The sequence below is a fragment of the Eubalaena glacialis genome, chromosome 6 (genome assembly GCF_028564815.1).
Source record: "Eubalaena glacialis isolate mEubGla1 chromosome 6, mEubGla1.1.hap2.+ XY, whole genome shotgun sequence".
Taxonomy (NCBI): domain Eukaryota; kingdom Metazoa; phylum Chordata; class Mammalia; order Artiodactyla; family Balaenidae; genus Eubalaena; species Eubalaena glacialis.
The window spans coordinates 9,078,678-9,195,139 of record NC_083721.1 but is presented as its reverse complement, the minus strand read 5'-3'; the positions used below and the strand labels follow the sequence as shown (position 1 = coordinate 9,195,139).

The 116,462-nt window shown below is 45.8% G+C and overlaps 1 protein-coding gene and 1 long non-coding RNA gene across 6 annotated transcripts; one reads left to right on the top strand and one right to left on the bottom strand.

Annotated features, from left to right (window-relative positions):
* Positions 1-3,766: 3,766 nt before the first annotated feature.
* LOC133093134 (uncharacterized) lies at positions 3,767-4,909 on the bottom strand. The gene is made up of 3 exons (XR_009701235.1): positions 4,513-4,909; positions 4,227-4,386; positions 3,767-3,855 (listed from the first exon to the last, which is right to left on the bottom strand). It is a non-coding gene; the product is annotated as an uncharacterized LOC133093134 (long non-coding RNA).
* A 378-nt stretch (positions 4,910-5,287) lies between these two features.
* On the top strand, positions 5,288-113,365 carry DOP1B (DOP1 leucine zipper like protein B). 5 transcript variants are annotated; one of them, XM_061193951.1, is made up of 37 exons: positions 5,288-5,449; positions 11,322-11,486; positions 38,668-38,849; positions 39,238-39,408; positions 45,599-45,788; positions 47,542-47,640; positions 47,986-48,109; positions 49,945-50,054; positions 50,674-50,788; positions 53,206-53,326; positions 56,242-56,361; positions 58,644-58,746; positions 59,494-59,685; positions 61,741-62,425; positions 64,453-64,724; positions 69,427-69,579; positions 70,596-70,696; positions 71,391-71,581; positions 74,385-75,978; positions 76,471-76,582; positions 77,183-77,371; positions 80,279-80,401; positions 82,199-82,333; positions 86,495-86,550; positions 89,046-89,150; positions 89,248-89,314; positions 91,586-91,730; positions 96,599-96,681; positions 96,916-97,025; positions 97,150-97,296; positions 98,318-98,379; positions 98,883-99,011; positions 109,284-109,420; positions 110,470-110,525; positions 110,750-110,911; positions 112,404-112,533; positions 113,036-113,365. In XM_061193951.1, the coding sequence occupies exons 2-37, from the start codon at positions 11,349-11,351 to the stop codon at positions 113,285-113,287; spliced, it is 6,861 nt and encodes a 2,286-aa protein (XP_061049934.1). In that variant the 5' UTR covers positions 5,288-5,449; positions 11,322-11,348; the 3' UTR covers positions 113,288-113,365. The 5 variants fall into 5 exon arrangements, 4 of the variants coding, with proteins under 4 accessions (XP_061049934.1, XP_061049933.1, XP_061049935.1 ...); XM_061193950.1 differs by having other exon boundaries at positions 96,596-96,681; XR_009701328.1 differs by lacking the exons at positions 110,470-110,525; positions 112,404-112,533; positions 113,036-113,365 and having other exon boundaries at positions 96,596-96,681; positions 109,354-109,420; positions 110,750-110,779.
* Positions 113,366-116,462: the final 3,097 nt, after the last annotated feature.

Below are 116,462 nucleotides of genomic sequence, written 5' to 3'. Positions count from 1 at the left end.
GCACATAGTCCAGTGGTTCTGAAATATTAGAGGGCAGCCAAATCACTTGAAGCGTGCGTTAAAACATTGCCTGGAATTGGGGCCCAAGAGTGGGCATTTCTATCAAGTTCCCAGGTGCTGCTGGTATTGGGGTGGCACTTAGAGAACCACTAGCCTCCTGAGAGGTCCCAGGGCTGCAGAGCGGGTCCCAGCCACGTTCCAGGTGTCCCTTGCTGTTTCCAGGTTGTCGACTCTATAAGGATGGTGATTTATCCTGTTTCCTTAGTTCTGCAACCCTGCTTTATATCTCATTCTGTTTTCCTACATTTGAGTACATTGAAATTGGTTCTTACACTTATGAAGTTGTGTGGCTTGAGGGACTCGGGGAGGAATGTCCTTATTTTGTTGGGTTATGGTTTCTTCCGTAATAGGTTTTCCGTTTGGGTTTTGCATCCTGTGTTCTTCCCAGAACGTTTGCAAGGTTGCCCTGCCACTCTTTTCATCTGGTTCATGCCTGGGCAACTTTGTCCAGACCATCTCTTTGCTCCGACACATGCAGATATTTTCTCCTTAACCTATTCTGCTCCCCTGTAAGGTACAGCCCAGGGTGGTTCTTCGGATGCCCCTCCCTGAGCTCCTTTTGCAGTCTCTCTGACAACAGGCAACTCCACTGCTTTCAAATGAGATTGGTTTTGCAACCAGCCTCCTGCGTTCTGGTTATACCCTGCAGAAAAAAGACCTGGAGACCAAAGGATCTTAAGAAAGACAAGAAATATACTTGCAAAGAAAGTTTGCTAGGGAGTCAAGACTTCAGAAGGAATGGGTAGCCAAACAACAAAAATGCAACAGGTGCACGATGGACAAAATACAAAGGAAAGAAACCACAGATTTACCAAGTTGTGATGGGCTGTTCACAGTGGGAAACAGCAATTTTGTCACTTGATTGTGACCACAAGGGTCACGTCATATCTCCTGACAACAGCACTGCAGAAATAAGGGGTAATGGTGTTTTTCATTTGGAGATCAGTAAAGTATGAAAGTGCTGAAGGTTTCACTTATTTGGGGGACCAGGACTACACAGGTGACACTAGTATTTCTGGTCTATAACAGGGTGCAAGGTATTTATTATTCTCGACTCTCTGACTTGCAATGGCAGCCTTGCAAAGTGTCTGTTCAGCTCTCACAACCCTCACATCACTTTTCCATCCACTTTGGGTAGAGGGAAGTCTGAATCCCACCCAGACTGCATTTCACTTCCTCTAGCCATCTCTACATTGCCTGATTAAATCCCGCATGCTCTTATATTCGTCTCAGACCATAGCTCTTAAGACATTTTAATGACTCCTTGCCTGGTTCTAAAAACACTTTAATGGCTTTCCATAAGTTTCCTGAATACCTTTCATACTCTGGACTTCTGCAGCCAGCCTCCAGACTCCTGCCAATGATGGGCAGAAGCCCAGGGACCGTAGAGCACTTTCAGGCTCTGCCTGATGGCGTCACAGACAGGAAATGCATGAGTAAACAGGCCAATTCCTTTGATGTCTTCTCCCTTTTTTGTCTCTAGCCATATCCCACCTTGACATTTTTTGGATCAACATGTAGCCCACTTAGAAGACCCCTAATTGTAAACTGCTGATCAGAATGGAATTTCTCATTTTTATGGGAAGGTCACTGGGGGCTCTTATTTGATGGTCTGCCCAGCACCCTCTTCCCAAGAATTCTCTCCTGGACCCATCCCCCCTGCTCTTTCCCCATGTTTGCAGCTGCAGCAGCTGCAAGATGACTCTGTCCTGCTAGCCTCTGTTGACTGCTCCAGCTGTAGACCCTTCCTCTGAAGCGCAGGACCAGCTGGACTGCATCAGGGAACGCTCAGAGCTGCTACTGAGTGGCCACGCCCCCCCCACGTGGTCTAAGGAGCAGAGGAAGCCAGGCATAGCCAGAGAAGGAGGAAACTGACTCTCAAGAAAAGCAGCTACAGAGTGGCCCGAAGAGAGATGGCCCCCCTTCTCACAGTGGCATCCATTCCCCAGCTTCAGACCATCCCTGAGATCCTAGGTTCTAAGAGATGCTCTAAGCAACTCTTGTATCCTTTAAAGAAGTTTCCCTTTTCCTTAAGCTGGTTTGAAGTGACTTACTGTTGCTTACAACCAAAAGGAATCTAACAGAAGTGCATGAAAACGTTTCATAGTGTGCTGTAAAGGCAAAAATATCATGAAGTGAGAACCCATGGTGTGCTAGTCCGTATGTCACGCTTAATACTTTCCTGACATTGTTTTACATAATTCTCACAACAGTCCTTTGAGGTAGGTATTAATGTCATTTTTTCAAGTGAGGAAATAAAGGCTTGGAGAGGCTGATTAACTTACTCAAGATCACACAGCTAAGAGCCAAGAGTCAGAATTGTATCCAGGACTGTCTGACAGAAAAATTCCTTGGTGCCTAGCACTTGGTACATCCAGCTTCACTATTACGAGTCTAAAGACCACAGGCAACTCCCTTGGTGTAATAATTAAGGGAGATGATACATGAATCTAAGGGATTTGTAAGCCATATGGTTATTAGATCCCCAAACCAGCCTCTGTGTGAACTTTTCCATAAAGTAGATACATGAAATACGGTTTTAAAGTGGCATATTTTATTATTTATTTATTTGGCCGTGCCACGCGGCATGTGGGATCTTAGTTTCCCAACCAGGGACCGAACCCGCACCCTCTGCAGTGGAAGTGCGGAGTCCTAACTACTGGACTGCCAGGGAATTCCCTGAAGTGGCATATTTTAAATGGATTATCTCATACGTGTTTTTAGGCACCAAATGGTGCCAGAGATCCCATCCACATCAGCTTCTCTGTGATACACTTTTCTAGGTTGACACCCGTGTGGGAAACCCAAACACAGCATCAGCTTTAGACCTGGTCTGTAGACTTTGCCCTCACCTACTGAACTGTAACAAGATTGTGACAGCCCAAGAGCCCAAACAGTGATGCAGTGGAGATCAAAGCAGGTGATAATGACGATCCTGACAAAGGTTTACTCGTTACTGCAAGTCAACCACAAAGTGGGAACAGCATCAACTACAGAACTATGCAAGATTTCTACACAGATGGGTGAAGAGACGGGCTTGGAGGGTCACCAGTATCTGCACATGGAAACTCAGAATGAGTTTCCCTGGGCCAATCTTCCTAAGAGGTGGGCCAGCCTGACCCATTTCCTCTGATTTACAGTGCTTTCTTTACTGTCAAAAGGGGTAAAATTTTGATTTAAATTAAATCTGAAGTGCCCTAATTAGTTTGAGTATTATTATGCAAGGAACCTACGCTATTTACATGTCTTAAACAGATGAACACAGCTCAGTACATCAAGGGTGACAAGACAGCTTGACCCAAGTAAACAGATCCTTGTAAGAATAAACTTTTAAATCTTAGTGCTGTACATTTACATATAATCCTGATTATAAATGGAGTTCTTTTAAGGGTTTACACTACCCTTATTTGTCAAAGTTAATTTATATTAACCTCCCACACACCTGGCATTCTTCAGAGCTAGGCGACCTAACTATAAGGCAAGTGTATTATTTTATATAAATGCATTAGGACAAAGTTGTACATGGTGGTTTTGGCACAGACAAACTGATTCGCTCTCCTTAATGGTGGATATAAGCAGTTCTTTTATCTCTGTTAGTTCAATGCCATGTGCAGTGTGGCTAGGATTTGAGAAACCTAAAAAAAAGAAAAGAAACTCACCTGTTTGTCAACTTTGTTTTTGTAAAAATGGAGTTTATCACATCTTCATTAGGAAATCAATTTTCATGAAATTAATTCTTTGTCTTGCAAATGCTCAATCCTTTAGTTTTCTTCTGTATTTACTTTAAGACCATTCCTAGAATTGACCATTAGAGGATTTACATCTGGGACACTTGGTATATGCCAATTGGGTGGAGATGGAATCAGAATCAGAAGCCTGGCTGGTGAGAGGTCCAGCATCCCAAACTATTAAAACGGTCTTGATGTTTGGGGGGAGGTGATAGATCCCCTTGGGAATCTGATACAAACTCTATACTCTTTCTCCAGAAACATACATAAACACAAAATATTCTACACAATTTCAACATGTTCATGGACTCCCCACTCCCACCCCCCCCCAAACTCTTTCATGGATGGCCTAGCATTTATGAGCCCCAAACTAGGTCTGAAAATTCCCAGGGGACAGTGAGGGATTAAATTGTTAGAGGCTTCCATAGAAATCACAACCTCAATCAACAGGTGGCACTGCTTTGGTTGGCTGGGAGCCTGAGCTGGTGCAATCAGGATGCTCAGGTGAAATTTGCCTGAGTCCCGTCATCAGGTGCTTCTTGCTCTGCAGCTGTCAGGCCAGGATGGGTGCGTCTGGACTGTCCAGGTCCGAAGGCTCCTGAGGATGACAGGAAGGGGTTAAAGTTTATCTGGAAACATGAATGCTCTTTAGACTTGATGTGAGGTCTCCTTTCTGAGCCAGAGCCCACATAAAGAAGCTCATTCCAGGAATTATCCACCTCACCTTCTCCGATGCCAAGGGTCGGAAAAGTGCAGCCTGTGGGGCCGGCGCACCTTACCAGGGTCCCCAAACCTCCAGCGGCCCGAGCGTGTACAGAAGGGTTCATTTCGCTTCCTCCCCGAGAGTTTGGGTGTAGTCCCGATGGCCAGGTGCCATGGAGCCCACCTTTCTCGGGTCCATCGGTTCTCCTTGCCTGTAACTCCAAACCTCTCCTTGGGCCGGCTGATTCACTGACCGACGTCCCCTTCCATTTGGGTGTGTCTGGGGAAGGCCCAGATGAGAGGCGGAGCCAAACCTCCCCCCAACCTGTGCGATGCCTCCCCAGAAGCAGACCCGCGGCGAGGGCGGGAGCTACTTGTTCTGGCTGAGAGCTACGCCCACCGCCGGGAAGCTGCGGGAGACTTGGGGTGGGAGCCCGGCGCCCTGGAGTCCGCGTTCAGGCCCCGCCCCCGGGACCCACCCCGCCAGACGAGGTACCGCCTCCTGGTCCCGCCCACCAAGCCAAGGGCCCCCCTTCCGGGCCCTGCCCCGAGCGTCGAGGATACTCCCCGGCCCCTGCCCCACTCACCGAGGGATCACCCTTAGCCCCGCCCCAACGCGCCGAGGGCCCGCCTCTCCGCCCTGCCTCGCCCCGTCCGCAGAGGAGCTCCTCCTTTGGCCGCGCCCCTATGCGCCAAGGGCCCGCCTCCCGGCCCAGCCCTTCTAGGCTCCGCCCCACGCACCGAGGGTCCGCCCTTGTCCCCGCCCCCAAGCGTCTAAGATCCGCCCCCCAGCCCGCCCAGTGTCCTGGAGCCGTGGCCGCTGCGGTTCTGGCGCTGCGCTGCCTCCGCCGTCCCGGCTCCCGGCCGCGCCGCAGCTGCCGATCGTTTAACCCTTCGCGTCCAGCTCGGCTCCTCCGCGCCTCCCGTAGGCGCGCCCGCCGAGAAGGCCGCCGCCGCCGGTAAGTCGGGCCGGCGCCTTCGGCCGCCAGGCGAAGCCGAGGGAGCCGGGGCGTCTCCTCTTGCGGGTCCGCGAGCGGCGGGTGCGTCCTCCCCGGGTGCACAGGGTTCGGGCGGCGCCTTGGAGGCGGGCCCGGTGTGCAGGTGGCTCCCCCGAGCGCGGCCCGGGCCCGCTGGCGCTCACTGCTGCAGTGCGGGGGCGGCCCTAGCGAGGCCGTTAGTGGGCGTGGGCTCCGGCCCCGGCCCCTCAAGGGGCAGCCCGGGAGGCTGAGCGGGGTCCCCTCCCAGTTCCCCCGGCTCCCCGCAGCGAAGGAAGAGCGGCCGGGCCCGGCGCGGCCTCTCGTCCGGCAGGTGGAGGTCAGGTGGGTCACGGCCCGCCCGCTCCTCACCGCGGCCGGCGGATGCCGAAGCCGCGGCTTTGTTTGCTCGCGGTCCTGGTCGGGAAGCAGGGCTAGGGATCGAGACCTTTATAAGATGAAGGCTTTCCTGTTAAGGGAAGACCCCCCAAGTCTTCCCGACTGTCCTCAGGAGAAGGGATCCCAGCCGCAGTGCGCGCTCAGCCGCCTGGCCCCTCCGTCTTGCAGGATTGCCGGCTGCTGCCTTCCTGGATGGCTTTTTAGCAACTCAGTGCGGCTGCTTATGGAGGCTGTTACCCTCAGGTGTTTCCCTAACCTGGGACAGCTGCCCGACACTTGGGAGAATCTTTGCAGGATATTTTGGTAAGGCAGTGGAGGCGCTCCTCTCCTTCCAAAGCTTGCTCCCATTATGTGTCTTACATTTTTGCCACCTCAATTTAATTACCGCTCTGAAAGACCCGATTCAAAATCATGTGCCCTACAGTTGATTAAACCACTTGCCGATGAGTGTTTCTGTGCTGTGACTAAGGATCATTATCTACTGATAAGTGTTGTGGCTCATGGGAGGGTGACTCTGACACTTTTCACTCACCTATGTTTTCATCTAACTCAGAAACGGTCCTTCGTGTAAACATCTTTAATACTAACTTCTTTTGGATCTAGACAGTTGATTTTTCACTCAAACTTGTTTTCCTAAGAAATTAAGAATGGTTAAGGTGAGAGATTCCCAGCTGACATTTTCCATTTTCTGGCAGATTCATCTGGTCTGATACGCTTGTTTATACGACTACTCCTTTGGGTGTAATTGTTAGTAGGCTGTAGAACTCTATCAGTCTTACTGAGCGATTGAATCTCTCACAGAAAAGGTATCCAGAGTAGATTGCAAAAACATTGTCAAAAGAGCTCTATAAGGGCTGCACTATTAATTTTACCTGTAGCTTAATGTAGTCGAGGCTCTGTGGCACCTGGCTGGCCTGAGCTGGAATCCTAATTCTGCCAGTTGCTTGCTATGTGACCCCAGCAATTTTCTGGAGGGCCTGCTTCCCAGTATCCTCATCTGGAGGCTGATAATACCCATCTCTTAGGACTCTTGTGTGTTGCATGAGAGAAATACATGCAGAAATGATGGATTTGCCAAGCCCCCCCAGAAGACTCGCTTACTAGCATAGTATCAAGTGCCCCATATTTTGAAATAAAAGAGCTTGCATATTTCCAAACTTCTCACCAGTGCTGTACTTTCTTCTTGTAACCAACCATAACATTGAACTGCTCCAGTTACCTGCTCTTACCTGGCTGACGCCTTCCTCACCATGAGCAGTGGTACCCCTTTGCCACCTCCCCTCCTAAACACATGTTATCACTGACAAGGCTCTCTTCCTGCTAACAAGCGCCCACACCTGTGGACTTTGAGGACGTCTCTGCTGGTAGCTGGGCTTCCTCTGCCCTTCTTGCCAGCATCACTCTGTTACATCAGCCCACCCTCCATCACTGTGTGTGCCGCATTAAATTGAAATTATGTGTTTAGGTATTTCCTCTTTTATTAGGCTCTGAACTGTGAGAGTAGAGCCCTGCCTTGTTCATGTTTCTTTCTTCAGTGCGTAGACACCTAATACAGTGAACAGACTGCATGGAGTATTGCAGTGGTTCAGAGACACGGGATTTCAGACCTGTACATTTCCTGGAATTAAAAAACAAAAAACAAAAAAACTTACGGACTGTTGGGATGTACTAAAGTCTTAATCTCTTTACTTGGCAAAACAAACTACACCTCTCATTACCATCCTTGATATTTTCAAAAAGTATGAAGGCTATTATTTCAGAAAAAGGGGCAGGCCTTTCCAAGAATGAGCAGGCAGTCTTACTGTGTGCCTATGCATAGCACAGTATATTTTTGCAGAGAGGCCCAGCATGTGCAAAGGCTCTGTGGTAGAATGAGTTGTCTTAGGACAAGCAGAGTGCCTTGAGGAGAGAGGCAGGTGGAGCCTTGTAGGCCACAGAGTGGGGTGGGGGGAGTGTGGACTTACTGTAGGCTTAATGGGAAGAGTTTAAACATGGTGGGGAAGTGCTTTATGTTTTAAGAGGACTTGGAGTGCTGTGTGAAAGTACACTGGAGAGGGGCAAGAGTGAAGGAGAACCCTTAGGAAGCTTCTGCAGGCTTGCAGGAGAAAGGTGGCTTGCACAGTGGAGAGTCCACGGGTATTTTGGAAGAAGAGCCAACAGGACTTGGGTTGAGTGTGACAGGTGAAGAGAGGGAAGAGTCCAGGACGATGTAGAAGTTCCCGTAGATGGCGGGGCCGCTTTCTGGGGAAAAGAAGACTGGAGAAGGAGCAGGTTGAGCAGATAGAATCAAGAGTAGAGGGTTTTTTAACACGGAAGCAACTTAAATGTCCATCAACTGATGAATGTATAAAGAAGATATGCTGCATATACACACAATGGAATATTACGCAGCCATAAAAAAGAATGAAATAATGCCATTTTTAGCAACGTGGATGGACCTAGAGATTATCATACTAAGTGAAGTAAGTCAGAAAGAGATAAATACTATATGATATCACTTCTATGTGGAACCTAAAATATGACACAAATGAACTTATCTACGAAACAGAAACAGACTCACAGACTTGTGAGTTGCCAAGGGGGAGGGGAGGTAGGGGAGGGATAGGGTGGGAGTTTGGGATTAGCAGATGCAAACTATTATATATAGAATGGATAAACAATAAGGTCTTACTGTATAACACAGGGAACTATATTCCATATCCTGTAATAAACTATATTGGAAAAGAAAAAAAAGAGTAGAGGGTTTTTCAAAAACAGTGTTATTGAGGTATAATTTACTGACCATAAAATTCATTCATTGAAATATACTGTTCAGTGATTTTTAGTAAATTTACAGAGGTGTGCAGACATCACCATAATCCAATTTTAGCACATTTCCATTACCCCCCAAAAGATCCCTTGTGCCCATTTGCAGATACTCCTCTGTTCCTACTCCCCACCCTAGGCAACCACTATCTAATCTACTTGCATCTCTACAGATTGGCCTATTCTGGGCATTTCATATAGATGGAATCATACAGTATGTGGCCTTTTATGACTGGCTTCTTCCACTAAGCTTGTATTTTCCAGGTTCACCCACCCCGTCACATGTTTCAGGACTCTGTTCCTTCTCACTGCTGAATAGCGTGCCATCGTGTGGCTAGACCACGTTTTGTTGATGGACACTTGAGTGTCTAGTTTGGGGTGCACCTGGTTTGAGACATGCGTGCCATATCCGAGTGGAGAAGTCAAGGAAACATTTGCATGAATTTGGGCCTTGCAGGGGGAGGTTCGGGAGGTTATAAATCTGTGGGTCATGAGCATGAAGATGGTATTTGTTAGTTAAAGGAATGGAGAGATCATTGAGGGTAGAGAGAGAGAGAAGGCCCGAACTTGGTGCCTGGGAATGCCAGCATTTGGCAGTCGTGTAGAGGAGGATGGGCCTGCAGAGAAGCTACAGCAGAGATGTCGGTGGGCCAGAGGAGTGTGGGCACACAGGAGGCTGTTTGGAGAAGGAGGAAGTGGCCTGTTGCACAATCCTTCTGTGAGGTGAATGAGGAAACAGGGTCCACTGACGTTGGCAACTTGAAAGTTGTGTTGGCCTTAAGAAGACCACAGTGGGCCCAGAGCAATCGGAAAGTGAAGTAGAAGATATCATGGGAGTCTTACAACCTCACTGTGGCCAATAAATGAAAGATTGAGGCTTAAAGATCATGTTGTCCCTGCAGTTCAGTTTCTTCCGTCTGTGATATCTGGCTTTTTATTTGACTGACTACATGCAGCTTGGTTAGCCAACTAACTCCAACTCAGGGGATTTAATCATGTCACCATTGCTCCGTATTTCTCTCTCCTTTCAGACCACGTACTAGTGAGATACTACTTAGGTTCATAAATCAAACAGGATTGTGTTTGTTTGTGAGTAACAGAAAACTTGATTGAACGGCGGCTTAAACAAATTAGCTCTTATGTGCAGAAAACAGTAAGTCCAGGGGCAGAGCGTCCAGGGTTGGTATGGCACCTTCTTAAAGCCATCTGGGGCCTCAACTGCTCTGTCCTTCCACTTATGCAGGGAAGTCATGCCTTAAAGATGGCTCTTTCCTCGTGGTTGCAAGATGTGGCTTCAGCTCCAACATCAAACCTTTGTTTCAGGCAGAAAGAAGGGGAAAGGTGGAGGACAACAGGCCAGAAGAGGCCCCACCAGCAGCTTCTACTTGTCCAGCACTGTCCTACGGCCTCCTAGATGTAAGGGAGGCTGGGAACTAGAGTGCCGCCCTGAGCAAAATGAGGGTTCCCTTAGTGTGGAAAAGGGGGCAGGGAATTTGGTGTGGGTGCCTGCCACACTTTAAATAGATCTTAATCAGACGAAGACTAAAGAAGGGAGGCAAGTGGAAACCCTAAGTCATCACTTTTGAGAAAACATTGGAGTATGGAGCTTGGCGACAAGTCAAGGGAACGATTTGACATTTCCACGCCTTGTGGAGTGCTTTTCAGAGCTGTAACTTGTTTGAATAGCCTGATGGCTTGACCTTCAGAGTTTTTTTTTTAAATGAAGGAGTAAAAACAAAACTTAAGCATGTATTTCTATATGTTATAATGTATAAATGATGGATGTTTTCAAAAAGGCAAATCTGCAGCATCTCATGTTGTTTCCTTTTGTCACATCGGGGATGAAAAGAAAAGGAAATGGTTGCTTTTGGCATCGGGCTCAGGCAGTCGATGTCTCAGACTTTGCAGTAGCTGCAGTGGTTCATATATAATGAATGCATCTAGCCACAGGAAAAAAAAAAAAAAGAAAGAATCCATCAAAGAATATACAAGGGCCAGAATAAAACAACGACTGCTTGGGCCCTGGTGTGACACACCTCCGTTCAGACTCCTCACCCAGGGGCATAGAGCTGTCGGGGGCCTGGCAGATAATTGGCACTTAGTAAATGAACAGGCACGCGGTGGGTTTCTGCCACCACTGCTGTCAGACGCTTCACCCTTAGGTCCTTTTTTTCCACCTGCTTTTCTTGTAGAATATTTCCACTCCTCTCTCCGAGTCTAGTTGTAGGGGATTGGATTGCTAAACCAACTGTTCAATTAAGACCATAGATCTGCTTTTCCTTAGGTTTTGTAAATGCCCTGTGCTGGGCGGGACCGCCTGTGTTGAGAATTACCAGTCAGCAACAACGTGCAGTTAGCCACTTTGTGACTTTGCTCTGAGAATTCATTTTGTCCATTGAGTGGAACCCCTAGCGTTTCACTTCTTTCTGCTCTGTCCATCTGTCTCCCTCAGAGTCCAGGAGGGCCGGAACCGTTTATCTCTTATCTACCATTGTGCCTGGCTCAGCAGCCTTGCTAAATATTTGAGTTGGATTGCCCAGCACGTTTGTGCATAGGAACGTTTGTGGCCGCGTGTCCTCTGGGGCTCTGGGCTGGGAATGCTTTTCATCCTCGAAGAGCTGCCTCATTTGTTTATTCTCTGATTCCCTCTTAGATACCTTCTCTGCTGCGAGAATGTAAGATGGATCCAGAAGAGCAGGAGCTATTGAATGATTACAGATACAGAAATTACTCTTCTGTGATTGAAAAGGCTTTAAGAAATTTTGAGTCCTCCAGCGAATGGGCGGATCTCATATCCTCACTGGGCAAGCTCAACAAGGTATGTGGGGCAGGGAGTGTTTGGATTGCAGGGAGGTGGGGACACAGCTGTCCTTTTATTGTTTCAAGGACTTGTCTTTTTAATATTACACTACATGCTGATTACAGCCATTAGATAAGAAGAACCACCCATAATTCTGTCACCCAGAGTTACCCACTATTAACCTATTGGTGTATGTACCTCCCCTTTCAGCCCTTTTTTTCTGAGCATAGACATATAGTGTGGATATAGTCGATAGAACAGCTGAACAGTCTTTTTTCTCAACAATATTTAGGTCTGAACAAGATAAATTTATAAATTATCCAGTTATTCAAAGATGAATTGTCCTTCATGTACTGCTTAGGATTTTTATGGCTTTTTCTTCTCCAGTCTACTTTTTTCGCCATTTTATTGCAGACTGGTAACTGCTAGAAGAATAAAGGATGAAATAATTATGGAAATCTGCCCAGAAATTGTGCATGTGTTTGGACAAGGGAAAAGGGGTTGCGTCTAAGAAAACCAAAACTGGTCGCATGTGGGCTTGACCTCGTGTTCTGTGGATGGGGACCATTGTATTTTTCCATCCTGCCCAGAAGGAGGGTGACACAGTGATGCCCAAGCACTCAGGTGACCACTGTGACCTGTAGGAAGAAGATACCTGGGCTCGAAGAGGCTGTGCCTGGCTCCGTTACTGTCTGGCCCGGGCTCCTGGCTGTGATACCTGACTTCGGAGCCCGAGTGCCATATGGGAGCTGGGAGATGCCCAGCCTAGTCTGGGAGGTCCCCATTCCCCAGGTCACACACACCAGGGGACTCTAACAAACCTCGCTAAAGAGAAAGAATTTGTCCGTTTACCTCTTCAAGGGACCAGGGTAAGGGGAGTGAGAATGCAAGCAGCCTGACCACGGGGGCAGCACCTGGGCAGCCGTCCAGCACCAACCGCCTGAAGGCAGCTATCAGCACCCACAGATGGCAAAGAGGAGACAGGCAGTTATTACAGGCAGTGGCCGGGAAACTGCACGGTCTCGGCAAAGTGTATTTACAACATGTGAACATCACGGCTGGTGCTGGCTGGGATGGAGACGTGTAATAAAACAGCAAATAAGAGCTTGAGAGTGCTTTGGCTGTAGAGCTCTGACTCAGGACTTTTTCTAGCTGAAGATAACATTCACTGTCTTTAAACGAAGGTGGGTTGCCTTTTCAGGGGAAAGCGAGAAGCCCTGGAATGGGACTTGGACAGATTCGGGTTCTTTTAGATGTTTCTCTGTTTTACTACTTGACTCTCCTGGAATCTAAAAACAGCATACTTTTGGGGAGAGGGGGGTGTGTTCATTATTTTTTTGTTGAGTTAAAATTCATGTAACATAAAATTTACCGTTCAGCCATTTTAAAGTGTACGGTTAAATGGCTTTTAATACATTCATGATGTTGTGCAGCCATCACCACTATCTAGTTCCAGGACATTTTCACCACCCCAAAGGAAACCCTCTCCGTTACTCCCCTTCCCCTGTCCCTGGCAACCACTAATCTACTTCCTGTGTCTATGAATATTTCATACAAAAGCATTGGTACAATAATGTATTTTGTGTTGGGCTTCTTTCACTTAGCATGTTTCCAAGGTTCATGCACGTTGTAGTGTGTATCAGTACTTCATTGCTTTTTATGGCGGAATAATGTTCCATTGTATGAATAGACCACATTTTGTTTATCCATTCATCAGTTGGGTTTCTACCTGTTGGCTCTTGTGAATAGTACTGTATGGATATTCATATACAAGTTTTTGTTTGAACACTATTTTCATTTCTTTCGGGTCTATACCTAGGAGTAGAATTACTCAGTCATGTGGTCATTCTATATTGAACTTACTGAGGAACCACCAAACTGTTTTCCTCAGTGGCTGCCCCATTTTACATGCCCACCAGCAATGTATGAAGGCTCCAATTTCTTCTCAGTCTCAGTAACACTTATTTTCAGGGTTTTTTTTGATGATAGCCATCCTAGTGGGTGTGAAGTGGTATTTTGTGGTTTTGATTTGCATTTCCCTAATGACTAAAATTTTGAGTATCATTTCATTTACTTATTGGCCATTTGTATATCTTCCTTGGAGAAATTCCTATTCAAGTATTATGTCCATTTTTTAACTATGCTATTTGTCTTTTTGTTGTGATTTGTAAGAGTTCCTTATATCAGTACATTCTGGATACTGGTCCTTTACTGGATATATGATTTGCAGATATTTTTTTCCCATTCTTTAGGCAGTCTTTTCACTTTTTTGATAGTGTCTTTTGATGCACAAAATTTTTAAATTTTTGATGAAGTCCAATTTTTCTGTTTTTTCTTCTGTTGCTTGTACTTTTGGTGAATATCTAAGAAACCATTGCCAAATCCAAGATCATGGAGATTTACCCCTGTGTTTTCTTCTAAGAGTTTTATAGTTTTAATTCTTACATTTAGGTCTTTGGTTCGTTTTAATTTGTGTTTTCGTGTTTTGTTTCTGTTTTTTGTTTTTCATAGATGAATATCAAGTATGTAGTAAGGATAAAATTAACTCATATCACACATGCAATTCAAACATGTAAAATTAAACAATCTACCGTTGGGAAATGCAAACAACATATGTGCCAAAACTTCTAAAAAATACATGATAAACACAATAACCATATTATTGTATATAACCAGAGATATTAGATATCTCTGGGATGGAAGGGGGGTGGGTTTGGGGCATGTGCATGCATTCTGATGTTCTGGAAACATTTTTTTTTTCTTTAAATTTAATTTTTTATTTTATATTAGAGTATACTTGATTTACAATGTTGCATTAGTTTCAGGTGTATAGCAAGGTGATTCAGTTATACATACACATATATCCATTCTTTTTTAGATTCTTTTCCCATATAGGTTATTTCAGATTATTGAGTAGAGTTCCCTGTGCTATACAGTAGGTCCTTGTTGATTATCTATTTTATATATAGTAGTGTGTATATGTTTATCCCAAACTCCTGATTTATCCCTCCCCCTACCTTTCCCCTTTGGTAACCATAAGTTTGTTTTTGAAGTCTGAGTCTGTTTCTGTTGTGTAATTAAGTTCATTTGTATCACTTTTTTTTAAGAGTCCACATATAAGTGATATCATATGATATTTGGCTTTCTCTGTCTGACTTACTTCGCTTAGTATGTTAATCTCTGGGTCCATCCATGTTGCTGCAAATGGTATTATTTCATTCTTTTTTACAGCTGATATTCCATTGTACATATGTACCACATTTTCTTTATCCATTCCTTTGTCGATGGACATTTAGGTTGCTTCCATTGTCTTGGCTATTGTAAATAGTGCTTCAGTGAACATTTCGGTGCATGTATAGTTTCTTTTCTTTTTTTTTCTGGCCGTGCTGTGTGGCATGCAGGATCTTAGTTCCCCGACCAGGGATCAAACCCGTGCCCCCTGCATTGGAGAGGACAGTCTTAACCACTAGACCACCAGGGAAGTCCCCCACCCCCTTTTTTTGCATGTATCTTTTCGAATTATGGTTTTCTCAGGGTATATGCCCAGTAGTGGGATTGCTGGGTCATATAGTAGTTCTATTTTTAGTTTTTTAAGGAACTTCCATACTGTTCTCCATAGTGGCTGTATCAATTTACATTCCCACTAACAGTGCAAGAGGGTTCCCTTTTCTCCACACCCTCTCCAGCATTTATTGTTTGTAGACTTTTTGACGATGGCCATTCTGACTGAGTTAATTTTTGTACATGGCGTGAGGTGGGGCTCCAACTTCATTCTTTTGTGTGGAAATCCAGTTGTTTTGCATGTGCAAAGCCATCTGTTGAAGAGACTGTTCTTTTGAAGGGTCTTGGAATCCCAATTAACTATAGAGAGATGGATTTAATTCTGGACTTTGATTTTTTTCCATTGATTTATATGTTTATCCTTATGCCAGTACCACACGTTTTGATTGTTGTAGCTTTGTAGTAAGTTCTGAAGTGGGGAAGTAAGAGTCCTTCAACTTTGTTGTTCTGGATTCCTTGAAATTCCATATGAATTTTAGGATCAGCTTGTCAATTTCTGCAAAAAAGCCAAGTGGGATTTTGATAGGGATTGCATTGATTCTGTAGATCGCTTTGGGGAGTATTGCCGTATTAACAATATTGTCTTCTAATCCACGAACACAGAATGTCTTTCCATTTATTTAGGAACACGTATATTTTGAGGTAGGTAAAATTATAAACTTGGAAAGTGCAGTTCTTGAGCATTGAGGTATTCTGTGAAACAGGCTTTGTTTCAGTGTACCTGAAAAACTTTCAGAAACGTTTAATCATTTTAACCCAACCCAGGTTATTGAGTACAGTTGAATCTTTCTTTAAGGAGCTTTGAAAGCGTTAGCCATTCATTCTTTCAGTGGCCATCTGAGCACCTAAAATGTGCCAGTAGGTGCCAGGGTGCAGCAGAGAGCAAAACTGACAAGACCGTGCCCTCATTCTGGTGGGGATGGGGGAAGCTGGATGATAAAATATACGTGTTGGTAGGTGGTGTTGAGTGCTGTGGGAACCGTGAAGAAGGGAGGGGAGGGTGAGTGTTGCTGAGACGGTGCCGTTTGACCAAGCACAGAGGCTCTGGTGTGTCTGAGGCCAGGGAGGTTGTCACAGAGCAGGCGAGGGATGGGGAGAGTGTAGGAAACGACGCTGCAGAGGAACCCCTTCAGGGAGGACATCTGATCTTGTTGGTCCTTTAAAGCTGGAGTCTGACAGTGGCCCCTGAGTTGGGGGCGGCTGCCCAGCAGAGTGGCACAGCCTGGCTTCCCTTTTAGGTGCTAGAACCATTTCCAGCTGCTCTACTGGGTGGGGTCGGGCAGAAGCAGGGAGACCATTTAGGAGCTCTTGCTGTAACGTAGGTGGGCCAGCAGGGACGTGTTTGGATTCTGAATGTCCTTTGAAGGCGTTGCTAACAGGCTTTGTTCGCGGAGCGGATGTGGGATATAAGGGGGAAAGAGGAGTCCAGTACGACTTGCAGGTTTCTGCCAGGTTTTTGGCTTGAGAAGCTGAAAGGATGTGATAGGGAGACTGGGGAGCAGGGGCCCCGTGGGCTGGGCAGGGAGACCAGGGGCTCCCGTTGGAAGGTGTTAGTTTGAGCGTCTGGAAGATGTTCCAGTGTGACATCCATGGCCTGTGGGATACGAGTTGTATTGGATAAGAGTTTAAAAAGACAACTTTTTGTTGTCAACCAATTCCATGTAACTTTTTGTTGTCACCCAATTCCATGTAACCCCGCTCCAAAGAGCTGGAGCTCTTTGCTCCAGCTTCCTGTCCTCTGCTGCAGTGATTAGGTAATGAGGGTGAGCAGCCCCCTTGATGAATTTGCAAGATGTCGGTGGGATGAGGGCGACACCGGCGTCTGTCCCACCCCCGGCCTTGCCGATGGCAGCTGACATCCGTAGAGAGCGCACTGTGTGCTGAGGACCTGGTGTGCATCCTTGTATAGACTTACAGCATGTCTTGAGGTTGGACCCAGACTAAGCAACTTGTGCAAGATCATAGCCAGCAAGTAGCAGAGGGAGGACCCAGACCCTGTCTGCCGGCCTCCAGCCCCGCGCTCTGAAGCAGGGCCCCCAGCTATTTCATGTCAGTATCTGTGGCTCACATAAGGGGTCAGGGATGCACCTCTTTGCTTTCTTCATTAGCCAAACGAGGCAGATCCGATTATTAGCCCCATTTTACTGGTGAAGTTAACTAACTTGCCCCATGTCATATGGCTGCTCAGTGGTTGTTAGGGGTTGAATTGTGTCCTCCAAAATAGACATGTCCTAACCCCCAGTATCTCAGAGTGTGGCCTTATTTGGAGATCTGATCTTTACAGAGCCAGTCAAGTTAAGACAAGGTCATTATCCAGTATGACTGTATCCTTATAAAAGGGGGAAATTTGGACACAGACACAGACATGCAGAGAGGGAAGATGCCTTGAGAGAATGAAGGCAGAGATCCGGGTGATGCAATTAAAAGCCAAGGAATGGGGCTTCCCCAGTGGCGCAGTGGTTGAGAATCCGCCTGCCAATGCAGGGGACACGGGTTTGATCCCTGGTCCGGGAGGATCCCACATGCCGTGGAGCAACTAAGCTCGTGTGCCACAACTACTGAGCCTGTGCTCTGGAGCCCGTGAGCCACAACTACTGAGCCCGCGTGCCTAGAGCCCATGCTCCACAATGAGAGAGGCCACTGCAATGAGAAGCCCGCGCACCGCAACGAAGAGTGGCCCCCGCTCGCCGCAACTAGAGAAAGCCCGCACGCAGCAACGAAGACCCAACACAGCCAAAAATAAATAAATAAATAAATAAAATTAAAAAAAAAAAAAAAAAGCCAAAGAATGCCAAGATTGCCAGCAAACTGCCAGAGGCTAGAAGAGCAGCCTGGAGCAGATTGTCCCTCACAGCCTCGGAAGGAACCGGCCCTGCCGACACCTTGATCTCAGACTCCTGGCCTCCATTTCTGTTGTTGTAGGCCTCCCTGCGGGTGGTGCTTTGTTACAGAAACCCTAGCAAACTGATACAGTGGTAGAACCAACGTATACTGAACACTTAGGTGCTTGGGACCCAGCACTGAATACACAGTTCCTGCTCTCAAGGAACATAAGGCTTTGCTAGTAGCAGACAGACAGCGAATAAATACGTGCCGTTGGGTGCTGAATGCTAAGAAGAGAAGTTAACGAGGAGAGCTGGTAGCAAGGAAGGAGGATGGGATGCTAGCTCAGACAGGGACGGCTCTCTGATAATGTGACATTTGAGATTTGAGCAGAGGCCTGGATGCATCGAGCTAGCTGGTGGGGAGGCCGTCTGGGGCACGGGCCTGAGTCCAAGGTCCAGCAGGGGGCGGGCGTGGCTGGAGAGGAGAGGTGATAGGGGATGAGGGAGGAGAGGTAGCCAGGGCAGGTCACCGGGCTTTGTTCTGCAGTGGAGGGACGCCACTGAGCTCCCAGGAAGGCTTTGAGCAAGGTGACCCATCGCTGCCTTTCTCAGTAGAGGAATCCCTCTGGCTGATGCGTGGGGAATGAGGCTGATCGCGGGAGCCTGTGGGTGGGAGCGGGCAGCCTCAGCACCGGGATCAGAGTTGCTGGACGTGGAGGGTTTGGGAAGGTGCTGGAGAGAGCGAGCCTTGATCAGCTTAGCGATCACTTACTTCTGGGAGACTCGCGACTTCTGCATTCAAGGGTACCTGATAGGAGTTGATGTGAATAAAAAATTTTCTTAAGGCTTTTGTGATGCTTAGACTTCTTGGACTCTTGTGTGGACACAGAAATTCAGTGAGTAAATTAGTGACGAATTAGTAAAAATGCAAGCAGAAACAATATCGTGGTGTGCAAAGTTAGGTGCAGTTGTGTTCTAATTAAGGTGGACGATTGGAAGTTATAAAACATAAACCGTATACTCAACAGCAGAAGTGCATCTGGCTCAACTTGACAAGAGAAAACTGAGCCCCAAGAGGTCTTGGTTTGTCAGACTATAGACAAGTTCTAATTGTATTGTTTTTAAAACTTGCTAAACTTTCAGTATCATTTTTAGAATCTTTCTGTATTATGGAAAAGTTTATCTTTTATAGTTTTATGTGTATCAACCTGAATAGGGTAATTTTTGCTTCATTGTTTATCTGAGACTTCAAGCTGTCACCTTTCACTGATCATTTTTAGATAAATTTTGATCAAGTGCATTTGAGCCCTATGAACCCAACCACTGTACCAAGCCTGGGGTACAACTTTGATTATGGAAATGAAGGATAGTTTATTTAAACTCTGTACATTTAAAAAACCTTAGCACTAAAGCTTTTTTTTTTTTGGAAAGATTTATTTATTTTATTGATTGATTGATTGCTATGTTGGATCCTCGTTTCTGTGCTAGGGCTTTCTCTAGTTGCAGCAAGCGGGGGCCACTCTTCATCGCAGTGCGCGGGCCTCTCACTATCGCGGCCTCTCCCATTGCAGAGCACAGGCTCCAGACGCGCAGGCTCAGTAGTTGTGGCTCATGGGCCTAGTTGCTCTGCGGCATGTGGGATCTTCCCAGACCAGGGCTCGAACCCGTGTCCCCTGCATTAGCAGGTAGACTCTCAACCACTGCGCCACCAGGGAAGCCCACTGAAGGTTCTTTAAAAAAAAAAAAAATCATAATGGTTCTGAATGAACCACGTTTTTTGGGGGGTTTTTTTTGCTGCTTTTATTCAGTATCCCACTATTTCACAAAATGGCCAGATAGCAGGTGACATGAGTAGCAAGGGAGATAGGTCTTGGGTGTTGTTAAGTGTTTCATCTTCTAAAGTCTTAACGCGTAATGACAAGCACCTGCTTTTTAAAGCAGAGCCTCCTTGTTGCGGCATGATGGGAAGAAGGTGGCCGGAGCTTGGAGACCAGGTGAACTGTTCTGGCTCTTTACAGATCAGCTCCAAGACCTCGTCTACCTAAAAACTTGATGAGTCTCACCTGGATCCTGATGTTTACCCGAGCCCTGATAACTGCTTCTCTGTTAAATAGCATTAGTTCAGATAAAGCCTCTTTAGTTTGGGGTCTTTGTTAGTTTGCTAGGGCTGCCATAACAAAATACCACAGACTGGGTGGCTGCAAGAACAGAAATTGATTTTCTCGAAGGTCTGGGGGCCGGAAGTCCAAGATCAAGGTGTCGGCAGATTTGGTTTCTTCTGAGGCCTCTTTCCTTGTCTTGCTGACGGCTGCTTGTCGCTGTGTCCTCTTCTCTTTGTGTATCTGTGTCCTAATCTCCTCTTCTTAGAAGGCCACCAGTCAGTCATATTGGACACCACCTATATGACCTCATTTTACCTTGGTCACCTCTTTAAGGACCCTGTCTCCAAATACATCCACATTCTGAGGTACCAGGGGTCAGGGTTTCAACATATGAATTTTGGGGACACAGTTCAGCCCATAACAGGGTGTGATAATGAACTGCAATTTGTCTCTCCACATATCAACTGTTTAAAAAAGTTCATTTCTGGTGGAAGCCCAGGTGGCTTTTTGTCATGTGCCTCATAGAAGAGTAGAGCAGAGCGTTATTTATTTAATCTTTTTTTTACTGCCCTGGAGCACTGTGAAGAACTTCAGCTCTTGTGTGTGTAGTAATACAAGATGTGCCCGGAACTTCCGAGTCGCTCAGGGCAGCCTTCCCGACTGCCTTAGTGCACTGGGGCTGCTGTAACAATACCACAGCCTGGGGTGCTTACCAACAACAGACATTTATTTCTCTCTGTTCTGGAGGCTGAAGTCAAGGTCAAGGTGTAGGCAGATTCAGTGTCTGGTAAGGGCCCTCTTCCTCGTTCACAGCTGGCTGTCTTCGGTCGTGTCCTCACATGGTGGAAGGGGCAGGGATCCCACTCTCGAGGGCTCCACCCTCATGACCTAATCACCTCCCAAAGGCCCTACCTCCTAAGACCATCACACTGGGGGACACAGACATTTAGACCATGACCCTCATGACTTGTGCCCCACCTGACTGCACCTCAGCAGCTCTGCACCAGCTTCTCTGTGGAGCTGTTTGCAGGGTGTCTTTTAGGGGAGTTCAGCCCTCCAGGTTGGGCTTCCCCATCTGTCTCCCTGTGAGGACCCTTGCAGTCCTCCTCCCACTGAGACACAGTCGAAATTGCTGCCCATGATCCCTGCTGGACCAGACTCTGCTTAGCAAGTGAGCTGGAGTCAGGCCATGAGCCCCTCTCAGCCCACGTGATGCCTGCTTCCATCTTGTCGACTCGCTTTTGGGCCCCCATCTGGTAGAGAAATGGTGTCTCAGTTTAGGGCATTTATTTTAGTCATTTTCCAGCAACCTATGCTGCTGTCTGGGGTGGTGACTTTGAGGGTAGAAGGTGTCAGATAAATGGGGTGTCAGGGTCATATTGGAAAGACATGGGCCTAAATGCCTTCTGAGAAGAGACCAAACTTAAAGGATGTTGTTGGCAATTAGTGACTCCTTCACTTGTAAATAAAGTAGATCCTGGACCTCTGCAGGGGAGTGGTGAGCACGAGGCCCATTTGTTTCTGGCGGTGTTCTGATGTTCTGGTCTTCCTGGCCCCGGGGCTTGAGAGACGCAGCTAGTAGAACTCCCGTTCCTGATACGTGAAGGCTGCCCCATCCTGTGCCACTGTTCTGTCATCCTTCTTTTGGTGGGTGATGCCCTAGGTGGCATCATTGCTTCTGACCCTACCCCAGGTTCTCCAGAAGGAGCTGAGAACTGGCGAGCGCTTTGCTGTTCAGGGTTGAGAGAATGGCCTCACCGTGAGCCACTCAAACACCGTAAGGCTGACATGGTCCTTCTAGAAAAGAGCATTTCTTTTTGCTGAAGGGAGTCTGATAGGCTTCCAATAATTGATAGCTAGGATACTCTATTTACTTTGCATCTGAGCCAAGGATTTCCCCCCCCCCCCCCGCTGGTCTTCCTTTCAGATCTGCTACAGGGATGGAAATAGTCCAGATTTGGACAGGTGAATTAGTCTTCCAGTAATCTTATGACAAAAGCTCATCTGAAAAAAAAAAAATAAGGCTCATCTAGCAGAAGTGAGTTTATGGATAAGGAAAAGGGCTGTAGTTTCCTTGCGTGTTATAAACACTATCAAAAAAGCTAAGAAACCAGAAATATCATGTCAGGACTGAACTGTGTCATCCCCCCCAATCCCCGCCTCAGCCACCAAATGCATACGTCAGAGCACCCCCTAGTGTGACCGTATCTGGAGATAGGGTTTTCAGGAGGTAAGGTGAAATGAAGTCATAAGCGTGGGGTCCTAATCCAATAGGACTGTGGCCTTAGAAGAGCGAGCTCTCTCCCCTCCACATGAGGACACAGGGAGAAGGCACCGTCTACAAACCAGGACGAGAGCTGAGTCAGTCGGTACCTTGATCTGGGACTTCCAGTCTCCAGAATGGTGAGAAATACATTTCTGTTGTTTAAACCACCCAACCTGTGGTATTTTGTTACGGCAAACTAATACAGAAGGAAATAAGTTTAAGCTGGGCTATTTTTCAAAAAGGACGACTGATTGAACATGAACACCAGTATACAAGCTTGCATCTGAGCAGGCATTCCCATTTATTTATCTTTTTAAATGGTCTTCTCTTTTTTCCCTTTTTTTTACAACTTTGTTGTACAATAAACTACACGTATATAAAGTGTATAATGGATGAGTTCTGACGTGTGGATATCCCTATGAAACCATCACCATATAAGATAATGAGCATGTATCCGTCACCCCCAGAAGTTTCTTCCTGGCCTTTTGTGGTCCCTCCTCCCTCCCTCCCCCCTCTCCCCCCTCCCCCATCCCCAGGCAACTGCTGATCTGCTTTCTATCACCATCGACTAGTTTGCATTTTCTAAAATTTTATGTAAACAGACTCATACAGTATATACTCTTTTTTTTTTTTCCTGGTCTGCCTTCTTTCGCTCAACCAAGCTATTCTGAGAGTCATCCAAATCCTATGTATTGATAGTTTTTGCCTTTTTACCACTGAGTAGGATTTTATGGATATACACCATTTATTTATCCATTTGCCTGTTAATGGACATCGAGTTGCTTCCAGCAGGTATATATTTAACTTTAAAACACTGCCAAATTGTTTTCCAAAGTGTCATTTTACACCACACCAGCAGTTACGAGAACTCCAGTTCTTCCATATTCTTGCCAACACTTGGTATGGGCAGTCTTTTTTTTTAAATTGAAGTATAGTTGATTTCCAATATTTTATTAGTTTCAGGTGTACAGCATAGTGATTCAGTATTTTTACAGATTATACTCCATTAAAAGTTATTACAGGATAATGGCTTTAATTCCCTGAACTGTACAATATATCCTTGTTGCTTATCTATTTTATACATAATAGTTTGTATCTCTTAATCCCATACCCCTAATTTGCCCCTCACCCCTTTCCTCTTCCCTTTGGTAACCACTAGTTTGTTTTCTATATCTGTGAGTCTGTTTCTGTTTTAGGTATACATTCATTTGTATTTTGTTTAGATTCCACATATAAGTGATATCATAACACTTGTCTTTCTCTCTGTCTGACTTATCTCACTAAGAATAATATTCTCTAGGTCCATCCACATTGCTGCAAATGGCAGAATTTCATTCTTTTTTACGGTTGAGTAATATTCCATTGTGTTTATATATGTGTATATATCATTGTGTGTATATATGTGTATGTATATATATACACACACACACACCACATCTTCTGTATCCATTCGTCTGTTAATGGGCATTTAGGTTGCTTCCATGTCTTGGCTATTGTAGACAGTGCTGCTGTGAACATTGGGGTGCATGTATCTTTTCAAATAAGTGTTTTCATTTTTTCCAGCTATATACTCAGGAGTAGAATTGCTGGATCATATGGTAACTCTGTTTTTAGTTTTAGTTTAGGGACCTCCACACTGTTTTCCATAGTGGCTGCACCAACTTACATTCCCACCAATGATATATGAGGGTTCCCTTTTCTCCACATCCTAGCTAGCATTTATTTGTAAACTTTTTGATGATAGCCACTCTAACAGGTATGAGGTGGTACCTCATTGTGGTTTTGATTTGAATTTCTCTAATAATTAGCAATGTTGAGCATCTTTTCGTGTGCCTGTTAGCCACCTGTATGTTTTCTTTGGAAAAATGTCTGTTGAGGTCTTCTGCCTGTTTTTTTGATTGGGTTGTTTGTGGGTTTGTTTTTTTTTTCTTGTTTTTTTTTGATATTGAGTTGTCTGAGCTCTTTGTATATTTTGGATATTAACCTCTTGTCACTGATATCATTTCCAAATATTTTCTCCCATTCTGTAGGTTGTCTTTTTGTTTTGTTGATGGTTTCCTTTGCTGTGCAAAAGCTTTTAAGTTTAATTACATCCCACTTGTTTATTTTTGCTTTTATTTCTTTTGCCTTAGGAGGCAGATCCAGAAAAATATTGGTATGATTTATGGCAGAGTGTTCTGCCTATGTTCTCTTCTAAGAGTTTTACAGTTTCAGGTCTTTACATTTAATCCATTTTGGTCTTTAATCCATTTTGAGTTTATTTTTGTATATGGTGTGAGGTAATATTCTAATCTCATTGTTTTACATGTGGCTGACCAGTTTTCCCATCAACACTTATTGAAGAGACTGTCTTTTCTCCCTTGTATATTCTTTCCTTCTTTGTCATAGATTAATTGACCATAGGTGCGTGGGTCTATTTCTTGGCCCTTTATTCTGTTCCATGGATCTGTGTGTCTGTTTTTGTGCCAGTACTATGCTGCTTTGATTACTGTAGCTTTGTAGTATAGTCTGAAGTCTGGGAGGGTGATTCCTCCAGCTTTGTTCTTTTTTTCTCAGGATTGCTCTGGCAATTCAGGGTCTTTGTGGTTCCATATGAATCTTAGGATTATTTGTTCTAGTTCTGTGAAAAATGTCCTGGGTAACTTGATAGGGATCATATTCAATCTGTAGATTGCTTTGGGTAGTATGGCCATTTTCACAATATTAATTCTTCCAATCCAAGAGCACATGTTATGGCAGTCTTTTCATTTCTGCCATCTTAGTGTAGTAGTATCTCCCTATGGCTTTTGCATTTCCTAAATAACTAATGATCAGAAAGTTAGTTCAGGGGACTTCCTTGGTTGGTCCAGTGGGTAGGACTGTACACTCCCAATGCAGGGGACCCGGGTTCGATCCGTGGTCGGAGAACTAGATCCCATGTGCATGCCGCAACTAGGAGATCCTGCATGCCACAACTAAAGATTCTGTATGCTGCAATGAAGATCTGGCACAGCTGAAATAAATAAATATTAGAAAAAGAAAAAGAAAAAGAAAGAAAGTTCATGATCATTGTAAATTTCTTTTTTTTTTCTAATTATTTTTTGGCTGTGTTGGGTCTTTGTTGCTGCGCATGGGCTTTCTAGTTGCGGTGAGCGGGGGCTACTCTTTGTTGCGGTGCACGGGCTTCTCATTGCGGTGGCTTCTCTTGAGCATGGGTTCTAGGCACGCGGGCTTCAGTAGTTGTGGCACTTGGGCTCAGTAGTTGTGGCTTGCGGGCTCTAGAGCGCAGGCTCAGTAGTTGTGGCGCACGGGCTTCGTTGCTCCGTGGCATGTGGGATCTTCCCGGACCAGGGCTCGAACCTGTGTCCCCTGCATTGGCAGGTGGATTCTTAACCACTGCACCATCAGGGAAGCCCTGTAAATTTGTTTTAATCCTATGGAAATACAACACAAAGAGAGCTCTGATAATCTGCACTGTTTCTTTGTATGTAATTGGAAATGACCACCCTCAGTAGGGGAGTGGCAGTAGGATAAGACATGACACAACAGCATCCAACTGTAGTTACTAACACAAAACTACATATGCAGCATCCAACTGTAGTTACTAACACGAAAGATGCTCACAGTAAAGTAAGGGGGCAAAAAAAGACATGTCGAACCGTTCATGTATAGCGGTGTTGTGTGTGTGTGTTTGTGTGTGTGTGTTTATGTAAAAGAAGAAAGGAGTGAAGGGGGATTGTATAGGAGTGGACAAGATCTAGAAGCCCTTTGTTGTTGGCCTAGTTTACTTCCAGTTTTTCATAATTCTAAAGGAGGCTCTAATGAGCATCTTTCTGCCTGTGGCTATTTTTGTAAGGTATGTCTCCCGTGGTGGAGCTCCTGTGTCAGTGAACGTAGAGTTAAATCTTTGGACACACAGCTTTATTTTGTGTGGACTTTATTTTGCTCCACTAATTAAATTGTCTGCACGGTGCCAGAGCCACGCCTTTCAGCTGCTGTGTTTACATCTTTATCTGGCAGGACCGTGTTCTCCACCCCACCCTAACCACTCTTCTATTCCAGAATTTTTGTACCATTCCCAGGTGGTCTTCTTCCAGATGAACTTCAGAATCATTTGCAAAATTTTTAAAAACTCTTATGGGGGTTGGTTGGTATTAGGTAACAGTTATTGTACATTTCAGGGAAAAGCGACGTCTTCACACAGTTGGGCTCTCCTCCCACAGGGAAATGTGGTGGTCTCTTCATTGATTAAAAAGCATTCACTTAGGTTCCTAAGCATTGAATTGTTCTTCTTATATAAGTTCTTCTTGTGTCTTAAATATATTAGCATTTATACATGTATTTCTGCTGTTATCAATGGGGTTATTTTCCACTATATGTTTTAACTGGTTGTTGCCATGTAGGAAACTATCAATTTATAGAATTTGGAAACCAGCCAACCTAGTGAATTTATTTCTAAGTTTTTTCAGCTAATTGTGTTGAGTTCTTTGTGTAGACAGGTGTACATATCATCAACCAGCCCTGAGTTTGTGTTTTTTTCCCAGTGTTTTGTTAGCATTTTCTGGAACAAGGTTAAATAATAATGATACTATCAGTGTATCAGTAACAGTAATGTTAGCTGCTGTAACAAAGAAGTCCAAAAATTCAGTGCCACCATAAGACTGAAGTTTCTCGCTCATGAATCAGTTCTGCATGCTGGTCCAGATAGGGCAGCTCTCTTCCATATGGTCATTCCAGAGACTCAAGCCAGGGACTCTGCCATCTTTAACACGTGCCTTCCAGAGTTGCTCTATTCACTGCCGTTCTGTCCCACAGGAAGGAGGAAGAGCATGTAGGTGCATGCTTAGACCTTAATGGCACATGTTACTTCCACTCATATCTTCAAGGGAGAAAAATATCAGCTGGTCCAGCAGCCCTGGCCCAGCTGTACCCTTTAGCACAGGAGGGGACTTGATTTAGGTGGGCGGTCCCCATCCCTGCTCCTACCTGGCGTGCACTAATCTTAATGGGAGTGCCTCAGCCCTGCAGATCCATCATATTGCTTGTCTCATCAAGGATCAGCTTGTTCCTTATTTACTAACCTTAATAACTTCTTATCTTTATATGACAAGAAATATATGTCATTTCACTACCTGATCAGTTTGTAAGGTATTAATTGTGTTTTTCCCAAGCAGCACAGTTCTGCCTTACATTTTACTCATGTGCTTTTGGTGATTATTATCTGGCTTAAGCCAGATTCTCCCAATGCCTGAGATATGTCTTGGAAGTAAATTTGTTGGAAGGTGTGCTGATTCAGATGTTGTGGGGTGAAGGAAGGAACACTGAGCTTGGGGGCATAGCACCAGGGTTCATGGTCAAGCTCACCACTTCTCAGTTTGGGGCAGACGTGCTGGTTGCCACCCACTCACCCCCTCTTCCTTCTTGTCAAATGAACCCAGATATGTTTAGGGGTCAGGTGGTAAAGTGCTACAGGGTGGTAGCCCCCATCTTCCAGCCCCAGTGGTGAATATTATTGTTTGAGGACTTAATCCTAGTTGTTCTATTTTCCTTTAGACACAGGCACATGACCTTCTCTGACCATGAGATGTAGCCAGCCAGCTTCTGGAAAGGATTTCCTCTAATACAGAGAGACAAAAAAGGAACAAACTTTTTTTTTTTTTTTTTTTTTACTGCTCTCTGTAGTCATGTGAGAATTTAATGCCTGATATGTGACAGATATCTGAGGTTATGGCAGGAAAAGACTGAAGATAAGTCAATTCACCATTGGGAGCATATAAGCATGAAAAGGTTTGGGTTCTTTTAGGATGTCGTTGAGCCCTTGCATTAACCAAACGCAGAAATAGGTTCCTCTAGACCAGGGTTTCTCAGCCTCAGCACTGTTGACCTTCTCCGATGGTCAGGACAGCTGGGGTGCTGTCCTGTGCGTTGTAGGGTGTTTATCAGCATCCTGGCCTCTGTCCCCCAGATGCTAGGAGCACCCCCTCTCCCCTACTGTGACAGCCAGAAATGTCTCCAGACATTGCCAAATGTCCCTTGGGGGAAAAATTACCCCAGTTTGAGAACCACTGCTTTGGACTTTTGGTTGTGAGGTGGTAGATTTCTTCACTGAGACTTGTATAGTCAGATATCCTATTCTTTTTTTTTTTTTTTTTTTTTTATTTATTTATTTATTTTTGGCTGCGTTGGGTCTTTGTTTCTGCGCACGAGCTTTCTCTAGTTGCGGTGAGAAGGAGCTACTCTTTGTTGTGGTGCACGGGCTTCTCATTACGGTGGCTTCTCTTGTTTCGGAGCATGGGCTCTAGGTGCACAGGCTTCAGTAGTTGTGGCACACAAGCTCAGCAGTTGTGGTGCACAGGCTTAGCTGCTCTGCGGCATGTGGGATCTTCCCGGACCAGGGTTGGAACCCGTGTCCCCTGCATTGGCAGGCAGATTCTTAACCACTACGCCACCAGGGAAGTAGATATCCTATTCTTTACATCCAAAAGCTTCGTAACTGATCTGCAACCTTGGACCATCCTTAACCCATGGGGAGCCTGTTTCCTCTGCGAGCTGATGCAGGCACACTTGTTTCTTGACAATAGGGGGGTGTGTGTGTCCTTAAAAATGCAGAGTGTCCTGTGCTGATCTGTGCCCTTGCCGTTGGCATTCCTGTGGTTCTCGCTGGAATCACGCTTTTCTGGAGCAGCTGCCGATGATTTCCTGTCCCCCCATCTGCACAGGTTTCCTCCTAAGTACAGAACCTCCTCATATTTCTGAGGAGATCGTGTTCTTCCAGCACCTGCTTTATGCCAGCCACACGTCTGCCTCTCGGTTCTGAGTGTCCCGGGCAGTTTTACAGCTGCTGGGGTTTGGAGAGGAGAGGCAGCATTGGGCTTGAGTTGATCTGGAGAGAGTAAGCCAGGCTCTCAGGCCTTGGTCCCCGTTCCTGGGCGTGTTGTTGGTGGTCCCCTCACCCAGAGCTGGTTCTTTCACTGTCACCTGCTTCTGTGCACAGAGCTCATCTCAGGGACGGGGCAGCCGAGGGAAAGCACCGAGGAACGGGACCGCGGGTGGGATTCAGGCCAGATCTGAATGGGCGGCGCTTCATTGGAGAGGTGTGTACTTCACCTCCCAACCTGAGGCTGAATTACGTTCCATGCCGCTGGGGCCACACGTGCTCTACCCCCAGTCCTGGTGCCTTCCAGTTCCCGAGGCCCTTGTGGGCTGGTGGAACCCAAGCACCTGGGGAGGACGCATCCCAGGCTGTGAACAGCCACCCGGAAGCCTTTCTGCTCCGGCAGTGAGGATCGGGAGGCGCCCCTGGGACTTTTAGTCTCAACATTTAGTCTCATTTGAGCATGCCCGTTCTGTTCTCCCGGGTATGAATTTGAAAGAATATCGAGTTCTACCAGGAGAACGTTTGGGACTGAAGCCTGTTGGGAATTTTAATGAGACTCTCTACCCAAAATGTTCTTTCTTCCCTTCTGGCTCTTAACAAGTTGGTTTTTAGGCTTTTGGTTTGTTTGTTAAATATGTCATTTGTATGTGGATTAAAATAAGTTCAAAAAGCAGAAAAATAACATATTTCCAGACATTTTGTCATCTAGTATCTGAATGGTATGCTTACTTTTATTAACGTATCTATTGTATAGATTGTGGTTATAAATCCTTAATTATTTCAGTATTCGCTGTGTCGTGTGTGTTTCAGGGTTTAGACTGTACCCTGAAGGGCATGTTTGCCCCACGTGTTCATTTTCCTTTCCTGTGGTTTACTGTGGAACTCAGTTGCCTTGACCTTCACCTGTCATTTTCCATCATTAGCCCCCTGCCAAATAGTGCTTCCCTTTAGTGAGCCCCTGTTATCTGCTTCCCACCCATTATTTTTCAAACCTAGAATCCTCCAAAATCAGTGCCATGTGACTCCTTTTACTGATAAAGACACCGAGTGAAGCTCAGACTCTTGTGCGTACAGTGTTTCAGCCCAGCCAGCGCCCCTGCAAAGCCCATGGGGCTGGGGGTGGCGCGTGGACGTGAGGGAGGGCCGAGGACCTGCAGTGCACTCGGCAAAGAATAAAGTCTGGAAGCACAGAAAGCGCTGGGAAGCATCACAGTAGCCCCTGAAGTTCCTCCGTGGGAGACAGGGAAAGTAGGTGTCAGTGGTGAGAGCGAGTGACTTCTACAATGTAAATGTAATAAATTCAGAAGGGGAGAAGAGCCATATTTGAGCACGTGTGTTGTAGCCTGCCTTCTGTGAGGTAGCGAAGTGTTTGTCGTGATGTTTCAAGACGTGGTTTTCTGACCTAGTGTTAGATTCCGGAGTCGTGTTAGCCAGGAGCCTGGGATGGCCCCCGGTGCTGTGTCCCACGCGCGTGCGCATGTGCGTGTACATGTGGGCACATGTGTGTGATCCTGATGCCCTGCGCGGTGGAAGTGGAGTGAATACCCTGGACGCCTCTGCTCCCTTTGGAGTCTGACCTGCAGGACCAGCCTGCGAGTAGGCAGCGGCGAGTTTTCTTCGTGAGAAGCTGGGGCGTCGGCGTGGGCAGCAGCTTGTGACAGGCTGGACGGCTGGTGCGGGCCCAAGCCCGACTCTGACCCAGGTCCGCCAGTCCCGAGCCTGTGCTCTTCATCCCGTTGCCCCTGCCGTTGCCTTCCTGATCTTTCTCAGGAGCTAGGCCAGCAAAGCATTCCCTCTGCAGCAGAGCCCTCCAGGTAAACTGATAAAAATGAGTTTCTGAACCTGCCAAGCCGAGGCCCAGGCCCAGGGCTCCATCAGGTGGTTCTTCCCGCAGATGGTTAGTAACTGCCACCCTGTGTCCCTCGGCCGAGGCCTGGCCTGGGGGCTGCTGCCCTCACCTCTCAGCCACGTTTTGTAAGGTCTCCGGGCGTGTAGATGCTCAGCCTTTAGTCGTCCTCCTACACAAGCAGCATGGTGTTTGTTCGGAAAGTGCAAGTTAATATAAGCTGCAACAATAAGGTAAAACTGATGCGAAAGAAATAATTTTTAGAAAATGAAAAGAAAAGAAATGTGTTCTAATGGGTCTCTGATGCAGGCGGCTGAGTGAGCCAGAGGCCCCAGTGCCCTGCTGGCAGCTTCAGTGCAAGCCGGGACTGTGGGACGTGGATGAGGGTTGACTAATTGGGTGCCCGGGCCTGCAGGTTTGCTGTAGCGTCGAACAGAAGAAAGCAGTACAGTGATTCTCCAGTCGGTGACCTTTTTGAGAAGGAAGCTCTTCCTTTACAAAGGAGTTGTACTGGTGTCATTCCCCCAGTGAAACCAAAGCTGGCCTCGCTGGCTACCTGTGGATCCCAGCTCCCTGAATCGGCTCTCAGGGGCCTTGATGAGGTGCCAGTCTCCCCACCTGTCTCCTTCCCTCCCTCGCCCTCCCAAGCTGCTGCGGTGGCTCGGTCACTGCCATTTCAGGGACGGCCTGATGTTCCCCGGCGCGGCCTACTTAAATATGGGAAGTCCTGGCCAGTTTGTTATTGCTCAGTGTCTGTTCTGTTTTTATTCTGTCTGAATTGCTGTTGCGGTCCTCTGGCAAGTATTAAATGAGTGTTCAAGCTTGTGCCAACTGGCCAGTCTTACTCACTGTTCAGCTTCGTTTTTGTGGCATGAAATGAACATCCTTATAAAGATGACTGACTTCCAGAAGGAAGACATGCCAGTACTTTACCATTTGCTTGATGAGAGCCATGCTTTTAAATTGGCTTCCTTACATCCTTTATAGACAAGCATCAGGCATTCTGAGGTCAGTGCTATCACTGGGAGAGCAGGTCTGGGCTATCTCTTCTGGGAACTTTTATCTATCTATCTATTTATTTATTTAATTTTTATTGGATTATAGTTGATTTACAATGTTGTGTTCATTTCTGCTGTACAGCAAGGTGAATCAGTTATACATATACATATATCCACTCTTTTTTTATATTCTATTCCCATATAGGTCATGACAGAGTATTGAGTAGAGTTCCCTGTGCTGTAAGTAGGTCTTTATTAGTTATCTATTTTATATATAGTAGTGGGTATATGTTCTCTTCTGGGAACTTTTAAAGGAAACATTTAAAAATTCATTTTAAAGGCTAGAGCATTTTTAAATATAATTTAACTCCCCTCACCCATATTGTTAAATTACCCTAAAGTTTTTTAAATTGTGATAAAATACATATAACATAAAATTTATCATCTTAACCATTTTTAAGTGTATTAAGTTACTTTTTGAGTCCTCGGGCTACCCTTTTGGAATTTTTAATCACGTTTTTTACATAGAACCGTTCTAAATCATGCCGAGAGTCCTGGAGAATATCAGACTGTCAGACTGTATAATGTCAGAGTAAAACAAAGTGAAACGTAGACATTGCCTTGGGTGGAGTGAAGCGAGACACTTCCTGGTCTCTATTAGTGGAGCTCAGATGTGGTTCAAACTTTTTTTTTTCAAACTTCCATTTTGTATTTTATTACTTTGTTCTAAGGTCAGTCTGCTAAGCCTATGAATACAATGAGGTTAAAAATATTGTAATTATATCTTAAGGAATACTTTTAAAATAGTATAGTGCCTGGGTGAAATAAATAAGGAAGTTTAATTTCCTGTCTAATCATATTTTTCCTTTCTGGTTAGCCCGTAAAACAGTAATTTTGAAAGCATGGCTATGTTTTCCTTCCCAATTCATCTGTTTCCCTGAGATATTTATTCTACAGTTGTACCTTTTCCTCTGTTTTTTTTTAAGTATACATCCTTTTTATTCAGAGTTAAAACAAAACAAAACAAAAAAATATATATAGGTATATATATGTATATATATATAATATTAAGCTTACTGGCCAGTCACTTTGGGTTTCTGTTTTCCTGAAAAACACAACCCAAACAATGAAGCTTCCCTGGAAATATTCCCTGAGCTTTTCTCACTGGAGAAGGCTCTTGCCAAAGCGAAATGCCCAGATGGAGGCTGGAGAGAGGAAGGCAGAGTGAGGGTGGCCTTCCCTGACCTGAACCGGGTCCAGTCTTGGCAGCTTTTGAACAGCTGGGAGGGGCATGAGGAGGGAATCAGGCATTTTCAACCCCTAAAGGGTGCGACTCAGTTCAAGGGGGCTATTTTGCCAATTAAGCGTTAAAAACTCTCACTCAGGACAGGCTGGACCAAGTCCCTGTGTCCCTTCAGGATTGTTAAAAGGAGGCCCTCTGTTCTCTGGTCGGGAAAGAATTTTCAGTTTAGTTCAAGGTGTGGACGTCACTTGGGAGTTCATGTTCCTTGCAGCTCAAGGCCAGTCCGGCAAGAGCAGTTGGGGGAACACAGCATTCATTTTTTTCTTCTTGGTGGTAAGGTATACACAACATATATTCAACTATTTTAACTATTTTTGAGTGTACGGTTCAGTGGCATGCAGCATGTTTCATTGTTGTGCAGCCATCACCACCATTCACCTCCAGAACTTTTGCATCTTCCCGAGCTGGAAGCTCACTCCCCATTTCCCCCTCCCTGAGCCCCTGGTCACACTGCTTTCTGTCTCTATGAATTGACTACTCTAGGGACCTCATGTAAGTGGAATCATACAGTATCTGTCTTTTTGTGTCTGGCTTATTTCACTTAGCACAGTGCTTTCAAGGTTCATCCTGGTTGTAGCACGTGTCAGAATTTCCTTCCTTTTTAAGGCTGAATAATATTCCTTTGTGCATATAGACCACATTTTGTTTATCCATTCATCCATGATGGGCACTTGGGTGGTTTCCACTATTTGCCTTTTGTGAATAATGCTGCAGTGAACATGGGTGTGCAAATATCTGTTTGAGCCCCTGCTTTCAGTTCTTTTGGGTGTGTGCCCAGAAGTGGGATTGCTGGATCAAATGGTAATTTGGTAAACAAAGCAAACGTTTAACATTTTGAGGAGCACTGCGGTTGCACCATTTGACAGTCCCACCAGCAGTGCACAGCGCTCAGTTTTGAAACATCCTAGGACAGGGCTGCTCTGAATAGAATGTCTTCTTTATCAAAAGCAGTGGCAGCTGAGGGCATCAGGCTTGATCCGACCTCCCAGAGAGGACGCAGCAGAACCCCTCCAGGTTCCTACTGAGAAGTGTCTTTGGGAGCCTGAAGTGGGCTGGCCGCACTGGCCAGGCACTTCACTCGTGCCCAGACCTGATGGCTTGGGACCTGGCGTTGACAGCCCACAGGTAGAGTAGCTTCTGAATCGAGGGTGTCTGCCTGAAGAAAGCCAGCGGGCTGAACCAGCACACGGAGCTTTGACTATGTAGCAGCCAGATGGGGAATGAATCGTTACATCTAATGATCTCATTCTCTTTTAAGTTTGCCCTAAAAACATGGAGCTGTTTCCCCCATGGCCGTGCGTTAGTCCTCAGTGAGACAGAGGAAAAGTCTCACGTAGGTAGAATTTGAGATGCTACTTAGTACTACTCGGGTAGAAGGTGTCTTTGAGTGGCACCCACACCCACTTCCTGTGTAAATTAAGTCACACTGGGGGAGGTGGCACCCTGTCTAGGGGAAGCCTTTGTTTCCAAAAGTGCTTCCAATCTACAACATGGAAAACCTTTTCGCCTGGCAATTCTGATCTCCAGTCTTACTACATTTTTTTTTTTTAAGATTTTTTTGATGTGGACCATTTGTAAAGTATTGAATTTGTTACAGCATTCCTTCTGTTCTGTGTTTTGGTGGTGTGGTTTTTTTTTTTTTTTTTTTTTTGGTTTTTTGGCCACGAGGCATGTGGGATCTTAGCTCCCCAACCAGGGATCAAACCCACACCCCTTGCACTGGAAGGCGAAGTTTTAACCACTGGACCACCAGGGACATCCCTCCAGTCTTACCACTTGCAAAACGTTTCTTTAGAGTTTTTTCATTAAATATCCTTTAAGAAATAATATTTTCTTTCCTTTTTAATCTTAAATATTAATGACTATTTACCTTTTCCTTTGTTGCCTTAAAAAGAAACTTCAGTTCTCCAACTCCACCTCTTATTATATGCAGATTTTCTCCTTGGCTTCAGTGTCTCTTGGAATTCTCATCATCTGTTGGGTCTGCAGTTGATTTCATCTCCAAATATACAACAGTTTGAGTTTTTCTTTTCTAATACAATGAATTCCTCAAACTTTCTTGTTAACACATCTAACTAGTGTCCTTGTTTGCTTTTGTGACAATAAAGGATATTATTTGTAAATGATTGGATTTCTGTCAGTTCTTTTAAAATGCAATGCATTTTGTCTCCATCTTTAAATCTGGTGCTTAACAGTCAGCTTGTCACTATAATAAGAGGAGATGCTTGTTGATTGCTTGCTTTGTGGCAGGCCCTGAGCTAATTTCCTTAAGTGTGGTATCTCATGATGCTTGAAACTTTGTTAGGCACCATTATCCCTGTGAAACCTCAGCCCAGAAAGGTTAAGGGATTTACCCAACAGATGATGGAACTGGAATTCCAGGCTCTGACCCCCAAGCTCACAAGCTTAAACCAGGCATTATAATAGCCTCAGTCTTGTTTGTTTGTTTAACCTTCGTGTTGAAGCACATATTAAGTGCCAGGCTCTGTGGGAAGTGTGTTAACAAAATCACTATGACCCAGGCACTATTTTAGCCCCATTATTCGTGATGAGAATGGTAGAGGGGAATCAATGTCATAGCTGCTCCAAGGAGCAGCCTTGCAAATCCTGTCCGGCCAAATCCTGACTGTAGGTTGGATGAAACCAGTTCATGATCTCTGGGTGTCTCTGCTCTACTCCTGAACCTGTGTGCTTTGATCTAACTTACCAATCTGATGGGTGAAAAGTATGGCATTTCATAGTAGTTTTTTTGTTTTGTTTTAAAAATTTAATTTTATTTATTTTTGGCTGCATTGGGTCTTTGTTGCTGTGCGCGGGCTTTCTCTAGTTGTGGCGAGCAGGGGCTACTCTTCATTGTGGTGCGCGGGCTTCTCACTGCGGTGGCTTCTCTTGTTGCAGAGCACGGGCTCTAGCCGCACGGGCTTCAGTAGTTGTGGCACATGGGCTCAGTAGTTATGGCACACGGGCTTAGTTGCTCCACAGCATGTGGAATCTTCCTAGACCAGGGCTCGAACCCGTGTCCCCTGCATTGGCAAGTGGATTCTTAACCACTGCACTACCAGGAAAGTCCCTCATAGTAGTTTTAATTTGCATCTTTTAAATCAGGAAGGATGAGCATCTTCTCATTTTTCTAAGTATTATCTGGTTATATCCTTTGTTCTTCTCTGCGTTTTCAAATCAGACAGCTTCCTTCATCTTCAGTGTACCTTTCCCTCAAGAGGCACTGACTCCCCGACTCAGATACGCTGTGTTGCTTGGATTAACATGGGCAGCATACAATGAACAATCCATTCCACATGTCCTGGTCATGCCCTCAGTTTTTGGTTATGTTTCTTTTTCTAATTAAATTAAATGGGGTAACAAATTTAAATGAGAAAGAAATAGCAACCCGCCTTGTTCATTTGAAATGAATGGTTGTGGTTCTTTGTAATTCCATTTATATGGGAAGAAGTGTATTCGTCAGAATAGGAAAGGTTATGCCATGGTAACAAACAGTCCCCAAGCTCAGTGATTTTTACAGTATTGTTTGACCCACTCTCTGCCTCAGTGGGTCAGCAGGTGGTTTCTGCTCTCTTAATTTCTCAGGGACCCAAGCTGGGAGGGGCTCCAGTTCAACCCGTGTCTCCGTGATCTTAGAGGCCAGGAAAGAAAACCCACTGGGCTTTGAGTTGGCTTCTAAAGCCTGTACCAGAAGTGACACATCATTCCACTCATCTCACTGGCCAGAGTAAGGTGCCACGCCTACATTTAAAAGGGCAGAGAAATGGGATCCTGCTGCTGTACAGCCCGAGTGAGCCAAACACTTTTGGATCCCAGATGACCACCTTAGGAGCTACAGCCCATCTTTTGCACCTCAGTTAGCAAAAGTCCTTAGACTATGCTGAGCAAAAGTGAGATTGTGACTTAAAAAACAAGAGCTCTGCCTGACAAACATAACAGGTGAGGACAGAGCTTAGTTCTCCTCCTCCGAGATCATGGAGAAAGCCCACAGCTGCAGTATCGATAAGCCAGTGAGTCACAGACATGGCTTCCTAAAAGCTGTGTCTTCAGGACTGGCCAGCTGATACTTGTTGAAACTGGGTGATGGGTACTTTGCTGTTCTACCTGCTTTTCTATATGTTTGAAAATGTCCGTAATAAAACGCAGTCTTTTCTGTGCATTTCCCACAGTTGTTTCCTCTCTTCCTCGACACCTCAGTTCTTACCTGCTGTTACAGCATGTGTTTCCAGGTCACCTCCTCAATTTTTCTTTTTGACACGAACACATTAAAAAAATTATTTTGTTGGCTTGCCCTTTGTTTTAAGCTATCAGACTCTTGCAAATAATAGTTTAAGGTATTTCCTGACAACCTCTAGGTATAGCTGGTCTTTTAGATGTAGGTTTATTGAATTTGAGAGTTCAATTAGACCACATGCTTCTGATGGAAAATATTATTTTGCTTCCTTTCCCTTTATCTCCTACATAACCTCATTATGCAGGATCCCATTTCTCTGCCTGTTTGAACATAGGCATGGCACCGTGACTTACTCTGGCCAGTGAGATGAATGGAATAATGTCACTTCTGGCACAGGCTTTAGAAGCCAACTCTAAAGTTGGCTGTGAAGGCCTTTGAGCAGCTTTTTAAGAAGCGTGGACTTTACCCTGTCAGCTTTCAGTAAATATTTGTGTGAGTTGTATGGATTGTTCCACTGTAATGACGGACACTTGGTATAGAAGATTGAGTCATGAGGACCCACCCAGTGCTCTGCGTGTGGTCACTCGATGCCATGAAGACCGGCGTTGACCTACTCCCGACAGGGGGATGCCGTGTTAGCAAGAAATCCGCCGACCGTGTTTCTCAGGTGCGGCCAGTGCCCGGGGATGCTTTAGCGCAGGCCAGGCCTGTGTCCTGCCGGAGGAGGCCCAGCTCAGGGGGACTGTCATTCCATGCCAACAGGGATCTGACTTCCTCCTGGGGAACTGAATGGTGAGGAAGCAGGAGTCATGGCCTACAGGTGTGTCCCACATACTCAGGGCCACCTGACTGTGCAGCCAGGCTGGGATAATGATGGGGAGATCCAGGGCTTCCGTGGCACACAGACGAGGGTTTTCTTGGGGACGGGAAGTCTGTGTTCGGCTTAGTCTCATGTGTAGACTAGAGGCTTCCCCAGACAGAAGCACACGGCTCCATCAGCAACTGGCCTGACAGGGGCAGAGTCCCTTTGAAGGGATGCAGGGTTTCCCTTCACTGCTGGGGGCTTCCCGGCCCCGCGTCCCTGATACTGGCTCGTGGCCCCCCTCCCCAAGCCCTCCCGCGCAGTCCCTCTGTCCTCCTGTCCTGTCACGTCCCACCTCTTACAGCCACACTGGGGCCTGCTGGTGTCTTCCTGGCCTCGGCAGATGTCCTTTCCACAGTCAGTGTCACTGCTTTCTTCCTTATGTGCTTTTCCTCTTGTTTTCCAGGCTCTCCAGAGTAACCTGAGGTACTCCTTGCTGCCAAGACGGCTCATTATCAGCAAGAGATTAGCTCAGTGCCTGCATCCTGCTTTGCCCAGCGGTGTGCACTTAAAAGCCCTAGAAACCTATGAAATTATCTTTAAAATTGTGGGGACCAAATGGCTGGCCAAGGATTTGTTCCTATACAGGTATGATAGCATCCCCACCGTTTTACTTTTTTATTACCCAAGTAATCCATATTTCAGTTCACAAGATGAGAAAATGATAAACAAAAAAATACAGAGGGGTGTGTCAGTTCACCATAAAGCCATCACAGAGGTAACCAGGGCTCACCTTCTGGAGTATGTCGTCCCTGACTTTTCTCTAAGTCGGAGTGTAACGTGCATACTGCCTATCACCTGCTCTGGGCCAACAGTTCATTGTGACCGTCTCCTGACAAGCGAGCATCTCCATCACCAGTGTAGACAGCTGGCTGGCTGGCTGGCTGCTTTTGAAAACCCCCTTGGGCTGGCCAGCCACTTGGAGCTTCTGAGCAGGTGTCTCATTTTCCCTCCTCTCCCTTTTTCTGTCCCAAAGCTGTGGGTTGTTCCCTCTTCTGGCACATGCAGCCATGTCGGTGAGGCCCGTGCTGCTTGGCCTGTACGAGAAGTACTTTCTCCCGCTGCAGAAGCTGCTCCTGCCGAGCCTCCAGGCCTTCATCATCGGCCTGCTGCCCGGCCTGGAGGAGGGCTCGGAGATCTACGACAGGTGGGTCTCATCCAGAGCTGACGGCTGTGCCCATCCAGGGGGGCCGCCCATGTGGTTTGTATTTTATTTCACTGCTGTATAAGAAACAGGGACAGTGGGACTTCCCTGGTGGCGCGGTGGTTAGCAATACGCCTGCCAATGCAGGGGACACGGGTTCGAACCCTGGTCTGGGAAGATCCCACATGCCGCGGAGCAGGTAAGCCCGTGCACCACAACTACTGAGCCTGTGCTCTAGAGCCCGCGAGCCACAACTACTGAGCCCATGTGCCACAACTACTGAAGCACATGTGCCTAGAGCTGTGCTCCGCAACAAGAGAAGCCACCGCAATGAGAAGCCCGTGCACCACAATGAAGAGTAGCCCCCGCTCACCGCAACTAGGGAAAGCCTGCGCGCAGCAACGAAGACCCAACGCAGCCAAAAATAAATAAATAAGTAAAAATTAAAAATAAAGAAGTGGGGACAGAAGTGCAGAGACCCACAAAGCAGGGCGGGTTGATGTTTACATTTCTGTGGTGGTCTCTGCCTGACGAAATACCGTGTGTGCCTGGGAATTACCTCACTTCCAGGTGAGGGTCAGAAGGTAAGAAAGTTTCCTGGAGTCGCAGCCAGTAGGCAGTAGAGGTGGGATTCTACTCCCCACATGTCACATTCTGAAGTCCCCCTCCCTCCTGTCATACGACGCTGCTTCCAAATGAAAAAGCAAGGCCACGTTTCATTGATGGATAAGGTCAAAAAGGGGTGAGGCTAAGCAGCATAGCTTTTGACAAGTTTCAGAAGCACCTTGGAGAAATTTGTCAAACTCATACGCGTAAAAGTTCATGCAGTGGTGTTTGTTTGTTTTGGTCATTGCTTAGGAACAGGAGAGAGGAGAGAGGCTGTATCCATTCAGATTGAGTATACAGAGTGTCCTGTTTTTCTGGAGAATCATAATGTAAGAGCTCACTTCCAGCGTATTAACTATTCTGAGTGATGCCGCAGTGATTAACTTCTGTTCATAGGACCCGTTTTCAGAGCCCACGTGCAGCCTGACTGGGAGGTTTAGAAACCTGTGTGCTTGCAAAAGTTTCCATTTGATCACACAAGAAACTGCTCGAATTTTCCCCATGCCAGAGGCCCCAGCTGCGCCCCCTGGGCCTATTTTGTGTCGGCAGTGACTGGAGCGTGCAGGGGGTGTGGAGTGGAATCTCACAGTCAATCCAAAGTCCGCTCAGAGTGCTCCCCTCAAGGAAACCAAATAATCGGAATGGTTTGTGGGACAGTCGCTGGTGACCAAGGGTGCATTAAAGTCACAAGCCTCCGTGCTGGGATTGGATGCGCATTTGACCGTTTGGAGCTTTCACACAGAGCGGGTGGTGGCCATCCACTTCCCAGTGGGGAATCCACCTCAGCGGTGCACTGAGTCACTAGGATCCACTTCCCTAGGAGGCAGGGTCTGTCTCATTGCTGTTTTAAACCTAGCACCATGCCCTGAGAGGCTGGGTAGGTGTGTGCGTAAGGGAACAGTCAAAGTCATATGGGGTCAACAAGAGGACCTTTACCAGACTCTGTTTCTTGACTCCTAGTACCAGGCTCTTTCTAGAGTTCTGATCCATTGACGTTTTCCTAACAGATGTGTGTATATACATGCTTTTTTCCCATCATCTGAAGATGAACACATCAGCTCCCAAAGTGTATTGCAGTTTTTTTAATCTGTAAGAGTGAATCACACCAGGAGCATGTCGGTAGTTGGGGTGTTGTCATGTGTTCTCCTAGTTGATAAACAAATGTTCATTTAAACAGTCGCTAAAGTTGCTTAACACGGGTGTTTTCTCCCAACATTGTGATTTCTTGACGTTGAACCAAGAGCTGAGTGAAGCTGTGTGAACCACTGAGTAGCTGCAGGTGTGACAGAAAGCCAAGTCCAGCGTCTGCAGCCCTCAGAGGTGGGAGTGACTGGCCTTCCGAGGTGGAGGCTGTTCGAGGGATGTGTGGTCTCAGAGCACAGCAGTCGGGTGACCGCACGTGTCCGTGTCAGTTTGAGAGAGTTCAGCAACGATTCTTCCCCAACGTGCATAGGAATCGAGTCAGATACCCCCCGACCCCAGCAAATACTCTGCAGAGACAGGAAGGGGGGGTCTGGGGGCGGGGGGTCGTGATGTTCAACCAAGAGCTGAGTGAAGCTGTGTGAACCACTGAGTAGCTGCAGGTGTGACAGAAAGCCAAGTCCAGCGTCTGCAGCCCTCAGAGATGGGAGTGACTGGCCTTCCGAGGTGGAGGCTGGTCGAGGGATGTGTGGTCTCAGAGCACAGCAGTCGGGTGACCGCACGTGTCCGTGTCAGTTTGAGAGAGTTCAGCAACGATTCTTCCCCAACGTGCATAGGAATCGAGTCAGATACCCCCCGACCCCAGCAAATACTCTGCAGAGACAGGAAGGGGGGGTCTGGGGGCGGGGGGTCGTGATGTTCAACCAAGAGCTGAGTGAAGCTGTGTGAACCACTGAGTAGCTGCAGGTGTGACAGAAAGCCAAGTCCAGCGTCTGCAGCCCTCAGAGATGGGAGTGACTGGCCTTCCGAGGTGGAGGCTGGTCGAGGGATGTGTGGTCTCAGAGCACAGCAGTCGGGTGACCGCACGTGTCCGTGTCAGTTTGAGAGAGTTCAGCAACGATTCTTCCCCAACGTGCATAGGAATCGAGTCAGACACCCCCCGACCCCAGCAAATACTCTGCAGAGACAGGAAGGGGGGGTCTGGGGGCGGGGGGTCGTGATGTTCAAGGCGGTGGAAAAGGCGAAGCGGTGAGTGAGTGAGTTTGGGGCTGGTGAGGACGGGTGACTCAGGGGTCTTGTGGAGGCGGGGACGGTTCCTGCTCTGTTCTTGTCAGTGAACCATAAGGGAATGGAAATTTTGGCCAGTGTTAGGACTCGTTATTCACCCTGGCTTTCTAATAACCCTTTGATGTCTGCAGATCACTCCTGGCCAGAATTCCTTTTTTAAAGTGCCCAAGAAGTAGCCACATAGTGTGCTGTGTTTTGCTGTACGGAGAAAACAGGATTAGTGGTATTGGGGGCGGGAGAATATTCCACTCCTGTTCTGAGGAGGCGGAGGAGAGGAAAGCAGGCAAAACCCGGCTCCCCAGAGATGTCCCTTTAAGTCAGTGGCTCTCAGCCCGGGGTGGTTTCTGTCCCCCAGGGGACACTTGGCAATATCTGGGGACACTTCTGGTTGTTAAACCTGGGGCGGGGAGGGTGCTACTGGCATCTAGCGGGTGGAGGCCAGGGATGCAGCTGAACGTCCCACAGTGCACACGCTTGCCTCCACAGCACAGGAGCATCCAGCCCCAGGGGGCCACAGGGTGGAGGTTGAGAAACCCCGATTTAGATAGTAGTTGAAAAATATTTATTGACCTTTCTTTTGGCTGATTCCAGGCACCATGATGACGAGCTCTGCTGGGTCTAGAGCTTTTCCCCCCCTTCTCTGACGTATATCCGACTATGGTGGTGCGGAGCGCTGTTGTCACTGCCCTGCTTGTTCAGACGGTCACACCCCACGCTGTTCGGTCTTGTGACAGCTCGGCTTTCCACGAGGGTCCATTCGGCAAGCGACCGCACGGCCAGAGTCGTGCAGTGCCTGGGGCTCACGGCGCACGGCCTGTGTCCCTCACCTGCCGTCAGCTGAGGAGAGGAGAGCGTGTCGGTGCCGTCAGCATGAGCTCGCGTTTGCAGGGGGCACGAAAGCAGCAGCCAGGGTGGCTGAGGGAGGACGGGAGGAGCAGGCATTGGGGGTTGGTGTGTGTGTTTTGTTTTGTTGATTGTTGGTTTTAAATAGAAAAGATTACAGTTTTGGACACTAAACTGTGCACACTTATTTTGGAACTTCACAACTGAGGTGCTGTGAGTTTTTTTTTTTTTTTTTAATTTATTTTTGGCTGTGTTGGGTCTTCGTTTCTGGGCGAGGGCTTTCTCTAGTTGCGGCAAGCGGGGGCCACTCTTCATCGCGGTGCGCGGGCCTCTCACTATCGCGGCCTCTCTTGTTGCGGAGCACAGGCTCCAGACGCGCAGGCTCGGTAGTTGTGGCTCACGGGCCTAGTTGCTCCGCGGCACATGGGATCTTCCCAGACCAGGGCTCGAACCCGTGTCCCCTGCATTGGCAGGCAGATTCTCAACCACTGCGCCACCAGGGAAGCCCAGTAATTCTTATTTAGTAGAAAGTTACTTAGTTTTTAACCCCAGTTAGCTTGTTCTTTACTTTGCTCTCCATAGCAGAGTCCTGTCATAATTGCCATTTTCGGACCTGTAGCATCATTTCAATTTTTAATATCCATTAATTTTTAGAATAAAATGGGAATTTTTATATTTATATATAAAGCTGTGTTTCTTTCGTAAAGAAAACTAGCCAGTGTTCTGTAAATATTGAAGAAAGGATAGCATAAGTGGCATTCCCCAGGCTCTCAGACAGTGGAACCTCTCTACTGTGGAACAGCCCAAGTGGCCAGTGTTCTGTGGAACGTACTTTGGGGATATGCTGTCCTAAGCAAAGGGGATGTGATAGCAGTGTGTGCATTGTAGTGTCTGCATTGGGTTTTAGCTAAGCGGTGGTCTTCTGGGATCCTGGAGAGAGGAGCACTCCGGGGGCTTCCTAAATTAATCTGTTGCTGTGGGAATCTCTTCCTAGCTCAGGACCACGCTGTCTGTCCAGAGGACACAGTGACCCATCTGCCCGACTTACTGTAACCGCAGCTGCTGAATGGTGCTTCTGCCCCAAATTAGGGCCTTTGTTTGGTTGTTTTCAGAGCTGGGCAAAGATAAGCTCTATTTGTTTGCTCAGCCTTGATAGGAGACCCATCAGTACCTTTAGCCACTAAACCATTCTGCGTCCTTCTCCTAAACGTTACTTGTGCTTCTTCATTTTTTTCCTCTGCATCTTTTGCTACAAATATTTTATGAGTCAAAAAGAAGGCTTAAGGAGACTAGGTTTAAGGAGAACAAAATTTATTTTTAATATCAAAAGGTAGTAGGCATTTTTTGTATGAAATATTTTAATATACACAGAAGTGGTTATTAAAAAGTAAGCTGAAGACAGTTTGGCTTATAGTAAAAGGGAAAGAGTGGCATTCATCTGACAGTTTTTTCAAGTGCCAGCTGTGTGTCAGACACTCATCTGGGCACTGGGGGGCGTCAGCCAGCAGAGCAGACCTAGTGGTGACGGTGGCTGTGTGGCCTCAGCATCAGCTCTGTTCTCCTGTGCTGAGTTTTTGCTCAAAGACTCTCAGGTATTTTCGCAACATTTGCATCCCTTTTCCCTACCATAGCTGAGAGCTGAAACGCACAGAGGTTTCACTTCTGTGCGAGTGAAATCCCTTTGTGGGAGTTTGCCTCCGCTGTTGTATTGATAGATGCTATCACCCGGCCCGCAAGCTTTGTGTTCGCAGTCGGCGGGAAGGTGCCCCGTCAGCTGCAGGTGCGCCCCGAGCGGAGAAGGGCCAGGCCTCGGTCAGCGTCGGCGGAAAAACAAGCCCACACCCACTGATGATGCTGCTTCTCTTAGAGGACGGCCGTGAAGTCGCTGACGTCGTGTCATGGGAGACCTGGATAAAGATAAAGAGACGAATAAATGCTGGTCGTCCGCAGATGGGCTTCCTGGAGTGGGAGCCGGTGTATGGAGGTGCTGTGGGCAGAGTGATGGGAACTCGGCTCCAGACCTTCTGGAATGTGCCGTGCGGCAGGAGGCCCAGGGGAATGTTGTCCCCAGTGTTTCTAAAATCCGGTGTCACTGGGCACATTTTTGGCTGTGGTCAGGGCGGGGGTGTCTTTATCATTACTTAGGTCTTCAATCAGTCACATTAGCCTTTCTTTTTTTAAATGACGACTCCTACTTTTATACAGAGTGGCTGATCTGCTCATCCACTTTGGGGCAGTGGAACCCGTAAGCACCATGGCATCCACAGCAAGGCCGGAGGCGGAGACGGATCTCTGCCACAGTGTGACACAACGGGTCAGATGCTGCCTCTTGGCCAAGAAGCCGCACCCCTCGGTGACATGTTTGTTTTAGCAAATTCAGTTTCAGTGACAGCCAGCAGGTGGACAAACACAGAAGGGCGAGAGATGGCAGCATCTCAAAATGAGGAGGACGATGGTGCTTCCCGGCCAGGGGGAGTGAGCAGCGCCCGTGAGAGCCCGCGGGATGCGCCCTGATTCTATGCTCTCCCGCCCACAGGACGGACGCGCTGCTCCTGAAGCTGTCCCTGGTGGTCGGCAGGGAGGTCTTCTACGCCGCCCTCTGGGGGAGCGTCCTGGCGAGCCCGTCCATCCGCCTGCCCGCCTCGCTCTTTGTGGTGGGCCACATCAGCCGGGGCTCGCCCGGCAGAGAGCAGAAGTACATGCTGGGGACCGACTACCAGCTCACGGTGGGTGCCGGGGTGCCGGGCTCCCGGCGGGGTGGCTCCCCGGCACCAGGGCCATGGGGGGGGGGAGGGGGAGGGGGAGGGGAGGGGGCAGGGCAGCGGGAAGCAGAGGCGCTCTGAGGTTGGGCAGGCGAGGAGGCAGCATCACTGCGAAAGCCACAATGGCGGCGTTGGCTTCTAACACGTGCGTCACGTTTGTGTATTCACGCGAGGAGGGCCCTCCGGGAGGCCCCGCAGCTTCCACGTTACGGGTGGCCGTCGACGGCGCTCCGCGGAGCCTGGCTGGGGTCTGCTGTTGAGCCACAGCCTCGTTTTCTTCCCCTGCCCCGTCACACCGCCCACTGCCCGCCCAGTAGGCTCGCTCCAGCTCCTGCCGTCATCCCCGCCGCCCTCCTCTCCTCTGGCTGCTCTCACACCTCGGTTGTCCGTGCCCAGGCCCTTCTTCCCTGGCAGCGACCTGCCTTCTCATGACCTTGAAGAATGGGAACTTCCCAGATCTTTCTCCCTTTTCCTCAAAGTTACCATTTGTTTAACGGCCTGCAGTCTGTCGCCACCTAGTGGTGGACCCAGGCTTTGAAGTTAAAAAGTTCAAAACTAAATCCATCATTAACAAAGTTGCACCGATTACTTACCCCTCTGAGTCCATTCCTCTTTGCGAAGTGGGAATAATGGAGCTTCCTCACGGGGCTCTCTGAGGAAAAGAGTGATGAAAAGGACCTCTGCTGAGGGCAGAGGAGACCCTCAATAGTCACGTTCCCTTATTCCCTGCCCTGTCAGTACCACTTTGTTTCTTTCTCCGTTTTCACTGCCCTGCCTCAGCTTCTTGGGTCTCGTTCCTGGACCATCATGTAATTTTCTAACCGGTTTCTCCCCATCCCTTCCTCTCCCCATCCAGTCCTTTTTTGGTTGCTAAGAGATTCACTTTGCTAAAACATAGCTTTGCTCAGATCTGTACTGTGCTTGAAAAATACCTGTTTGCTGCAGATAAAATCCATCCTTAGGAGTATTCTAACAGTCTGCAGCCAGCTCACCAGATGCTTCACTCTCCACTTCAGGCCCATTACACTCCCGGAGCTGGCTGCCTGGCCTGGCCTGGCATGTCTGTGATGCTGTCTTTGCTCCAGCCAGCCCGTCGTCCTGCACTCACTGCCTGTGCCTCTTCTCCCCCACCTCAGCGTGTCTCCTGCGTGTATTACGAAAAACTCAGCTTACCCCCAAAGCTTCACTGTTCTCCCCAGCTGAAAGATCTCTCCCTCTCCTCTTCCCAGTTCTCATAGCTTTTTGTTACCATTTGTCTTATGGCTCTTTTCTATTATGCAGCTGTATTACATCTATCTATGCTCAGAAAAGACACTCAAAATGTCTACTTAATTGGTTTGGAATCCATTTGACTGACACTCTTCGGAGTTTTAGTGTAGCTAAAAGTTCCTATTGGAACCTAAATGTATTCGTTTCTGGGATTATAGAATTTGAGGTCTTAGAATCTGACGATCTGGTCCAAAGCCCTCCGTCTCTGAGATGGAACAGTGAGGGCTGCGGCTGAAGGTCTTCCCGATGTCACACAGCCCCCTAGTGTCTGGAGCTAGAATCAAGTTTCCCATATTTATATCTTATTATTCTGTTCCACACGATATAACACGGTGGTTTCAAGATTCCCAGGAAAAGTTATTTTCATTTTTATGACTATAAAGAGTAGCCTGCAAATGATGTCCAATGTCTTGGGCATGAAATGTTCGTGGCTTTTTGTCTTTTGTAGGTAAAGTCCTTATGTGCATCCCTGTTGGACTCAAACGTGCTGGTGCAAAGAAATAATCTGGAGATTGTCCTGTTCTTCTTCCCATTTTATACCTGTCTGGTAAGCCGTTTGTGCTCTTCGAGGGGAGTCGCTGGTCTTTCCTGAGGCCGTGGGGTAGACGGGAGAGGTCCGAGCCCTCTCGTCCGAAGGGGAGGGCAGCCGCTCAGTGACCACTATTCGCTTTCAGCCATTCAGGGTCCTCGGTCATTTCTGTGAGAGTGGTGTTTCCATAGCGAAAATTGAATAGCCTCTTTCCCTGGGCAGCGTGTGCAAAACCAGCCCCTTTTGAGAACCGCTTCTTTAAGATAAAGCTTTGTAGACTGGTAAGGAGGGGCCACATGTCAGAAAGCCGGCGATTTACTATGTCATCTCCTTGCAGTATAGTTTTCTCTTTCCTCCTCATAGGATTCCAATGAGAGAGCCATCCCCCTGCTCCGATCCGACATGGTGCGCGTCCTCTCGGCCGCCACCCAGACCCTCCTGAGAAGAGATATGTCTCTGAACAGAAGGCTTTACGCGTGGTTACTAGGTACTGAGTAATACGTGGGAGTTGAAAAGTCAGAGTTAAGGCGAAACCTTTGAGTGCTGATTTTTGGAATAAAGTCGCAATCTCGTTGATACATTTCTGAATCACAAAGTGTGGAAAGATAACACGGTGACTGAATTGGCACTGGTCAGCTGAGTTCTGCTGCCTACCCCGCAGCTTTGGTTATTTTACAGCTGTTACATAAAAAAACGGAAGTAATGGAATTTTTAAAATGTTAACCGAATTCCATTTTAAGAAGCTTGAAAGACCACAAAATGTGGGAAGGAACTGAGGGTGTCATGGTTTCGTAGCTGCTTATTGCGGTCAGATTATACTTAACTCGCTAACGCTGGGTCGTCTCTGCTGAGTACACGATTGAATTCACTTAAAATCATAATAGAACTAAAAACAGTGCCATTGAGAAGGTTCACATGATACTGAAGCTTCCTTATTAAAGCCTTATTCAGGTAGGAAGAAGTTTCATGGGATAAGACTGTGTGTGAGAAAACCCAGAAACGTGGAATATATGTAAAAGAAGGTTTTGTCTGGATGGGAACGTTTGTGGCATTGACACGTTTGGGGAGATATTTGGATGACTTTGGAAGAGCATGAGATCCCGGTTCATGTTTCTGTGAGCATGTGTTCTTGTGGACAGACTGCAGACCTGTAGGAAAAGAGCCGTTGACCGTTGGTTGGATGGAAGGCTTCATGGGGACAAGTCCAGGAAATCACAGGGCCTAAAATTCCCAAGTCCATGTACCTAAGTGAAGGTGGTTTACAGAGCCATTGTGAAAAAACTCCGTACTTTTTTTTTTAGAAAGACTTTATTTTTTTAGAGCAGTTTTAGGGTCACAGCAAAACTAAGAGGAAGGTCCAGAGAGGTCCCACCTCCCCCCTCCTCCCCGCCAAGCACGGCCTACCCTATCACCGCATCACCCACTGGAGTGACACGTTTATTACAGTCGAGGAACCTACACTGATACCTTATCGTCACCCACAGTTGGCTGTTTACACAAAGGTTCACACTTGGTGCTGTGCATTCTGTGGGTTTAGACAAAGGTATAATGACATGCATCTACCGTTATAGTGTCACACAGAGTATTTTCCTGCCCTAAAAATCCTCTGCTTCTCAGCTTTTTTTTTTTCAACCCTCATAGATCTTCTCATACCAATGTCAGAAAGTCCTCTTAACCTTTTCTTCCCCTAGTTGTAAAACTTCCAGAAGTCATAGCACAGAAGCTTATGAAGGATTTCCAGAAGGATATTTACAGGCTCTTTGAGCATTTTTGTTAAAAGAATGATTTTGTTAAATGCACGGCTGCCTTTCAGTGGGGCTAGGCACACTGTATGTAGACAGGACCCTGGACCCAAGTTCAGTACCGGCTCCGACTTGCTTAGCCACGACCCCAGGAGTCCAGACTCTCTGCTTAGAAAGATGCTGTTCCTTGCCCTGAGGACCTTAGAGACTTACCAAGGCTCAAAATGAGGGCATATAGTTGAGAATACCTTGATTTTTACATAGTGCCATACAAATAAATACTGGTTTTTAAAAATGATACTCATTCCATCAGATCCTGGTAATCATACTTGTCGAAGATAATCAGGATGAATTCTTGGGGTAAACTAAATTGATGCCCGTTGAGATGGAATTCTGCCTGTCTGATCCCTGGCCCACCACTGTCAGAAGAAAATAGGTCTCGGTTTTGCTGGATCTGATTTTGGTTTTCTGTTGGAGGAATTCTATTTTTTAAAATGTCAGAGCATGAGACCTTTGCACAATAAGATGTACTTTAAATGTATAGATTTCTTTACAGCTCATGGTGCTTGTTCTTTTATAGGTTCAGATATTAAAGGAAATACCATTGTGCCGGAATCGGAAATCTCAAAGTCTTACGAAGACCAGTCCTCGTATTTTTTTGAGAAATATTCCAAGGATCTTTTAGTTGAGGTAAAGGAGCATTTCTGGAAAGTAGATCCCAATTAGGGCATTCCTGACCATGGTTCTTCAGTGGAGTTCCTTGTGGGACCTCAGAAGTAGGCAGGGGGCCTGTTCCTTAGTACACAGTTGGGAAAATCTCATGTATGGTTGTCCCTTGGAATCTGCAGGAGATTGATTCCAGCACCCCCCTACCCCCCCCACCCCCCCCCCATGGATACCAAAATCAACAGATGCTCAAGTCCCTCATATTTATAACTTGGCCTAGTATTTGCATATAACCTATGCTCATCCTCATACCTTAACCCGTCTCTCGATTACTTATGATACCACCTCTAGATTACTTACGATGTAAATGCTGTGTAAATAGTTGTAGAATACAGCGTAAATGCTATATAAGTAGTTGCCAAAGCGCGACAAATTCAAGTTTTGCTTTTGGGAACTTTCTGGAATTTTTTTTCCCAAATATTTTCAATCTGCAAGACCCATGATATGGAGGGCCGACTGTAGTCACCTCGTGCTGCATGACTGCTTTTACTTCTATCCCAGAGCATTTAACAGCTAGAACAACCAATAAAGTCATACTGTACTTTATATAATACCCTAATATGTGGCTTTAAAAAAAAAATAGGGTCTGGCTGAGATACTGCACCAGAAGTTCCCTGATGCTGACGTGGAGGAACGCCACCACACGTACCTGAAGCCTTTCCGCATCCTTCTCAGTCTGCTTGACAAGCCAGAAATAGGTAACATTAGATGAGCTTTACCATCACACACCATTAAAACTCCGGTGAGATACAATCAACGTGTTATTTAGAATACAGTTTAATCTTTGGAAGTTCAGAATCTTGAAGTAGTTTAGTCATGCTGTGTGCTTCAGTTTTCATTATCTGGGCATCACTTAAAAGTTTTGCACAATTACTTGGACGTTTTTGTGAAGAAATTATAATACCTTTGAGCTGTCGTGCTCATCTGCACGCGTGCCTGCAGGGCACGTACGGTACTGACCTTGTGAGAACGTTTCTTCAATCAAATCATTTCTTCAACTGAGCCTTGATTGTATTCTCAAGCAAATAGGGGACGCTCCTCCATCTTTTTGCCTTGTGACCCTGGGCAAGCCCCTTCTGCTGTTTGGGCCTCAGTGTTTTCCTCTGTCAAATGAGGGGGTTTGAACTAGACTCTGGTTCCAAAAGGGTTGCCCCTTATATACCGTGGTCCTCTGGGCACCCGTTGAGGAAAGTGACCTTCTCTCCCTTCCTTTAAAAAAAAAGAAACTGCCCCGGTATCCATTCACTGTAAGATCTCAACATCTCATCTCTTGAACACGGTAACAGGGAAGGAAACCCCCTTCTCCGTGGGATTCATCCCTGATAGCATCATCTGAGTGCTCAGGACGTGCCCACCGTCCAGGCGCCATTTGCAGAGAACGAGAGCTGAGGGCGTTCGTTAAGTTCCTCCGCCCTCTGGCCTCAGGATGGGGACCCTTTGTTTATGCATTCGGAGACGGGCGTGGGGCATCTGTGCAGCAGGGAAGGTGCTAGGCTCTAGGTGTACAAAGGGAAACAAGGGCTTCTGGTCAAGGGAGACAGAAGGGAGACTGAGGTTCTGGTGTGTTTTCACTGTTGTTAATAATAATGGTGACATTTTTTTGAGCAGTTATTTTGTGCATCGTTAATACGCATCTCCATGCATACTTCTGTACCTCCAACAACCCTGGGGGGTAGATTTTCTTACTATACACATTCTACAGAGGGAGATGCTAAGGTTGAGCAAGGCTAAGTCATTTGCCAGGGGCTACCCAGGAACTGGGACTCAAACTCTGGAGTCTGTTTGACTCCAGAGCCTGAGCCCTCTTTGTCAGGACTCTGCTGCTTACTTGATGGCACTTGGACGGCCCATCCCCGAGATGTTACTCATGTAACACCAATGAACTTGGGTACCATGACAGGTGCAGCTCTGGCTGCTCCTGACCAAAGTCAAAGCACGAAGCTTTTGTGCCTCCAAGCTCCGCCCTTGGAGATGGGTGTTTTACGTCAAGGCTTTGACATGAGCCAAGTAAAACGTTGAGCTAGCTTGGGCTCCAGGTTATATTTTCTGGAGGGAGGTGAATGGCAGGCTTCTGCCCCATCCCAGCAAATTCGTCCTATCTGATAATTTAGTTTTCCAAGGAAAGACACACTGGAAGGGCAAAGGAGTGGATTGGTAATGTAGAGTAGAAGGCATAGGAGGGTCATAGGTCAGTCTCATCTGTGCTTTGGCTACCAAGCTTTAGCCACTTCCTCATTTCTTCTCCTTGAATCTTGACCACAAGCTTTCCTTCACTAGTAAAAAGCATTTGGCAGTCTTATGCTATAGATAAAATGCACCTGGGACTTGTCGTGAAAAAGAGACCTTTTGTCTTTGGAAGCATAAGAGATTAGATTATTTGCTGATTCCTTGTTTGACAGAGCTTTTGTTTTCTCTGAATCATCCTGTGTTCACTCCTCTGAATACATGAGTGGGAAGTCACACCCTCCCATCAGGCCTGCTGGTTGATGTTTGTGGAGCAGAAATGTCCAGCCACCTTCCAACTGCCTATCTGGCAGGGTCCAGTTCTTTTGTGCCATCTGAGGCTTTTCTGGGTTGGTGTTATTTCTTTTGTGTCGTTCTAGCTCATCAGTAAAAGAATTCAGAATAGGAAGTTGCCCTACTCTGTTGGTGCTTCTGTGGAGTGACGGCCTCTGGCCAGGCAGTTTCTGCACACTTAAAACATTTAGCCCACTCCCTGCCTCCTTTGAGAATCCTCCTGGAGCAAGTTATTCAGCATCTGGGCCTCGGTCCTCTTGTCCCCTTGTAATCAGGACAGCCCACCTGATTACATACCTGGTTCTGTGGCTATTGTGAGGATTAAATAAGTTAATAGCTATAGAATGCTTAGAACAGTGGCCAGCACACAGTAAGCTCTACAAAAATGTTGGCTGTTTTCACAGATGTTATTCCCCCAGCTAAAGGTGTCATTGTCACAACTAAAGTTTCTATACATTTAAGACTATAAAATTATCTATATGTTAGATAGAGTTACTCTCAATACGCTTTATACGTTTGTCATTGGTTTACAATGGATTTTTTAAAAAACATTTTGATTATTAATTTATTTATCTGGACATTTTCTTTTCAATTGCAGGGCCTCAAGTTGTTGGGAATTTGTTTCTCGAAGTCATCCGGGCCTTTTATTCTTACTGCAGAGATGCTCTCGGCTCTGATCTTAAACTTAGCTACACTCAGAGTGGAAATTCGCTGATAAGGTACTGGTGTGGCTTCCAACTTCACTCTTCCTCCCTCCCTAATGCCATGATTTTTTTTCTCTGTTTACCATAAATTGTGAAGTGCTCAAGAAAGTAGGGATGCAGAGGGTCAGGTCATGCCTTAAAATAACCTGTGCTCTTAAATCAATCAATATGAATCGACTCTTCCCTATTGAATACTGTGATGATTAAAAGGAGTTTGATCTTGTCTCTGCCCCACACTGGGAAGTACAAACCGTATTTACTGATCAAGTGTGAAAAGTTGCTCAACAAAGGCAACTGGGTCTGGTGTACAAGTGGTGAGTGACAGGGAGGAGGGCCAGCGGGAGGTCAGGTCAGGAAGTGGGGCAAGTGGGTGTGAGTCTTCAGGAGGCCGGTCAGAAGGGGGGTAGCAGGGAGCAAGGCGAGGGTACCCCAGGGGCATGAAGGCGCTCTAGGGCCCTGGAGGCAGGGTGAGTGGGGTTTGGGAGACAGCGGACGTGGCGATAACTTAAAGTGTGTAGTTAGCCATCAGCCCTGTGTTTTGTTCTGTCTTTGTACTTTTTAAGGTAGTATAGCCTCCTCCTTTTTACTTTACTCTTAATATAATTTCCTTCTCCCTGACTCGGCATTGGGTATGTTAAAAATTTAAATCGATTAGAAGATTTTTCTGGTTTATTAATTGTGAGCGTACCAAGAGTCTTTAGTGTTTGTTTTTTTCTCGCAGAGTGAGAGTAGTTTATTGTTTTCCTGAATATGAAGGTAATACATGTTCATGGTAGAGTATACCAATATTGGAAGGCATCAAGGAAAAAGATATTATCCATAATCTCACCGCCCTTCAGAGAAAAACATAAAACATTTGTATTTCTTTCTAGACTTTCAGTGCGTAAGTACACAGGTGCCTATCATTTATTTTTAAGGTGGAGTTACAGTACCTGTTCAGTTGCCTGTTTTTTTTTTTTTAAGGCAAGTTGTGAATGGCTGTACACTCTTCTCTGTGGAGGATAGTGGTTGCCTTTAAGTCCTCAGTAAGGAGTTATACTTATTAAGAAATCCTGACTGATTGACCGATCTCTTATTGATTGACTTTTGGGCGGTTTCCACTTTTTCAGTATTTTAACATTGATCTCGGAGAGGCAGCAGCAGCAGTGAGTGGTGGCTTGAAGCAAGATCTTAGTTCCCTGCTCAGGAATTGAACCTGGGCAGCCTGGATGAAAACCAGGAATCCTAGCCACTAGACCAGCAAGGGCAAGAGACTAGACGCAAATTTTCCCTGGCTCTTGCCTCCGTTTGAAAGCAAGACTGTTTCAAGGAGGCAAAAACTGTAAAAGCAGGTGCAAAGTTTATTATTAGAGGCACAGCACAAGTGGGAGAGCACGCAGAGAAACCGTTTATTTGAGTTTCTTTTTCCACGCCTGACCTGCCCTAGGACCCTCCCCGATACATGTGTGCAGCTTTTTTTCCAGGACGGATTCCAGCCCAGAGGCCCATGGCGGGGGCCTTGGCATCACCTATTGTGGGGTGGCGCCCCCTCCTTTTTGACCCCCAGGGAGCCTTTCTGCGCACACGCCATGTCTCCCTTGCCCCAAGGATGGGAAATATGTGACCTCTCCATCTTTTACTCAGACAGGGTTTAGCCCCTCTCTGTTCCTGCCATGACTGTTATCTTAAAGTGTCCTCAGGAGACAAAGCCTGGCTATTTATTCTGTTTCTGTTGTTATTTCTCTTTCGAAGTGCAAACAGGAGGCTGGATGTAAATGCCTAACCTGGAGCCCATCTATCTCCTGTCTCAGGAAATGCAAACAGGAGGCTAGTTGTAAGTGTCCGGCCTGAAGCCCACCTTTTTCCTGCCCCAAGAGATGTAAACAGGAGGCCAGTTGTAAATGCCTAGCCTGGAGCCCATCTATCTCCTGCCTCAAAATGACATTGTCATGATATCCTTATGCCTACATCTTTTTTTTTTTTTTTTTTTTCCTGGCCAAGCTGTGCAGCATGAGGGATCTTGGTTTCCCGACCAGGGATTGAACCCATGCCCCCTGTATTGGAAGCGCAGTGTCTTAACACTGGACCACCAAGGAAGTCCCCCTTTGCCTACATTTTTGTGTACCTCTACAAGGATTTCTGTAGGATAAATCCCTAGAATAAATTTCCTGAGTCATAGAAGATATGCATTTAAATGTTAGCCGAATTTCCCTCCTAAATGACTGTACTGTGTTATTCCACCAATAGAGTATGTAATTACCTATGGTTGGACTGAAGCTGGTTTTCCACATAACATTCTTTTTTACAATAGCTCTTTTTTCTTTATTTTTATTTATGTATTTATTTATTTGTTTTTGGCTGTGTTGGGTCTTCGTTGGTGCCGCGGGCTTTCTCTAGTTGCTGCGAGCAAGGGCTACTCTTGCGTTGCAGTGCGTGGGCTTCTCATTGTGGTGGCTTCTCTTGTTGTGGAGCATGGGCTCCAGGCGCACGGGCTTCAGTAGCTGTGGCTCGTGGGCTCTAGAGCGCAGGCTCAGTAGTTGTGGCACACGGGCTCAGTAGTTGTGGCTTGTAGGCTCTAGAGCGCAGGCTCAGTAGTTGTGGCGCATGGGCTTAGTTGCTCTGCGACACGTGGGATCTTCCCAGACCAGGGCTTGAACCCGTGTCCCCTGCATTGGCAGGCGGATTCTTAACCACTGCGCCACCAGGGAAGTCCTACAATAGCTCTTAAGCTTACTTCTGAGGGAATGGATCAGTATAAATACCGTTTAGAATGGCACGATGCATTCTCTTCCCTATATAAGAACAGTAATACTTCTTATCTATGACCGAGTTTGTCAGTCTCTCTAGAAATAAGTTGTAAATGGTACAATGAATTCGTTTTTCAGACATGGCATTCCCGTAATACAGGTTTTTTCATAGATATATTTATAAATATCCCTCTTCCTTTACAGTACAATAAAAGAAAACAGAAATGCCTCTGAGATTGTTAAAACAGTGAATTTGCTCGTCACATCCCTAAGCACAGACTTCCTCTGGGATTACATGGCAAGGTGTTTTGAGGACTGTTTTAGGTAAGCCTCCAGTTCAGGGGTTATGAACATGTGGGAGGGAACTGAGGGTGTCATGGTTTCGTAGCTGCTTATTGTGGTCAGATTATACTTAACTCACTAACGCTGGGTCGTCTCTGCTGAGTACACGATTGAATTCACTTAAAATCATAATAGAACTAAAAACAGTGCCATTGAGAAGGTTCACATGATACTGAAGCTTCCTTATTAAAGTCGAACTTCAGAAACTCGTCTGTGCATTTTCTGGTTAGGTCGATCTAATCGGCTTTCTTTGCATGGTGCCCTTGGAGCCCTAATCTATTCAAGAAGCTTAGTTTTGTGGTCCTGGGACTGGAAAGAGTGTTTTTGAAATCATCAGTCATCTTAAATTCTTATTGAAATTAGTGTGTAACTGTTCAGATGAAAGCATTCATGTTCTAAGCTACTGTAATCAGCTTTCCTGTCACTTTCAATCTGGTGAATTGCACCACCTCCAAATTGCTGGCAGTGGCGTGCTCAGGACAGCAAACTTTCATTTGGAGTCCTTTCCCGTGTGATTTGCGCTGTTAAGGAGGACTGATGTAATCTCTCAAACCCCATTTTGTCCTGTGAGTCATGCTGTGAAACTTCGTTCTTATCACGTCCTTTGGAATGCTCTGTGTTCTCACAGTGTCTTCTGTACCTGCAACTGTGATCAAAGCATAACTTATTAACGTTTGCCGCGGGCCATCCCCTGGACACCCCCAGGAGAAGCAGGCCCATCCATCATATAAGAAAGCCGGAGCTCAGAGATGTGAAGTACCTTGTGTGACGTTGCACAGCAGATCAGCAGCTGAGATTAGAACCAGGCATGCCCGACGTCCCAGCTGCTCCTGCCATGCCCTTTGCCTCCTCTGGTGCCAGGCCCCAGCAGGCGTTCAAACCTGTGATGAGTAAATTAATTGTAATCGGATCCACGGCGGGCAGCAAGGCCATGTTACACTGAGGCTAGAGTGTATTTTGGTCAGCTTAGTTCCATTTCAGAGTTACGAGGAGTGCTTTCTTTAAAAAAAAAAAAAATTAACTATGAAACATTCCAATGTAAGAAAGGATGGGAAATGACGTCAGACACACATGTACCCATTGCTGAAATTATAGACCACACTTGATCATTGTTTTTCACATCTTTTTTTTTAAAGGAATAAAATGTTGCTACCCAGATAGAGCTGACTCCCCACCTTCCCAGCACTTTTCCCTCCTTTCATCCCAGCTTTCATCTCTGTCCTGAAATTCATGTCTGTCCTGTGATATCTGTGTTTTTATGACATGTGTATCCAGAAACGATATAGCCTGTTTTGTCTGTTCAAATTTTATATAAATACTATCAAGTTGTATGTAACTTTTTGCAGTGTGTTGTTTTGGGGGGGTGGGGTGGTCCACAGCCCTTTGGAGATTTATGTACACCTAGTTCATTCATCTTGGGTATAGTAGTCCAGTGTGTGAATAAACCAGTTTCAGTCTTTTCATTGTTGCAAATAGTACTCTGATAACCGTGTTGGTCCTGTCTCTTTACACACAGATGCATGGGTCTCTTTAGAGCAGGCACCCAGAAGCAGAATCTCCCAGATGTAGTGGATACAGTTCTTCAGTCCCTTACCAAGATAAATGCCAAGATAACTAAGCGATAATTTGCAATGAAGAAAATTAACTCAGGTTGAATTGTACTGTGATAGCTAGATGAATCCAAAATTACTGTTTTGGGAACCAGTATATTGACTTTTTAACTTATGTATCCAGTTGCCTACTTATTGAAAAGGAAGTGTTGAGCTTGAGAATAAGATAAGCCCAGTGGAGTTACACTTCTCTGTGGGAGCTGAGAAATTCTAAGCAGCTCGTGGGGATGAGCTCCTGGTGACATGGAGGGAGCTGTCTCTGGTTGCTCTGACAGCAAGTTGAACAGCTGTCCTGCATTCTGTCACCAGGCTCTTTCCCTGGGAACATGCCTTTGGTTTGGGGCTGGGGGCCTGGAATTGTTGCTGTTGATAGCTCCAGATCTGCTGGGTAGGGAATCCCACGTGGGCATGGACCACCCTCACCTGATCTGATGAAGTTCAAGTCAGAGTGAACCTGTTTTGGAGACAAGCAGATTCAAGACTTATTGACACTTCTCTGTGTTAGATAGTTTTTGGCACCAAAGCTTAATTATTAGAACTGCAGAAGCTGTCTTTCATTGTGGTTGAAATAGAATAAGCAACTCTATTGGAAATCACAGGAAACGCTTGAAATTATTATAAGAGAGTTGTTTTTCTTTCCTGTGACTCACGCAGACCCGCAAAGCAGAGTCACGCTGTCGGGAGAAGCGTCGGCCCTCCCCCAACAGTCTCGGAGCTCTGCACCCTCCTCGTGTTCCTTCTGGACGTGATCCCCCTGGTAGGTCCTCTGCTCTAAGGAGATGGCCCAGTGCTGGCTGTTATTTACATTCTGATTAGTGTTGTTGGCCTTTTTATGAACCTAAACTTACTGAAGAAGTAGTTTTACATAAATACATAGCACTGTGTTAATGTTTGTTTCAGCATGGAAGATATAGCTGGACGTTGTATCTTTTAGGTCCTTTTAATATAAGGGGTTATACCTTTTGAGCCAGTTGTAAGTGGGCTGAGCTGAAGTTATGGAAACCAGATGATGAGCTGAGTGTCATCCATACTAAATAACAACAGTTATTTAGGAGTGAGAGTTAATGTATGTCCTTTTTAAAATTATTTATTTATTTATTTATTTATTTATTTGGCCACGTTGCGCGGCATGCGGGATCTTAGTTCCCCTGCCAGGGATGGAACCTGTGCCCCCTGCAGTGGAAGCGCAGAGTCTTAACCACTGGCTTGCCAGGGAAGTCCCAGAGAGTAAATGCATTTCTTAGTTAAAGTCACGCCCTTGGCTAATTTTCTCAAAGGAAATTGATTTCTTTAATATAGAAATAAATGTGGCTATTATTTTCTGCTAGAAAGAAGAAAGCCACCTGAAAGGAGAGGAAGAACGTCCATTGATTTATTTAAATAGATCAAAAAGAAATATTATTTTGTGTTCTGATTTGGGCATTAATGTGAAACAAACTTACGCTGTAAAAAAAATTTGAATTTTCTACTGGTTACACATTAAACCCGTGTCTCTGTTTCACAGGAACTTTACTCCGAGGTGCAAACCCAGTACCTCCCTCAGGTGCTTGGCTGCCTGGTGCAGCCTCTGGCCAAGGAAATGGAGGCGCTAAGCTTACCTGAACTCACGCACGCCTTGAAGACATGTTTCAAAGTGCTCAGCAAGGTCCAGATGCCGCCTTCCTACCTGGACACAGAGCCTGCAAGTGGAAGCTTGGTAGGTGCTGGGAGGAGCGGAAGTGGTTCTCTGGGCTGAAGGAACCTTGTACCTTCCCGCACAGGGATGAGACTAGAAGATATATCGGTAATATCTAAAACACGCTTCTAAAATCCTCACACACGTCATAAAAGCCTTTAGTGTAGAAGCAACCCCCGGTCGTTTCACCCTCTGCCCTGCTACTTCCTGCTAAAGCCCATCACTAAGCAAACGGTTAGACATAGCTCACCGTCCAGACCTTTCTATGTGTATGTTTGTATACGTGTAATTTTGCTTTTTTTTTTTAATATAAGTGAGAGAGTGGTCCCTGGGGCTGCCGTAACAAAGTGCCACACTGGGTGACAACATAACAGAAAGTTATTGTCTCACAGTTCTGGAGGCCAGATGTCCGAGATTAAGGTGTCAGCAGGGTGGTTCCTTCTGAGGCTGTGAGGGAGAATCCGTTCCATGCATCTTGCCTGTCTTCTGGTGTTTCACTGCCAATCTTTGGTGTTCCTTGGCTTAGAGACGCATCCCCCACCAATCGCAGCCTCCCTCTTCACATGGCATCTTCCCTGTGCGCATATGTGTGTGTCCAAATTTCACCTTTTTATAAGGACACCAGTCATATTGGATTAGGACCCACCCTAATGACCTCACTTACTTGATCATCTGCAAGGACCCTATTTCCAAGTAAGGTCACGTTCACAGATGCTGGAGGTTAGGAGTTCAACATCTTTTTAGGGGACGCAGTTCAACCCGTAACATACATTATTCTCTGATTCACTTTGGTTTTCATCCAAACACTATCTGGAGGACATCTTTCCATATCTGTGTACACAGAGGTATCTTACTCTTTTCTCATTTCTGCATGAGACTCTATGGTATGGCTTTACAATTTCTTCACCTCTTCCCCTATCGAGGTTATTTTGGTTATTTCTAGTTTTTCACTGTTACAGTGCTGCAGTCAGCATCTTCGCACGACCTGTTCTCAGGGCTGCAAGTGTTTCTGAGGGATCAGTTTATAGAAATGGGTTGCCGTCAAACCCATTTCTTACCTTAGAAAGATGCTACCAAATTGTCCTCCAAAAAGACTGTAAGAGTTATGATTCCACAAGCAGTCTGAGGCCCATGGTCTTTGAACTATTTTTATTTTCTACTTTGTTTGTTTAGGGATTTGAAAATTCTGCCCTTGAAATCCATTCGGTGCAATGGCAGACAGGTGTGCAAACAGACTAAAAAAGCGAAGCATTCCTGAAAGACAGCTGTGTGTGTTGGTTAGTGCTGGGGGCAGATGCCTGCCCGATGGGGCTTGAATCTCAGTTTGCAAACTAATTACAGACTGTTGCTTCATTCTCTAAGTTAGTCTCTTTTTTTTCCTTTTTTCCTAGCTGTTACAGCTGTTGGAAAAAAATATCCTAAAAAGGATGTAAGATATAAAGTTTAGGCATGTGTAGTGTACAAATATAAATAACACTGTGTTTCTAAAATTGCATGATACTGTCTCAGTCTTCCCCAAAGAGCACAGTGGGTCAAATGCTGAAGTTTTCAGTTTAATGCCATATGAGCTGAGTAACAGTATGAGAGGGTTGATTCATTAAAGGTTGAAGTGTCATCCTTTTGGAAAAGCTACAGAATATATATACGCATATATATGTGTGTAAAACATGTACGGGGGTAAACACTTTGTTCTAGCTGTCTCCCCTTATTTCGTTCCTTTGTGCCTTTATTTTACACTCAGCCCAATTTCCTCATTCATATTTTTACATCTGCCAGAAGCTGTTTCTAAATAACCCTGTTGGCCCCCGAAGGGCCTAAATAAATAAAGTGGGCTCAAAGCCAGCCCACCCAAAGAGCACGGGGCTTGGTCAGCCGCCTCGCTGGGCCGGCCGCCTTTCTCCTGCCCCCTGCGTGCCCTCTCCATTGCATTATACACGTGTACACAGGGATCCATCCTCTCGGGGTAGAGAACTGTGATTTTGAAAAGCAGGGAGGACGCATTCGTAGCCTGATTCAGTTGATGTTTGAATCCCTTGGTCTTTCGAGATACACGGTACAAACTTCCATTTTTTGCAGAGTCCAGTCAAAGGTGAAAACAGTGAAGTAATTTTAGACACAAACGCAGTGCTTCCTGGTGATGAAGACGCTTCATTTCCTCCACTTAAATCTGAAGACAGTGGCATCGGCCTCAGTGCTTCGTCGCCAGAGCTCTCTGAGCACCTGAGGGTTCCCAGGGTTTCTCCGGACAAAGACGACGTCTGGAAGAAGGGCGGGAGCATGCAGAGGACGTTTCTTTGCCTCCAGGAGCTAATTGCCAACTTTGCCCACAAGAACATCTTTGGAGTACAGCTGATGGCATCCGGAGAAGAAACCAAGTCGGCAGAGCCCGCAGGCCCGAGGGAGGAGGCTGGGATGCGGGGCACGGCGGGCAGCGACTCGGCGAGGAAGAACTCGTGGGAGGTGAAGCCCCTCGGCGGGCCCCAGTTCAGGCAGATGCTCTCGGACCTGTTTACGGTGCGCGGGTCTCCATTTAAGACAAAGAGCTTGGAGACGCCGTCGCCCCTGCCCAGCAGCCCTGGCCGCAAGGAGGAGGAGGAGTGGGCCGTGGACCAGGTGGTCATTGACCCGGGGAGCTCGCGGGAGGGCTGCAGGGAGGCCTTCGCCGCGGCCTGCCACCTGCTGCTGGACTGCGCCACCTTCCCCGTGTACCTGTCCCAGGAGGAGACCGAGCGGCTCTGCGACGCCCTCTTCCAGCTGCCGGGTGAGAGGGCGGCCCGGCTAGAGTCCCGTGGAGGAGCCGTGGGACTCGGGCAGTGGAGGTTTAGAGACGAGCTAAAATCACAGCGGCCGAGAAGGAACTGTGTGCCACGTTTGTTTCCTTCCTGGTTTTGTAGTTAGCGTGTATGGTTTGGATTTGTCTCACCAGATGGGAAATTGATGAGGCTGGGTCTGTATTTTTAAACTAGGGGTGTCTAGCAAAGCCCGTCAAAAGGTCTGGGACTGGGACTTCCCCGGCAGTTCAGTGGTTAAGACTCCGCGCTCCCACTGCAGGGGGCACGGGTTCCATCCCTGGTCGGGGAACCAAGATCCCACATGCCACGGGGCGTCGCCACAAAAAAAGAGAAAAGAGTCTGGCACATTAAAGGTGCTTATGGTAGTCAGTAAATAGACTATTTCTGAGACCTGCTCTTAAAGCTTTACATATTAGTTTGCTAGGGCTGCCATAACAAAGTACCACAAATTAAGTGGCTTAAACAATAGAAATGGATTGTCTCATGGGTCTGGAGGCCAGAAGTCTGAGGTCCACGTGTTGGCAAGGCCATGCTCCCTCTGAAGGTGCTGGGGAAGGATGTGTTCAAGCCTCCTTTAGCCTCTGGTAGTTCCTGGGCTTGTGGCAGCCCAACTCTGATCTTTCCATGGTGTTCTTCCTGTGTATATGTCTGTGTTCAGATTTCCCTTCTATAAGGCACCTGTTATATTGGATTTGGGGCCCACTCTGCTCATTTTAGTTTATTCAATAGTTATTTATTTGGCCATGCCACGCAGCTTGCGGGATCTTGTCTCTTCCCCAACGAGGGATAGAACCTGGGCCCACGGCAGTGAAAGCTCCAAGTCCTAACCACTGGGCCACCAGGGAACTCCCCATGGCCTCATTTTAATTAATTACATCTGCATGACCTATTTCCCAACAGGGTCACATTCTAGGAGGTTAGGACTTCAACGTAAGAATTTTTATGAGGACACAGTTCAACCCATAACAGGCAGCATCTTAGCTCGGGCTGCCATAACAAACTGCCGTAGGCTGGGTGGCTTAAACAAAAGCCATTTATTTTCTCACAGCTCTGGGGCTAGAAGTTTGAGATCAGGGTGCCAGCATAGTCAGTTTCTGGTGAGAGCTCTCCCCTTTGTTTTAGACTGCCACCTTCTCACCGTATGTTCACATCCTGGGTGGGGGGCAGTGGTAGGGGGCTCTCTCTGTTGTCTCTTCTTATAAGGGCACCAGTCCCATCCTGAAGGCTGCACACTCAGGACCTCATCTAGACCTAATCACCTCCCCTAAGCCCCACCTCCAAGTACCATCACATTGGGAGTGGAGGCTTCAACATGTGAATGTTGGGCAGACACAGCTGAGTCCATTGCAGGCAGTGAACACTTGAAAGAGAAAAAGGATGGAGGAAAAAGTGGAAAAGAAGAAAGAGTGATTAAGTTGGTAGGAGCAGAGGGTGAAGATTTCTGCGCTTGTCATTACCTTAAACTCCCATGCAATTTGTCTCTTGGCTCATGAGCTGCAAATGACAGTATACTTGGAAGAAATGCATTTAGAATTGATAGCTTCAGTATATTTTCGGCCTCTTTTAAAGCTAATGTCATGTGCCCTACCACCAAGAGGGCTTTGAAAACACATTTTGAACTCTGCACCAAAAAAATGTGATTTTGACTCTGTGTAAATTTCAAAAAAAAAAAAAAAGTGTTTTAATTCAAATTTTACTATATTGACAAATTCTTTAAATGACATAAAAACAAACATTTCGAATCATTTCAAAGCCCTGAGACCTACCTTTGCAGAATTTGAATAATCTGACAAGCGCATGAAACCAGACTTGGTCTCATTTGTCCTCTGGCCCTGAATGGGGACAGCGTATCCTGTCACCACCAGAGGGTTATCACACTGCTGTCCAGGTGACTTCCCGGATCTAAACGTCTTAGAGACTGGCTCCCAGGTTGGTGAGCGAGTTTCATGAGGTTTTGTCTGTCTCTCTCTGTCCTCTCTGGTTGGCTTCCTTTCAGGAGCTGGCGATTCCAGTTTTCCATCTTGGCTGAAATCCATGATGACCATTTGCTGCTGTGTGACTGACTGCTACCTCCAGGATGTGGCCATCTCCACCCTGCTCGAAGTGATAAACCACTCCCAGTCTCTAGCACTTGTCATTGAAGACAAGATGAAACGCTATAAAAGCTCCGGACACAACCCATTTTTCAGCAAGCTGCAGATGGTGACAGTTCCTCCCATTGCTCCAGGAATATTGAAAGTCATCGCAGAGAAAACAGACTTCTATCAGGTATTTCCCATCCAGAGGAGGGTGGCTGGGACCCTGGGACCCTTTTCCCAGACTCTTTATTTGAAGTTGTCCCAAAAGTTGTAGCGGTGGTGACAAAGAATATGGTGCCTTGGGTGGCAGCCGGTGAGGGTGGCTGGAGACCTTGCCTGCCTTGTCCATCTCTCTAACCCAGGCTCCTGGCACAGTTTCTGTTCCCACAGCAAGTGTTCAGTAATATTTGTGTTCAGTGTTAGGCTGACCAGACTCCATCTGGCAGGATTCCTAAGTTATCTACATATACAGAAAAAGAGACTCTGTCCTAATTTGTGAGGTTAGAGGCTTTGAGGTTATTTAGCCTCAAGGAAAACTTAGTTCGTGTCAAGTGTAAGAGCGATTGTTGCTGAAGATGGTGAGCAGGTGTTGTCCATCTTTTGGGGGGACAGAGTAAGAAAATAAGGTAGTATAGGGCTCATTTAATTGCAAGAAGCTGAAAGATACTCCAGCTAGCTCATGAAAAGAGAAGTTACCTGGTTATTTCTGGTAAATGAGCAGGCCTGTGGTTTAGCTTGTTGCTTATTATAAAGATAGGGGAGCCCGTGGAAGTCCAAGGGCGGGAGTGGAATGCAGCTGGGTCTCACGGGGTCTCACCTGGGAAGCTGTCAGGTCCCAAGGCTGCTTGCTCTGCCCATCTCCCTGCCAACCAGGACCTAACTTGGTTGCCACTTGACCTTCAGTCTGCCTCAGGACCCTCAGGCTTGATTCTCATAGCTAATGACAGTTGCATCACTTTCTTACAATTCTGAACTAACTGGTCAACGCTATTAAATAGGCAGTCAGTGGGGCACCCTTGGGTCAGGTGCCTTCTGCCGTCCAGTCGACCACAGCAGTGACGCAGGCCAGGGGGAAGTGGTCGTGTGATATAGACAGGGACCAGCCCACTCACTGGGGCCTGTAGATGGAACACATTTCCCCTGCAGGTGGTCGGGACAGCAGATGCCCTGCAAATTCAGAGATGCTAAGGAAGAGACATTTTAGATGTTGTGTGTGGGAATGAGGTACTGGAATTAAACTGTCCTTTTAGGTCTTGACAGCCCGTCCTCTGAAAGGCTTTCGAAATGGGCTGGCTTTTCACCTATTGGAGATGAGCTCTATCAAGCAAGTCATGTAATTGAGGCCACCTCTCAGCTTTGTTTCCTTTTTTTTAAAAAAAAAAAAAAAAACAGCATTATTTAGATATAATTCATTCATTTAAAGCACACAATTCAATGGTTTTTATTATATTCCTTGTTTTCTATATGTCATATCTTTTTTCCACCTATTTCCCTTTTACTACTTTCTTTTTCATTAAGTGAATATTTTCCAGTGTAATATTTTAATTTCCTTAATGACTTTTACAATATATTTTGGGAGTTATTTTTTTTAGTGGTTACTCTAAGGTTTACCATATACGTCTTATCAGAATTGACTTCACATTCATACTAAATTCCAGTGAGATACAGAAACATCCCTCTTGAATAGCTCTATTCCTCTTCTAAACGTATGGGTCTAAACGTATTTTCTTGTATCTTTGCATGTCTTATAATCTTTATTGAAGACTGGACATTTTAGGTAATATATTGTTGTAAATTTGTATTCTGGCACCTCCCTCCCACCCCACCAGTGACTCGCTGTCTTTTTTGTTTGTTTAGTGACTTGACTGTTTTAGTGATGTCTGTTTCCCCTGCAGTGTGAGGCCTTTGGCGCTGCTTCTTGGAGGATTCAGCCTTAGGAATGTGCAGCCAGTCTGAGATGATAGTGATCTTAGCAAGATTCTCCTTGACGGTCTGCTTTCTATTCTCATTATTGACTGTCTGGTCTCTATTAAGCTCTGTTGGTATCACACCCAGATGTTAAGCTCCACTAATCACTGGCTGATTGCTCTATTGTTTTCAACAATGCCCTGGGGCATAAATTACTCCACAGTCTGATCCAATGAAATTTACACTCCTCTCTCAGGTAGTATTTTGAGGCCAGTCTTTGAGATTTGTTTTGACACAGGAGGATTTTTCCTAGCTCTCTGTTTCCCTGGTTATTTCTGGTAAATGAGCAGGCCTGTGGTTTAGCTTGTTGCTGTCATGGAGCTACCAGCCTCCTCTTAATTGCTTACCACCAAAATCTCTGTTGTTTTTGAGAGCACTCCTAGACTTGAACACATACCTATGCTCTGTTCCAGATAAACTCATTTCCCTTATAGAGAGCTATGCAACTCTCTGTTTTATGGCTTGCCTCTCCCCCTGGGCAAATTCTCTGAATACTATTGCGCAGGAAGAGCTGCGACTGGGACAGTTGTCTGTTTTTCTTGGCGCAATATCCCTACAGGGTGCTGGGCAAGGGTGCTAGCCTCTGGTCTTCTGAGTGTGTCTCTTTTCCTCTCCTAGCACGTAACTTTTCCCTTACAAGCAAACTGGAGCAAGAATGATCTGGACCCCAGTATTCTTAGCCTGCTGTGCCTGGATAGAGCCTCCATGCAAGAGTTGGGGCAGAGGAGTAAAATGCCGGTGGCCTGTTCCTCCCAGGGAGATGCAAAAGCCTTTGACTGGGAGCTGGAAGGAGGGGTGCCCATCTTCTTGGCCACACCCTGCCAAGCCAAGCTTGATTGAGAGGTGGCTAGGGGTCATGGTTCAAGTGGCATAGACTATCGCTACTTGTACTGGAATTTTCGTAGACTTTCTTGAGTGTTTCTTCATCTCTTGAGTGCCCTTAGGATAATTTCCAGCAACTCTAAATAGCTGGCTGTTTAATTTTTTTCTATAATTTTCACTGGTTCTGGTGGTTTTGCTGGTAGAGGGTCCACAGTTTGTGCAGTCGAGCCCCATTTATGATGTTGGGTCCTGGCAGATCCTGGATTTAATTGCTCTTCAGCTTCTGCCCCTCATTCTCCCTGTCTCCTTCTTACCAAACTTGAGTCACAGTAAAGATCTTGACTCTGTAGAACTTGGAACCAGGAACAGGGCCAACTGTAAGCACGGTGACTGGGCAGATCTTCCCTGGTGCTGCGTACATCACAAAGCTGGACATAATTACCTCGCAGGCACAGGGGAGAAAAGAGAAGAAAGAATTGAGTCCATGAATCCTTGGAAGGCTATTAATAGGGTAAAAATGGTAGCACTCAATACTTTCCCCTTGTTTGGTGTGAAGTATACTTTTATGAGTTCTTTCCAAAACCTTGATTTTTATTTTGACTCAGATTTAGTACATACCTGAGTATCTACTACTTGCCAAGCACGGGAGCATACGTTATATATTATCAGGTTCTCAAGAGCTGGGTGTGGCTGGTACCTGCCCACATTGAGATGCTGGAATGAGAAGTGGTAAAGCAGCCTGCACAAAGAGCCAGGATGTGCCCCTGGTTCTCGGATTCCAGGTGTTGGGCTGGTTCCACATCTTCTAGCCTTTTTCTCATTCCCATGGAATGGCTCACCTACCAGCTTTCCTTCTGCACACAATGCAAATGAGAATAAGGTCAGATATCCCAAGAATACCCTGCCCTTTGTAGGTTGTAAGGCAGATTGCCAACCACTAAGAAAATGTCCAGAACGTAGGGATTGAGAAGGCTAAGACAGATGAAGGAGCAGGTGTGTTTTTGTGATCAACATCAAGTCTCAGAAACCCTCCAAAAAAAACTTGAAACCTTCCAGGTGGAGCATCTTACTCGTACATTTGCCATAGGGACTGCAAGTAAGGGGACTGCTTTACTTAGTCGGTAGTTTTGTATCAGAAGTTTACGTGTAACTTGTTAATTGGAAATCATGGCCCCTTAGATAAAAAAATAAATAATGGTTAGTGACTCAAACCAGTCAGTGGTTAATTTGATCTGTGCAGAGAAGACAGTTTTGTTAAAGAGAAATAAATGAGCCAAAAGAAGTTCTTTGATCTAAGATGTACATTATAAAAAGTTATAATCTGTGAGACATCAGCTTTTTCCATGACCTGGAAGAATGCCTTCAGAAATTCCCCTCCCGGAAGTGGGCACCAGCCCTCCTTTTGAGTCTCACCGTGGTTGGGTCAGGCACCCGCCGTGCTCCCTGGGACTTGGGGAGGGGCTGCAGCCACTTGCAGACCTCATATGTTTAAAGCGCTTAGATCAGGGTTGGGGAGATGAAGGGCTCTATTTGGGATACAGTTTGTGCCCTGAAGGTGAGCCAGGGTATCTGCCACAGCGTTGTGCACAGAAATGGGAACAAACAAGTTTGGGGAATGAAAGCTGAACGCCAGTTTGAACCAACCCTAGGTGGTAAGGTCCTACGGTGTCTATCTCAGGATAGCGACCACCGCAAATCCACCAAAATTCCTGGAGGGTGCGTCTCTGGAACCCCAGTGCTGGCATGTAGGGAGCCTTGGTGTATGCTTGTTGAAAAGATGCCTCAGCTGATAGGTTCTTGCTTCCAGATGATTCCCCTCTGAAAGTGAAGGTCTGGGCAAGAACTGCAGCGTTCTGAGCTAGTCTCAGACATCCAAGTTTAACCTATAACGTTGCCCTTGCCCGGATGACTCCTGAGGGGTCTGTAATGTGGTTTGGGTTTGCTTCGCTCTGTTCTGCTTGGTGGTGGTGGTTCTTTGTGTATTGAGGATTCTCCCATAGCAAATGTAGGCAGAAGCCAGTACCTGGGGGCCGGGACTGGGCTGCCACAAGGAGGAAATGGGCGGGAGCTGCCTGTGTTCACACTGTCTCCCCTCCGTCCAGAGGGTGGCTCGTGTGCTTTGGAATCAGCTGAACAAGGAGACCCGGGAGCATCACATCACGTGTGTAGAGTTGTTCTACCGCCTGCACTGCCTGGCCCCGACAGCCAACATCTGTGAGGACATCATCTGTCACGCTCTCCTGGACCCTGACAAGGTGAGTCTTTGCAGCCGACAACCTCCCTCTGACATCGGTCCTGACACCGTGAGCCCAGGCAGACTTACCTATATCCGGCCGGAGTCTTTCTGGGGCTCCGTGGACATCCTGATTAACGGGCAGGGCTATGGCATTAGTAACATTTTTTTTTTTTTGGCTGTGTTGGGTCTTCGCTGCTGCGCGCAGTCTTTCTCTAGTTGTGGTGAGCGGGGGCCACTCCTCGCCACGGTACACGGGCCTCTCACCGCGGTGGCTTCTCGTGTTGCGGAGCATGGGCTCTAGGCGCGTGGGCTCAGTAGTTGTGGCTCACGGGCTCTAGAGCGCAGGCTCAGTAGTTGTGGCACACGGGCTCAGTTGCTCCGCGGCATGTGGGATCTTCCCGGACCAGGGCTCGAACCCGTGTCCCCTGCATTGGCAGGCGGATTCTTAACCACTGCACCACCACGGAAGTCCGCATTAGTAACATTTTAATACATTAATAATTTCAGGACTGGAAGGCCTCCAGAAGCACGAGCCATCCCCTGTGTCATATTAAGGCTCACCAGGGAAATCTGCCCAGGCTCCCATGATGCCTGCAGGGCTTCTAGAGCTCTCAGTGAAGTAGGCAGTCGTAGAGAATGTGTCGCCTTGGAAGCCCTGGCTCTGCTTTGCCGTCGTGTCCTGTTCTCTAAGCCATTCAGCCTGGCACTGCCAAAGGCCATGAGAAGGCTGTGCTCTGTGTTTTCCTTCAGCCACAGGCCTAGGTGTGACCCCAGACTCGGGCTGACGCTGAGTCTGGAATATGCACTCTCCGGAAAGCACATCTGTGTTAATGGGAGCAAGGAAGGCGAGGACCCGGGTCCTCCTTGCTCCAGGCCCCATCGGACGCCAGGCACTCGTGAGACTCCAGCATCTCTGCCTGGGTTGCCGCCTTTCTGCTGAGCTCTTGTCTGTTATTTAAGTGGGGTTTGCTGCCACTGGGAGCAGTGTTCTGCTAAGGAATCAGGTTCCTCGCTCCCGTTTCTGTCCTATTCAAGGGAACGAGACTGGAAGCTCTGTTTCGATTTTCCGTCATCTGGCACCTGACGAGAGAGATCCAAGGCAATCGAGTGACATCTCACAATCGCTCCTTTGACAGGTGAGGGGGGACTTTTTCATAACTTACCCTTAAAGCAAAGGGACACTTTGCAGAGGTGCCGGGTCAGTGTGTCGGGCTGGGGAGAGGGAGATGTGTGCGATGGAAAACCTGACCCCGTGTTCTTGATGCAGAGTGAACGATTCCTGTGATCCCCTAAGTGAATTCCGGCCAGACGGGTGTGAATACCTGGGAGGAGTTTGCTTAATTTGGCCTTGGAGGGAGGAGAAAGCCCCCCGTGCCTCAGACTCACCTGAGCAGCTGGCAGAGTGTGCCCCCCGAGGGGACTTGGTAGGGAGATGAAGATGGGCTAGATCTTGACTGGGGTGGCAGCCACACTGGGTGTGTGCACCTGCGATGTCCTCAACCACATGCTGAAGACGTGAACTGTATTGTAGGCGCATTCTGTTCTACATTGTTTTTTGAAAATCCCCTACCTTATTTCTGGAGCTCTAGATGCGGGGGTCAGACACACAGCCTTAGAGAGATGCCAGCTGATTCTGATACCTCCTCCCCCTCCATTTGGGGTGAGGCCTGGGCATCGGGATTTTAAAAGCTCCCCCCCCCACCCCCAGAGACTCTAGCTGAGAGCAGGGTTAACGGCCCTGGTCCTCGTCTGCCTGGATCGGGAAGCCCAGGCCGGGTGAAGCTCCCCGAGGGCGCCCCGGCCACCCTGACGGTTCGCATCCCCCCGCAGGTCCCTGTTCGTCGTGCTCGACAGCCTGGCCTGCACGGACGGCGCCATCGGGGCCACGGCCCAGGGCTGGCTGGTGCGGGCGCTGTCCCTCGGCGACGTGGCCCGCATCCTGGAGCCCGTGCTGCTACTCCTGCTCCAGCCCAAAACCCAGAGGACCTCCATTCACTGCCTCAAGCAGGAGAACTCAACAGGTGAGCACACCGTGCGGGCGGCCAGGCCAGCTCTCTGTCCCTGGGGCCCTGGGCCTGGGAGGCAGGAAGGGGTGACCTGGACCCCAGCTGCCGGCTGCAGCAGTCAAGGCACTTAGACCTCCCTGGTGGTTTTGCCAGATTCAAAAGGTATGAAGGTACTTTGTGGGGGCTTTTATAATTTAAGAATCAGATGAACCAGCACTTAGAAATGCTAGGTAGTGGGTTTGTTGTTTTCACTGAAAAATATATGATTTTTTTATATTAAAAAGGAAAATGTTAGTAACCCATGTTCCAATAAATATAGCTGATTCTTGGTTCTTTTGCTAGAGAAAGCAATTCAAGTGCATCTAAGGTAGGAGGAGAGAAAAACAGACCATCCATCCAAAGGTCTCCAAGGCCAACCCTTCACTTATGAAAGAAGTCTGAGGTCTGGCGTGAAGTTCAGTTTGGGTTGGCTAGGCTAGCACTTCTCAGACCTGGGACGGGAGAGTTGAGGTTGCCTCCAGGTATGAATGATCAAGATTGTTGAAATTTGCATGTAACCTAGTCAGTTGTACTTTATAAAAATTACTTCTGCTCCAGAACTGTCAAGAACAACGTAAGTGGTTTCTTTTCTATCTGCTCTCCAAGGCTCTTTCCAGCTGTTAACATATAATCAGAAATGCAGAAGAAATAGACCTTTGGGTTCTGAGAACTTTCAGAGGCATCTTTAACATAAATTTAAAAGAATATGGGTAGGAAGAAGAAAAGAAAGACTAAAATAAAACCGATGAGTTCATTAAATTTCAGTGACTAATACCTAGAGCAGTTTATGATCTAACATTGCTTCCCACAATAGGTGTATTTTATGACTTCCTGCAGTTTTCTAACTGATGGTTTTACAAGCTTTGATTAGTTTGTTTAGATCACTGGGTTGTAAATAGTCAGTGTTTGTCACAGTCTTATCTTACAGAGAAAAGCAGCCTAACACCTAAATAAGCAAAGATTCCTGAGGTGGTTTCCTTTCCTTACAAGGTTCCTTGCCTAAAACGGTAACTTCTGGTTTTCCTTTAGGTGCCTTCTCAAAGAAGAGGCATTTTATTACTCCACAATTATAAGAAAGTAAAATGCAAAGAAGTATAAACTAAGCACCTTCTTAAAAGTTTGCTCTTCATTAAGGGAAGCTAGATTTTAAGCGTTCCTTTGCTTTAAAGAGAAAGCTTTAACTCCACGGCTCATTGGGTTTTAAAAGTCTTGTGGCAATTCCTGCTACCCCCTCTAATTGACGTTTAATGCTACCTGCCTAGTAAGAGAAAATGCGTTTTCTCTGCCACGTTCTCTCCCTGGAAACAACTAGAAGGGTTCTGCTTACCCTCCATGCTACCTCTGTGAGCCTGTAGAAATCTACTTTTTAAATACTGTTGTGCACACCAGGCAGCTCCTCTATTTCTAATATCTTATTCTTCTTTCCTAACCTGGCTTAGTGTTCATGGAATAGATTTGCTGAAAGCTGCCTATTACAAATGTTTGGCAGTACCAAAGACGTCTGGCTTTTCACTCCTTTTTTTAAAGAGACCTGAGCACTTTAAAGCGTTGTGTATTTTCTGATCTCAGAGGTACTAGCATGCTTATTTTAAGAACTGGAATCTTAAATCGGGAAGTAAAAGCACAAGTGAAAGTCCCTTGCGATGCCGGCTGCTAGAGCGCCTTACTGTTAATGGTTCAGTAGCTATCATTCCAGACTTTTTCATAGCTGCGTATTATAGACACTTCCCCCTAATTGGGCTTATTCTGTACAGCTAGATTCTGCAGCTTGGTCTTTTTTCTTCAGTACTTAATATACTCTACACATTGCTCCATATCGTACGTGTAGAAGTATCTTTAAAAAACCCAAACAGTAGCCCTCTGCATGCCTGTGCCATGAGTTTTTTCAGTCCTCTTACTGTGGATGCTTTGTTTGCTTTCCAGTTTGTTTTTATTCAAGACGTTGCAGTGACTGATACCCTTTTAGCTTTGAAAACCTTCTGCTGACATTTCCGTAGGATACCATTTTTGAAAGGAAACTCCCGGCAGAAAATGATAGGCATTTTTTTAAAATCACCCTTCCCCTAAACTCGGGATATTTATATTTCCTATGACAATGTAACTAAATTATCCGATTTCTTGAACATTTAAAAGACCTATTCACTTTGCTTGTCTGCCTTCCACCTGTAATGTAATCTAGACTCTAGTGTTGTTGTTTCATGGGGGAATTATATTTATTTTGTGGTTTTTACACTTTATTTTTTTTGTTGAGGTATAGCCGATTTACAATACTATGTAAGTTTCACGTGCACAACATAGTGGCTCACAGTTCTTAAAGGTTATAGTCTGTTTATAGTTATTATAACATATTGGTTGTATGCCCTGTGCTGCACCGTATATCCTTGTAGCTTATTTATTGTATACACAGGAGTTTGTACCTCTTAACCCCCTACCCGTGTCTCCCCCTGCCACCCTGACCCCACTGGTAACCACTAGTTTGTTCTCCGTGTTGTGAGTCTGTTTCTGTTTTGTTACATTCATTCACTTGTTTTAATTTTAGACTCCACATATAAGCGATAACATACAGTATTTGTGATTTTCTGTCCGACATTTCACTCAGCATAATACCCTCCAGGTCCGTCCACGTTGTTGCAAAGAATTTATCTTGTCCCTCCCCCCACAGGAGAATTTTACTAATATTGACCTTTCTGCCTGGCTTTAAGACAAAGATCACTCTAGCACCGACTTGTCCTAACTGAGCCTCCTGTTCTGAAGTCGTCTGTTGTTCTGTAATTTTCAGAAGACTGGCATCATTGGTTTAACAGGAAGCGCACCTCATTCAGAGCGGCGTGGGGCGCAGCCGAGCTGCAGGAGGGTGGTGGTGAAGAGAGCGCGCCCCTGAGCCAGTTCACCACCGTGGACCGCGAAGCCATCTGGGCCGAGGTGGAGAAGGAGCCCGAGGTGTACCCGCCGGGCCGCGAGCCCAGCGAGGAAGACCTTCCCTGCTGTGCGGACCCGCTGGGCGGGACGGCCTGCGACGCCGCGGACGACAGCGAGCGCACCGAGTCCGCGGACACGAGCCCCACGGACAGCGAGCGCACGTCCTCCTTCTCCTCCCCTTCCCGCGAGCCCCAGGAGCCGAGCGGCGGCGAGCTCTGCTGCACGCCCCTCCCCGCGGCGGCGCCCCCAAAGCCGGCGGCCAGCCTCAAGTCCACCGTCAGGTGCAGCCTGACGCGCGTGGACTCGGACAAGACCCAGGCTTCGGAGTCGCCGTCCAGCGACGAGGAGGCCGCCGCGGAGCTCCAGGCCCTGAGCGCCGCCCGGCTGCTGAAGCAGCAGCGGGAGAGGCGGGAGACGGTCGAGGCCCTGTTTAAGCACATCCTGCTCTACCTGCAGCCCTATGACTCCCGGCGAGTGCTGTACGCCTTCTCCGTGCTAGAAGCCGTGCTCAAAACCAACCCCAGAGAGTTCATCGAGGCCGTGTCCCGGACCAGCATGGACACCAGCTCCACCGCACACCTCAACCTCATCTCCAACCTCCTGGCTCGCCACCAGGAGGCGCTCGTCGGCCAGAGTTTCTACGGAAAGCTCCAGACCCAGTCTCCCAACGCGTGCCCTCACTCGCTGCTGATCGAGCTCCTCACCTACCTGTGCCTGAGCTTCCTGCGCAGCTACTACCCTTGTTACCTGAAGGTCTCCCACCGAGACGTCCTCGGCAACCGGGACGTGCAGGTCAAGAGCGTCGAGGTTTTGATCAGAATGATGACGCAGCTGGTGTCGGTGGCCAAGTCGGCCGAAGGCAAGAACGTGGAGTTCATCCACAGCCTGCTGCAGAGGTGCAGCGTCCAGGAGTTCGTACTGCTCTCGCTGTCCGCGTCCATGTATACAAGCCAGAAGCGCTACGGACTGGCCGTGGCGGAGCGGGGCCGAGCCCAGCGGGAGGACGGCCTGTTCGAGGAGAACCTCGTCAACCTGGGCCGGGGCCAGATCTGGAGCGAGCACCCCCTGCAGATTGAGCTGCTGAAGCTGCTGCAGGTGCTCATCGTCCTGGAGCACCACCTGGGGCAGGTGCACGAGGAGGCGGAACACCAGGCGGACCTGTCCCGGGAGTGGTGGCAGACCCTGAACTTCCAGCAGGCCATCAGCGCCCCGCAGTACGTGCAGCCCCACCGGCTCACCTCGCAGGGGCTGCTGGTGTCCGCCGTGGTGAGGGGCCTGCAGCCGGCCTACGGCTACGGCATGCACCCGGCCTGGGTCAGCCTGGTCACGCACTCCTTGCCGTACTTCGGAAAGTCCCTGGGCTGGACGGTGACCCCCTTCCTCGTCCAGATTTGCAAAAACTTGGACGACCTGGTCAAGCAGTATGAAAGCGAATCGGTGAAGCTCTCTGTCAGGTACGGTGAACCCTTTGATGTGTTAACTGTTTCTTTAATGACAGCTTTGGCCACAGACGGCTGATTGCCCCTAGCAGCCAATTGGAGGATAATTTCAACCTAATCAAAAGCCTAGTTAGCATTGTCAAAAGGGGTAACCAGGAACTAAATGTTCAGCTCCTTAATTTTTAATTCCGCATGACTACCCAGGCTAGATCAGTGTTACACAGGACAAGTCAGTCTCTCTTCATTATTTTGGCAAAACAAAAAGAAAAATGTGGATCTTCACAGAAATTCTAAAACCCCTGGAAACATTTTTTCAAAACAACTGTATAAATGTAAAAACAGCACAAATGATGCCTGTCCTTTTTGTAACAGTATTTCATTATGAGAGCCCCAGTTTTTTAAGATTGTGATGTCTCTGTGGTTTCCGTGTTTATATGTACGATTAAAAACCTTTATGGCCTCATTCTTAAAGATTCTCAAAACCAGTTTCTCGTTTCTTCACCAAAGCATAACCTCCAAGAGGGAAAACATTTCTCCGGATTATCCACTCACTCTTTTGGAAGGTCTAACAACCATTAGTCATTTTTGTCTTTTGGAACAACCCAACCAAAACAAAAAGGTAAATCATTTTTTCCTGAGTTTGAGACAGTTTTCATATATCGTTTTGTTTTCATTGGGGTTACGTCTGTTTCAAATAAGAAATGTATGTATGTAATACAAACGTATATGCAGATGTTAATGCAAATGAACACACATGCAAATAATGAGGTGTATGCAAATATATGTATGTAAGTAATGCAAATGTGGTTTTGTTCTTGCTGGCGCTCTCTGTGGGTGACTTCAGCCCTCCACCAGTATGGGATAGAATGTAATCTTTTTTCCGGGTACTTTTTACTTGGCCTTATGGAGTTTGAAGGCGTTTTAGCTGTTGGTTGCTCTACCCTATCTGGGGTTAGATTTTAGAATGCAGCTAGTGCTTTGGTTGAGTGATTGGAAGAGTTTGTAATGAGGAGCCTCAGATGCACAGACCTCCCTCTTTGGAAGAAAATCATGGGTTTAAATGCTCAGAGAGCTGTTTTACTTCCAGACCACACGTGGGACTTGCTCTGGAGAGTGCTACAGCCCAGACTTTATCCCACCAGCACCACTGTCCTCGTGGAAAGGGAAATGGTGCCACCGCAGACGCAGCCGAGCCTCACATGTTCGTTTTCGTTTTTAGACCACTGCTGTGAGTGACCCTACCAATTTGAAAAATGCCAAGAATGCTATTCTGGAAGAGCTTCCTCGAATTGTTAACACCATGGCCCTTCTCTGGAATGTTCTCAGAAAGGAGGAGACTCAAAAGAGACCCATGGATCTCCTTGGAGCCACGAAGGGATCTTCTTCCGTTTACTTTAAAACCACCAAAGTGAGAGAGCTTCCTTTGTGTGTTTACGATTTCCTTTGTCTTGTATTGTCCCACCAAAAATAAAAATGTACAGGGATATATACATAAATAATCAAACGTAATGTGCTCAGAGAAACCCACATTAGAAGTAAGTTGGAAGTAGAAATCTCCAGTTTGTTTATTAGAATAAGTTTCCTATTCATGGAAAGAAAAGCTTTGTGAGTAGTTTTCAGTTTATTTTTTCCCCTTGGCCCTTTTTTTTTAAGCCAAACATAAAGTCTCTGGGGGTTCCAGGTAGGGTACCTAAAGTCCTCAACCTGTTTATCTTAAGCACCTCTACTAAGACAGCTTAGCTCTTACATTCTGCTTTCAGTGGTGCCTTGAACAAGTGTTGAGGTGTCTCTGAGTTTTTTATTAAACCAGAAGCTCACAACCCAGAGCATTTCTAGTTCTGTTACCGAACCAAACTTGGGTCCACTCACCTGCACGCAGTAAAGGCAATCCACTGACACCAGATCGTGTTAAAGGAAAGTGGGGGTTTTATTTTAAGGCACCAGACAAGAAGTGTGGGCAGCTGATGCTCAAAAAAAACCCGAACTCCCCCCGACAGGTTTCAGGGAAGAGTTTTTAAGGGTAAGGTGAGGGAGGGGAGTTGCAGGGTGGGTGAACAGTTCATGTACAGTTCTCTGATTGGTTGATGATGAGATAACAGGGCCATGTCACAGGAGTTAACATCATTAATCCTCAGGCTCCAGCGGGTCTGGGGGCTACCTGTTTATGGTCATCATGCTGTTAGCTTCTTCCATTTGGTGGGGGTTTTAGTATCTGTAAAGGAACTCAGGAATATGCCTCAGACACTTATCTATGTACTTCAGGGAGGAACTAAAGATTCTGTGACTGCCATATGGCCGATTTACTGTTTAAATTGTTATCAGTTCTCCTTACCCCTCTGCTACTTTTGTCATCGTGTGTTCACATCCTTGCAATCATTAATTCTTGAGCCAGGCTTTTGTGACTCAGGGGAGGCCTGGGAGACTGAAGCTTTTCTACAAACAAGAGGCAGGCAGAGGACATGGTGGGGAGGGGTCTGTCCCAGGAAGGCCCCCATAGCATCCTGCTCGGTTACAGTTCACACTCTCTTGGTAGCATCCCGACTCAGTCTCTGATTGCTGTGTCTGGTGGCTCAGAATTGTCTGGCTGTGTCTCATTTAGCTGAGCACCCCTGGTGCCAGGTGTGGCCTCAGAGCTTACACTGGCATCTGGCAGCCCGGGCTGAGCAGAACAGATCAGGACACAGGGAGCCAGATCACCTGGATTCAACTCCCTGCTCAGGTGCTTTGTGGGACCTCGGGCAAGTTCATTAACCTGTCTGTGCTGTAGTTTCCTCAGTTGGAAACACGAAGCCAGGCGTCATCCAAGCACTCTTCGTTTATTGGCACATTTAGTCCTCACCTACAAGGTGGGCACTATTATTATTCCCAGATTACAGATGAGGACGTTGGGGTGTGGAGAGAGTGAGTGCTTTGCCCTCAATTGTGCATCTGATAAGCAGTGATGCTGGAATTAGGGTGGGTAGGGAATGGAGCCCGCCCCTGACTTCTGTTTTCTGATCTTTCTATAGTGAGTCAGGCAGTTGCACAGGTGGCCTCCAAAATGTTCTGTCAGTTCCAGAGATACCCTCCAAGGGAAATCTGCTGTATTTCAAGCTGCCACAGGAACCTGCTTAATTTAAGCCTAAAAATTAAGCTCTAGAAAGGTTCAGAAAATCCTCAGGCACACAGCCTGAGCCTCGGTTTCCTCCTCTGTGAAATGAGTCTGTTATTAGTAGCCTATCTCCTGGGCTGATGGAAGGATTCATTTTGGCGATGGCTAACATTTATTGAGCACTTAGCTTAAACCCTCCCTGAAGGACCCAAGGCCTTGAGCTGGGGCCCCCGTGGTTTCTCTGGAGCAGAAACCGTGGCGGGAGGGAGAGGATGTCTCCATCCCATGGTCAGTTGTATCTAATGAGATGCTAAACTAAGGCAGTGGGGGCAGAGGAAGCCCAAGGTAAATTCATTCATTCCACAAACATTTGCATGTCTGCTGCTGTGTACCAGGCCCTGCTTATCCACTAGTGGATAAGATAGAGCAAGTAAGTCCTTGTCTGCCTGGCAGATACAGATGTTAACCATCAATTTAAAAATAATGATGAGAAGTGCTACAAAGAATGCGGGGCACTCTTACAGGCCGTGACTCCTGGTCAGGGGGTCGAGGAGGCCTTCCTGAGGCAGAGGGGCTGAGCTGAGATCCAGGAAGAGAGGATTTGCCAGGGCAGGGAGGTGTTAGAGGCTGTGAGACCCACAGGATTTATAGAGGAAGGAACATGGAGGTTTCAGGAATGGAGAAAAATCCAGGCGCAGCCAAAGGGAGGGTGATGAGTGACGTCCGGGGCCGTGCTGTGAGTTTATTTTTAGTTGGTTACATAACAAAGTTAGTTAAATGGTACATATTTCTGGAAATTGAAAAACATCCTTCCTGATGCATATAAGCCCTTCCAGGGCTGGTTGAGACAAGTGAGGCTAGGGGCTTTCAGGATGGGAACAGTGCCGACTCCACTGCTGGGTACTCCCCCCGCCCCCCTTCTCACTGTGTCTGCAAAGCCTTGGGTGGCTTCCTTCGAGCCCTGCTCCGCTCACAGCTGCTCAAAGGTGGTATTCATCACCTCCCAAGGGTCTCTTCCTGCTCGGCTCCGCTGGCCGTCTGTCGTCCGCCTGGGCTGCCCACCGTGCCTCTCGTCCAGCTCCTCCTCCCGCGGCCTGGTGCCCGGGATGCTGAGACAAAGGCCCGCCCCTGCTCCCAGGGTTTACAGGCGCTGGTGGTGAAGTGCACAGGCCACCGTAGCCCTGATTCTACTCTGTTCTAACTCTTCGTTTTTCTATTTTTTAGACCATACGACAAAAAATTTTAGACTTCTTAAACCCCTTGACAGCCCATCTTGGAGTTCAGCTGACAGCAGCTGTTGCAGCAGTGTGGAGCAGGAAGAAAGTGAAACGCCACAGTAAGACAAAGGTAAAGCCAGAAATGAAAGCAATAGCTAAACTTACTCTGACAAAATACCAGAGAGTCATGTGTGATCAAAGGTGACGCCAGAGGCCAACACGGGAGACTGGGGCAGTGATTCCACCGTTTTATTCATTTTTTATTGATTTTTTTTTTTTAATAATCTTTTTTTAAATTTAATTTTATTTATTTATTTATTTTTGGCTGCTTTGGGTCTTCGTTGCTGCGCGCAGGCTTTCTCTAGTTGCGGCGAACAGGGGCTACTCTTCGTTGCGGTGCGCGGGCTTCTCATTGCAGTGGCTTCTCTTGTTGCGGAGCACGGGCTCTAGGCGCGCAGGCTTCAGTAGTTGTGGCACACGGGCTCAGTTGCTTCGCGGCATGTGGGATCTTCCTAGACCAGGGCTCGAACCCGTGTCCCCTGCATTGGCAGGCAGATTCTTAACCACTGCGCCACCAGGGAAGCCCGGTTCCACCGTTTTAAATGCATGACGTACTCTAGCTGTGCCAGTTACAACTAGACGGGGTGTCGGGTGGGTAGGGAGTGGAGGCCACCCCCAGCCTCTCTTTTCTCATCTTTCTGTAATGAGTATATTGTACTTCTATTTAACCTTTTTAATCTACTGTCTAATAGTCTGCTTACAAGAATGTACATTTTAAAGAAGAACACCTCCATGAACCTGCCACCCAGCTTAAGAAACGGTTCACCATTCCTACCTACGAGGACCCCTGTGGACCCTTCCCTGGTTGTAACACCATCTGATAGCTTTTTTTTTTTTTTAACTCATCTTTTTAAAGACTTTATCTTTTTAGGGCAGTCTTAGGTTCACAACAAAATGAGAGGAAGGTACAGAGAGTTCCCATATTCCCCTGTCCCCACACGTGCACGCCCTGTTTCCCCCAGCAGCCCCCGCCAGGGGGGGTACGCTTGTCACAGTTGCTGAAGCTACACTGACATGTCCGTAATTTACATTCAGCTTTTTTAATTTATAAAAATAATGCTTGTTCATGCTGGTCAAGAAAATTTAAATCATCGCATTCCTATGCCCAGACTTCAGTTTGCATTTTGTCCATTCTTTCTCCACTGTCTGGTCCGTCACGAGGTCCTCCAGGAGCTTGGTTCACGTGCTTCTGCAGAGCCAGCACGTACTTCTTCCCTGGTCCCCTCTGTCGACCATGCGGGTTCCTACCGGGTGCCTCCCTCAGAGGGTCTGCCCCACCCCCGGGCACTATCTCAGGGCCCAGTGTAGGCCCCTGTTCCCTGAGGAGGTTTGAGAGGCTGGTGGCCCAGGGCACCCACCTTAGCACTTGTTGGGGCTTCCGGGCGAGAAACCTGATACTTGCAAGTGTATGTCACCACCCTACACGGACTTCTATCATCAAAACATGCCTCCCTCACCGGGACTTGCCTGCCACGGCCAGCTCGCATGAACCTGATTTACCTGTTTTTCTTACTGTCCTCATGCTTCGGGGGCTGTCTCGATATCAACCTGTTTCCTTCCAATTAAATGTATCTGTTTCTACAATGCTTTCTCAGCTTGAACATACCAGAGTGACTGCCCATCATCAGCTACACGTTTTATTCCTTATTTGTATCGGATACTGATTAGGTTACTGTGATTAAATGCTAACCTCACTCTTCATTCCCACCAATAGAGTCCATTACCCAGTTTTCATTTAAATATTTCTTTAAAAGATTAAAACAAATCTGTTTCTCCAGGAGCAAGTATTATAGAGGACTTTCTGTGCGTCATTCTTATTTTTGTTTTCTCCCTGTGGGCCTTAAAGGAATGATTTTTTTCTCGGCAGATCGTCCCGGCGGCCAGCGCGTCCCAGCTGACCCTCGTGGACCTGATCTGTGCGCTGAGCACCCTGCAGACGGACACGGTGCTGCACCTGGTGAAGGAGGTGGTGAAGAGGCCGCCGCAGGTCCGAGGGGACGAGGTCAGGAGCCTGGGGGCCCTCAGAGGAACGCAGCACTCTCTCTAACTCCACGTTTTATAAACTGTGTTTGGGAGGGAAACAGAGGTTACAGCAGCAACTAGGAATTTGGGGGCTGTAAAACGAAGGTGCTCTTACCGGGCTCTGCAGAGATCCATGAAATGTGCTTCCTGGGCTCCTGTTTTGGGGTGCAAGCCACTTGAGGTGAAGGACGGACTTCCATCCTTACCTCCCACGGCAGGGTGCTCTGCCCGGTAGTGGTTCAAATCGAATAACTCTGTTAGAAAGAAGAAATGGCACTTGCCTCAAGGAACTTGCAGCCGAAAAGGTGTCAGAGTTAAACAAAGCCAGACACTAGTTCAAGGCGGAAAAGACTGATTTTATTCAGTAACTGCTGCAGCAGGGGAAGGAGTTGTGCTCAGTTCCAGTTTGTGCAGAGGTGACTGGGTATTTTAAGCAGAGAATGAAGAGTAGGGAGGGTGAGCAAGCAGGGGCTTCAGCAAAGTCAGGGGAGTGGAAAGTTACAAACAAGCAAGAAGGGGGCTGGTGGATGTAAATCGGCCGTCGGGGTTTGCTGACTGTAGAGTGCAAGGTAGGTTCCTGTGCCCCCTTGGAGACTGGGAAACGGGGCCCTGTCTTTCTTGATGATGGTATTTCAGAGGGATGGCTGCCAGGTCCTTGAGAAAGACATTCCTGGGTTGTAGGAGATACATATACATCTCAAAGGGACAGAGCAAGGATTTATAACTGTAAGCTTTTCTTAATAAATGCTCAAAGAAAGGGAGGTCAGGAACCTATCAGGAGTTGACTAAACACACAGCAGATTCCTTCAGAAGCCTTGAGCTTTCTTTCTTAGGCAGGCATCTTAAGGGGGTTGAGGTCATCCCCCTAGGGACATGGCCTTGAGCTGCTGGGAACCTGTTGGGACATCCCTGTTGGCACAGTGGTTAAGAATCTGCCTGCCAATGCAGGGGACACGGGTTCAAGCCCTGGTCCGGGAGGATCCCACATGCCGCGGAGCAACTAAGCCCAGGCACCACAACTACTGAGCCTGTGCTCTAGAGCCCGCAAGCCACAACTACTGAGCCCATGTGCCACAACTACTGAAACCTGTGCTCTGCAACAAGAGAAGCCACTGCTATGAGAAACCTGCACACTGCAACGAAGAATAGCCCCTGCTCGCTGCAACTAGAGAAAGCCCGCGTGGAATGAAGACCCAAGCAGCCAAAAATAAATAATAAATAAATAAATTAAAAAAAAAAAAAGGCTAGGAAATTGTAAATACAGACTCTACAGTCTGACATAAGCATCTCAGGATTTGGGCTTTCCTCAGAAACATAATTCTCAGTTTTTTCTTGCATTTTCAGTAAAATGTTTTCAGGAGGGAAGGAGAGTGGGGGAGAGGGAGGGAGAGAAAGAGAAAGGGACTGTTGAGTAATGGGAGATATTTTAGAAGCTCTGGAATCTAACGATTAACCCTGTCATTGATTACCTCATTCACTGATTGTTAAAAAAATTGGAGTGAGAATATTGAGGAATTCCCCAAAATGGCTTGTGACCGAGGGTCTGATTCTTGTACCATTTCTTTTACTGTTGGAAAGCAAAAATATTATAGGAGGAAGAAAAACTATATGATTTAAAATTTAAAAAAAAGAATAAGAAGAAGAAGAAGAGGGCTCAGAAGAGCCTGACTAGACTAGGTCAAGGAGAGCATCTTTGTCAAGGGCGAGTTAAAAATCTGCATAATTTTTACAAAGGTACAAAATACACGTCAGAGGACTTAACTCATCCTGGACATGCTGAGAAAGAAGAGGTTTCATCTGGCTGCAGGGAAAGCAGTGGCCTTTGAAGGGTGACGTGATTGAACCACAAAGCTCTTATAGTTTTCCTGCCCAGTTTCTAGGGGGGCACCTTTTCATTTTTGCGCAATGATTTTGCAACAGAACAGACTGTGTGGTTTAACAGTTTTCTGCCCGAGAGATTTTTGGTTTTACCAAAGCAAACCTCTTCGTTGAAAGTGTTGGAGCTGTTTTGTTCTTAATTAATTTGATAGAAAGCAGGGATTTGTTCCAACCTTGAAATAATTGCCTTCTCTTAGGTAATTTAAAATTATACAGTTAGGAACAATTTAAGAATAATTCCCTAAGTGAAAATTAAGGGAGTGGACCAAGTGATTTTGCTAAAAAATAGTTTTAATCTAACAGTTATTTGTACGCCAGGGTTCATAACAGCATGAATCACAATAGCCAAAAGGTAGAAACAACCCAAGTGTCCATCAATGGATGAATGGATAAACAAAATGAGGTCTGTACATGCAATGGACTGTCTATCATTCAGCCTTAAAAAGGAATGAAATTCTGACACATGCTGTACCGTGGATGAACCTTGACAGCATTATGCTAAGGGGAATAAGCCAGTCCAGAAGGACAGTATTATACGATTCCACTAATCTGGGGTACCCAGAGTAGTCAAGTCCATAGAGACAGAAAGAAGAATGATGGTCACTAGGGACTGGGGGGGAGGAGGGAATGGGAGTTAATGGGGACAGAGTTTCAGTTTGGGAAGACGAAAAAGTTCTGCAGATGAATGGTGGTCATAGTTGCCCAACAATGTGAATATACTGGATGCCCTGTACACTTGAAAATGTTTAAAATGGTAGATTTTGTCAAGTATATTTTACCAAAATAAAAATTTTTTACAACAAATAAAAGAAATCTTGTTTTTAGATATTAAGGTCATAGCACTAAGGGTGGTGAACAAAAGCTAAACCTTGGAATCAGATGTGTTCAGCCATTTTCACCTCAGAGTGGGAAAGCTGACCAAGAATACCTTTAGCAGTTTGGGCTATGCCTGCCTTGGAGGAGAACTCCCCACTTGAAGCTCTCGCTCTGAAAGGCACGTGGCACAGGGTCGCCCTCTGCAGGAATGTCCACACTGGGAAGGCCACTGGGGGCTTCTGACCAGTCAGTTACACTCGGGGCTCTGGTCCTCTTCCTTCATTCCACGTGTTTATTGAAACTCAAGTCTGCATCCGTAGTGGGGAGTCCTAAATAGTTGACACTGTTTCTGCCCACGGTCAGCCTGTATTCTCGTTGGGGAGAGAAGATAAGGCAGCCTACAGATTTACACTGTGAGGCCAGATTATGGAACTGGCCAAGTGCTTAAGCAGTCAGATGTAAAATGGACACGGGCAACTTCATGGCATCTGTCGGACGTCTGCCCCCAGTCTCCCAAATGCCTGGTAATCTTGTTGCCTTGTACTCTTGAATGTAAATGTTAAAGTAATGGACCCTGAAGAGAGGGAGCCGGGTGGTGGAGGCAGGCAGGGGCAGCATCAGATCCTGGGTGGATTGGCATTTATATCTCTGAGCAAGTCTAGCTGGCAGGAGACTGACCTTCCGCGCTGCCAGTCAGTCCCCATGGATGGGGTTACAGCTGCAGCCACGGGGGAGCTGGCCCTGCAACAGCTTTACACACAGAGCAGGCGCTTTTAGGTTTTGTTCTTTCATGTTACTTGAATTTCTGCAAATACCTGCAGCTCCTGGGCTTAAAAAAAAAGAAACCTAGACGTCGTCTGGCTGAGTGGTTTTTGGCTTTTTGAATAACAAAATTACATTTTGTGGTTAGTTTAGTTAATTGGCTCAACTTCTATAACTTCTACAAATAGCCTTTTACAAGCAAGAAGGGAAAAAATGTGTGTTTTGAAAACCTATTTCTAAGTAGTTCCAGCCATTTGGGATTCAGGGAAGTTGTCTGGGCTGTTTGAGGGAATTCCTGGAGCTAAGAATTCAAATTTGGCATTGTCTCTCGACTTGTAGCTCCTGAGGGTCAACTTTGGCCACCAACTTTGTGTTTGGGAAGGTTCAGTTATAATGCCAAATCTTCCCTAAATACTTGTTAAAAGCCTGGAATGGGAAGTAGGTAATCATAAAGGGAATGACTCTGGGAGTCTGATGAGAGGGGCACTAATGATTTGGGACCTCATAGGATACATTTGTTTTTGTTTCACTTGGGGGATACTTTCTATTATTATATTTGAAAGACTCTTTAGCTGCAAACATTTGCTTTGTTAGGATATAGAATCTGTTTCATTTCTGTATTCGAATTCTTTTTTAGTCTTATTTCCTACCAACTTGGAGTAATTAGCTTTGCTTTAATTTTCAGAAATCGCCCCTCGTGGATGTCCCTGTGTTGCAGTTTTGCTATGCTTTCATCCAAAGGTAATGCAGCCCCTCAAAGACATTTCTCAATTATAGATGCTATTGCAATGATTATAAATAATTCCTCTGATTGTATTTCCGTTTTTTTTTTTCTTTTAATTGAAGTATCATTGATTTACAATGTTGTGTTAGTTTCAGGTGTACAGCAAAATGACTCAGATATATATATATATCTGAATATGTATATATATATATTCTTTTTCAGATACTTTTCCACTATAGGTTATTATAAGATATTGAATATAGTTCCCAGTGCTATTGTTTATTTTTTTAAGATTTGTTTATTTTTTAATTAATGAATTAATTTCGGCTGCGTTGGGTCTTCGTTGCTGCACGCAGGCTTTCTCTAGTTGCGGTGAGCGGGGGCTACTCTTCGTTGTGGTGCGCAGGCTTCTCATTACAGTGGCTTCTCTTGTTGCAGAGCACGGGCTCTAGGCGCGCGGGCTTCAGTAGCTGTGGCACGTGGGCTCAGTAGCTGTGGCTCACAGGCTCCAGAACGCAGGCTCAGTAGCTGTGGCACGCGGGCTTAGTTGCTCCGCGGCATGTGGGATCTTCCCGGACCAGGGCTCGAACCCGTGTCCCGTTCATTGGCAGGCAGATTCTTAACCACTGTGCCACCAGGGAAGTCCCTTATTATTTATTTATTTATTTATTTTATTTTTGGCTGTGTCGGGTCTTAGTTGCGGCACATGGCATCTTTCGTTGCGGCGTGCGGGCTTCTCTCTAGTTGTGGCATGCAGGTTTTCTCTCTCTAGTTGTGGTGCGCAGGCTCCAGGGCGCGTGGGCTCTGTAGTTGTGGCGCGAGGGTTCCAGAGCGCATGGGCTCTGTAGTTTGCGGCACACAGGCTCTCTAGTTGAGACGCACAAGCTCTACCATTCGGCCTCCCCAACGTCGCTGGAAACACGGAGTCAACCATCAGAAGGTCACAGAGGGCGAGGTCAGGCCTCACAGAAACAAGGACTTGGATTGTGGCTACGGAGCGAGGCTGCACAGCACAAAAGGCTGAGCTTGGCCGCAGCCAGAGGGCCCCAGGTTCAAGTCCTCATCCCCGACTTACTGCCTCCTGACTGACCTGGGCAGGGCCTCCTCTGTAAAAGGAGGCCGCAGCTCCTGCAGCTGCTGGGAAGGCTCAGATATCACTCAGGCCCCTGCAACAGGCGCTTGCTGGTGATATAATACGCATTAGTTAGCACGAGAAGGGGCGTGACCAGCTCATCTTTACCTCCTGGAGGAAAGAAGTACAGGGACGCTTGTGGTGGAGGATGAACAGCTGGTCTGAACTCAGCCCTAGACCCAGGGACTCCTGGGACTGTGACCCTTCCTCCCACCTCAGGATACAGTGAGCCGGAATAACCACGGAACATGAACTTGTTAACCAGGGAGCTTGCAGCTGGTGGTCACATTTACTTATTGTGAACCCCCGGAGATACGTGAGAATACTGAGGCTTCCTTGAGACGGGGCTGCACTCCCTTCACCCTCATTACTGCAGCCGAGAACACCCCACACGATGGAGGGGTCCGGGAGCCGCACCCGGGACCTGCCTTAAGATCTGCACCAGGCCCAGCAGAGCGTCCTTTCTACCTGTGGAGAAACACCTGGGGAACCCCTATAGCTGAGACCCCTGCATGCGGATATTCAGCATAGTAAACCCACGCAGAAGCCATCCAGCGGAAAACAGGGCAAAGCATTGAGGACAGCACCAAAAATAATCCCTTCTCCTTTTTCTAAAAGAGGTCCTTAAAATCTCCCCTCCTTTTTTGGTATCAATTTAATGCAAACTGTTTCTTCTAAAGTTTACCAGGCCTCACTTAAAGCTTTGCTGATGTAAGTATTAAAGCTATATCACCCAGACTTTAAAATGTCAGATTAGATCGCCGCAGAAAGAAAAAGTAAAATCATCAGGGTATTCCCATGCCTCGAGAGGAAATAAGGACACCATTCAGATACTTTCTGAACTAAGCCTCTCCAGTAATCAAGAAATACAATGGAGGGGCGGCAGGGAGGGATAAACGAGGAGTTTGGGATTAAAATGTATACACTACTATATATTAAATAGATAAACAGGGACTTCCCTGGTGGTCCAGTGGTAAAGAATCCGCCTTACAATGCAGGGAACGTGGGTTCGATCCCTGGTTAGGAAACTAAGATCCCACGTGCTGCAGGGCAACTAAGCCCGAATGCCACAACTACAGGCCCAGAGATCAGACAGTCCTCTAGTTCAAGGCTTTCACTTTATAGACGAGGAAACCAGGGGCATCTGACCTGTCAGCAGGGTTGCAGGTCTCCAAACTCCAAGATCTTGGCAGAATACCAAAATTTAGCTTGTGTGTATTGTAATTTAAAAAAGAGCAAACAGGTCAGGCAGATATGCCATCTTCCTGTGCTTTCCAACCACCTGGATCTAAAATGTGCTTATATGTAACATTTTGTTTTGACCTGTTCAGGGTTGGATATTTTTTCTTTCTTTCTTTCTTTTTTTTTTTTTTTAAATAGGCTCCCAGCAACAGCCTTGCAAGCGAACTTCCCTTCGCTGTTGGGTGTGTTAAAGGAGTCCGTGCAGTTGAATCTCGCTCCCCCTGGTTATTTTCTGCTTCTCAGGTACCGTGTCCCAGCACTCATGTCACCATAGTTTTCTTCGGGAACATGTTTTTATTTCTGCAGCATTCTTGGTCTGAAGCTGATTGTCTCTCAACAGCATGCTGAACGACTTCGTAACAAGAACTCCCAACCTGGAAAACAAGAAGGATCAAAAAGATTTGCAGGTCTGTATGTACAAGTCTGGCAGTCTGTTACTGTCCCAGGAGTATCGCCCACCTTTAGAGGGTCTCACTGGAGATAGTAAACATTGCGCAGAACCAGATCTTAGATTTGCATTTGTTCCCACGTCTGATTCCCTCCGTTACTGTCTTCAGAGGGCTCTATACAATCTCCTGATGAAGGTTCTCGTGTTAGACTTGACCAGTCGACCGTGCAATTTACAAGGCACCCTCTCGCTTCCCACTGTTCACAGATGTATGCGGACTTACTCTGCAGCATGATTGGAACAATACGTCTACCTTTATGCACAGATTCCTTTCCTTAGAACCTTCCCCCATCTTTTTAAAGCAATATAGACTCACAGGAAATTTCAGAAACACTGAAAAACAAAAGTAAAACTCACCCATAGGAGAAGGAAAATCTTCTCCTTTGAGTAGAATGCCAACTACCAATAATACATAGAAGTAATGAAGGAGTTAGAAAAATCACTATTTTGCAACCATTATAATCCTTGAGTGAGGAGCTTTTTGAGTCAAAGTCTTTAAACTGGATTGTGTAGTTTATGGCTTTGGTGATGTTGCTGCTAATCGTTGTGATCCCTGGTGTTTGTGAAATATCTGTCCAGTTCCTGATTCTGAAGCACTAGAGTTCTGCGTAAAGCACAGTGACTCCTTTGGCTCAACCGGTAGAGAAGAAAGCATCATCCAAGGGCAAGTGCTGCAGCCCAGCCCTTGGGTAGCACCTCCTGCACTCACCTGGAAACCCTCCCCCTTCCATGGGCTATTGCCCGCCGCGGCCCCTCCGTTTCCAGTCCATCGGGCCGGACTGTGGCCACAGGCACTAACTACAGCAGCTGGTACAGCTCGCTCCGCTCCTGTGGGTCAGGGGGCCGGGTGGGCCTCTGCTTCCACCCCACGAGGTCCCAGCCTCCCTGACACTGACTCCTTCCTGCTGTGTCCAGGCACCCCATCTTCTTTCCCATCCATTCACTGCACTTGAAATGGGAGCTCTTCTAAGTCCTCAACCCCTTTTCTTGATCTTTTTTTAAGAATTTATGTTATTGAAGTATAGTTGATTTACAGTGTTGTGTTAATTTCTGCTGTACAGCAGAGTGACTCAATTATACACATATATATATCCTTTTTCATATTCTTTTCCATTATGGTTTATCCCAGGATATTGAATATAGTTCCCTGTGCTATACAGTAGGACCTCCTTGTTTTTTATCCATCCTATATATATAATGGTTTGCATCTGCTAACCCCAAACTCCCACTCCATCCTTCCCCTGCCCCGCCCCCTTGGCAACCACAAGTCTGTTCTCTATGTCTGTGAGTCTGTTTCTATTTCGTAGATAAGTTCATTTGTGTCATATTTTAGATTCCACATATAAGTGATAGCAAATGGTATTTGTCTTTCTCTGACTTACTTCACTCAGTATGATCATCACCAGGTCCATCCATCTATTCTTGACCTTCCTTGCTGCCATCATCCACCCCACACCTCTGCCCAGGTGCACCGCGGACAGTTCCCGCGGGTGCACCCCCCTTGCCACCGGCAGGCAGACGTTCTCTTGCTTCATGCCCGAACACAGCTGCTGGGCTCATAGTGGAAGTCAGGACTGTTCAGTTCTCAGACGTCAGGGATGTACAGCCCCTCTTAGCTGGCAACACTCGATGATACCCGCTCAGTGTTTCTACCTCTGTCCCAGCTACTTGACCAAATTCGTTCCTGATGGTACTCCTGATACGGATGACTCCTCACTTCACCCTCGAGTCAATTTAATTTATGCAGTTTTGTTTCTTGTATTATTCAAAGGTGCATTTCTAGCAAGAACCCATGGTCCTAAAGAAACCGGAAATCTAATCTGCCAAATGCGTTGTGCCTCTGTGACTTCCTATGTCTCTGTTTTACCCGAGTTGGCCAGAGAGTAGCCGGAGCCACAAGTGGCTGTTGAGCCCTTGAAATGTGGCTTGTCTGAACTGAATGTGCTGTAACTGTAAACACACAGCGGGTTTCAAAGACTTAGCATAACAAAGAATGCGTAACCTCGCTAATAATTTTATATTGATTATATGTCGATACTCTGTTGGATATATTGTGTTAAACATTATGAACTTGTTTCTTCTTTTAATGTAGCTCCTAGAAAACTTGGTATTACCTTCATGGTTCACAGCTGCGGCTTGCATTATATTTATATCGGATGGTGCTATTTTAGACACTTAAGATTCTTTTCCTTAACTAACTCCCTTTCCTCTTTCTCCTGACTACTCTCAGGAAGTCACTCAAAAAATTCTAGAAGCTGTCGGGAACATTGCTGGCTCTTCCTTGGAACAAACCAGCTGGCTGAGCAGAAACCTGGAAGTGAAGGCTCAGCCTCAGATCTCTCTAGAAGAATCTGATGATGAGGAAGATTTGCACGGTAGGTGTAGAAGGGTTGAAAAGTAAAGCCCACTGCCAGCTAGTGGGTCTAGTTTTGCCTTAAAAGTAAACTGGCTTTACTTCTTACAACATACGTTGTATGTATAATAAACAGTAGGATTCCATTGGAAGGGTCCCAAGTGGCCCATGCTACCGTGTTAAGCCCTCACTGAGCCGAGATGGGGTCCAAGAAAGTAACTTCCCAAGATAATTTGCACGGACTCAGTGATAGAAATCCGTGTGGGATAAAGAATAGGAGAATGTATGTTTTTCTTTTTGTGGAGCCGCGGAAAGAAAACTTAGTAAACCAGCTAACTATCATCAGGCAGTTGATGTTGTATTTCATTTCTGGCCAACACACCCCTGCCTCTCGATGATCCTTGTGTTTGGTCATTGCCTGGGTGGTGAAGATTTTATCATGGAGGCCACACAGAGTGGGCACAGCCCAGCCTTATAATTAGTTACAGCTTCCTGTACATTTCCCAGGAAAATGGTCTGGAGACTCTCAAAGGAGACTCATCTGTTTACTCGGAGGACCATTGATCAGCCAGATACTCTTGAGGAGTCTGAATTAAATGCAACAGGGTAGATTGTCAATTGCCGGTGCCCTAAAGACCACCAGACGAATGTATCATCAAGCAAATCTCAGGTTACTAGACCTGCTGCAGTGAGGGAGAAACTTGGCTGAGTCATAAGGGTGTCTCAACTCTAGGGGAAATTTGGGGAGGATATTTATAAGGTTGTAGGGCCTTGGCTGAGTTGTCTGTGGCAGATCTTTCCAGGTGGGGACTGGGCAGAGTTAGTGATAAGATACCTTTGCATTGGTGGGCACAGCACTAGGCGAGGGTCCAGAAGTGGATGTTGATGAGATGCGGCTCGTTTTGGTAAGTGAGCCACTTTAGTTGGTTGAGTTGTTCTTTCAGAATTAGGCATATCTTAGAGCAAGTAGTTATTTTTGCAAGTTCTCAGTGTTATTTAACACAGACAGGAAAGTATGCCCAGTACCCGTGTTGCTCAACACTGGACAAGAAAATCAGTTTGGTCTCAGTTTTATTAACACGAGCAAAAAAATTACATCTAAGTTCTGAGTCGGAACTATGTAGCGCAGTGCCCACCACAAGGTGAATGTTCAAAAACTGCTAGTTCTGTCATATTTTATGACCTCTGTCATTATTGTTAGCGGTAGTTGTATCAGCAGAAACAAAGCTGAATTTGTGGTTTTTAATATACAAAAGAAGGTGTGTCAGGAAGTCTGGGCTCTTTTCTCTTGCAAGTAAACGAAACCCACTTCAGGCGTGTAGAAACACAACAGCACAAAATTTTCTGGCTCATGTACAGGAAAAGCCCAGGCGTCAACATCTGGTTTTAGTCAGAGTGGGAGCTAGGTGTTCAGATGAAGTTCATCAAGTCTCATGCAAAGATTCTGGTTGGCTCTTCTGGGCCTGTGGCTGACCCAGAGGAGGAGAGGAAAGGCTGGTGCCCTTGGGCTCCCACCCAAGAGGGGCTTCTCTTGCCAGGAGGAGGAAGGATGGTGTTAGACAGGCAGACCATAGTACCCCCTCCATTACTTCTGCCGTATTTGTTTGACAGCTAGTTTTGTGGTTTACATAAGAAAATAATTATACTTTACTCTGTAATGAAGATCCTATAACTAGTATGCTATCATTTACTAATGTAAACCAACACTTATGCTTTCTCAGGCTGCGGTTATGATTATAGCTGTGGTTCTAGGGAAAGAGAGCTGGTGCATCTCCTTGGCTCATCTGCCCTCAGTTATTTCCGATGTAGGTACTGATATAGGGATTAAACTGCTTCTCCACCACCAGTGCAGCTGAGCTGGGCTGAGTCAAGTGTCACTGGGCCTGGCTTTTGTGCAGTAAGTAAATTTAACCTCAAGACAATACTGTAGTAAAATGATTACCTGATTTTTATTTAAAAAAAGAAAGCATAGAATTCCAAAGCTGGAGGTGATTTGGGGGCTTCTCAATAAGACTTAATTAGCAAATTATAGAGTACCAAAAGACTCTTTGGATCATACACTATATTTTGTTTCAGTCTTGAACAAACTAAGTATGCATACTGGCCGTCTAAATCATGAAACAGAATGAGGCTTCAAATGATGTGTTTCTCCACTTAGAGTTCTTATGTGTGCGGTGCACGTGCAGGGTCTTTCCTGTATGTTTGCGTCTGGCATGTGCCGTGCACTATGTTCTAGATGCTGGCGCTGCAGCAGGAAACAAAATGAGCAGGGCCTCTGCTCTCGCGGGGGTGACGCGGAAGGTGATAGTCCAAAGTAAATGAACAAAGGTATCTTTCAACTCTTCTGGAAATCCAAAGTTACTCCAAAATGAAAGTTTTTTTTTTTTAATGGGAGTGGGGCTGGGGGCCACTTTAGATGTTACAGAACATGTCCCCAAGGAAGTGTCAGTTGTGCTGAGAAATACAGGGTAAGGGGGCAAAGATCTGGGAAGGCGCTGCCCAGAGGGGATGGCGAGTCCTTGAGGTGGGAGTGGGCCAGGCCCAAGAAACCTGAAGACCAGCTTGGCTGGAGCCTAATGCGTGGTCATGCGAGGTCAGGGCGAGAGCGGGGGTGGAAGGTTGTCGGGCTTGATGCAGAGCACACTTAAGAGCTTGGCCACCAGCCCGCTTGCTGTGGGAAACCATTAAAGTGTTTGGAGCAGTGACAGGATCTTATTGAGTTTTCAGAAAACATCAGTTTGGCTGCCGGGAGCAACATGGGCTGCAGCAACCGAGAAGAGAAACTGGGAGTTCAGTTAAAAGGATTTCCTGGTGCTTTGGGCAAGAGAAGATGTTGGCTTAGAGGCGTGGGCTCTAGAGAAAGGTGGATTGGTGTGAGTGCAGCGTCAGCAGAACTTGCCAATGGATTGCAAGTGGTAGTTTAAAGAAAAAGAAGGCAAACAAGGATGACTTTGGGGGTTTTGTTGTTTGGTTTTTTGTTTGTTTGTTTTATTTATTTTTGGCTGCATTGGGTCTTCATTGCTGCGTGAGGGCTTTCTCTAGTTGCGAGCGAGCGGGGGCTACTCTTCGTTGCGGTGCGTGGGCTTCTTATTGCGGTGGCTTCTCCTGTTGTGGAGCACGGGCTCTGGGCGCACGGGCTTCAGTAGTTGTGGCTCGCGGGCTCAGTAGTTGTGGCACACAGGCTTAGTTGCTCCGTGGCATGTGGGATCTTCCCGGACCAGGGCTCGAACCCTGCGTTGGCAGGCGGATTCTTAACCACTGCGCCATCAGGGAAGTCCCATGACTTTGGTTTTTGGTTTAAACAGTTGATTGAGGTGGAAAAGTCTGAAGCAAGAACATTTTGGAGAGGGAGATGGAGCTTGGGTTTGCATGTGTTAAATTTGAGATGTCTGGGAAGGAATCAGAAAAGGTCACCAGCATAGGAGGAAAAACCAAGAGAACATGGAGTCATGGAAACTATGAGAAGAGAGTGTTTCCAGAAGGAGGGCGTAGGAATGCAGCGGAAGGCTGAGAAGTAGCGTGAGATAAGGACAGAGACTCCCTGGATTTGATGGGGGTGGGACGGCGTGATTGGATGGAGAAGAGGACAGAGACGAGGAAGAGGAGACAGTGGGTGCTGATAACTCTTTGAAGCTTAGTCGTCAATAGGGCAGTAATGAAGCAGTACTAAGGACCAAAGAATATCTTTTATTCGGTTTGTTTTTCAATTGGAGTTAACCAAAGCATATTTGTATGGTGATGGAATAGTACAGCAGAGGGGAAGAAATTAATACCAAAGAGTGAAAGGATAGTGAGAAAGCAAAGTCTTCGACAGCCATCGGGCCAGGATTAATATCGTAAATGGAATTAGCGTTCTTTGACAGGAGCCAAGAACATGTCTATCAAAACAGGAGACAAGGCAGAGAACACGGATGTAAGTGTTCCAGGTTAATAACACATAGCGGCCAAACTGAGGGCGTTTCTGTTTGTTTACATTAATTTTCTCAATGAAATATGAGATGAGGTTACCAGCTGAGGAGGGACAGGTATCGATGGTTATGGAGGGAGGAGGTGAAAGAATTATGTTGGAGACTGGGAAAGCCAGCACAGCGCTGAGGGACATGGGGGAGGGTTATCTAGTAGCATCAGGTCATTTTTGAGTTGCACAGTCATGACGTAAAGTGAGATCCGTTTCAGAGTGGTCTGGTTTTCTCCAGAGCATTTAGCTGCATAGAACTGCATAGGCAATCATTGGGTTTAGCCAGCTTTGCATTTTTCTAGATGAGTGCCTCAGAGGGAGAGAGAAGCAAAAAAGTTAAGGATGTTCGCAAGGTGGACGATAGACCATGGGTGTGGGTGGGGAGATAGAGAAGTGAAGACCTGGGGGGATTGATGGGTAGTTAAGGAGGTAAACTCGGGTGGTTGGAGGCTTGTGCAAGGATTCAGGAAATTGTCAGAGCAGCATTCCAGGAGTAAGTGAGCAGGAAAGGTAAGATGTGGTCACGATAGGGTGCTGGAAATGGAGACTTTGGAAATTCATGAGGTCAAGGGTATGATGGTGACAGTGGCTGGCTGAGCTGGAACAAAATAAAAGCTTGCTGGAAAAGAAAAGACTAAGGGGCTCAGAGGCCAGGATGTTAGAGGGATCATCCAAGGGGATGTTGAAGTTCCAAAAATGGTGATGAGAATAGAAGCGGGGAGGAAGACAGTTGGTGCTGATTTATTTGATCAAAATACCCAGATTCTTAGTTGCTGAAGTTGAACATGTTAGCAGAGAAGGATACGTAACATGTACGTACGTACAGAGTCAGTTTGAAAGGCGGGGGCTCGTGACTCAAGTTCATCTGATGCTTTGGGGGCATAAATGGTGACCTGTTGTCCTGATTAAAACACACATGCCTCTTTCAGCAGATGCTGCTGCCGCCGCTTCAGCAATGGTGTCCGCGTCTGCCCCTTCGGTGTACAGCGTGCAAGCCCTCTCCCTCCTGGCAGAGGTACATATGCATCTGGCTTGTCATCCCCCCACAGAAGTGAGGCTTTGCGAGGGCGTTCATTCTCAGGGGCCAGGGCACACGGGCTGCACCGTCCCTGGTGAGTTCATAAGCCAGTCTTGGCCTCAAGCTGCCCTGTGGAGTTTTCTTGTTAGGTTGTGTATACCCCAAGGACTAAATTTTGTATTGCCGCCTGCTTTAGGAGATTTCTGTTTTCTGGCGGTCCTGTTCTTCTAGGTTCTGGCATCCCTCCTGGACATGGTTTATCGAAGTGATGAGAAGGAGAAAGCGGTGCCGTTGATCTCACGTTTGCTTTACTATGTTTTTCCTTACTTGCACAATCACAGGTAACGGCCACCTTTTCCATTGTACCCCACCCACGTGTGGAAAGATAGCTTATGGGAAGTGTGTTCAGCGGGGTTCCTTGCACCATCTCTGACCTTGACCCTTTCCCCTTCCCACCCCTTTCAGCGCCTACAATGCCCCCAGCTTCCGGGCTGGCGCCCAGCTGCTGAGCTCTCTGAGCGGTTATGCCTACACGAAACGAGCCTGGAAAAAAGAAGTCCTGGAATTATTCTTGGACCCGGCCTTCTTCCAGATGGACACTTCTTGTGTGCAGTAAGAAATGCTGTCCTGATAAAAAACATGCCCTGAATCTTCAAGTGGAAAAGTGTTTGGGTTTCTGTAATTAATTCTCATTCCTGAAATGGAAGCAGAGCTAGCATCAACCCAAATAATAGGACACCACTCACAGGTTAACTGTGTATTTCTGGGAACAGAATTAAGTCTTTTAAAAACTACAAAGGTACCTTTTTTTAATCAGGAGAAGAATTTCAAGTAAGAGAGCGTATTTTTCCTGAAGAGCATAGCATGGGGTTCCAGTGGTACTTGGTCTAGTACTGCTTTATCTTGTAATCACAAAATGCTTGACCAGGATTAAGATGACAGGGCTCCATGGCGACACCGCGGTGTCCTTATCCCACTTCTCGGCTTGCACTCCCCGAGTCCTCACTGAGACCTTGAGGCTGGCCAGGCTCTGCGCGGGCAGTGGAGATCCGTGGAATCACAGGCACGGGATGAACGAGCTGTGCCTTTTTCTTGGAGGTCAACAGAACCACTCGTAACTCTGCCCCTGGCTTGACTGAACAGGTCTTCATTAATGGCAGGGGTAGACAGTGGAGACTGGTCAGCTTTTCTATATGGGCTGAGGGTTTGCCCAGCCACCGCCAGCGGCCATGGCTGTAATCCTGTTGTACTGCGGGGAGCCCATTGAGAACTAATGGTATTTGTCTTCACAACCCCAATTCTTTCCATTAACACAAGTGTATGGACATCATCTGTGTGAACACATTTAAGGGCAACCCTTGCAAAAGCCAAGGTACCTTGACAATTTGCGTTTTCTTTTATGGTGAGCTGGGAATTATTCATTATTCCCTATGTTATTCATTCCCTATGTTAAAGTTATAAATGAAAAGCTTTTGCTTAACGTTTCCTTATATAAAAACTATTCATCCCTTTCACTAACTTTTCAGAAAGCAGTTTTTAATAGATCTTAAAGGGACATGTTCTTTTCTTGATGCTTTTAATCAGACTGTCACCCTTTGCATATTTAATTAATTTTGCTTTTTTTAATATCCAGTTGGAAGTCCATTATTGACCATCTTCTGACTCATGAGAAAACAATGTTTAAAGATTTAATGAGTAAGTTCTTCTGTTATGTGCACATAAGTCACACTTTAAAGGACCAATTCCTTTTGGTCATAATCAGCTTTTACCACGTATTTCAGAGCCCAGCTCAAAACTTTTTTAGTGCCATTTCAGCCACAGAGTGTAATGTGATGTGCAGGATATGTCGGGACTACGTGAGTGAGCCTTCCTATTTCCAGTCTATGACACGAATGCCTTTAACTACCTTTTTTGCAGTTTTGTAGCAGAGAAAATACTTTTGAAAGTAATGATAAGTTGACCACAATTGGTTAGAAGTACTTTCCTGTACCTCATATCCTCTTCAAATACCCCATCATTCAGTATCATGAAAGAAATAAGTACTTTTATAAATTTAAATATTTGAGTAACAACTACATGCCCTTAATCAAGATCATGATCTTTCACCAGGGAAGATAAGAAGAGTAGGAATTTCTCATCACTTACCTCTCATTGTAGTGTTCTCACTAAGTGGAACTTATTTGCTCTATTTATTCCAGGCATGCAGAGCAGTTCTTTAAAACTGTTCTCAAGTTTTGAGCAGAAAGCCATGCTGCTAAAGCGCCAGGCTTTTGCCGTCTTAAGTGGAGAACTTGATCAGTACCACCTTTACCTTCCTCTGATCCAAGGTAAGAAGCCCTGCCCTTCCCCCAGCCCACCCCCCCAACCCCCCACAGAGACAGGCCCAGAGTGGCCAACATGGCTGGAAACCAGAGGGGCCCAGGGCAGGTGTTGGCAGTATGGTCAAACGTTAAATGAGTACTCAGCAGAGCTGATTGTAGAAGAACTTTGGAAATATATCGGTAAATCTGAAACGTTATTTTAAAAATCAATTATTATGGGACTTCCCTGCTGGTGCAGTGGTTAAGAATCCGCCTGCCAATGCAGAGGCCACAGGTTCGAGCGCTGGTCTGGGAAGATCCCACATGCCGCGGAGCAACTAAGCCCGTGCGCCACAACTACTGAGCCTGCGTTCTGGAGCCTATGAGCCACAACTACTGAGCCCACGTGCCACAGCTACTGAATCCCGTGCACCTAGAGCCCGTGCTCCACAACAAGAGAAGCCACCGCAATGAGAAGGCCACGCACCGCAATGAAGAGTAGCCCCCGCTCGCCGCAGACAGAGAAAGCCCACGCACAGCAACAAAGACCCAACGCAGCCAAAAATAAAATATAAATAAATAAATTTATTTTTTTAAAAAAGGCAAGAGAAAAATCAATTATTATAATGCTATTAGTTTTTTAAATTTTTAAACATTTTTATTTATTTATTTTGGGCTGCGTTGGGTCTTTGTTGCTGTGCACGCGCTTTTCTCTAGTTGTGGCGAGCGGGGGCTACTCTTCGTTGTGGTGCACGGGCTTCTCATTGCGGTGGCTTCTCTTGTTGCAGAGCACGGGCTCTAGGCATGGGGGCTTCAGTAGTTGTGGCTCGTGGGCTCTAGAGTGCAGGCTCAGTAGTTGTGGCGCACGGGCTTAGTTGCTCCGCGGCATGTGGGATCTTCCCGGACCAGGGCTCGAACCCGTGTCCCCTGCATTGGCAGACGGATTCTTAACCACTGCACCACCAGGGAAGTCCTATAATGCTATTAGTTTTTATTAGATTGTTTTTTAAAGTCTGGCAGTACTTCTTCAGCACTGTCTCCTGCTGGATCCCTCCTGTAGTACAGATACTAAGGCCAGTGACAGAGCAAGATTTTGGAGAAGTACCTGATTTTTCCTTAGCAGTTTTTTCTCTTCTTCATACTCGCGGTATTCTTTGTCTGCTTCAAGAATGAATGATTGTGGATATTATACATGGTTTTAAAGGTTTTTCCCCCTCCTCATAAAATGTTGAGGTGGCAAAGTGAGCATTCTGTTTTAATTCATCCTCCTCCAATATACAAAAGAACTCTCAAACAGGAATGTGTTTTCCTTAAGACACGTAGCCTAAATGGAATATAATAAAATAAACAAAAAAGCTTTCAAGAATCATATGAAATATCATGAAGACTAGTATAACAAACAATTTTACAAATATTAGAAATACGGTGTAAATCCTTTTGGGGGGCTCAGACTTATTAAAGTATAATTTACATACAGTTCTGGCTGTACAGTTCTATGAATTTTGATAAACACATGTAGTCACGTAACCACCACTGCAGTCAAGATACAGAACGTTTCCATCACCCCAGAAAGTTCACTCGTGCCCCTCAGAAGGCATCTCCTCCGCTTACCCCCTGACCCTATCAACCACTAAATCTTCTTTCTGTTCATATAGTTTCATCTTTTCTGGAATGTCCTATAAATGTGAATGTGATTAGACAGTGTATAGCCTTTGAGTCTGGCTTCTTTTGTATTTGAGAGTCATTCATTCTGTTGTATTTATCAATAGCTTTTTTTTTTTTTTTAATTTTTATTTATTTATTTATTTATGGCTGTGTTGGGTCTTCGTTTCCGTGCGAGGGCTTTCTCTAGTTGCGGCAAGCGGGAGCCACTCTTCATCGCGGTGCGCGGGCCTCTCACTATCGCGGCCTCTCTTGTTGCGGAGCACAGGCTCCAGACGCGCAGGCTCAGTAGCTGTGGCTCACGGGCCTAGTTGCTCCGCGGCATGTGGGATCCTCCCAGACCAGGGCTCGAACCCGTGTCCCCTGCATTGGCAGGCAGATTCTCAACCACTGCGCCACCAGGGAAGCCCAGCTTATTTCTTTTTATTGCTATTTATCTATAGTATTCCATTCTGTGATTTGTTTACCAGTTCACCAGTTGAACATTCGTGTTGTTTCCACATAGAATTATGATATAAATCTCTTACTCTACCCTCTTAAAAAATGCTCTTATAAATATCTGTCGGCTCACAAAGCATGTGCTTTTCGTAAATATTTGTATTAATTCTCAGCCCACGTCCCTACTTGATTAACCACTTGAAAGGTCTTAATTATTTTAGGTCAAAACATTAACAGCTTTCACGGGTATTCATTATGACAGTATTTTATATTTGCAATAATGAAAATACCATTATACTTCTGCTGACATAATTTCAGCCTGTAAAGCACGTAAGGAGATGTTCATGACCTAACGTCTTGAATACTTAAGATGTATAAAAGTGAATATTCAGATATTGACAAATCCTTACTTGAATTACTAACAGGAGGCTGCTTAGATCAGAGGGTGACCAGGAATGCCGTTAAAGGCGATGGCAGCCCTCCAGAGACTTTGCTCAGTGCAGAGTCAAAGCTGAACTTTGTTGCATCCTCACAGGATTTAAAGGGGAGAGAGAACAACGGGAACCACATTTCCTCTAGTTCACAGGCGGCGTCTGTGATGGTGCTTTATGCACCTGGCCATCAGACAGTGGTCCAAAAGGGCAGCGTGAAGTTCACTTTCTCAGCAGGGGAGCATGGTAGGCAGTGCATTGTACAGTCCTTGCCATGCCTTCTCACTTTGGGAGAAACACCTGCGCCTTCTGTCCCCCATGTCCCATCACACACTCTCCTAAAACCTGGGGTGAGGCCCAGAGAGCTAAAGAGACGGTATTAGATGTGTAGAACAAGAAGAGAACAGACAGTGGCCTTTTTCAATCAGTGGTATGGAGAATCTGACTATGGCATGGTGTAAACATCCAATTCTGAGAAATCATGGCTCAGAGAGGGAGAGAGAAGTAGAGGCAACATAATATTATATACATTATATATTATATACATACAACATATATGAAAGTCAGCATAATGCTGACTTTAAATAGGAGATGGTTTGGGGGCCCTTGGAGAAAGAGGAATTTCTCCAAATAAATACCCTCCACTTTGGATAGCTCAAGTGCTGTTTTTTTTTAAAAAAAAACTACATGTTTGAAAAAGTACGGTGGACTTCCCCGGCAGTCCAGTGGTTAGGGCTTCGCACTTACACTGCAGGCGGCACGGGTTCGATCCTTGGCCGGGGAACTAAGATCCCTCGTGCCACAGACGCAGCCAAAGAATAAAAAATAAAATAAAATAAAAATACCTGTTTGAGTCCTTGTTTTAAAAAAAATAAGAGGAAGAAGTAAACATGTTTACCCCATTCCGTTTTTCACTAACTGACAGTTTGCAAAGCACTTGCCTCTGTATTGTCATTGTCTCCAGGACTGTTGATAGGCCCAGCTTCCCTAAGGTCCTGGGGTGATGGGATTCGGAACGTTCTCTGACAGTCTTGGGACATTGACTGGCCCCATGGAGCAATGACGCCCCAGTCAAGGGAGTAGAGGCATCCGGAAGCTCCTAAGTTGCACACCATGGTGAATAGTTGAGGCCAAATCAAAAGAGGCAGGAATGGGGAAGGTCTGGCATTTCTCCTCTGGGGTCCTCACCCCCGACTGATCACCATCAAGTAGCACTGGAAGAGGTGGATTGATGCACTCAGGGTGCAGAGCTGAGCAGCTCCTTACATCTTGGCTCGTAGTGACATAAATTTTACATTGATCTCAAAAGAAGTAAATCGGCTCAAAGCAATTATTTTTTAAACAGGAGGGACGATAAAATGCTGCTTGTCTAGGATGAAAGGAGGACAGACTACAAAGGCCCCTGATGAGGGGATCAGAAAGGTCTATAGGGAACACTCTGTTCCCTCTAAGCTGATGAGTGTGGCTCATTCCAGGTCCACTGAAGTCCTTCCCATCTTTTAAGTTTTCTTCATTGTCCTTTATTAGCTCCATTTTTACATCAGGATACTGGTGCTCAGAGAGATTAACACCTGCGTAAAGTTGCATTGCCACTAACTGGCAAAACCTGGACTGAAATCTGAGCCCTATGGCTCCCAGCAGCAGGCTGTGTTCTTTAGTAGGTACCCTTTGAGGCAGGCGAGTTTCACAGATGGGAAATGGGCTCAGCAAGATTATGCGGCCAGCCTAAACGAGGTTCTGCAACCTTGACAGTGGTGCAGGGATTCTGGCTCAGGGCTCTCTCTGGCTCTGCTCACCAGGACTCCTTAAGCCTGTAAGGTTTATCACTCAGCTAAGAAAGGAATATTAGAGATTCTAAAATAGATCATCTTGGCTGAAGAATAATCTCACGAATTTAGCTTTTATTTGGAGCATCAATATGAAATATGCCCCATGTGTACAAACCACTTTTTTTTTAATACTTTTTATCTCAAAGTAGATTAAGACTCACAAGAAGTTGCACAAATAGTACCTAGTGTTCCTGTGTACTGTTCGTCCAGCTTCCCCCATGATAACATCTCACATAAACATAGTTCCTCATCAAAACCAGGAAATTGATGTGGGAGTATTACCATAACTCAACTTGAGACTTTTTCAGATTTCACCAGTTTCTACAATGCATTCTTTATGTGTGTGTTTGTGTGTCTAGTTCTATGAACGTATCCCACATACAAATTCTTGTAGCCAACACCACAACCAGGATTTAGAACTCTTCCCTCGCTACAAAGCGACACCCTCAAGTCACTCACTACTTTATATAGTCACACCCTCCACCCAGCCCTAACCCCTGGAAACCACTGATCTGTTCTCCATCACTTTAATGTTATATAAATGGAATCATACATCATGCGTATTATGTAAATGTCACCTTTTGAGATTAGCTTTTTTCATTTAGTACAGTGCTTTTGAGATCCATCCAAAGGCAAGTGGGGTATGTTCATGGGTGTATAAAGAGTTTGATCTTTTTTAATGAGTAATAATACTCCATTTTATGGATGTACCGCAGTTCATTTATCCATTTACCTGATGGACATCTGGGTTGTTCTAGTTTTTGGTATTAGAAATAAAGCCTAGGGGCTCCCCTGGTAGCGCAGTGGTTAAGAATCTGCCCGCCAATGCAGGGGACACGGGTTCGAGCCCTGGTCCAGGAAGATCCCACATGCTGCGGAGCAACTAAGCCCGTGCACCACAACTACTGAGCCTGCGCTCTAGAGCCTGTGAGCCAAAACTACTGAGCCCGCGTGCCACAACTACTGAAGCCCACGCACCTACAGCCTGTGCTCCACAGCAAGAGAAGCCACCTCAATGAGAAGCCCGCTCACCGCAATTAAGAATAGCCCCCGCTCGCCTCAACTAGAGAAAAGCCCACGCGCAGCAACAAAGACCCAGTGCAGCCAAAAATAAGATAAATGAAATAAATAAATTAAAAAAAAAAAAAGAAATAAAGCCTCTGGCGATCCAGTGGTTAGGACTCTGTGCTTTCACTGCAGAGGGCCCAGGTTCAATCCCTGGTCAGGGAACTAAGATCCTGCAAGCTGGGATAAATGTACAAGGGTTTGATTACTGGGTTCTATGGTAAATGTGTGTTTAACTTTATAAGAAACTGCCAAACTGTTTTCCAGAGTGGATGCACCATTTTGCATTCCCATTTAAAACTGTAATTCAAATGTCATTATCCTTTTTTTTTAACACTTTTATTTTTTAATATTTATTTATTTATTTGGTTGCACTGGGTCTTAGTTGTGGCAGGTGGTCTCCTTTTAGTTGCAGCTTGGGGGCTCCTTAGTTGCGGCTCGCCGGCTCCTTAGTTGTGGCATGTGGGCTCCTTAGTTGTGGCTTATGAACTCTTAGTTGCAGCATGTATGTGGTATCTAGTTCCCTGGCCAGGGATCAAACCCAGGCCCCCTGCATTGGGAACGTGGCGTCTTAACCACTGAGCCACCAGGGGAGTCCCTCATTATCCTTTTGATGTCTTTAGAGATACCCCTACTTTCATTCCTGATATTGGTAATTTGCTTTCTCTCTTTTTTGGTCAGTCTTTCTAGAGGTTTGTCACTTTTCTTGTTCTTTTCGAATAACCACATTTTAATTTGATTGATTTTTCTACATTATTTTTGTTTGTTTTGTTTCCAGTTTCATTTATTTCTGCTTTTTATTATGCCCTTCTTTGTCCTTGCTTTGGTTTTATTTTGTTCTTTTTCTGGTCTCGTGAGGTAGTGGCTTGGATTATAGATTTGAGTGCTTTCTTCTTTTATAATGTAAGCATTTAGTGCTATAAATTTCCCTCTCAGCAATACTTTAACTGTATCCCACAAAATCGGATATATTGTAATTTTCATTCATCTCTTTATCTTTTTTTATTTCCTTTGATACTTCTTCACCCCGTATCTAATTTAGAAGTTTGTTAATTTCCAAGTGTTTCTGGTTATCTTTCTGTTATTAATTTCCGGTTTGAGCCCATTATGGTCAGAGAACCTTCTCTGTAGGATTTAAATTTGTTGAAGTTCGGTTATATCATGGGTCGTAAAGCAGTCTTGGCGAATGTTCCACGAGCACGTAATGCGATGTGTTCTGCTGGTGTCGAGTGGAGTGTTCTACAAGTGTTTATTAGATCCTGTCGGCTGAAGGTACTGCTCACTTCTTCTATATCCTTACTGACTGTTTTCCTAGGAGTTCTATCAGTCATGGGATAGGGATGTTGAAGTTCAGCTACAGTCGTCAGTACTTATTCTTCTTTGAGTTCTGGCAGTTCTTTCTTCAAGTATTTTACATCTCTGTTGTTTGGTGAACAGACATTTAGGAATGTTATATCTTCTTGTTGAACTGACCTTTACCACTGTGTAATGTCCCTCTTTGACCCTGGTACTTTCCTGTGCTCTGAAGTCTATTCTGTCCTATATTAATAGCGCCACTCCGGCTTTCTTAAAATGTTTGCATATTGTATCTTTTTCCGTCCTTTTACCTTTAACCTACTTATATTGTTATATATTTTTAAGTAGTTTTATCTTTTTTTAAAATTTATTTATTTCATTTATTTTTGGTTGTGTTGGGTCTTCGTTGCTGCGTGGGCTTTCTCTAGTTGCGGCAAGCGGGGGCTACTCTTCGTTGTGGTGCACGGGCTTTTCATTGCGGTGGCTTCTCTTGTTGCGGAGCACGGGCTCTAGGCGTGCGGGCTTCAGTAGTTGTGGCTCGCAGGCTCAGTAGTTGTGGCACATGGGCTTAGTTGCTCCACGGCATGTGGGATCTTCCTGGACCAGGGCTCGAACCCGTGTCCCCTGCATTGGCAGGTGAATTCTTAACCACTGTGCCACCAGGGAAGCCATATTGTTATGTTTGAAGTGAGTTTTGTGTAAGATAGCATACAACTGGGTCATTCCTTTTATCCGTTCAACCAGTCTCTTTTAATTGATGTGTCATGTCAGGATATATTATGCCATTTTGTTTATTTTCTGTTTGTTCCTTGTTTTTCATTCCTTTTGTTTCCCTTTTCCTATTTTCCTGAGGTTACTTGAACATTTTTTCGGCGTTCCATTTTGATTTATTTAAAATGGTTTGGGGGTATATCTCTTTATATAGCTTTTTGCAGTGGTTGCTCTAGGGATTACAGTGAACATAGAATATACATACTTACTGTGGTCTACTAGTATCAATATTTTACCACCATTTGCTTTTCTCCCATGTGATATAGTTGTCTGAAATACTACGTTTACATACTAGAACCATAAGAGATAGAGATACACTTTTTGCTTTCACTGTCCAACATAAATACTCAAGAGGAAAGGATATTATTTATACTCATTTATTTACCCTTTCTATTGCTCTTTAGTCATTCCTGATGTTCCATGTTTCCTACCGTTATCATTTCCTTTCTGTCTGAAGAACATCATTTAGCCATTCTTTGAGGGCAAATCTGTTAACAAGTTTTCTTAGTTCTCCTTCATTGAGTCTTTTTTTTTTTCACCTTCATTCATCTTGGTTTGGTTTGGTTGTTTTTTTTTTTTCTTTCACCTTTATTCTGGAAGGATGTTTTCATTGGAAATAGAAAAATTCTGGGTTGAAGTTCTTCTTTCAGCACTTGAAAAATGGCAACTTCTTTCTGACTCTATGGTTTCTAATGAGAAATCTGCTATTATTCGAATTATTCTCCCTTTTAGGTAATGTATAATTTCCCTCTGACTGCTATCAAGATTTTTTTCTTTGTCTTTAGTTTTCAGAAGTTTGATTATGTGACTGAACATGATTTCTTTGGTTTTATCCCTTTTAGAGTTCACTCAGCTTCTTTTATTTGTAGATGTACATCTTTCACCACATTTGGAAAGTTTTCAGTCATTTTAAAAATATTTTTCCAACCTATACTCTTTTTTCTCTTTTTCTGTGATTCCAGTGCACAAGTGTTAGATCTTTTGTTGTCCCACTGGTCTATGAGACTCTGTTCTTTTTTTTTTTTTTCTGATATTTTCTCTCTCCTTTGTTCAGCTCACATAATTTCTATTGATTCTGTCTTGAATTCCCCTCTTCCTCTGTCATCTCCATTCTGCTGTTGAGCTCAACAGTAAGTTTTTCTCTCCTGGTGATTCTATTTTTTAGTTCTAAAATTTCTATTTGACTTTTCTTTGTATCTTGTATTTTTTTGCTGACACTTTCTATTTCTTATTTGTTTCAAGTGTCCATAATTGGTTATTAGAGTATTTTTAGATAGCAGCTTTAAAATCCTTTTCCAATAATTCCAACCTCTGTATTATCTCTGCATTGGTGTCTTTTGGGTATCTTTTCTCATTCAAGTTGAGATTTTTGGCATTCCAGGTTACATTCTTTTCAACTGCCTAAGCTGGGATAAAATAAAAAATTTAAAAACCACATGGAACCCACTTCCAGGTCATTCCTTAAGTCCCAAGGTTCCTACCCAGTCCTGCCACCTTTCCTTCACCTGTTTTCTGATAGTTGGTTTATGTATTTTTGTTCAAGGTTTTTCTTTGTTTGTTTGTTTGCAGTTAGATAAATAGGATGTATTACACTTACTCCATCTTGTCCAGAACCAGAAGCACGAACCACTCTTTAAAAATGCCAACCTGGGGCTTCCCTGGCGGTGCAGTGGTTAAGAATCCGCCTACCAGTGCAGGGGACACGGGTTCGAGCCCTGGTCCAGGAAGATCCCACATGCCACGGAGCAACTAAGCCCGTGAGCCACAACTACTGAGCCCGCGTGCCACAACTACTGAAGCCTGCGCGCCTAGAGCCCATGCTCTGCAACAAGAGAAGCCACCACAATGAGAAGCCCGCGCACCACAACAAAGAGAAGCCCCTGCTCGCTGCAACTAGAAAAAGCCCGTGTGCAGCAACGAAGACCCAACACAGCCAAAAATAAATAAATGAACAAATAAAAAATAAGAATAAAATCCATCCATTTAAAAAAAAAAAAATGCCAACCTGTTTGTCAAGTGTCTGATCTATGCACGATCCTTCATTTGGTCAGAGTATTTTTAAAGGCAAGAAGTAAAAACCCACTTAAGCTACCTCAAGTAAAGAGAAGTTTATTACTAATTTACTACAGCGAATCTTAAGCAGCATGACCATAGTTCAGCTGTTTCCTATGGCAATTTGTCATCTTCCTAAGAAACCTTAAATTATGAGAAAAAATCACATTCTGCAAACAGTTATTTCAGTGGAGAAGTGGGGAAGACTGTTAGGGACTAGAGAGTTTACCTTTTTTTCTTTTTCCTGCAGGAATTTAAAGTTTTTGTCATGGTCATCAAATCTAAACTTTACTGAATAATTCTATTTTATTCACGCACTTCACTTGCCACTCCTCACCCCCAAAATATAGTGTCATCTGCCAACCAATCTATATGATCTCATAGTTCCATCACTCGCCAAAGACTCTTCAGTTTCTGTGTCTCATGTTTCATATTCTTAGAAGAATAATTACATGTTCATTGATCACACACTGGATTTCTGGCTTGAGCCAGAAGTTGATGCCTTTCTACTCAGCTGCAGCAGGGGAATAAGAGGAACTTGATTCACTTCTTTAGCAAAAGCCACAAACTGCTGTGCCTCACAAAGAACAGTGCTGGGGCAAACACGGGGCACAAAACCATTCTCCCAACACCCATCTCATGTATGAGGTTCTTGTCAAATTTCAAAGCAATTGCAATTTTATTATTCCTCTTTGTCTAGTGAGAAACTCCAAACTGCATATTTGTGTGACATCTCTAAAATCTTCTTTCCTTAGAACGCCTGACAGACAATCTCAGAGTTGGACAGACATCCATAGTTGCTGCTCAGATGTTTCTTTTTTTCAGAGTTTTGCTGCTAAGAATATCTCCTCAACATTTGACTTCATTGTGGCCAATAATGGTCTCTGAATTGGTAAGTGCAAATATTTTACTCTTGAAAGCAAAATTGGAGCTTTTAAAAATGCTTTTTCAGGAATAATATATTATTTCATATATATCTAATTTCATCTGCAAAATTTTCAATCACGTTGGTAGTGCATAGTCAGCTCTTGCTTAAATAGAGATATTTTATCCTATAATCATAGTTGCTCTCTCAACGTCAGTTATTCCAATTAATCTGTACAGTTTGATATTATTTGCTTTTTTTTTTTGCTTTTTTTTTTTTGGCCGTGCCATGTGGCTTTCGGGATCTTAGTTCCCCAACCAGGACATGTCAGTGAAGGTGCTGAGTCCTAACCACTGGACCACCAGGGAACTCCCTATTTGCTATTTTTTAAACTGTTTTTTTTTCCAATTTTATTGAGATATGTGTCATATAGCAGTGTGTAAGTTTAAGGTGTACAACTTGATCTGACTGAAGTATATCATGAAATGATTATCACAGTAAGTTTAGTTAACATCCATGACCAGGGATTGAACCCACGCCCCCTGCATTGGAAGCACGGAGTCTTAACACAGGACCACCATGGAAGTTCCTTGTTTTATTTTTTTAGATTCCACTTATAAGGGAGATCATACAGTATTTGCCTTTCTCTTCGTATTTCACTTAGTATAATGCCCCCAAGGTCCTTCCATGTTGCTGGAAATGCTAGGATTCCTCCTTTTTCATGGCTGAATAATATTCCATTGTGTATATATAAAACAATTTCTTTATGTATTTATCTCTTGATGGACATTTAGGTTGTTTCCATGTCTTGGCTACTGCAAATAATGCTGCCCATTTTTAAATTGGATTATTTGCTTTTTTTGTTACTGAGTTGTATGAGTTCTTTATATATTTTGGATATTATGCTATCAGATATTTGGTTTGCAGATATTTTTTCCCATTTCATAGGTTGTCTTTTCATTTTTTTGATTGTTTCTTGTGCTTTATTTGCTATTTTTTATGGACATATAAATTTTAAACATTAAGCTAGGTTTACTCTCTCAAATGGTAACTTGAATTCACATGTTTTTTTAAAGATTCAGACATTCATACAGCTTGAAGAAGATCTGAAAGAGGATGATGAATCATTGAGGTAAGTAGTACAGCAGTCTGCACACATATATGAAGATTAATGGACATCACCTTATGACGCAGGGTTATCTAACACTAAATACTGTTTTCCTGAAGTAGTTGTGAAGGGACCAGCTATTCTGACCATTTCTTAAAAGGAAAACCTTCTTATGGAAATTGCATAGGCAAAAGGACCACAGCAGATGTGAATGAATTTATAACAAGAGTTTCTTTGCAAATTTACAGAAACAGCAACAAAATCAACAGAATAAAAGTTTCAGTCTCTGATGGAAATGGGCCCTCGATGGGGGAGATACCCCAGAGTGAACTTATCCTATATTTATCAGCTTGCAAATTCTTGGACACAGCACTTTCTTTTCCACCTGACAAGATGCCGCTATTTCAGATGTAAGTCGGGGAAGACCACGTGTCTTCTTTGAAGGAGGTGACTTTCTTTCCTCGCGAGCATTTTCACTTGTTGTTTCCTGTACAGTATATAAGACACCACAGCATGGGTTACTAGTGGCCGAGGGGCCTGCTCAGAATACCAAGTTTCACATTACTTGCAACATCTGTGGTTTGGTGAATTTGGCTCACAGTAGTGTTTATGTACGGGTTTCTCTTTCTGTGTGTGTGTGTGTGTGTGTGTGTGTGTTTAGGTGGGTTTTGCTATTGGGTTCTTATAAAACAGAGTCACCCGCTGGTGATCCACACTGGGTTTGTATAATTTTTTTGTCTCTTTGTTTTTAATTAAATAAATGGAACATGCCGTCTCCAATTGGCTCTGCCCTTGTTGGCTCACATTTCCTGTAGGCTTAACACAGCTGCTCATATGTTTAATTTCATGCCTGGCCCCAGATGCCACTTCTCTCTGTCCTATTACCCTAAAGAGTGAAATCATGTAGAAATGTTTGTGGTTAGAAACACTAAGTGAAAGAAGCCAATCTGAAACAGCTACATACTGTCTGATCCCAACTATATGATGATCCGTAAAAGGCAAAACTGTGGAGACAGTAAACAGCTGAGTGTGCGCCAAGGGGGAGAGGAGAGCGAGGCAGAGCACAGAGGATTTTTAGGGCAGTGAAACTACTTCGTATGATACATGTCATTGCACACTTGTCTGAGCCTATAGAAGTTACAGCACCAACAGTGAACCCTAAGGTGAACTCTGGACTTTGGGTGATGATGTTGAGTCAGTGTCAGTTCACCGATTGTAACAAATGTACCCCTCTGGTGGGCGTGCTGGTAGTCAGGGAGACTGTGCATGGCAGAGCAGGGCCCAGGGCAAGTGGGAAACCTCTGTACTTTCTGCTCAATTTTGGGTGAACCTAAAACTGCTCTAAAAAAGAAAGTTTTTTTTTTTAAGTGAGTTCCAATGTACGTGAGTATGCACAGCACCATTAATCATAATAGGCAAAAGGTAGAGAAATGTCCATCAGTTGACCAGTGGATAAATAACATGTGGTGTGTCCATACAATGAAATATTCTACAATACAAAGAAATGAAGTACCGACACATGCTATAGCATGGATGAACCTTGACAATATTAAGTGAAAGAAGCCAGGCACAAACAACCATGTATTATGTGATTCCATTTATATGAAATGTCCAGTATAAAAAAATCTGTACAGACAGAAAATAGATTAGTGGTTGCCTAGATCAAAGGGGTGTAGTGGATTGAGGGGTGAGAGCTAACGGGAACAGGGATTCTATTTGGGGTTATGAAAATATCCTAAAATTGATTATGGTGATGGATGTACAATTCTGTGAATATACCAAAAGCTATTGATTTGTACACGTTAAACCGGTGAATGTGATTTACATCTCAGTAAAACTGTTTATAACTCTTTAAGTGGGCTACAAGCCAGCATGCCTGACCTCAGATTTTTTTTCCTCCAGTTACAGGTGGGCATTTGTTCCAGAAGTGGACACAGAGAGCCCTGCCTTCCCATCGGATCTAGAGGAGAATCACCAAGAATGCAAACCCCACACTGTCAGGATTCTCGAACTTCTAAAATTAAAATATGGGGTAAATGTTTTCCTTTTTAACAGTTATATTTGTGGCAGAGGGGAGAAAGGCTAGGCAGTGAGTGAAGCACTTCATATGCTATTTGATTTTAATGACTTTGAACAGTTTTCGGAATGCCTCCTAACTGAGTGTTCAAACTTGGAGATGGTTATAAATTTCATCTTTGTTTTAGCATTTATATGTCACTTTCTCATCCCAGTTGCTAAGAGGTAAAGCCTCCTGGGTGACACAGTCCTGTAGAAGTAGTCTTGCCCACAGAGTTCCTCTGTGACTCAGAGGAAGAGCCTGCAGGAGAGGTGACCGTGGCCCCAGCGGGGTGGGCTCAGGGTGAAATCCTGGTGGAAGATGGCAGCTGAAGACCTAGGATTTGAGTTGATGCTGCTACCATCAGCGCTGACAGTGAATTTCATAAAGGACCCATCTCTTAGCTTTCACCGCCTGCATGTGCCTCGCGTGCATCTCTAACCCTTAGCAAAGCCATGTTGTTGTGGGTTTTTTGCAGGAAATCGGCAGCTCAGATGAGATCACCATGAAGAGCGAGTTCCCTCTTCTGCGCCAGCGTTCTCTTTCCAGCATTAGGCAATTGATGCCATTCTTCAAGACTCTAAATTGTGCTTTTAAAACCCAAAGTAAACTGCCTGCTGACACCCGAGGCCCTCTACTTGTGGAGTTTCCCGTCGCAGATAGCTCAAGGGTCTTGAAGCAACTGGAAGAATGTGTTGAATATGATTTTTTGGAACATCTAGAATGTTAACCTTGTAAGCCAGAACTTGTTTAATCCATTTACTGAGACTTTGAGAAAAACCAGGATATATTCAATACAAAAAAGGAGCCAGGATAGTGCTTTTAAACAAGTCTGTCTCAATTTTGAAAGTAAATTTCAGATCATTTTTCTGGTGGGCAACAAAATACACCTCCCTGAATGCCATGTAGTATTTTTGGATCTGATTTTATGTTTCTTCCTCAATTTATGTAAATAAATAAAATTAATATATCATCTAATGGTGGCACAAAATTTGTAATATACAGTAGAGGATGAAGAGATTGAAGAGTTGTTTTCTTTGTTGCAGATACATGGGTCTGTGTCAGTACACCTCTCTAAAAATCTTAACTTGTTGACTATTATTTTAACCTTTCTTACATATGTCCCTTTAAACATTTATTTTGGTACCACATTTTAAAATGAAAATATATTATTTTCTGAAAATACTAATTGCCCGTTACCATTGACTATGCAGCAGAGGTGGGAGCTTGAAGATATCTCAGTGTATTTAACTCATGCCCAGTAAAAGTCACGTGTTCACACTATTCTGCTGGGTAAGAAATACATAGTTTTCAAACGTCTGACAGCTGTAACCTTAGTTATGGTACCACAGTGTGCCTGGCCAGCACTTTCCATTTAACATAAAGCAGTCAGCGTGGTCACGGAGCCTCTAATGCCTGAAACTATTGTCAGGGAAACTCACTCTTTGGACTCTTCCTTATTACTCTGTCCTTTCTGGGATCTCTTTACCTCTCCGCAGACATCGCTGTTGATGAAAATAATCCCTTCCTAGGCACGGACTCCTCCAGGCTGGCAGCGTGTCACCCCACTCTTTTCGAGCCTCTTTGTCTCATGCCAACTTCCTTATTTAGACTCCCTCTTGGTGCCCATCCTCTGCGGTGAACACCCTCACTCTGCGCCAGTGCGCGGGGCTTGCCTGCCAGAGCTGCCTAGCTCATGTCCCCTTTTCAGCCACCAGGGCGTTCCATGACCTCATTTTCCGGGCCAGACGATGCAAACTGTCCTAATGCGTGCTCTCAGATCCATCCTTTCTATAGACAAGGGTGTTTGGGAACTTGACCAACATTATTGGTTAAGTTTCTCCTAACATTCTACTACGTATTAGTTTGTGACACTGCAGAAGCAATTTGTGTCACTAGCCCCAAGATAGGATATGGGGAGCACAGAACCACTTGGTTCCCTAAATAAGGGCTAAAAGTAAGAATCAAAAAGCACCACCATATGTGGGTATTCATACAAATACGTGTTAAAAATTACATGGAGGGGCTTCCCTGGCGGTCCAGCGGTTAAGACTCCTCGCTTCCACTGCAGGGAGTGCGGCTTTGATCCCCGGTTGGGGAACTAAGATCCCGCATGCCGTGTGGCACAGCCAAAAAAAATAATAAACAAAATAAATAATTACATGGAAACTATGTTGTTTTTGTGTGTGGGGGGGTATCTTTAAAATCATTTGCAAGTTTGGTCACTAAAATGTTAAATATTGAAGTGTAGAATTGTGAATTCAATGTAACTTATATGATGAGTTCCCCATAATTCAGGTTGTAAGGAGATAACCATATGCTGATTAATAGTTAACATCAAGGTGGGTGCATATGATCATGTATCAAAATTGACAACAAAACTAATAGCTTATTTATGTCATCAGTAGCTATTATGCCATGAAAGGTAGTTCTTGTATCTGTACCTAGATTTACAAATTTTTTCTTTTTTTCTCTCCAGTATCTAAAACAGCTTAATGGTCTCGGTCAATACCATATATAATTTAATCCTTATTTATTAATGGAAATCTTAAAAGGGATTTAATAGTACATCTCTGTTTATCATAGAACACCAAGAAAGAAGTCTTATAAATATGATGTATATCTAAGTCTTTTGTCAGTGTACACACCACAGTGGGTGAGGGCATAGGCTCTGAATTCAATTTGGGTTTGTTATTCAGCTTTACCCACATGCTAGGCTGGACATATACTTTGTGCCTCAGTTTTCTCATCTATAAAATGGAAATATCGACTGTAACTACCCCTCAGGGTTATAGCAACTAACCCCCTCTGTGCTTCCACTGTGCTTTATAGAGTTGTTTTTTTTCACTTGACTTTTTTTTTTTTTTGGATCTTTTATGTCTTTTTTTTTTTTAACTTTTTGTTTTATATTGGAGTATAGTTGATTGACAATGTTGTGTTAGTTTTAAAAGAGAAAATGGAGATTTTTTTTTTCAGTATGAGGAAAAGCAAAATTAGCAGTTCTTTTTTTTCCTTCCCACCGGAGACGCTGCTGCACCCCACGTGGAAGACGGCCGCTGTGACTCATTTCCTCTCAGAAGAAGTTAAGCCCGTGTGTCCAGCCCAAGGACCAAAGTGCCACTGCTCTGGGGGCAAGCAGTGTGCTGGGTCCCGTGCGCTAACAAAGCAGACTTTGGAGCGCACGGAGGGGCAGGAGGGTGTGGTGGGGACGTAGCCCTTATGAGCGGGCATGAATGGCCGTCTCCCCGGGATGGCTTCCCAGGGGCCAGGCGTAGTGCTGAGCGCATCACGTGGATGATTTCCTAAACCCCTTAGGAGGTAGGGACTGTTCCTCAATTCTCCAAAGTCAGCAGAGCCAGGAACCGAAGCCTAGGTCTGTCTTGCTCTAGAGCCACTATGTTCTCAAGCCCAGGGCTGAGAAGGTTAAACAGGAAAACGCTGCGAGGGCTGCTGCCGCGCGGGGGGGGCCGTGTGGGAGGCAGCTTCTGAGGCCGCCCCGCCCAGCCGACTTCCTGCCGCCGAAGCGGCTCCTCGCAGGGCCTCGGCACAGAGAAGGTGGCTCCTGCCCCTCAAGGTGTGGTGAGGTGTGTTTTAAAGCGGAACAAGCCTTATTTTCCAGCATTTGTGTTATGCCCAGTTAAATTAGAAGTAGCTGGATTCATCAAGATGGTTGATGAAGACTGTAATTAAAAGCTTTGAACAACCACCTGGGAGACCAGACAGAATCTGGCCTTTGGAATTAAATTGAGGTAAGACAATGCCTTCTACCAGGTATCATTTGCAGTTTAGTAGGACACACAAACCCATGAACATGGAAAAGTAACACCATCAAAGAAGAGTCCACCCATTCTACACTAAGGGGCAACTGGACGTTGTGAGAGTCACTACGTAGTATCTTACCATGC

What these genes read in the sequence shown, in the direction of transcription:
- DOP1B (XM_061193950.1), top strand. Translation starts at nt 11,349, where the DNA reads ATGGATCCAGAAGAGCAGGAGCTATTGAATGATTACAGATACAGAAAT. An exon ending in GCTTTACGCGTGGTTACTAG is followed by an intron (nt 48,110 to 49,944) that starts GTACTGAGTAAT and finishes GTTCTTTTATAG; the next exon opens with GTTCAGATATTAAAGGAAAT. An exon ending in CACAATCGCTCCTTTGACAG is followed by an intron (nt 70,697 to 71,390) that starts GTGAGGGGGGAC and finishes ATCCCCCCGCAG; the next exon opens with GTCCCTGTTCGTCGTGCTCG.